The sequence below is a fragment of the Symphalangus syndactylus genome, chromosome 12, assembly GCF_028878055.3.
Source record: "Symphalangus syndactylus isolate Jambi chromosome 12, NHGRI_mSymSyn1-v2.1_pri, whole genome shotgun sequence".
NCBI classification, from domain to species: Eukaryota; Metazoa; Chordata; class Mammalia; order Primates; family Hylobatidae; genus Symphalangus; species Symphalangus syndactylus.
Window position 1 is genome coordinate 74,343,176 of NC_072441.2, and position 144,179 is coordinate 74,487,354.

At 42.8% G+C, this 144,179-nt stretch overlaps 1 protein-coding gene and 1 pseudogene across 1 annotated transcript; one reads left to right on the forward strand and one right to left on the reverse strand.

Annotated features, from left to right (window-relative positions):
* Positions 1 to 1,477: 1,477 nt before the first annotated feature.
* LOC134734853 (PRAME family member 17-like) lies at positions 1,478 to 43,789 on the reverse strand (annotated as a pseudogene).
* Positions 43,790 to 110,031: 66,242 nt separating this feature from the next.
* Positions 110,032 to 126,674, forward strand: GJA5 (gap junction protein alpha 5). Its single transcript, XM_063625944.1, has 2 exons — positions 110,032 to 110,119; positions 124,242 to 126,674. The coding sequence occupies exon 2, from the start codon at positions 124,275 to 124,277 to the stop codon at positions 125,349 to 125,351; it is 1,077 nt and encodes a 358-aa protein (XP_063482014.1). The 5' UTR covers positions 110,032 to 110,119; positions 124,242 to 124,274; the 3' UTR covers positions 125,352 to 126,674.
* The last annotated feature ends 17,505 nt before the right edge of the window (positions 126,675 to 144,179 follow it).

The window sequence follows — 144,179 nt, forward strand, 5'->3', positions numbered from 1 at the left end:
TTTATAAAGGCCTGGCAAATGAAAGAACTCAATGGGTTTTGAGAAATGAATGAGTGATGAGTAGAGAGAAGGGCACCGCCTAGATGAGGTGGTAGGAGATGAAGATGTAGGAGTGGCAAAGGAAAATGAGTATTTTGAATCCAGAAGTAAGGGGAGTCCTTCCCCAGCTGCAGGCTGAGCCCCTGGCAGGAGACCAGGTGAGGCTTCTTCTCTCAAACCTCAGTGGCAGCCCTCACAAGAGGTCACCAGGGGCTGGGAAATTGGAACTCCTTCAGCCACAGAGCAGCTGTTAGAGAAGCACTAGCAGTGTTGGGAGAGGAGGACCTCGGGATGGGGGCAAAGGCTCCGGCTGTCCCAGAGAGACAGTGCAGAAGGATGGCTGTTTGACTGCCCAGGCTCCAGGGAAAGCAGGCTTGCTTCTAAGAATCATTTTGACTGTGATCTTCGAGGCCTGGGGTTGGAGGGTCTAAATCTGCCCAGGCTGCGCTAAAGGCAAGTGTCCTACCAGGGATGACCTCTGCCAGAAGGCCAGAGGGCAGAGAGTGGATCTCAATCTGAAACTGGGAGGGAAACCACTTGAATCTTAAAAAAATTGCTTCTTACTTCGTTTTCCTTCTGAGCGGGTCCCTAGGCATCCAAACAATGCCTCTCCAGGCAGCCTGGCACGGCTGTCATAAAATGCAACTGAAATCTGTATCTATGGAAACAGGCTGGCTCCTCGTTTTTGCCTCTCTCACTCCCTGCTTCTGTGTTGGCCAGGATGGGGCTAGACTCCAAGCTCTGCACTCTGATGCAGGGGCAGCTTCATCCACACTCTGATGGACCTCCTGTGTCTACCTTCCTTTTACCTCCTCTTACCAGAGGCAGAGGAGGTGCTGGGAGAGGATGACCTCGGGATGGGGGCAAAAGCTCTGGCTGTCCCAGAGAGTCAGTGCAGAAAGATAACTGTTTGCCTGCTCAGGCTCCAGGGACAGCAGGGAGTGACTGACAGGGGTGCTGTAGGCTCAATGCCCCAATCTGGGCTTTTGGGATTGAGGCCCAGACCTTTATCCACTCAACAAAATTAATTCCCTGCCTCCTCCACCCACCCTAAGCTTGACAGCAATTTTCTGGTCCTTTCTTTCCATTGCCTGAAAAGGTGACTCATTATTCCTTAGGGTACATATGTGATGGTGTTTGGTTTGAGAGGTTTATTTTTGGAAAATATTTTGGGGGGATTTAAGATGAATGAAAATCATTCTGCTTCAGCTTGGCAGAATGGACTGAAATGGAAAGAAAGACAGCAGAATTCTTTTCTTCTCTAGCCCTGATGTGCTGATTTACTAAACCAGGAGTTTTCTTGCAGGGGCAACCTGTTTTCGAAACACACTGCAGACAGGTCTAGCTTAGCTGACCTGTGTGAACATCAATGGGGAGGGTAGAAGGAACAGGGTGATGGCATTCGGGAATCTCACCATTCTGACAAGACACAAGTCATTCAACAGCCAGAGGTTCTGAGGACAGCATTTCCACTCCCACAGGGTGCCTCTGCCTGGGCAGCCCCGGAAAGCGTCCAGAATACCGCAGAGATGGGCCCTGCACCACGAGGGGGCGATGCCGTCTCTCTTTTGCTCAACGTACTGTTGTAGTCGCCTTCAGAGCCTGAGGGCAAAGAAAAGAGGCTGACTCTAAGTCTGCAAAGGAGAGTCAAGTGAACTCTTTTTTTCCACACGGGAAAAGATGGGTATGGTCTAAATGGGAGGGGCTGGGAGGACAGGAAATGCAAAGGGGGACAATCTTGGCTTTAATTTTATTGTATAACCACACTTTCTGGGCCGATTTCCTGGTGCCCTCCCTTTCACCCTGTTTAGTGATCATTATACTGGTGGCACTGGATGCCCCAGAGGGTATCCCTCTTTTTCTCTTCCTTTTCTTCTTATTCAGAAGTCCCTTTTATCACAGAAATATTTGCCCTGTCTCCCACAGCACCACAAATCCAGAATCACCAACCCGAGGGTTTCAAGATTCTTTGATCTATCCCCCTCCCTTTTCCCAGACCTGTCCTTGTTTCCTTTGGTCCTGCACAATTCTACTGTATCCCTGATTGTACCAGGGGCAATATTTGATCATGAAAGGGCAGAGTAAATTGTAGAGCATTAGGTTCATGTGATGACAAAGCAAAGGGTAAAACTTCAGCAGATGGCAGACCTTGATCACTGGAGACAAACATTCTGGGGCCTTTCTGGTTAGGGCAATGGAGAACCCATTCAAAGAGTTATGGCTGAGGTTGTGTGAATTTCACTCACTCACCTGCAAATCAGAGACAGACTTGGCTACAGGAAGCCTCTGTTGCTGGGGGCAGAACTGGGGAGCTTTTGGGACCTCCTCTCTTGTGGGTTGTCCATGCCCTGGGCTTGCCCTCCAAAAGCCTCCTGGCTAATTGAAATCCAGTGGTACAGCTTGCATGAACAAAGACTCCAGGCTCCTACTCAGGAGTTCATTTTCCCCTTGGCCTACCGGTAAACCCACTACAGTGGAGAGTGCACAGGAATTTCTCTCCTCACTAGGTCCAGCAAACACATTTTCATGTCCTTGTAAACGATGAGGGAGTCTTCCATGGAAGACTGTAGGTAGAGCCATCACTGGCTTTCACAACATGGTTTAGTATTTTTGTTGTCTGTCTCTATAATCAGACAGCCTGGCTCAGAATCTATCACTTACTAGCTCTGTGATAGTTGGCAAATTAACCTTTTTAAGTCTCATTTTTATCATCTATGGATGGAGATGATTATTATAAGAACTTAATGAGATAACCTATGTACAGTATTTGGCCCAATTGCTGGCACATAAATGGTTGTTATCATTATCTTGAAATGCAGTGGAGTATAAAGGCTAAGCCAGCTGACTCAAATCTGAACTCTACCACTTACTGTCAGTGTGAGCTCAGGAAAACCATTTGATTTCTATATGCCTCAGTTTTCTCAGATGTAAAATGCAATTTATTTATTTGAGACAGGGCCTCTCTCCTGTTACCCAGGCTGGAGTTCAGTGGCACAATCATAGCTCACTCTAACCTCAAAGTCCTGGGCTCAAGTGATTCTCCTGCTTCAGCCTTCTGAGTAGCTAGGACTACAGGCATGTGCCACCATGCCCAGCTAATTAAAAAAAAAAATCTGTAGAGAAAAGGTCTGGCTGTGTTGCCCAGGTTGGTCTCAGGCTCCTGGCCTCAAGTGATCCTCCCACCCCAGCCTTCCAAAGCACGGGGATTACAGGCATGAGCCACCACACCTGGCTAAAAATGCAGTTTAATAATCACAGCTATGTCACAGGGTACTCAGGACTGAATAGATAATGTATGCAGTGTGCTGAAAACAGTTCTTGGCATATGCTAAGTACTCAAAGAAGGCTGGTCATCACTGCCTGTAAAGCCGTGCTTTGGATTATCCAAAAGTTACCTGCATTTTGCTCTAGAATACTAAGATGCGTGTTTTAGTTAGCAGGAGAATTATTTTCTCATTTGACTGAGTTTGCACTAAGGTGAATCTGTATTTGTTACATGTACAACTGGTTAATGCTGGGGCTGGGGCTTAGAACATGGCTGAGGGAGACTTGTTAGAGATGCAAGATGTGCCGCAGAGAGTCCAGAAAACAGATCACTTTGAGGCACTTGCATGGCATCTTTTCACTAGTGCTCCTGTATAGTTTATCTTTTACTACATATCAATTTAGAAAGAAAGATTTTATTGTCACACCAATTTTGCAGGTAGAAGAGTAGGTGAAAGAAACAGATTACGTGCCCTGCCCAAAGGTCACAAAGGCAGGATCTATATCCACATGCCAGTTGCATTTAAAAATAAGAATTAATCAAAGCAGCTTTTGGATCTGCCTGACAGGACAAGTCATAGACAGTGTATTTAACGTGTCATTAGACTGTGTTGGCGGCCTTCGGCACAGCTGCAGTGAATCTGGGGTAACACCAGGAATAGAGCACCTCTCTGATTATTTATTTTTAGAGTCTCCAATAAGAAAATTATAAGAAAAGAGAAAAGAAATCATTGCGGGTAGGAAGCAGGAGAGAGTAGTCAGGAAAAATCTGAAATTTTCCTAAAATTAAAAAAATATGTATTATGAATTCTAGGTCCTGAGCCATTTAAGCCAGTCTCTAAGTCATATAATTATCTTATAGGAGGAGAATCTTGGACAATAAAAAGATCAGAATGAGGGTGATGTGCTATAAATCTTTCTAAAAAAGTGAGAAGAATTAATTTGGAGAAACAACCCATTAGGGTTGACAACTGTTTAAGTAAAACTGATGACATGAAACTGGAAAGAAAATACTCTGCTGACTTCTTAAATGGGAAGATGACTCATTAGCAGTGAGGGTTAGGGGTGTCTGTAGTCCTTTTCTGATTATCTATGAAATAGTAGCCTGGATTAGCCAAAAAGAGATTTGCTTTTGGATCTGAAAAATGTCATGATATTTGTTTTGGCAGTAGATAAATTTTTGAACTAGACTTGTTAGCTCAATTGTAAATATTTCATTAGAGAGTGATGCACATATGAATGCTATAGCTTCTTTTCATTCAACAAATATTTATTGAATATCTATTATGTGCCAGATACTGGGCTAGGAGCTGGAAATACAATGCTGAACTAGTTAGATATGGTCCTTGTCCTCCTCTTGGACATAGACACTGAAGAAATAATACACATGAGCAATCATTATCATCTAATTAATAATCATCACAATGGGCCAGGCGCGGTGGCTCATGCCTGTAATCCCAGCACTTTGGGGGGATGAGGTGGGCAGATCACTTGAGGTCAGGAGTTCAAGACCACCTTGGCCGACATGGTGAAACCGCTTCTCTACAAAATACAAAAATTAGCCAGGCATGATGGCCAGTGACTGTAATCCCAGCTACTTGGGAGGCTGAGGCAGGAGAATTGCTTGAACCCAGGAAGTAGAGGTTGCAGTGAGCCAAGATCACGCCATTGCACTCCAGCCTAGGCAACAGAGTGAGCAACTCTGTCTCAAAAAAAAAAAAAAATCATCATCGTCATCACAATGAAGGCACATACAGAGTGCTAAATATGGGTATAATGAAGAGTTGGCCTTGCCCAGGAGGTGAGAAATATGAAAGTCCTTTGAAAACTGTGAAGTGCTAACTAAGGCTTTGTCTGGATTCCTCCAGATTGTGGTTAGTCTCTGAATGGGCACAAGATTGCTCCTGTGTAATGCCTGGGGTGCTGTTTCTGCCTGCACTTTCTCTCTTGAAGGAGGCCAATTTCTTTCTCAAAATTCTACCTGGTGAATGGGAAAGGCCTAGGAGTGGGTGGGAATTGAGAAATGCTTCTATCAGTTGCTGGAGCAGAGAGACCAGTTCAAATTTATGAGTTCATCATCTATTTTGGTTGGAAATCTCACAAAAAAATAAGAAAGCACAACTTCTTGACCAAAATTATGAGCAGAAAGGTCTGCTACTGTCCACCACTCATACTTTCAGGGACTGACACAATGCATTTCTCATTCACCAGTTCTATCCTAAGAGTTAGGCATATGCAGATGTGAACACCAACATTATTACAAAACTTGAAGATCTCTTTTAAAATAGTCATAACTTATTAAATGTACATTATAAGGCTGGCACCTTTATATACATCATTGCACTTCATCATTAAGAAAGCCCTATAAAGTAACTCTTTTATTCCCATTTTACAAATGTGGAAATGTAGTTAAATATATTACTCACTTGCCCAAGGTCATAATGCTAAGAAGTGGCAGAAGCAAGATTTATATCCAGGCCCAAATTTGAACTTTAGAACTTGCATTTTTTCCATTACATGGTACTTGTCTTTTGGTTAGAGTTAGAGACAGCAGCTGGACTTCAAGAGTTTGGTAACATTACTTACTTTCTCTTACTAAAGAAATGGGGTTGGGGGGGAGGAAAGAGTCTACAACTGAGCTTTAAACTGGGGATTAGTGGAAGTATATTTTATAACATTGTAAGTTCAATGTCTTTTATTGGATTGGCCTTGAAATGAAAGTCTAGGAAATAAGATGTCTGCTCTGAGATGGGGGTGGAAGATCCTGTACTTTCACATGCCTGTTAAAATTAGAGATGAAATATAATCAGTTGATGGAGGGCTTGGATAAAAGAAACTGAGACACGTAGCTGGCAAATATGAAAGTGCATGAAAGGGACCAAGACCCAGAAGATCATAGAGAAAAGAGACGCATATCTCATTGCCAAGCTGGAGTTATTTCTGTTTAGAGACACCAAAGTTCTCCCTAAAACTTCTCCCTTAGTCTTGGTAATGTGAAACTCTGGGGGGTCATTCCTACAAATTCTGCCCCCTTTATGATCCGCTGTATAATTAGATCCACCCTTTTTAAGGAAGAGGACCTGGCAGATATGTTTCATGGTTTATGCATAATCCAATTCCTTTCATGCTTCCTGCTGTAAATTTATGCCTGTACATTGTATTTTTGAGACCCTACTGCAATCATTCCTGGGGTCGGAATGATCACAACCAGCTGACCAGATCAGTCAGCTGCTATTTGGTTAACTGTTCAAGTAGATTGGAAGAAGAGGCAGTGAAAGAACTGGGCAGTGAGAGCAAGGTAAAGACATTGAGAAGATGCACGCCCAGGGATTTTGGTCTTCCATCTTCCTTTAACTTGTATTGTCCGCATAAGATTGTATTAGTGAGGGTTCTCCAGAGAAACAGAACCAATCTGATATATATATATAGGCATATAAGAGATTTGTTATGGGATTTGGCTCATGTGATTATGGAGGCCAAGAAGTCCCACAATATGCCGTCTGCAAGCTGGAGAACCAGGAAAGCTTGTGGTGCAATTCAGTTCAAGTTTGAAGGCCTGAGAACCAGGGGAATCGATGGTGTAACTCCTGGTTCAAAGCTGAGAGCTGGTGGGATGGGGAATTGGTGGGGAAGGCACTGGGGTATATCCTGGAGTCTGTAGGCCTGAGAACTAGGAGCTCCAATTTCTGAGAGCAGGAGAAGATGGGTATCCCAGCTCAAGAAGAGAGAGAGAATTTACCCTTTCTCCTGCTTTTTGTTCTATTTGGGCCTTTAATAGATTAGAAGATGCTCACCCATACTGGGGGAAATGAATCTTCTTTACTTAGTGTATTGATTTAAACGCTAATCTTTTCCTACAACATCCTAATAGATACACCTGAAAATAATGTTTTATCAGTTAAATGGGCATCCCTTAGCACAATCTAGTTGACATATAAAATTAACCATTACAGAGATCAATCTTGGATAGGCTTCTCCTCTGGGTCCTCTCTAGCTGCTTTATAAAATGCTAAGCTTCCAACTGTATGATTTTTCTTGTTATCACTTCTTCTATTCTTGGAAATTTAAAAAGCACTGGTCTCAGAGGGATTGTTGTCCCCAGCCCCACACCATGTTAGTTTTAAGTTTAATGATTTTCATAGTGTCCTTAAACTAACTGGTCTTTTTTTCCATTGGCATAGTCAAATGGAGTTCACGTTTATACCTGCTTAAGAGTTAATTAGTTTAGTTTAAGAATCGACTTTATGTGGTTCTAGCTTTAACTCACGAATGACTGAAATAATAACCATAATAACAGTAACACTGAATAGAATCAATGAAAGAACATCGTACTGCAGGAGGGGATGGTGGTTGATGCATTTGTATTATTTGTTTTAACACATTCATTTGTTGCTGCCACAAAGATATAAAACCCATCATTCTTGACCTGTTCAACACCCAAACGTGTTTACAATGAAGATGATCACTATGGTCTCTTGACAAACATGAAAAAAGAAAAACAGTTAATGATCCTCTTGTTTGGTTGGGATGGTGCCATTTGGTCCACACCTCTGTTATGGACTTTATTAAAATGCATGATAGTTATTGGTTAACCTGGCTGGCTTCTCCAATAAAATGCAAGTTCCTTGAGGGCATATTAATTAAAATTCATATTAATAAAATTTTGCTGATCTTTGATTAAATATTATCCAAAAAGTCATAATAAATAAAGAATGAGGGGTCAAATTAATTAGGTTAATAAAATAACTGGGGCTGGCCAGCACAGCTAGCCAGCAGGGAACTCCCATCTAAATTCATTACCACCTGGCTATGTTTTGGCAACTCCTGATAGCAGTTATCTGCTCTAGCCTAAATATTGATGGGGATGCTTCTGGGTCCTGTTGGGATTTCCAGGGAAAGAGCAGTGTGATTCCAAACATCTCCTGGTTAGTGGTACCCACTTGGCCCAATTCAAGTAGATAGGTCCAGAAAAACATTAGGGATGCTGGGACTTACCCTCCACTTCGCTGCTTCCAATGACAAATTTACCACCATTTCCCCTATTTTTTCCATCCTGCCCCTCTTCTTCTTTCCATATTTTCTCTTTTTCCTCAAATAATAAGAAATGTGTCTGCTAATTTGAGAATGGGGGCTGAATGGAAGAAGGAAGCCAATATCAGGGTCTTATATTCTAGTGCATTGTCATTGCAGGAGTTTTACTGTGTTAGATACTCAAAAAGTATTTGTTGAATTAATGAATAAACACAATTTGTCTCAAGCAATGACCTGAACTTCTTAAAGAGTCAGACAACAAAATGTATAAATAAACCAATACAAGGAATCAACATTTGGCACCACTAAATCCTGGGTATCTAGCATATAGGCTAGCTAATGACATACTAATGACATACTAGCAAGTCTAGATTTTGAAAACCGAAGGAATTGCATGGCATATCTGCACACCAGATTAGCCTAAACTTCATAGTCAAAACTCTGCCCAATTCTAGGCTAAAAGACGGTGTACATTGAAGGTAGCTGTGGTTGTGATCCAGGTTTAGATAATCGGTGCTGACAAATTGTCTCAATCCAATCAATGACTGAGTTTATTGGAAGCTGAGATTTATTCTTTTTGAGGGCTAGTCTATTTCTAGTCCCTGTTTACTCCTAACTGTAAATCAATGCAACAGGATGACATAACAATCCTAAATATAAACGTATCTAATAACAGAAGCAAAACATGACATAACTAAGGAAAAATAAATAAATATCTAATTATAGTGAGAGATTTTAACAACATAGCTTTCTTTAAGTAATTTATAGAGCAAGTAGGTAAAAAGTCAGTAAGGATAAAAAGCCCTGAGCAGCACAATCAACAATTTGACCTAACTGACATTCATAGAACAATCTACCTTATACAGCAGAATAAACATTCTTTTTAAGTGCCCAGGAAACAGTCACCAAAATGAATCATATGCTGAGTCATAAAATAACTCTTAATACTTTTAAAAGGTTAATATTATACATAATATATTCTCTAGCTACAATAGAATTAAATTACAAATCAATTAAATTAGGAATCAATAATAATAAAATATCTAGAAAAATCTCCAAATATTTGGAAATTAAACATTTATAAGTAATCCATGTCTAGAAGAAGAAATCACAACAGAAATTAAAAAATATTTTCAATAGAATGAAACAAAACCAGAAAAAACACTTCACAATAAAATAAAACTAAAGACCATTATCTTTCAAGGATATAGTTACAAAAGCCTTACCAAAATATTGGCACACAAAATTGAGCAATATATAAAGGAGATAATTAAAAAATAAAAAAGGATATTATAAGACCAAATGGGGTTCTCCCCCCAAAAATGCAAGGATGGTTTAGTGTCTGAAAATCAGTTAGTACAATTTACCATATCTGCAACATAAAGATGCAAAGCCATTTGATCAACTTGATAAATGCAGAAAAAATTTGAAATAATTTAATACCCATTCATGATTAAAATGCTTATGCTTTCAGATATAACTTCCTTAATCTGAAAAATGGCATCTATGAAAATTCTACAGCTAATGTCATACTTAATAGTAAAATATCGAATGCTTTTTCTTTGAGATCAGAAAAAATTCTCTCACCACTTCTATTGAAGGCTGTAACCAGTACAACACGACAAGCCAAAGAAATGCAGTATGAAGTTTGAAAAAGAAGAAATAAAACTATCTTCAGATGGCACGATGTGTATGTTAAAAATTCTAAGGAATCTGAAGTCTCTACTAGAATAAATACATTTAGAAAATCATGCGATATAAAGTCAATATACAAAAATCAATAGTATTTCTATATACCAGCAGCAAAAAGTTCAACAATAAAATTAAAAAGTATCACTACAATAGCATCAAAAACATCAAATACTTAGAAATAAATTTAATAAAATGCAAAATGCTTGCACTGAGAAGCATCGTGGAGAGAAATTAAAGAAGATATAAACAAATGAAGAGATATATCATGATCATGGATTGGAAGAATCAGTATTACTAAGATGCCCATTCTCTCCAAATTGACCTGTAGATTCAGTGCAATCCCAATCAGAATCCTAGAAGATTTTTAAAATATAAATTGACATTTTGATTCTAAAATATATGTGGACATGCAAAGGACTTTAATAGTCAAAACAATTTTGAAAAAGGACAAATTTGGAGGAGCCAAGATGGCCGAATAGGAACAGCTCCAGTCTCCAGCTCCCAGCCCCAGCGACACAGAAGACGGGTGATTTCTGCATTTCTGCTTGAGGTACCGGTTTCATCTCACTAGGGAGTGCCTAACAGTGGGTGCAGGACAGTCGGTGAAGCGCACTGTGCGCGAGCCGAAGCAGGGCGAGGCATTGCCTCACTGGGGAAGCGCAAGGGGTCAGGGAGTTCCCTTTCCTAGTCAAAGAAAGGGGAAACAGATGGCACCTGGAATATTGGGTCAGTCCCATCCTAATACTGCGCTTTTCCAACGGGCCTGGAAAACGGCACACTAGGAGATTGTGTCCCGCACCTGGCTCGGAGGGTCCTATGCCCACCGAGTCTCGCTGATTGCTAGCACAGCAGTCTGAGATAAAGCTGCAAGGCGGCAGCGAGGCTGGGGGAGGGGCGCCCACCATTGCCCAGGCTTGCTTAGGTAAACAAAGCAGCCAGGAAGCTCGAACTGGGTGGAGCCCACCACAGCTCAAGGAGGCCTGCCTGCCTCTGTAGGCTCCACCTCTGGGGGCAGGGCACAGACAAACAAAAACTCAGCAAGAACCTCCACAGACTTAAATGTCCCTGTCTGACTGACAGCTTTGAAGAGAGTAGTGGTTCTCCCAGCACGCAGCTGGAGATCTGAGAACGGACAGACTGCCTCCTAAAGTGGGTCCCTTACCCCTGAGCAGCCTAACTGGGAGGCACCCCCCCAGTAGGGACAGACTGACACCTCATTCAGCCGGGTACTCCTCTGAGACAAAACTTTCAGAGGAACTATCAGACAGCTGAATTTGTGGTCTCACGAAAATCCGCCATTCTGCAGCCACCGCTGCTGACACCCAGCCAAACAGGGTCTGGAGTGGACCTCTAGTAAACTCCAACAGACCTGCAGCTGATGGTCCTGTCTGGTAGAAGGAAAACTAACAAACAGAAAGGACATCCACACCAAAAACCCATCAGTACATCACCATCATCAAAGACAAAAAGTAGATAAAACCACAAAGATGGGGAAAAAACAGAGCAAAACAACTGGAAACTCTAAAAAACAGAGCACCTCTCCTCCTCCAAAGGAACGCAGTTCCTCACCAGCAATGGAACAAAGCTGGATGGAGGATGACTTTGACGAGTTGAGAGAAGAAGGCTTCAGACGATCAAACTACTCTGAGCTACGAGAAGAAATTCAAAACAATAGCAAAGAAGTTAAAAACTTTGAAAAAAAATTAGAAGAATGGATAACTAGAATAACCAATGGAGAGAAGGGCTTCAAGGAGCTGATGGAGCTGAAAGCCAAGTTTCGAGAACTACGCGAAGATTGCAGAAGCCTCAGTAGCAGATGCGATCAACTGGAAGAAAGGGTATCGCTGATGGAAGATGAAATGAATGAAATGAAGAGAGAAGGGAAGTTTAGAGAAAAAAGAATAAAAAGAAATGAACAAAGCCTCCAAGAAATTTGGGACTATGTGAAAAGACCAAACCTACGTCTGATTGGTGTACCTGAAAATGATGGGGAGAATGGAACCAAGTTGGAAAACACTCTGCAAGATATTATCCAGGAGAACTTCCCCAATCTAGCAAGGCAGGCCAGCATTCAGATTCAGGAAATACAGAGAACGCCACAAAGATACTCCTCGAGAAGAGCAACTCCAAGACACATAATTGTCAGATTCACCAAAGTTGAAATGAAGGAAAAAATGTTAAGGGCAGCCAGAGAGAAAGCTCGGGTTACCCACAAAGGGAAGCCCATCAGACTAACAGCTGATCTCTCAGCAGAAACTCTACAAGCCAGAAGAGAGTGGGGGCCGATATTCAACATTCTTAAAGAAAAGAATTTTCAACCCAGAATTTCCTATCCCGCCAAACTAAGCTTCATAAGTGAAGGAGAAATAAAATACTTTATAGACAAGCAAACACTGAGTGATTTTGTCACCACCAGGCCTGCCCTAAAGGAGCTCCTGAAGGAAGCACTAAACATGGAAAGGAACAACCGGTACCAGCCACTGCAAAAACACGCCAAATTGTAAAGACCATCGAGGCTAGGAAGAAACTATAGCAACTAACATCATAATGACAGGATCAGATTCACACATAACAATATTAACGTTAAATGTAAATGGGCTAAATGCTCCAATTAAAAGACACAGACTGGCAAACTGGATAAGGAGTCAGGACCCATCAGTGTGCTGTATTCAGGAAACCCATCTCACGTGCAGAGACACACATAGACTCAAAATAAAGGGATGGAGGAAGATCTATCAAGCAACTGGAAAACAAAAAAGGCAGGGGTTGCAATCCTAGTCTCTGATAAAATAGACTTTAAACCAACAAAGATCAAAAGAGACAAAGAAGGCCATTACATAATGGTAAAGGGATCAATTCAACAAGAAGAGCTAACTATCCTAAATATATATGCACCCAACACAGGAGCACCCAGATTCATAAAGCAAGTCCCGAGTGACCTACAAAGGGACTTAAACTCCCACACAATAATAATGGGAGATTTTAACACCCCACTGTCAGCATTAGACAGATCAACGAGACAGAAAGTTAACAAGGATATTCAGGAATTGAACTCAGCTCTGCACAAAGTGGACCTAATAGACATCTACAGAACTCTCCACCCCAAATCAAGAGAATATACATTTTTTTTTAGCACCACACCACACCTATTCCAAGATTGACCACATAGTTGGAAGTAAAGCTCTCCTCAGCAAATGGTGCTGAAACACCTGAATAAATGTATGAAAAATATGAAACTTTACCCTTACCCCATATTACTACACAAAATTAATTTGACATGGCTCATAGACCTAAACATAAAATTTAAAACTATAAAACTTCTAGAAGAAACCGTCAGAGAATTTTTTTTTGTGATCTTGGGATGGAAAATATTTTTTTAAGAGGTCACAAAATACACTAACTCAAAATAAAAAAAGTTGATAAACTAGATTTATCAACGTTCAAAACTTCTGCTCATCAAAAGATGTCACCATTAGAATGAAAAAGCCAGCCACAGTCTAGGAAAAAAATATTTGTAAAATATAGATTTGACAAAGAATTTCTTTCACGTATATAAAGAACTTTTACATATCAATCATAGAAAGATAATCCAACAAACATAATGGGCAAAAGATCTGAATAGAGACTTCACAAAAGAAGATACATGAATGGCTAATAAGCACATAAAAATGTGTTCAACATCACTAGTCACTAGGAAAATAAAGATCAAAACTACAATAAAATTTCACTATATACCCATCATAATGGGTAAAATTAACAAGACAACACCAAATGTTGGCAAGGATGGGAAGCAACTTGAACTCACATTCATTGGTATTAGAAGTTTCAAATGGTACAGCCACTTGGCAATAGTCTTTCAAAGTTTTAAAATGTCACACATACACCTATTATATAACCACACAATTTAACTATTATATATTTACCCAAGAGAAATAAAAACATGTCTGCAGAATGATTTGTGCAAGAATTTTCACAGCAGCTTTACTCATCAAGTGTCCACAAACAAGAGAATGGGTAAACAAATTGTGGTATATCCATACAATGGAATACTATTCAGCAACAAAAAGGAACAAACTACTGGTATACACAACAACATAAATGAATTTCAAATGCATTATCCTAAGTTAAAGAGGCCAGGCACAAAGGACTATGATTTTATGACTCCATTTATATGAAAAATTAGAAAAGGCAAAATTATAGTGATAGAACTTCAGATACATGGCTGCCAGGGGACAAGGAATGAAGGATGGGTATTGACTGTAAAGAGGCTAGAAGGAATTTTTTGAGGTGATAGAAATGTTCTTATCTTGATTATAGTAATGACTATATGATCCTATACCTTTGTGAAAACTTATTACATTGTATGGCTTTTTTTTTTTTTGGAGACAGGGTCTTGCTCTGTCACCAGGCTGGAGGGCAGTGGCACAATCACAGCTCACTGCAACCTCGACCTCCCAGGCTCAATGGATCCTCCGGCCTTACCCTCCTGAGTAGCTGGGACTATAGGCATGTGCCACCACACCCAGCTAGTGTGTGTGTGTGTGTGTGTATATATATATATCATATATATATATAAGATATATATATATATGAGATATATATATATATATATATATATTAGATATGAGGTTTTGCCATCTTGCCCAGGCTGGTTGCAAACTCCTGGACTCAAGCAATCCTCCTGCCTCAGCCTCCCAAAGTGCTGGGATTACAGGCTTGAGCCACTGTGTGGGGCCTAAATTGTATGCTTTTAATGGGTAAACTTTACTGTGTGTAAATTATACCTCAATAAAGGTTATTTGAAAACACGACCTTATGAGGGTAGATATTTATTACCCTATTTCAAAGGTGGGAAAAGTAGGATCAGAGAGGTGATACTATCTTGCCTAAGTTCACACAGCAAGTGAGTGCCAAGGCCAGAATTTGAACCTCCATATGTTGTTGATGCCAAAGGCCATATTCTGTTATACAAATAATTTAAAAATGACTGTGCAAGTGTATATTACTTATACATGCAGGTATATTTCATTTCTTAAACTAGCATGGAAGCTCCTCACAGGCAAGGACTTTCCTATTATACCTCTTTTCTACTTCCCCAACTGGCTTGCAGAATGCTCTGTAGCAGAGTCAGGAAGTCTGTAGACCTGAGCTTGTCCATCATTTGTATGTGCGGTGACTTTGAGGAATGAGACTGGGCTTAACATATGTTTGGGGACAGTGGGCAGGAAGGTCAGGCTGGATCTGGGGGTATGGAGATGTATTCTAGAGGGAGATAGACACTCTTCTGGTGAGGGCTTGGCCTCTGGGCTAAGGAGTTGGAATATGCTCAGCAGCACAAAGCCTCCTGGTCCAATTTCATCCAGGAATTGTGTGTGTGTGTGTGTTGTGTGTGCGTGTGCACACGTGTGTAGGAGGATGGGGATATGGAAGGAAAAATGTGTATGTTTACGAATAACGTGCTGTTCCTGGACTTTATGGCTGAGGGTCATTCTGCATGCTGGAAGTGCCAGGCCCTCACCCTGGAGGCTCTGGGGAAGTCTGGCTTTCCTTTTCACACGGCATTTTTTTTTTTTTCCCAGCCCCTAGCTGTTTTCCCCCCAGGGGGAGGACATCTGTGGGGACGGTTCCTGTTTCCCCGCCGTTGCAGGCCCTGGCCTTCCTGAACATGATATGATTGTTTCTCTGGGCACAGTGCAAAGATGCCAATGGAGAACGGAAGTATCTCATGCCTTAGCAATTTTTTTTAAGGCAAAAAAGAAAAGGCTATTGAACTTGGGAACCCTGGACCTGAAGTCCTCTCTTCCTGGTGTGGAAGTGGGGACATTGTACAGGGTCTATCAATCAGCCCTGTGGGCCAGATCTCCAAAAAGGGAAAGATTTGACTCCCACCCATCCCCTAAGCAGTAACACTAGCACTAAATTCCTTCCTGTTCTCAAACTGCTACTATATGGTTATGCACTGTTCCCTTGGGAATCTTGGGACATGGAAATGGAGAACTTTGTTCTCTTTCTCATCTTCCTCACTTTTCATATCCTCATCCCTTTTTAATATTCTTTCATTCATGCACTCATTTATTCCCTTTTTCAGCAAATATTTCTTGAGTACCTACCTGTGGTATAATAAGAAATACATTTGGTTTTTGTCCCCCATTCCTGGCACAGAGCTCCTAAATCCCTGGGAGTTCCAGAATTATAGGAATATCCTTTGTCATGCATATGGAGCCCTTTCAATCCCACCAGAGTTTATGCTGATGATGTGATTTAGGGTTAGGGACCCCTAGATAGCCTCAGGATGCGGCTGCTTACCAGAAGGACAAAGTGATTAGAAGGTTGGTACTTTCAGTCCCACCCACTGACTTCTTGGCAGAGAGGAGGGGACTGAAGATTAAGAAGCTCTATAAAAACTCTTAAAGAGGCTGGGCGCGGTGGCTCACGCTTGTAATCCCAGCACTTTGGGAGGCCGAGGTGGGCGGATCACGAGGTCAGGAGATCGAGACCACAGTGAAACCCTGTATCTACTAAAAATACAAAAAATTAGTCGGGCGTGGTGGCGGGCGCCTGTAGTCCCAGCTACTCGGAGAGGCTGAGGCAGGAGAATGGCGTGAACCCGGGAGGCGGAGCTTGCAGTGAGCCGAGATTGCGCCACTGCACTCCAGCCTGGGCGACAGAGCGAGACTCTGTTTCAAAAAAAAAAAAAAAAAAAAAAAAACCTCTTAAGAAGATTTGATGAGCTTCCAGGCTGCTCGACACCTGAAGGTGCCAGGAGGGTGGTGCCCTCTGAGAGGAACAACCATCTGGTTGTTCCTGAGTTAGATCCTTTATAACAAACCAGTAAACATAAGTAAAGTGTTTCCCTAAGTTCTGTGAGTCATTCTAGCAAATTATTAAAACTGAGAAGGTGGTTGTGGGAACCTCTGATTTATAGCTGGTTGGTCAGAAGTATCAGAGGCCCAAACTTGCAACTGGCATCTGAAGTGGGGAGATAGTCTTGTTGGACTGAGCCCTTAACTTGTAGGATCTGACATTAACTCCAGGTAGATAGTGGCAGAATGGAATTGAATTGTAGGGCCTCCATCTGGTGTTCAGGGAGTTGGAGAACTGTAGAAAAAACTCATACATCTTGGGCCAGAAGTGTGTGAGACTGTGGAGAAACAGAGTGTGTGTTTTCCCAGACTACTTTGTGACAGGTATTGTGTTAAATACTAACAATATAGCAGTGCTTAAGGAAAACCTCCCATCCTTGACCTCAGTCACTTATAGCCTGATGGAAAAGATCCATTATGTTCGGACATGGTTATACCAGGCATGGAAAGACAGAAAGTACATAAAAAGAGAAATGGCAACATAAAGAAGCATATCTCAAAGCTCTATGTAACCTGAATTTGTGTCTAATTCATCTTTTTTTTTTTTGTTTTGGTTTTTGGTTTTTTTTTTTTTTGAGACAGTCTTGCTCTGTCACCCACGCTGGAGTGCAGTGGTGCGATCTCAGCTCACTGCAACCTCCACTTCCCGGGTTCAAGTGATTCTCCTGCTTCAGCCTCCCAAGTAGCTGGGATTACAGGTGGCTGCCACCACGCCTGGCTAATTTTTGTATTTTTAGTAGAGATGGGGTTTCACCATATTGGTCTCGAACTCCTGACCTTGTGATCCGCCCACCTCGGCCTCCCAAAGTTGATGAGATTACAGGTGTGACCCACTGTGCCTGGCCTCTAATTCATCTTTAACTCTGTTATAACACATATTACAACACATGGCACATAATAGGTACACCAGGACTATTTGTTGAATGAATAATGATGGTGTGAATGAGAAGTCACATAATATAATATAAAAAGAATAGAGCCCCTGGAATTTTACAGACCTGAATTTGATTTCCAACTGTACTACTTCTTGGCTGGTATGATTTTGGAGAAGTAGGATAACCTCTGTGAGCCTCAGTTTCCTCATTTGAAAAGTGAGGATTATAATACCCATTGCGTGGGAATTTAGTAAGGGTTAATGACTAAGGATTAATAACTATGTAAAGTATATAAATATGTAAAAAAATCTGGCACATAAGCGATCAATAAATAGCTTACACAGTTCTTTGGTGTTATTAATAATAAGGGCTACATGAATAAAAATAAAGGTTAAATGAATAGTAGAGAAAAAAGTTACAGAATTATGGAGGAAGACATGGCTACAGAGCACTGAGGCTCTCGTTGAGATGGAGCTGGACTGAACTGTGCTTGGAAGGTAACCCACACTTGGGTAGACAGAGAAGGAGAAGGCAGCACCGGGCATGGTAATGGCAGGCTTCTGGGACAGGGCAGAGGAGGGAACTGGGAGGCAGTGGAATGGATGGACCAGCGTGGAAAGCTCCTTCAGGAAGCCAGACTCAAGAGCTTGCCCTTGATTCCCTTGAGTCTTACAGGTGGAGCTGTGATGTGCTAAGTGATGTTTTAGAATAATCAGTCTGGGGTAGTTATAGGGTGACTAGTCGGGGAGGCAGGGAGAATAGTTAGATTACATAATAATCCAAGTGGCCCAGGGACCTAGATTCAGGGGATAGCAGCAGAATGAAAATATAGTATGGATTTGACAGACTTTGAGGTAGAAGAATCAGCAGAACCAGCTTTAGAAAGCTTGTCCAGGATCATAGAGTTAGAAGGCAAAAAACAACCCTCTTCTCAAAGAAATGGACACCACTGGGAACCTTCAAGGGGTCTTTTCCAAAACCTCTGCCACATTTGCGTTTGGTTCTGATGCTTTTTTTTTTTGTCTATTTAGACTGTGTTTTTTTGCTTTTTTAGCATATCTTGTATTTTTTTTGTTGAGAGCTTGTCAGCCAGACCCCTATTGAGTTCTATACTAGGTTTGAGAGGCTGAAGAAGAGACCAAGTCAGAGAACGAGACATAGGGTTTACTGAGGGAACTTACATATAGGGTGGACCAGTGGTGGAGGGCTGGGACAGGAAAACCATTACCATCTGTGGAAAGCATGCAGTTATATAGATCAGGTGAGTCTACATTCTTGGGGGTGTGCGTAAGTTATTGCCATCAGGTGCATCTGCCATACAAAGCTACACATCTGGTTAAAAGAAACAGGAATATTGGCCTTTGGTGTGAGGTTTTGTTTTTCTGGCCGGGAGTTAGGTATGTTTACTGTTTGCTGTAACTGCAGTGTCAGATGATAAAATTCCATCTCATGTCTTTGCTTTTGTTTTCTCTGTGGTCTCTGGGTTTCTCTAGAGACTCTTTCTAAAATAGGGTCATGGAAGGCTTGAAGGGGCTGGAATTGGGTATTTCCTTCCCTCAAGGCAGTTACGTTCTGGTAAAATAGTTTTCCTTGAAGGCAGCTTTCTTAAGGAGAATAGAGCTCTCTGGGAATATTTTTAAATGGTTACTTTGTCTATCCCCCACCCCTTTGCTGGCAGCATGAGGGGATTTTTCTTCAATTTTCACAATAAGAACCTGGTGGGGCTCCCGGAGGTAAAACTCAGGAAAGTGTTGGGGACCCTGGAAGACAGCTGCTATCCCTCAGTGTTTAACTCTCAAGCTAGTCCACACTAAACCTGCAGCAATTCATCCATGATAGTGTCAGTGTTTCTTCTGGAATTGGCTCCAGCTGTGGTCTTTTGCGCCAGTAAACTGTAATTCTCTGTATTTGCCTCATTGTCTCTCCAGTTTTCAGGGCAGCTGTTTGTCCTGTGATTTTGGTTCTCTGATGGATCTAGGAAGAGTTTGTTCAACATTTTTGTTGTTGAGTGGATGGAGGTGCTGACTTCCAACTCTTTACGTGTTGGATCGTTAATCAGAAGACCCGGCGCCTTTTTATTTGGAATAAACTTACCTTTGATTGGCTGATTTGAAAGTCAGAGAAAAACAATTACCTTAACTTATAGGAGTGAAGGAAATGGGTCATTTTTTTTTTTTTAATAGTGATTTCTTATTCATTTATTTACTCCAAAATATTTTTTGAAGGCCTTACTGTACATTGCACTGTGCTGGGCTTTGTGGGAGTTAGAAAGAACAATAAGACATGGTTCTTGGCCTAAGACTATGTGATATTCTCCTAATTCCATCCACCCCCACCTCAAAGTTGTCTTCCACACCTTAAGCTTGTTTTCTACATTTCAACCAGTGGCAGTGTAGCACATGAAGTAGCACGTTATTGCAATCAGAGAGATCTTGGCCCAAATATTGGCTTTGCTACTCACTGGCTGTGTATCTTGTGCACATTTCTTAGCCTCCATGAGGTTGATAATAGCCTATTTCATTGGATTTTTATAAAGATTAACTTATAGCCACATGGCATGTAGGAGGTAGTCAGTAAATGGTAGCTGTTTAAATTATTTTCTCTGACAATACCAGAATTCTGTTGATGAGGTGCCAGGAACTCTTAGACAAATAATTTCTTATCAAAAAAATTTTGGTAAAATGTCCGTAACCTATAATTTACCATCTTAACAATTTTTAAATGCAGTTTAGTATTAAGTAGATTCACATTGTTCTACAACCAATTTTAGAACTTTTTAATCTTGCAAAATGGAAACTCTATACCCATTAAATGACTCTTTTTTTTCCTTCCCCTAAGTCCCTGGCAACTACAATTTTACTTTATGTTTGTAGGAGATTATGAGATAATGTCTTTTTTTTTAACATGAGTATGAATATTCATCCGCAATGAGACCTGAAGGCTTCACATCTCTCCCTGGGGCAGTATTTGGTATATTAATGCAAGAAAATATATATACCTTTGTCAGGGCCTAACTGAATCAATAGGCAGAGGCTTGTGTCCTCCCAGCATGATCCCCAGCATCACTGGCAATAGGCCAGTGATTCCTCCAGGTTGTGTTCTGCATGATTTCAAGATGAAAAATGTGGCACTGTGGTCCCTGAGCTGCAGCCTCACCTTCTCATGCTGTGTGTTAAGGTAGTTGCTGCGTCACTCGAGTCCTGACTTGTAACCCTGGTCCCCATTAGGTTCAGATTCTAAGTTTATGTAGGTGACTCCCACACTTCTGGCTTAAGCTTCAGTCTTCAATATTGAATTCATCTAGATGTTTCATTGGCACTTTAAACTCAACAGCGCTAACCTGAGCTCAGCATTTTTCCCTCAAAACCTGCCCTTAGTTCTGTGATCTTCAGTCTGTAAATGATGTTTCCCTATTTCCAGCTTCCTATGCCTTATTCTCTGGAATCCTCCTCTGTTTTTCTGTCTCTCCTTCCCCCTGAGTTTCCATCTACAGCCAAGACCAGGTGAGTCTAATTTGTATCTCTCCCGTCTTCCCTCCAATCCCATTGTCACTATTGCTCAAGTCTTCTTTGCTTCTTATCAGGGAATCATGAGCTTCTGAAGAGTTTTGCTTAATTTCTTAGCTTGGGAATCTCTCTCTTTTTTGCTCCAACTCATCTTATGCACCACCGCCAGATGACTGTTCAAAAAACCTGTCTCCACTCACATCATTGCACACAACATTTAATATCTCACAATTGCCTTCAGGTACAGACAAGATGTATCGGTCATGGGTCAGATACATCAGTCTGGTACTGAGGATTCTCCAAGATTTGTCTCTAATTCTTTCCACATATATTAACTGTCTATCACTGCATAATCAAAATTTAATGGCTTAAAACAGCACACATTTACTCTCTAACAGTTTTTGTGTGACAGGAATCTGGATATGGCTTGACTGGGTCCTCCAGCTTAGGGTTCTCAAAAGACTGCAATCAGGGTGTTAGTTAGGGCCACAGTCAATGCAAGGTTTGACTGGGATGGGATCTGTTTCCAAGCTCAGCCAGAGGTTACTGGCAGGATTCAGCTCCCTGTGGGTCATTGGATGGAGGGCCCCGGTTCCTCAATGGCTTTTGTTTGGAGGGTGCCCTCAGTTTCTTGCCAATTGGGCACCTCCATAGGGTAGATCATAACACGGCAGCTGGCTCCATCAAAGTTAATGACAGGAGAGGGAGAGACCAAGATGGAAGTCAGTCCAGTCTTTTAGAACTTAATTGGATTGGGAGGCAAATATGCTAACAGGGTGTGAATGTCAGGAGGCAATCAGTGGGAGACATTTCAGAAGCTGCCTACTGTATTAGGCTTCTTGTCTGCTACTCCGTTGTTTATACCCTAGGTTCTGGCCAAAATTGTGTGCTGGCTGTGACTTGAATACCTCTGATTCTTTTCTACCTCTATGCCTTTACTTAGGCTATTCCTTCCACCATTTAGTCTTCTTCACCTGCACAGCTATCTATATACATCCATAAGCACAACTCAAATACCACTATTCCTGCAGAGGCTTTTCTGATCAGATCTAGAATTGATCTCCCACTTTGGAGTTCCCCAGGGGCTTATCTCTTTATTGGCTGCTATTCCATTCTGCTCTGTGGGAGATCAGTTTGTATACGTGTACTTACTGTCAGCAGACTGAGTTCCTTGAAGGTAGAATCATGCCCTAGTCAACTTTTTGACCTTTTGGCCCTAGCACAGTTCCTGGAACAAAGTAAATAGTGAAACATTGTTTGAATTGAAAATAACTGTGAGGTCTGAGAGCCCAGGTTCTGTGCAGATGAGATGAGTTAAGGGCCATGGTGGAGAAAAGAGGCCTCATGCTTCCCAAATAGCCCTGCATGGTGGACTTAAATCAGAAGAGCTGCCTTGCTGTGACTCCAGGGAGTAGTCAGGGGCTGGGATAGTCTGCAGAGACTGTGGGCTGATGGGGACCAGAAGCCATGGACATCTGATCTCTGTATAGGAACTTTGGAAGGCTAGAGTTAAGGTACCTTAACCTTACTATTTCATGTAAAGAACTCTCCTCATGACCTCAGTAGAGTTAATAGGCTAGAAATCAAAAGGGAAGGGAACTAATATTTATTTAACTTATGATAGCATTTAATACTCAGAAAATTCTCTATAAAGTGGTTATTATGCCCATTTTAAAGATTAAAAACAACAAAATCAGAGGGAAAAGTAATGGATGGAGCTTAGTAAATAGCTTAACAGTGATTCAATTCAGGTGTGACTGTGAAGCCTGTATTCCATTAAAACCACTCAATTCTGCCAATATTTATTGAGCACCTAATATGTGCAAATCTCTGCTAGAGTATTAAAGATTTTAAGAGGTGTAAGGCATGGATCTTATCTTGCAAGGGGCTATGATCTGGAGTTGAGTTATGGGCGGGGAAGTTGGTTGATGCAGGATAACTGAGTTTAAGCCAGTAAAGAGTCCCATATAAACACACACACATACACACACACTTTTCTGTATATGGGAATATAGTGAAAATAAAACTGATGAATTGTAACTGGGAAGACAGGAAAGTTTTTTTTTAGGGGAGGTAGAGATTAAAGCAAAGGTAGAACTTTGAGTTTAAGAAGGAAATCTTACTCTTCTTCCCAGTCCCACCCAGGCATCACTGTGTAATCCTGAATAAGGTACACACTCCCAACACTCTTGGATGTGACAAGGATTAGAATACAGCCATATGTGGTAATATACATAAACATAGACTTAATTAAACCTAACTCAAGAAATATTGGATTAGCAACCAAAGGATAAATCAGAGCAAATTTTTAATCTAACAAATCAGATTCACTGAAGCCAACTTCCTAAATGATTAAATGAGATACAAGTGCTCTGTGAACAACAGAACGCTATTCACATGTGAAATACCAAGATACTCCTAGGTCTTTTCTTTGTGTTAATGTTCAATTTGGTGAACCTATATGCAGGACTTTACATGTATCTTGATTCTATTTCATCTAGTTATCCTGAGGAGATAATTGGATCCTGGCTCCATCATTCTTTTTTTATGTTTTGTTTTTTGTTTTATTATACTTTAAGTTCTAGGGTACAAGTGCACAATGTTCATGTTTGTTACATAGGTATACATGTGCCATGTTGGTTTACTGCACCCATCAACTCGTCATTTACATTAGATATTTCTCCTAATGCTACCCTCCCCCAGGCCCCCACTCCACAACAGGCCCCAGCATGTGATGTTCCCTGCCCTGTGTCCAAGTGTTCTCATTGTTCAACTCCCACTTATAAGTGAGGACATGCAACGTTTCGTTTTCTGTTCCTGTGTTCGTTTGCTGAGAATGATGGTTTCCAGCTTCATCCATGTCCCTGCAAAGGACATGAGCTCATCCTTTTTTATGGCTGCATAGTATTCCATGGTTTATATGTGCCACTTTTTCTTTATCCAGTCTATCATTGATGGGGATTCGGGTTGGTTGCAAGTGTTTGCTATTGTGAATAGTGCTGCAATAAACATACATGTGCATGTGTCTTTATAGTAGCATGACTTATAATCCTTTGAGTATATATGCAGCAATGAGATTGCTGGGCCAAATGGTATTTCTGGTTCTAGATCCTTGAGGAATCGCCACACTGTCCTCCACAATGGTTGAACTAATTTACACTCCCACCAACAGTGTAAAAGCATTCCTATTTTTCCACACCCTCTCCAACATCTGCTGTTTCCTGACTTTTTAATGTTCACCATTCTAATTGGCGTAAGATGGTATCTCATTGTGGTTTTGATTTGCATTTCTCTGATGACCAGTGATGATGAGCATTTTTTCATGTGTCTGTTGGCTGCATAAATGTCTTCTTTTGAGAAGTGTCTGTTATATCCTTTGCCCACTTTTTGATGGGGTTTTTTTTCTTGTAAATTTGCTGGAGTTCTTTGTAGATTCTGGATATTAGCCCTTTGTCAGATGGGTATATTGCAAAAATTTTCTCCCATTCTGTAGGTTGCCTGTTCATTCTGATGGTAGTTTCTTTTGCTGTGCAGAAGCTCTTTAGTTTAATTGGATCCCATTTGTCTATTTTGGCTTTTGTTGCCATTTTTTTTTTTTTTTTGGTGTTTTAGTCATGAAGTCCTTGCCCATGCCTATGTCCTGAATGGTATTGCCTAGGTTTTCTTCTAGGGTTTTTATGGTTTTAGGTCTAACATTTAAGTCTTTAATCCATCTTGAGTTAATTTTTGTATAAGGTGTAAGGAAGGGATCCAGTTTCAGCTTTCTACATATGGCTAGCCAGTTTTCCACATATGGCTAGCCAGTTTTCCCAGCACAATTTATTAAATAGGGAATCCTTTCCTCATTTCTTGTTTTTGTAAGATTTGTCAAAGTTCAGACAGTTGTGGTGACAAAATCTCTCAGCATTTGCTGGTCTCTAAAGGATTTTATTTCTCTTTCACTTTTGAAGCTTAGTTTGGCTGGATATGAAATTCTGGGTTGAAAATTCTTTTCTTTAAGAATGTTGAATATTGGCCTCCACTCTCTTCTGGCTTGTAGAGTTTCTGCAGAGAGATCTGTTGTTAGTCTGATGGGCTTCACTTTGTGGGTAACCCAACCTTTCTCTCTGACTGCCCTTAACATTTTTTCCCTCATTTCATCGTTGGTGAATCTGACAATTATGTGTCTTGGAGTTGCTATTCTCGAGGAGTATCTTTGTGGTGTTCTCTGTGTTTCCTGAATTTGAATGTTGGCCTGCCTTGCTAGGTTAGGGAAGTCCTCCTGGATAATATCCTGAAGAGTGTTTTCCAACTTGGTTATTCTCCCCATCACTTTCAGGTACACATATCAAACATCAATTTGATCTTTTTACATAGTCTCATATTTCTTGGAGGCTTTGTTTGTTTCTTTTTATCTTTTTTCTCTGAACTTGTTTTGTTGCTTCATTTCATTAATTTGATCTTCAATCACTGATACTCTACCTTCCACTTGATGGAATTGGGTATTGAAGGTTGTGCATGAGTCACGAAGTTCTCATGCCATGGTTTTCACCTCCATCAGGTCATTTAAGGTCTTCTCTACACTGTTTATTCTAGTTAACCCTTTGTCTAATCTTTTTTCAAGGTTTTTAGCTTTTTTGCGATGGGTTTGAACATGCTTCTTTAACTTGGAGAAGTTTGTTATTATGACCTTCTGAAGCCTACTTCTGTCAATTTATCAAAGTCATTCTCTGTCCAGCTTTGTTCCATTGCTGGCAAGGAGCTGCAATCCTTTGGAAGAGAAGAGGTGCTCTGGTTTTTAGAATTTCAGCTTTTTTGCTCTGGTTTCTCCCCATCTTTATAGTTTTATCTACCTTTGGTCTTTGATGTTGGTGACCTACAGATGGGGTTTTGGTATAGATGTTCTTTTTGTTGATGTTGGTGCTATTGCTTTCTGTTTGTTAGTTTTCCTTCTAACAGTCAGGTTCCTCAGCTGCATGTCTGTTGGAGTTTGCTGGAGGTCCACTTCAGACCCCGTTTGCCTGGGTATCACTAGTGGAGACCGCAGAACAGCAAATATTTGCGGAACAGCAAATATTGCTGCCCCATCCTTCCTCTGGAAGCTTCGTCCCAGAGGGGCACCTGCCTACATGAAGTGTCTGTCAGCCCCTGTTGGGAGATGTCTCCCCGTTAGGCTACACAGGGGTCAGGGACCCACTTGAGGAGGCAGTCTGTTTGTTCTCGGAGCTCAACCACCCGGCTGGGAGAACCACTGCTCTCTTCAGAGCTGTCAGACAGGGACATTTAAGTCTGCAGAAGCTGTCTGCTTCCTTTTGTTCAGCTATGCTTGCCCACAGAGGTGGAGTCTATAGAGGCAGTAGGCTGTGCTGAGCTGTGGTGGGCTCCGCCCAGTTCAAGCTTCCCAGCCACTTTGTTTATCTACTGAAGCCTCAGCAATGGTGAACGCCGCTCCCCAAGCCAGGCTGCTGCCTTGCAGTTTGATCTCAGACTGCTGCACTAGCAGTGAGCAAGGTTCCATGGGCATGAAACCTACCGAGCCAGGCACAGGAGAGAATCTCCTTGTCTGCTGGTTGCTAAGACCTTGGGAAAAGAACACTATTCCAGTGGGAGTGTCCCATTTTTCCAGGTACAGTCTGTTCTGACTTCCCTTGGCTAGGAAAGGGAAATTCCCTGACCCCTTGCACTTCCCGGGTGAGGTGATGCCCGCCCTGCTTTGGCTCACCCTCCGTGGGCTGCACCCACTGTCCAACCAGTCCCAATGAGATGAACCAGGCACACAGTTGGAAATACAGGAATCATCTGTCTTCTGTGTCGATCATGCTGGGAGCTGCAGACTGAAGCTGTTCCTATTTGGCCATCTTGGAACAGATCAATCCATCATTCTTTGTATTTTCTATTTTTAGCTTCATTGGTGCTGTATATTAATAAACATCTTATGTTTTCATCCAATTTATTGTTAAACATACTGAAAAGGACAGAAATGAGGCCAGTGGGCAGTGGCCAGTGGTGGTGGATCAGTAATGTCTGAGGACAGTCACATCTTCTGACACCTGGCAGGGCTTAAAAACTCTCATCTATGAGTTTTGCAAGTACTTTCACATTGGTTATCTCATTTGAGCTTCATAACAACCTCATGAGAGAGGCTGTACAGATGTTGCTATATGGATTCTCAGAGAATGCTGATGAAATCAAGGCTATTCGAAGTTAAGTAACTTTTTTTTTATTGTACTTTAAGTTCTGGGATACATGTGCAGAACATGCAGGTTTGTTATGTAGGTATACACATGCCATGGTGGTTTGCTGCACCCATCTACCCATCATCTACATTAGGTATTTCTCCTAATGCTATCCCTCCCCTAGGCCCCCACCCCACAACAGGCCCTGGTGTGTGATGTTCCCTGCCCTGTATCCATGTGTTCTCATTGTTCAACTCCCACTTGTAAGTGAGAACATGCAATGTTTCATTTTCTGTTCCTGTGTTCGTTTGCTGAGAATGATGGTTTCCAGCTTCATCCATGTCCCTGCAAAGGACATGAGCTCATCCTTTTTTATGGCTGCATAGTATTCCATGGTGTATATGTGCCACTTTTTCTTTATCCAGTCTATCATTGATGGGGATTTGGGTTGGTTGCAAGTGTTTGCTATTGTGAATAGTGCTGCAATAAACATTTGTGTGCATGTGTCTTTATAGTAGCATGATTTATAATCCTTTGGGTATATACCCAGTAATGGGATGGCTGGGTCAGATGATATTTCTGGTTCTAGATCCTTGAGGAATCACCACACTGTCTTCCACAATGGTTGAACTAATTTACACTCCCACCAACAGTGTAAAAGTATTCCTATTTTTCCACATCCTCTCCAGCATCTGTTGTTTCCTGACTTTTTAATGATCACCATTCTAACTGGCATGAGATAGTATCTCATTGTGGTTTTGATTTGCATTTCTATAATGACCAATGATGATGAGCTTTTTTTTCATATGTTTGTTGGCTGCATAAATGTCTTCTTTTGAGAAGTGTCTGTTCATATCTTTTGCCCACTTTTTGATGGGGTTGTTTGCTTTTTTCTTGTAAATTTGTCTAAGTTCCTTGTAGATTCTGGATATTAGCCCTTTGTCAGATGGATAGTTTGCAAAAATTTTCTCCCATTCTGTAGGTTGCCTGTTCATTCTGGTGGTAGTTTCTTTTGCTGTGCAGAAGCTCTTTAGTTTAACTAGATCCCATTTGTCAATTTTGGCTTTTGTTGCCATTTTTTTTTTTTGGTGTTTTAGACATGAAGTCTTTGCCCATGGCTCTGTTCTGAATGGTATTGCCTAGGTTTTCTTCTAGGGTTTTTATGGTTTTAGGTCTTACATATAAGTCTTTAATCCATCTTGAGTTAAATTTTGTATAAAGTGTAAAGAAGGGTACCAGTTTCAATTTTCTGCACATGGCTAGCCAGTGTTCCCAGCACCATTTGTTAAATAGGGAATCCTTTCCCCATTGCTTGTTTTTGTCAGCTTTGTCAAAGATCAGATGGCTGTAGATGTACAATCTTATTTCTGAGTTCTCTATTCTGTTCCATTGGTCTATGTGTCTGTTTTAGTACCAGTACCATGCTGTTTTGGTTACTGTAAACTTGTAGTATAGTTTGAAGTCAGGTAGTGTGATGCCTCCAGCTTTGTTCTTTTTGCTTACAATTGTCTTGACTGTACAGGCTCTTTTTTGCTTCCATATGAATTTTAAAATAGTTTTTTCTAATTCTGTGAAGAATGTCAATGGTAGTTTAATGGGTGTAGCATTGAATTTATAAGTTACTTTGGGCAGTATGGCCATTTTCATGGTATTGATTCTTCCTATCTGGGAGCATGGAGTGTTTTTCCATTTGTTTGCATCTTCTCTAATTTCCTTGAGCAGTGGTTTGTAGTTCTCCTTAAAGAGGTCCTTCACTCCCCTTGTTAGCTGTATTCCTAGGTATTGTATTCTCTTTGTAGCAATTGTAAATGGGAGTTCATTCATGATTTGGTTCTCTGTTTGTCTGTTATTGGTGTATAGGAATGCCTGTGATTTTTGCACATTGATTTTGTATCCTGAGACTGCTGAATTTGTTTACCAGCTTAAGGAGATTTTGGGCTGAGGTGATGGAGTTTTCTAAATATACAATCATGTCATCTGCAAACAGAGACAATTTGTCTCTCTCTCTTCCTATTTTAATACCCTTTATTTCTTTCTCTTGCCTGATTGCCCTGGCCAGAATGTTGAATAGGAGTGGTGACAGAGGGCATCCTTGTCTTGTGCTGGTTTTCAAAAGGAATGCTTCCAGCCTTTGCCCATGCAGTATGATATTGGCTGTGGGTTTGTCATAAATAGCTCTTATTATTTTGAGATACATTATGTCAATACCTAGTTTATTGAGAATTTTTAGCATAAAGGAGTGTTGAATTTTGTTGAAGGCCTTTTCTGCATATATTGAGATAATCACATGGTTTTTTTCATTGGTTCTGTTTATTGATTTGCATATGTTGAACCTTGGATCCCAGGGATGAAGCTGACGTGATCCTGGTGGATAAGCTTTTGATATGCTGCTGGATTCAGCAGCACCAAGTTTTGTGCTTGAAACCCAGGTGTAGGCACCTGAGGGAATCTCCTGGTCTGCGGGTTACAAAGACTGTGGGAAAAGCATGGTTTCTGGGCCAGAATCCACCATTCCTCGTGGTACAGTCCCTCACAACTTCCCTTGGCTAGGGGAGGGATTTCCCTGACCCCTTGTGTTTCCCTGGTGAGGTGGCACCCCTCCCTGCTTCTGCTTGCCCTCTGTGGGCTGCACCCACTGTCTAACCAGTCTCAATAAGATGAGCCGGGTACCTCAGTTGGAAATGCAGATATCACCCACCTTCTGTGTTGATCTCGCTGGGAGCTGCAGCCTGGAGCTGTCCCTAGTTGGCCATCTCGCCCAGGTGACCAGAATTTAAATAACTTTTGGAGGCTGACATAGCAGTAAGCAGGAGATCCAGGTCTCAAATCCTCTTCTGACTTCCAGACCTATGATTTTTTTTTTACTTGCCTAATAAGTCATTTTCATTGAAAATTAAGTTCTTTTTTTTTTCTTTTTATTACTCCTCAAACTTGCAAGAAGTGGCTAGTTGCATAGTTCCCCATTTGGCTCTATGCACCATGAGGGTAAGGACTGTGCTGTCCTGTTCACAGTTACATCCTTTGTGCCTATACAGTGACCAGCACAGAGTATGTGTTCAGTGAATGTGTGCTGAGTATATAAATAAGTGACTGAACACAAACTATTATCTAAATGTAATTGTTAGTAAGAATAATTCTTTTATTTAGCAGGGGTAGGATTTTAAATTGCTTCCTGCTATTAAACACTGAATAAATATGGCAATATGGCTACACTACATTCTGTTAATATAGAACTCAAGACTCTCCAAATACACTCTGTTTATCCTCACACACGCCTTGACAATAGGTATGGGTTAGTGGTGCTATCATTTCATCACTCATAAGAATAGGGAGATTCTTTACCTCACCCAAGACTGCACAGGGCTTTTCAGGAGCAGCTGTTAATAGATTTTATGTTTCTTTATATTCAGCCCATTGCTGAGGATGCTAAATCCTACTAAAGCTATCAGGCACCAGAGCCTTATGCTGCTTCAAGGGTCTACAATACTCCCAAATTAATTCATGGAAATGGCTGCAGGATTGTGGAAAAACAGCTGGTTACTTCCCAGCAGAATTAACTGTAACCAGTTTAGTCACTTGCTGAGAAAAGGCAGGAAATCTCTTGCAAAAGTCAGCCACATTCCCCATAATATGATAGCAAGTAAATCTATTCCTGAGGAGCCCTGGGTGCCTGGCTGGTTTAGGAAGATTTAGGGACAGACAGAGAGCTGTAGTCTAAAGAATGTGAGAGATTTTAGAGCCAGACCTAGGTCTTTGATTTGGTGACTCTGTTACACATGGGGAAATATTTTGAGAACAGTGGGAATGATTTGTCAGTGAAGTTTAACCAGAAATGTGGCCAGGCAGGAAATCTTGAGCTGCGTTCAGGCAGCTGCTGCTGCGTGGACAAAATCAGTTCAATTTTCCTGCCTGAGACTGGCAACAAACTATTGGTTTCCAACCCAACAGGCCCTGAAATGGCCTGCAAGCTGGAGTGGGGGGACAGCCTGCCCCAAAGTAGTCAAACCATGGCCTGTTTATTTATTAGTATACTTTTAAATTAAATATTTTTAAAGGATTACAGTCATACTAAAAAGGTACAAGTATGGTAGAAGTAATTGTTTTTCCTTAACCCTTTGAGAATAAGCTGCTAACCTGATTCCCTATTATCCCAAAAACTTCAGTGTTTATTTCCTACAGAGACATTCTTCCATATGCTTATGTAGACTATATATAGTATATACAATACAAGTTCCAGTTACTCAGGGGGCTGAGGCAGGAGGATCACTACAGCCAGGGAGGTTGAGACTGCAGTGAGCTATGATTGTGCCACTGCACTTCAGCCTGGGTGACAGAGTGAAATCCTGTGTCTTAAATAAAAAAAAAAAAAAGAAAAGAAAATTAACCTTGATGAATCACTGTCATCAGATCCCATTCCAAGTTTTGCCAAGTGTTGCAATAATATTCTTTGTAGCAAAAGGATCCAGTTCAAAATGCTGCATGTATCACATCTTTGGCTAACTTCAATTTGAAATGGTTCCTCATCTTTCCTTGACTGTCATATCCTTGCCACTTTTGAAGATTATAAGCCAGTTATTTTGTAGAATGTCTCTCACTTCAGACCCATCTGCTGTTTCCTCAGAGTAGACTCGGGTTATGCATCTTTGGAAATAATAACATAGAACTGATACTGTGTTCTTCTCAGTGCATCATGCCAGATAGTGCAAAACTTCAATTTTTCCCATTATCGATGATGTCAATTTTGGTTGCTTGCTTTATTTATTTATTTATTTATTTATTTATTTATTTTGGCATGGAGTTTTGCTCTTGTTGCCCAGGCTGGAGTGCACTGGCACGATCTTGACTCACTGCAACCTCTGCCTCCGGGGTTTAAGCTATTCTCTTGCCTCAGCCTCCTGAGTAGCTGGGATTACGGGCACACACCATCACACCTGGCTAATTTTTGTATTTTTAGTAGAGATGGGGTTTCACCATGTTGGCCAGGCTGGTCTTGATCTCCTGACCTCAGGTGATCCACCCGCCTCAGCCTCCCAAAGTTCTGGGATTACAGGTGTGAGCCACCGCTCCCAGCCAAGAGTTGCTTTATTAAGATGATGTCTACTAGTCTTCTCCAGTTTCAAGTTACTTCTTTTTGTAATTAATGAATATTTTGTGTGAAAAATGTTGAAGCTATGTAACTATCCTATTCCTGAACAAACTTTTAATTTATTTATTTATTGTTTTATACCTGTATGGGCTCATGGTTTCCTATTTTATTCAATGAATTATGATCTGTTACAATCATTCTTTGATACTCAAATTGTCTCCAGTTTGGCCATTGGAAGCCTCTTCAAGCTGGTGTTTGTGTGCTTTTGATATAGTCCTGTCATTCTTTGAGTACTTTCTTGCCTTCTGAGGTGAAAAAATGTTATGAGCTCACCTTATACTTTCCCTGCCCAAGCCTTAAACTCAAGACATTTCTCTGAGGAACCCTGGTTCCTTCAAGTAGAGAATGATGTTGAGAAGCCCGCATCTGGGCAACAGGTTTGGTTCTTGCTTTTGGGGTGTTTCACTTCCCAGGACTTCTCAGTAGACATAGATAAGAAATATATATAGATATACACACATGTTTATATCTATATTTTTATATTTCTCTCTATATATTGCAAACTGATACTTCCAATTCCAGTCCAAAACCACAGAGTTCATTCTGTATTTCTCATTTTTCATATTTGTTAATCCATTTTCTGATGGTAAGAAACCTGGCTCTCAATATCTTTAATATATTTAATTATGTGACCAGTGTTCCTGTATGAGACCAATCTCCTATTTTCGTTGCTAGCCCCTCACCTGCAAATATGCCCTCCTCACTGTATATGCTAGTTCTAGCTTTCTACACCAGGCTTGAAAGAGGACTCTGAGCTACTGGCAGAAAGTGGACTGATTAAAACGACTCAGCTGCAAACATAAGCTACCTTTTGTCAAAAAGGAAAGATGTCTCAGAGACCAGAATGCAGAGTTCAGAGGTTAGAGAGCTAAACAGTCTCTATTCCCATTCCTTGAAACTTAATCAAGGAAATGTAATATTTGCTTGGCTGAATTTCAATAGTGTGATGGACTGGTGACTCCTTTTTTTATCTCTCATCTCTCCCATTTTTGAACCAGGATGTCTATAGCTATTATCCTATGTCTGTCCGAACATTGTATGTTGGGTGCCTTGTGGGTAGATAATTTGTCTCTTAAGTTTTATAGGTTCTTAAATGGAGAGAAATTGTGCCCCAGGAATTGTACTGAATAGACTGTACCCAGGATCCCTATCTGTACCTGAGTTATATGATTTAGATAATGAGATTTTGGATTTTGAGCTGATGAGATGAGATTTGATGAAGAGATTTTGCTGATGATGTAATGGGATGAAGATGCTGGGATGGTGTATTAGTCAGCTAGGGCTGCCAAATCAAAGTACCATAAACTGGGTGACCTGGATGACAGAAATGATTTCTCACACAATTCTGGATGTTAGAAGTCTGAAATCAAAGTATTGGCAGGGTTTTTTTTTTTTTTCCTGAGGGCCCATATCTTTGGCTTATAGATGCCTGTCTCTCTCTGTGTCTTCACACAGTCTTCCTTTTGTATACATCTATGCCCAAATTTCTACTTTGTATAAGGACACCAGTCATGTTACATTAGGGCCCATCCTAAGGATCTCAATTTAATTTCTTCTTTTTTTTTTTTTCCAAAAACAAACAAACGTATATTTTGAGTCATTCTGTGTTTAAATTTATTTATTTATTCATTTATTTATTTTTGTTTGTCTGAGACAGAGTCTCACCCTGTTGTCCAGGCTGGAGTGCAGTGGCGTGATCTCGGCTCACTGCAATCTCCGCCTCCTGGGTTCAAGTGATTCTCCTGCCTTAGCCTCCTGAGTAGCTGGGACTACAGGTGTGTGCCACCACGCCCAGCTAGTTTTTTGTATTTTTGGTAGAGACAGGGTTTCACCATGTTAGACAGGATGGTCTTGATCTCCTGGTATTGTGATCTGCCCACCTCAGCCTCCCAAAGTGCTGGGATTACAGGTGTGAGCCACTGCGCCTGACCTTTAATTACTTCTTTAAAGACTCTATTTCCAAATACAGTCACATACTGGGAGTTAGGACTTTCACATATGAATTTTGCGTGACACAATTTAGCCTGTAACAGATGAGGTGAATGTATTTTTCATGTGGGAGGAATATGAATTACTGGAGGCCAGAGGTCAAATTGTGGTAGGTGGAATTCTGAGATGGTCCCCAAGATTCCTGTCTCCTGGTATATACACCCTCTATAGTCCCCTCCCCTTGAATGTGGGTAGGACCTGTGAATATGGTGGAATAGTCACACTGTGATTATATTACATTATATAAGATTCCATCTTAGTAAGATGGAGAGAGAGTGAGCTTCCCTGCTGGCTTTGAAGAAGTAAGTGGCCAAGTTGTCAGAAAGCCATATGACAGGGAACTGTGGGGGCCTCTAGGAGCTGACAGTGGCCCTTACTGACAGCTAGCAAGAGAGCAGGGACCTCTGTCCTACAAACGCAAGGAACTAACTCTGCCGACAGTTATATGAGCTGAGAAGGAGAACTTGGAGCTCTACAAAGAAATGCAGTCCAGACACTGATCACAGACTTGTGAAACCCTGAGCAAAGGGCCCAGCTGAGCCATATCTGGATGCCTGACTCACAGGAACTGAGAGACACTAAAAATATGTTGTTTTAAGGTGCTAAACTTGCAATAATTTGTTACACAGCAATAGGAAGCTAATATATTGTCCAAAGTTTCTAGCCCTTGTCTGTTGTAGGCTGCCATTGTCTGTCATTGTGACACCTCCAAAATCTAACCAACCTTTAACTTCCTACCAATGAACAAACAAGCATACAAACCAAAAAAAGAGTTTTTGCAATAAGCATTGAGTCTAATAAGCTCATGTTTGCTTCTTGGACATTTCTAGGGTTGGGTTTCTTGGAAGGAGCAAGCAGGTGGTGCCAGTTTGTCATCCTGTCTCCATGGTCACCAGATTTGCATTTGAAGAAGTTCACTCTTGATTCTATGTGGGGAGTGAGTTGGCAGACCAGCTGCAGGCTGATCATTTAGGAGGTTACTGTAGAAGATCAGGAGGGAGATGATAGTGACATGACTAGGTGATGCCAAAGACCTGGAGAGAAGTGAATGGACTTGAGGAAAGCTAACAGAAGTCATCCTCAGTCTCAGTGCCCAGAGATATCCATTGTTAATGTTAATATTTTCATGTGTTTTCTTTTTTCCTTTTGCATATACATATATATGTAACAGTATATTTTTATAGTGTTGGGATAACATTGTATCTATAATTTGGCAAACCGACCTCTTATTATGACCAATTATCTGAAGCATTAAATATCACTTAAAATATTATTTTCAGTAAGCCATTGGTTTTGTCTCTTTTATTCCCTGGAGCCACACTAAGATATATTAAGTGGAAGATTCCTAGGAGAACTTAGGAGAACAAAATGGAGTGAATGATGCTGAGAGCTAGGTGGAGTATACATCTGGAGATGCCACTGATTCCCTTACTATAAGAGACAGGAGGCGTGGACGCCATCTATGCTGAGCTAATAGTTGAGAGGTGTGATTTGGGGAGCAGGATCTGGTATCAATGATCAGCCCCTGAAACAGGACACATCCCCTCCCCCTGCATCTGTCATAGCTCACTGTTCCCAGCTACCAGGTGCTGGCTATAAACTACAGCCTCTCTTGCCTGTTAACAAGTTTTTCATAGTGTAACTACTGACTGGATGCTCAGAATGATCTGATTTGGAAGGTAAATATTCAAATGGCTTTTTGTAAGTGAAGCAAGTACAAACTGGATATTAGGAGAGAGGCTAATTATTAAACAAATTTTTAAAATGATTGATTTAAAGTATTTTACACCAACAGATTCAGCCGTCCCTTGAGGGTCTACAGTCTCCATTCAGGCCATGCAAACTTCTCTGCAATCCTCTTCTCAGAACTTGCTGTCTGCTTCCCAGGAGTCCTTACACAGATTATATAACACACACAAACACATACACACACGAACACACACACCTCTTGCCTCTCTCCCTGTCCCCTCTCTCATGAGTGCAGGGCAAGCAAAGCAAGTGGTCAAGATAGTGGAGACTTATCTTGGGTCTCCTCTAACAATTCTCCCTGTTCACTTTGCATTCCCTAAACCCTTATCGCCACCCTTCACCTTCATCTACCAGGGACAAAGCAGGGGTTTCTTTTGTGCACACACACTCTGAAAATTGTCAAGTAATTTGAGCCAAGGTGTTCGCTGATAACAAAGGTGCTATGGCTGATAAGAAAAGTGTTAGCTGATATGCTTAACACCCACAGAAATACTTGCATTTTTACTAGGGGCCTTTTGAGAAGAGAAGCTCCTTGGGCCTCAAAGAAAGCGGTAGCATGGTGGGATGGCTTTGGGGGACTGAAATGTGGGGCAGAGCTCCCTGGCATCATCTCAGACTGTGCTAGTCTTTGCAGAAGGATTCTCCATCCATCTGCAGCATCCCTTTCAGGTAAATCCTTAACTGCTGCTAGATGAGTGGTCAGATCTCCCACAGGACCACCTGGCCTGGGCACCTAACCAGCCCCCTCAAACCCTTCCTTCTTGATCTTTCCAGGAGATGGTGAAAAGTATGGTGAGGGTGGGAGGGAAAAGGAGGGCGTGCTTGTTTCACCCAAAATTGGGAGACATGGTGTTAGAATTTTATTTCTGCCTGGAGTGGTGGCTCATGCCTGTAATCCCAGCACTTCGGGAGGCCGCGGTGGGCAGATCACGAGGTCAGGATATCGAGACCATCCTGGCTAACATGGTGAAACCCCGTCTCTACAAGAAATAAAAAATTAGCCGGGCGTGTTGGCGGGCACCTCTAGTCCCAGCTACTTGGGAGGCTGAGGCAGGAGAATGGCGTGAACCTGGGGGGCGGAGCTTGCAGTGAGCCGAGATAGCACTCCAGCCTGGGTGACAAAGAGAGACTCTGTCTCAAAGAAAAAAAAAGAAACAAAAAAGAAAACACTAAGCACTTTATAAATATTAGCAATTTTATTACATATATAACTGTGTTTTCCCCCCTCAAAATAACTCTAGTATTATTCCTATCTTTCAGTTGTGGAAATTAAGTTCTGGGAGATTAAACAGCTTATTCATGGTCTCTCGTTAGTAGGTAGAAGAGCTACGGCTGGAGCCTAGGTCTGTTGGACTCCAGAAACTGTGCCTTAGCTATGCTGTGCTGCTGCTGCATGGTAGTGAGAACATATTTATTTGTCTATTTTAGTGGCAAATTTACCACCTCCTTTGGTGAGACAAAGATAAAGAATTCTTTCAGCCTATTCACTGAATCCTTTTCCATTCTGAGTGCTAGAGAACAGGCTCCGCCACTTACCAGCTGTGTGACTGTATATAAATTATATGCCCTCTCTCAACTTCAGCTGCCCACTCTATAAAGTGGGAATATGAACTCCTACCTTACTCTCTATGTTGTTATACATGAAAGCACTTTATAAAGTGCTATCTGCACCTGAGGTGTCATTGCTGTTAGTGAGTCCTTAGCTGGCTTTCTCTCTTTCACGTGTCTTTTTTTTTTTTTTTCAAACTTTTATTTTAGGTTCAGGGATATGTGTCTTTGTTATTGATTATGGAGTTCCTTGCAAGGCTCTTCTTTATATATTTTTAATGGCCTGGTTTCCATTTCCACTTTACCCACTATGTTCTCTCTTGGGCTGTCTTTCCATTTGACTCCACTGATTAGTCAGGGAACCAAAGTTTTTCAAGCGCCTGATGTTTTGGTCTCTTTCACAATTGTCCCTCCTCCTTCCCAGCTTTCCGTCAGTCCTGCTTAAGGAGACTTCAGCAGGCTTCTAGTGTGTTACTACATTTTATAATTCTAACTTCTAGTGTTTTCCTACTTAGTACTTCCTGTTCTGTTCCAATCCTGTTTTTCCCAGGCAGGACAGCTGGGAAATGGAGGGGAGCAGTCACTTTTGACCTTGGAAGGTGGTGTGCTGGAATAGGTGGTATCAACAGTGTCAGAATAGCCCTTATGCTGTGGGCTTTGATCCTGCTTCTAAATGGGTGTCAGTGTTCTAAATCTGCTTTTGGAATGGGAAACATGGAAACATTCATCATTGTTCTAATATTGAAGAAGGTATTGAGCCGCTACTCTATATTCATTGGGGAGTGACTATGTGTCAGGTTCTAGGTTAGGCACTGTGGGGCCATCAAAAAGAATGAGACACAGTCCCTGACCAGTAGGGCTACTGGGGACAAAAGACTCATAGACCACCGAGATAGGAGTAAAAGCTAAGTGGGGGCCAGGGGCGTGTTATCCCCAGTGGGGCTCCTTCCCACCCTCCCACAGGCTTCAATGTCAGCTGCACATTCCCACCTGCACCAACCCAGGCTTCTGGAGACCTTGTGAAAATAAAAATGAATTCCTTTTCTCCTCAAAGAAAAAAAAAACAAAGCCAGCCTCACAACAATACCTCAAGGGATCTAATGTAACCTTAAATGCCAAGTGAGCTATGCTAATGGCAACATCCAAGGTGAGCTGGATGTCCCAGTGCCCTGGTCATAGGTATAAATTCCACTCTAGAAAGGCCCTTTGCACACTCAGGCCTTACATCTGCCTGCCTCAGTTATGCTTATGTCAGGTTCACGACTATGCCAAATGTCCTGTTGCAGTCCAAAGGGAGTGGGTGGATGAGCAGAAAGAACACTTTGGGGGCTGTAGGCAGGTGAAAGATGATTTTATTCAGCATCAGCTGTCATCAACAGCTTTCTCACACTGTCCACCCTGTCTCAGCTGGTTAGTTCAGTGGCTCCCACACACAGCTGCGTGGTCGGCTTTCCCTTGCCTTCAGGGTCAGCAGCTTAACTCTTTCTCTCTCTGGACATGAGTGAGCCAAGCTGCATCCTGGCTCCCCTCTGTCCATCTGCAAAGATGGACAGCTTTGGTTCTCTCTCTTTCTCTGGACACCAGTGTGCCTGTACAGTGTTGGCAAAGCAATCATACCTTTTATAGACAATAGTGGCTTAGAGCCAAGTGATGAGCCTTCCCTATATTATGGCTATGGTGGTGAGCTTCTGTATGTTATGTCTACATGACATGACAACAAGTGGAGTTATACGCCTGCACTCTAAACTTGCTGAGTCACTCTGAATGTTTACCTGGGCCTATCCTTGACCCAGGTTCCTTACAGCTCAGTTCAGGGAGCATGCCCACCTTGCACTCCCGCACCCTGTTCCCAGGACACCTTGGAGGGTCAAGCTGGATGAGGAAATCAGTTGCTGTTTGAGTCCCTGGAGGGAGAAGGGAAAGAGACTTTTGCCATTTGATTTCTCCTAAGTCCTGGCCCAAGTGCTGCACTTATAATATTGTCTCCACCAACCACACCTGGGTTGGCCCTGGATAGAGCCGGAAGTCTTTCTTTACAGAAGCTATATGATATGGGGAACAAGTTGCCTATTTCTTGAGAAAGTCGAGGTCACTGTATTAGTTTGCTAGGGCTGCCATAATAAAAAGTGCCACAAAGTGGGTAACTTAAGCAACAGAAATTTTTTGTCACAGTTCTGGTGGCCAGAAGCCCAAGATAAAGGTGTTCCTTCTGTGGGCTGTGAGGGAGAATCTGTTCCATGCCTCTCTTCTAGCTTCTGGATGTCTTCTCAATATTGCATTTCAAATGCAGTATCTGGGCCAGGCGCAGTGGCTCATGCCTGTAATCCCAGCACTTTGGGAGGCCGAGGCAGGTGGATCACTTGAGTTCAGGAGTTCCAGACCAGCCTGACTAACATGGTGAATCCCTGTCTCTACTAAAAAAATACAAAAATTAGCTGGGTGTTTTGGCAGGTGCCTGTAATTCCAGCTACTTGAGAGGCTGAGGCAGGGAAATTGCTTGAACCTGGGAGACAGAGGTCGCAGTGAACCAAGATCATGCTACTGACCTTCAGCCTGGGCAACAGAGCAAGACTGTCTCAAAAAAAAAAAAAACACAATTTCAATATTTGGTATTCCTTGGCTTGTAGGCATATCATCTTGATCTCTGCCTTCAGGTTCGCATGGCATTCTCCCCGTGTCTCTGTCTTCGTGTCCATTTTTCCCCTTTTTATAAGGATACAGTCATATTGGATTAGGGCCAAACCCACTGGCCTCATGTTGACTTGATCAACAGCAGACACCCCGTTTCCAAATAAGGTCCCATTCACAGATATTGGAGGTTAGGACTTCAACATTTTTTGGGGGATAAAATTTGACCATGACAGCTAAGATCTCTCAGCTTCTCCTCAGAATTCCTTGGTACTTTCACCTTGCTCCTTCTTTGTTCTAGAAAAGTCTCTCTTTTCTTTGACCACGCTAACTCCTTCCTAGGCCTTCTAATTCCATCCCTTCCAACTTCCTCCTGGGTCCTTCTGTGCCAATTAGCCTTTCTTAGGCTTCTCTTCGGATCTCCCCAGACTTATACATTTGCTTAGGTCTTCTATCTGTTCCCATGGGTCCTGCCATTGCTGCCTTCTGTTCTTTTGTTCTTTTTCATTCCATTGCCTGCTGCATCCACTTCCCCACCACTCATGTGTTCTCTGCACTTTAGCTGTCAAAATAGCCCTTACAGATGCAGTAAAGCATGGTGGCCAAGAGTTCAGTCTTTGGAAGTCAGAATACCTGGCTTCAAATCCTCATTTACCTAATCTCTCTAAGCTAGTTCTGTTCATCTCTAAGCATGGATAGTAACAGTACTATAGTTTGGATGTAGTTTGTCCCTGCCCAAACTCATGTTGGAATTTGATTCCCAGTGTGGCAGTGTTGGGAGGTGGGATCTGCTGGGAGGTTTGGGTCATAGGGGCAGCTCTCTCATAAGTAGATTAATGCCGTCTGTGGGGGTGAGTCAGTTCTTCCTCTTGTGGGGATGGATTAGTTCTGGTGAGAGTGGGCTTTTAGAATCCGGCTTCCTCAGTTTCTCTCTCTTGCTTCCTCTCTTGCCATGTGACCTCTTTGCACATGTCTGCTCCCCTTCCACTTACAGCCATGAGTGGAAGCAGCCTTAGGCCCTCAACAGATGCAGCTGCCCAATCTCGGACCTCCCAGCCCCCAGAATTGTGAGCCAAATAAGGCCCTTTTCTTTATATCCAGCCTCAGGTATTCTGTTCTAGCAATGCAAAACAGATAAAGACAAACAACATATAACTTATAGGGCTTTTTAAAATTTTATATATATATATATATATATATATTTTTTAGCCTAATTATCTTAGCCTAATTCCTGGTCTCAGCTATGTGTTAGAATTACAAATTTTTTTTCCATTCAGGTTCCATTTATTTTTGACATTTTAAAATAACCATCCTTGCAGAAGTAACTCCTGCATCACTCTAGAACTTCAGGTTCTGACTCTAGGGCACAGGTCCCTGAAGGCCTCATGGACGCCAAGTCAACGTTTTCACCCAGTACTGCCCCCTGCTGAGTCACCTTTGTTTTTCTACTCACAGTGAGCATGTGCCTGAAACACACTGGCTCTGTGCTTCCTTTGAGATGCACCTGACCAGGTCTGGCTGCTCATACCTGTAAACCTGGCACTGTGGAAGGCAGAGGTGGGCAGATCACTTGAGGTCAGGAGTTCAAGGCCAGCCTCACCAACATTGTGAAACCCTGTCTCTACTAAAAATACAAAAATTAGTTGGGCATGGTGGCGCACGCCCGTGACACCAGCTACTTGGGAGGCTGAGGCAGGAGAATCACTTGAACCTAGGAGGCGGAGGTTGCAGTGAGCTGAGATTGTACCACTGCAGTTCAGCCTGAGTGACAAAGTGAGACTCTGTCTCAAAACAACAACAACAACAACAACAACAACAAAATGTACCTACATCCTAGATTTTAGTGCCCAAGTGTCTGGGAGAAAGCCTATCCACCCCACTAACCAGGCCTTCCCCAGGAGCAAAGATGGAGCTCCAGTTTCTCAGATGGCCATGAGCCACAAGAAGGGCAGGGGGCAGGACCAAAGAAGATCCTCTTGGGCTGCCTTACTTCCCTGAGTGTACGCATCAGCTCAGCCTGAATTGGGGACAGGATCTCCCAACTGACATGACCCCTGTTGTCAAGACTCTCCAGAGCGGCAGGATATGTCTCCAGGCCTAACTTGCTCCGTTTGCCTGTGTGACGCAACAGGACTTTCAGAGCATTCATGGAGGTCTCATTTCCATGAAAGTAGAAGGTGGTGAGCTGGGAGCAGTGGCTCAGGGCAGGCAGGATGACCCTGAGTTGGGAGTCCTGGATCTGACAGTCCTCTAAGGCGAGGGTCTCGAGAGTAGCAGCAGCTTTCTCTAGCAGAGCTCCAAGGGGCTCAAGATTGATGGTCCGCATTAGGATATGAATCAGATGCAGCTGCTTTAGGTGACTGAGGCTTGGGTACTGACACTCCATGTCCCGATCAGCTAGGTAAGCATGACAGAATGTAAAGGCCTCCAAGGGGTTCTTGAGGCACCTGAGCAGGTGCTCTTTGATATTATTGATCTTTCTTATATAAAGCATCTGGGGGTTCCAGGCAGAGGAATGGAAAGTCCAAGTCAGGAATGAACTGCTGTTGGCCATGCATGTATAACTCATGCCCATAACCAAAGGCTAAAAAGAGTTTGTGAAGATTGCTCATCTGGCTCAGGTAAGGGGCAAACTTTCCTGTTCTATTCAGCGAGCACTTTTTCCAGGCTTCCAACTCATGGATACTGCTGTCTGGGTATACCTTTTCCAATAAATTTCTGAAATTTGAAGTGGGCATTGAGTAATTCTGTACCTTACTACAACACAGGTGTACTAAACCTCTTCTGTAGTGGATCCACCCACAGAGGTAGCGCAGACATTCATCCAGGGTGTTTTCCTTTAGGTAGAGGTCTATGAACACCTTCAAGGGCTGGTGCTTTCCTGTCCTTGGACAGTCCACCACTGTCTGCCTCTTACTCATGGCCTCTGGGGAGCAGGACAGGGCCCTGGCTCCAGACCATATGGTCCAGAAATTCTCATCAACATCCCACAAATCCAGCACTTGAAGTTTCCACCTCCTGTGGTGAACCTTCTGGCCAGCAGTGTATCAAGTCTCTTCAGCACAGCTCGCAAGGTCTCCAGATGAGGTGTCTTCATCAGGAAACCCAGAGGGAGGCGGGGTAAGGGCCAGGCCTGCACCGTGGCCTTTAAAATCTCACAGCATCTCCTGCTAAAGGCCTCCATGAACAGCAGACAGAAGACCTCCTTGGGCAGCTCCTCCAGGGTGAAGATGGCCAACAACTGGTTCCTCAGCAGGCTCTGCCTCACCAGCTCCAGAAGTCTGGGTGGGGCCTGGAGGCTCATTTTGATAAATAATCAGAGGAGCAGCCTTCCAAACAAGAGGTGGTCCTTTCACTTTGAAACTGCCTTCCACAAATCCAATAGCTTTTTGTCAGTGAGGGAATTGTTTATCAGGAACCATGGAATCTGGCAGCTCCTCATGTAGTTCCAGAGTCAGTTTTAGGGAAAAAGAGGATCCATGCCTGTGAGTATCTCCTTTTGGCATTCCCCAGGTGGCATGATCCTATATAAACTATTGCTATTTAAGTATGGAACTCTGGGAACTGCCATCCTCATTAACATGTTTATCTGACATCATCCCAGACAGTATGGGTATTTCAGGTATCAGGATCATTTTATGTCCTTCAGTGATAGGGGTTGTTTCAGTTAACATTCCATATGCAGGTAGTAAACGCCCCTCAACTAGAAACTCTCTCATCATGGCTGGGCGCGGTGGCTCATGCCTTTAATCCCAGCACTTTGGGAGGTCGAGGCAGGCAGATCACTTGAGGTCAGGAGTTTGAGACCAGCCTGCCAGCATGATGAAACCCTGTCTTTATGAAAAATACAAAAATTAGTCGGACATGGTGGTGCTCGCCTGTAATCCCAGCTGCTCGGGAGGCTGAGGCAGAAGAATCGCCTGAACCTGGGAGGCAGAGGTTGCAGTGAGCCAGGACCATGCCACTGTGCTCCAGCCTGAGCAACAGAGTGAGACTCCATCTCAAAAAAACAAAAAAATAAAACAAACAAACAAACAAACAAACAAAAAAGAAGTGAAAAGACAAGAAACTCTCTCATCCAAAGTCCCTGTGAGACCACCTTTTCATAACTATGACATTAAGAGAAACCTGACATAGTTGACTCTTCTTGCTTCTGATCTCCAAGCTATCTTGGATCATTCCTGGGAATAAGCCAAGCTAGCACTGGGGGGAATTTAGTTAACAGTCTAACTTGAAAGCAAGGATGATGACAGCCTCTCCCTTAAACTACCACACTCCTTGCTCAGGGACCGAACACTCAGCATTACAATTTTTTGTGTGTGATTTTTACTGCTCCTATTATGAAGCTCCTATGAAGCTAGTCACTATGTCTATATATTCAGCCACAAATAATTTACTTTCTGTATTTTAACTACTGGCTAGACATCTTATCTAAATATTCTACTGACATTTCAATACATCCCAAAACTAAGACCTCCCCTCCCCCTACACTTTTGAGCTTCTTTCTGATTTTTAAATTTATGTTAATGGCACCATTACACTTCTGTCAGCTCTGGACACACACCTTGGAGTCAAGACTTCCTTTCCTGTATCAACTACATCCAATCAATAACTAAGTTCTGTAGGTTTTATCAATGAAACATTTAAAAATATATGTATCTGGGTTGGCCACAATGGCTCATGCTTGTACTCCTAGCACTTTGGGAGGCTGAGCTGGGAGAAATGTTTGAGCTCATGAATCCAAGATTATGGAGCTATGATCATGCCACTGTGCTCCAACCTGAGCAATAGAGCAAGACCCTGTCTCATATATATATATGTCTCATATATATATGTGTGTGTGTGTGTGTGTGCGTGTGTGTATATACACACACACGCCTTGTTTAGGCTATACACACACACACACACACACGCCTTGTTTAGGCTATTACTCCCCCTAGACTATTCTAGTAGTCTCCTAATGGGATTCCTTGACTTCAGTCCTTGTCATGATGATTACTTATATGTGTTGCTGCCAGATTATTCTTCTTAAAATGCTACTTGGTCATAGAACTTCCCTGCAGAAAAATTTTCAATGGCTCCTGTTTACCTGCAAGGTAAAATCCAAACTCTGACATTCAAATGCCTTTAAAATATGGCTTCTCTTCCTTGTAGCCTCATCTCCTTATACCTTTGACTACACAGAAGCATCAGTCATATTTGAAACATGGCCAGTACTTTTTTATTTGTGGGTCTTGGTTTTTTTATTTGTGGATCCTTGGTTTTTTTATTTGTGGGTCTTGTTTCCTTCTTTATTTTCATTTTTTAGAGATAGGGTTTTGCTCTGTCGCACAGGCTGGAGTACAGTGGTGTGATCATTGCAGCCTCAAACTCCCAGGCTCAATCAGTCCTCCTGCCTCAGCCTCCCAAAGCACTGGGATTACAGGCATGAGCCCCTTTGCCCAGCCGAGGTGTTTCCTTCTACTTGGAATACCTTATTCCATTCCTTATCTTTCAATGCTCTTCTTAAGTATGCCTTCCTCTTGGTAGGCTTCTCTGACTCCTTCAACTGGGTGAGTTCTCTCCCCTTGCTGACTCTCAGCATCTTATTTAATATCTACCCTCTTGTGGCCCTTAACATCACCTGTCTTACATTCTTTGGTAGGACATTCTTCGGTCTCGTTTTCATATCTCCTGCAACTTCTAACAGGGCCTCATATATGCAGATGCACATAATTGTTGAGACTCTTGACCTGACTTGAAGAGTGCTTAACTTTGAATATCAAGTTTCATTTTCAAAAATTCTCAATAGGCTAAGAGTGAGTGACAAGGCAAATGTGAGTGAACGCTGCAGTGAAGTGTGAAGCAAGGCTTTAGCTCCCAGCCCACTACAGCCTCTCCCTGCTTACCCCTTCATGTCTTTTCATGGTTTCACCTCATCTGCCACTCACACCGTGGGGGAATTCATAGGTTTTGGGGGAAGTGTCAACACAGGACGAAGATGCACCTCCCTGCTCCCTTCCTGCAATCCTTTCTCTCCCTCATCTTGGCCGTATTTCAACTTTTTCTTCTTGGCTCAGACACTTTCTTCTCTCTGCTTCTTGTCCTTCTGCTTTTCCTGTTTGCCTCACCTTCTCTATCACCATCTAGAGCCATAAATGACGTGGAGACTGCGGCTGGGTTGAAGATGAGAAGCAGAGACAAACAGATACATTCGCATGGAGAAAGGCTAGCCCACTGAGCCAAGGTGTGACCCCTCATGGCTTCTTTGGTCCCCAGCAGCACCAGACTTCTGACTCCCCTCTGACTACTGTCATCTCACTGCCTTCCTCGCTAACTTCAAACTACTCAGCTTGCAGACATGCAGCAATCGCTCTTTGTCCTGTTGGTTTGAGTTAAGAACAGAGGTTTGCAAAGTGATGGCTTTATCCACAGACACCTATGGAATGCAAAGTACTTTCTTCTTCCATTTACAAAACAAACAGCTGAGAACCAGGAATGCTGCCTCCTCATAGAGCCCTGCTAGCCCTCCCTCTGGCTTCTCACCTCCGGATCCCTCTACCCCATAAGCGCACTATCGTATGACTGCGGGTGCCCCCAGGGAGGTGCAATTTAATCTTCAACCTGTTTCTCCAAGGAGATTGCTTTTCTGGAGCACATTTTTGGAAGAGCTTAAATGTTTTAGTCTGATCATCTAGCATTCCTCGTCCTGCCTGCCCCTCCCTTAATGCATTCCCTTGTCTCCATCTGCAGCCTCTTTGTAAATCAGTTTCATTATCTCTAGCTGTACCAGTAACTTTCCCCTCATTACCATGATTTCTCCACTACCAGTTTATCCCAAATGACCCATGTGTTTAGAGACCACTGCGCTGGACGCAGAGATGACTTACTTGGGCACGTCCTGGTGAACGATGAGTTCTTGTCTGTCACAAGGCCAGAACTCCCTGAACTCCAAATATGAAGTCCTTTAATTATTGGGAAGTTGAATTCTGTTTCTGGTGCAAGCATTTTTAGGAACCAAGAGGACGCTTTTTAGAGCATTTTAAGCTCATGTAAAACACTTTTGTAAATCTAAAGGATTCCTTATATCTGTATCACTACTATTATTACCCAGATCTCCCTGGTTTTAGCACAGAATAACCAAAGGATGATATTCAAGTTCACTAGAACTAATTACAGTTGCCCAAATTTCTTGTGAATGTAACAAATGTCTAGAGTTTTGTTTCTGAGCTGACCTCAGTATATGACTGTCAGTAAATCCCAGGCCCCCTTGGGACAGCCAATCTTTCTAAAGTGGTTGGTCAAATACAACCACATACAATACGGATGACTCTCACAAACAAAATGTCGGGTGAAACAATCCAGCCCTAAGAGAGAAAATACCATACAATTCAATTTTTCAAAATTTGAAGGCAAAGAAAAAAATCAATTGTACCAGGTGCCAGGGTAGTGGTCACCTTGGTAAGGTAGTAACTGACACAGATGGGGGGCATCTGGGATGCTGGTAATATTTCTTCAGAAGAAATGTTTGCTTTGTGAAATTTCACTCTGCTTTATGAAAGTGCACTTATGATCTGTGCACTTTTCTGTACGTACAGCATATTCCAACAGTTCTTTAAAAAAAGTTTGTCAAGATTCTGACTGCTGAGCTTGGGATACGTGTGGGGTGACACTATGGAGGCCAAAGCAATTCTATCTTAGATGCTAACTTGCCATTTGGCTTCTGATTGACCCCTCTTCTGGGAAGGCCTCTAAGATTTTTGGTTTGTTCCTTATGGGTGAGTTCCTACTTACTGTAAATTCTGCCCTTACGGCAAATTCCTACCCGTTCTCGCTGAAGCACTTGTGCTCCTCTTCTACAGTATATAAACACCCAGTCTGGGGGGTAATGGTGCAGGATCATCCATCTTGTCGTGCCACTGCCTGAGACACAGACATGGCTTCTGTTTGTTAAGCTCCTATTAAATAAATGTTCTTTCTAAGAAACTGGATTTGTTAGCCTCTTTCTTTAGCAGCTGAGAGGCTTCCTCGGACTCTGGGGACAGGTTTGCGTAGGCCTGCCCACCAAGAAACAGATACAGTACTCAGTTGTCTACCACAATGACTCTTGAAGGTGGCAAGCTCACCCCAACCCCAACAAATGGCTGTAGAAGGGGCAGATGCAGGATCAGACTCTCATTAAAAGTACATGTAAAACTTAAGGAGTTCTAGGAGTTATACTAGACATTTCTCATGCTCTTGGATAATCTGCTTCTGAATCCTAAAAGAAGGAGGAAGAGTGAGGAGGACTACTCTCTCATTAAGAAAGCCAAAGAACGGAAAATACTCTTCTCTTGTTCCCTGGCACGGAGGAGTAGCTATGCAGCCCAGCCTTGATCAATGGACACTTTGGGCCTGGTCTTTGAATTTTAGGAACGGTTGAAAATGTTTAAAGCAGGAGGGATTCAGGTGCCTAGGGATTCAGTATTTAGAGTCCAGTAAGAGTCAAGGTCCGTTAGCAGTGCAGCCTGCCATGGCTTTCTAGACAGCGTGTTTTTGTTGTGTGATCCAAATGAGGTTTCAGCTGCCCAGTCTTTCTTGGGTTCTGTCTGACTTCCAAGACTCCTCACCAGTTCTGAATATACATACCTGATACCTTTTCCAATCTCATTTCTGATTAAGATAATCAGGGAAGGTTTCTGTTACTTATATCCAAGAACCTTGACTACTACAAAAGCCCCCCCACCCCAGCAAAAGATATGTCAAATTCTGTTTGCAATTGTCCACCCAGATTTTATCACAGGGCTTGTAATTCCACTAAGTAGAGCTTATTTGGGGTTAACTATGTTCCTATTTTACAAATACCTGCATTCTTGCAGGGTAATTCATCATTCATACTTTAGTGTGAATTCTTACAGTCCAATTGTTTTTTGTCTTATCTATATGAGACCAGTACATTAAGAAAATAGACTGGAGGGAGGATTTCAGGAAGGGTTCATTCTGGAGCTTGGAGCATTTAAGGGAGGGCAGGAATGAAATAAAATACCAAGGTGGGGAGCCTTGGGAAGTCCGAGGGTCTCATGAGGTCACAGGATTCATACAGGGTAGGAAAGAAAGGATACTGTGCAATAGAGGAAGGCTGAGAGCAACATGTCAGAGAGCCAAAGAAAAATTTTGCAGTTTTACTTTAGGCTGGTCTTTTGCATATATGTATTTTTTGTTTTGTATTGGGTAGGTAATTGGGAATCCTGGCTTCTTAGGGTTCTGCAAGTGATTAAAGATTATTTATGTTATCACTACTCCCACCTTAGGTACAGACACTGTCAGCAGAAGCACTGTGGGTTTAGGATCCATCCTGCCAGATGAACCTTCATAAAATAACAGAAACTCACTTGAAACAAATTATGCCAGACTAAACCCATTTCCTTTGTTGAAGGGGTTACTGAGCTAGTGAGTTTCAGCAGGATATAGACCTGTGAGCTCAGAACAGTTAAGCAGATATGTAACTGGTTGAACAATCACATGTGAAGACTGATGATTAATGAATCTGCGTCAACTTTACGGGAGGTCTCTAGTCATTTGCTGCAGGGTCCCAGTCAACATTTTTATTAATGACATAGACGGATTCACAGAATATACTGATCAAATTTGCTGAGAGCATTAGTGACTATGCTGGATGACAAAATCAGGATTTAGAAGGATTTCAGCAGACTGAAGCGATGTCCCAGATACAACATTTCCTTCTCCACAGGGAGAAGGAGGTCTCCAGCTGAACTTTGTAACAGTGTGAATAGGGCAAGAAGCCTCCTGGCCAGAACTCAGGGGAGGGTGCGAATCCAGTGTGCAGACTCCACAGGTTGGGGAAGAATCAAGCCCTTTTCTTTTGCAGCTGGGAGGTGGGTAGCCTGGGGCAAGTTCTCAAGCCTGGCTCACCCACTGCCTGGAAACAGACTCAATGCTGTTAGTGGGGGCATGGTGCGAGTGAGACTGGCCCCTCAGTTTGTGTGGAATCTGGGTGAGGCCTGTGACTGCCAGCTTTCCCCACTTCCCTGACAACCTGCATGACTCAGCAGAGGCAGCCATAATCCTCCTAGGTACAGAACTCCATTGACCTGGGAACCTCACCCCCATCCCCCCCAGCGGCCGCAGCAAGACCCGCCCAAAGAGAGTCTGAGCTCAGATACACCTAGCCCTGCCCCCACCTGATGGTCCTTCCCTACCCACCCTGGTAGCAGGAGACAAAGGCATATAATCTTGGATGTTAAAGTGATCTGCCCACTGCTTGTTCCTCTCCATACTATCACAGTTGATGCTCTCTGGAAAGCACCACCTCCCTGCAGGAGGCCAGCCAGCACAATAATAGAGCATTAAACCATAAAGCTAAGAAACCTCACAGAGTCCACTGCACCCCTCATTGCCACCTCCACTGGAACAGGCACTGGTATCCACGGCTGAGAGACCCATTGACGGTTCACATCACAGAACTCTGTGCAGACAACCCCCAGTACCAGCCCAGAGCCGGATAGACTTACTGGGTGGCTAGACCCAGAAGAGAGACAACAATCACTGCAGTTCAGCTCACAGGAAGCTACATCCATAGGAAAAGGGAGAGAGTACTACACCAAGGGAATACCACTTGGGACAAAAAGAATCTGAACAACAGCCTTCAGCCCTAGACCTTCACTGTGACAGAAGCTATCCAAATGAGAAGGAACCAGAAATCCAACTCTGGTAATATGACAAAACAAGGCTCTTTAACACCTCCCAAAAAATCACACTAATTCACCGGCAATGGATCCAAACCAAGAAGAAATACCTGATTTCCCTGAAAAAGAAATCAGGAGGTTAGTTATTAAGCTAATCAGGGAGTCACCAGAGAAATGTGAAGTTCAATGCAAGGAAACCCAAAAAATGATACAAGAAGCGAAGGGAGAAATATTCAAGGAAATAGATAGCTTAAAGAAAAAACAATCAAAACATGAGGAAACATTGGACACACTTATAGAAATGCAAAATGCTCTGAAAAGTCTCAGCAATAGAATTGAACAAGTAGAAGAAAGAAATTCAGAGCTTGAAGACAAGGTCTTCAAATTAACCCAATCCAACAAAGACAAAGAAAAAAGAGTAAGAAAATATGAATAAAGCCTCCAAGAAGTCTGGGATTATGTTAAATGACCAAAGCTAAGAATAATTGGTGTTCCTGAGAAAGAAGAGGATTCTAAAAGCTTGGAGAACATATTTGGAAGAATAATGGAGGAAAACTTCCCCAGCCTTGCTACAGACCTAGACATCCAAACACAAGAAGCACAAGTACACCTGGGAAATTCATTGCAAAAAGATCATCACCTAGGCACAATTTTATCAGGTTATCCAAAGTTTAGATGAAGGAAAGAATCTTAAAAGCTGTGACATGGAAGCACCAGATAACCTATAAAGGAAAACCTATTAGATTAACGCAAATTTCTCAACAGAAGCCCTACAAGCTAGAAGGGATCAGAGCCTTATCTTCAGCCTCCTCAAACAAAACAATTATCAGCCAAGAATTTTGTATCCAGTGAAACTGGTTACATATAAGCATCACATATAAAGGAAAGATATAGTCTTTTTCAGACAAAGAAATGCTGAGAGAATTTGCCACTACCAAGCCACCATTATAAGAACTGCTGCCTGGGTGCGGTGGCTCACAACTGTAATCCCAGCACTTTGGGAGGCTGAGGCAGGCAGATCATGAGGTCAGGAAATCGAGACCATCCTGGCTAACATGGTGAAACCCCATCTCTACTAAAAATACAAAACTTAGCCAGCTTGGTGCCGGGTGCCTGTAGTCCCACCTACTCGGGAGGCTGAGGCAGGAGAATGGCGTCAACCTGGGAGGCAGAGCTTGCAGCGAGCTGAGATTGCGCAGCTGCACTCCAGCCTGGGAGAGAGCGAGACTCCCTGTCAAAAGAAAAGAAAAAAAGAACTGCTAAAAGGAGCTCTAAATCTTGAAACAAATAAATCCTGGAGACGCATCAAAGCAGAAACTCTATAAAGCATAAATCACACAGGACCTATAAGACAAAAATACAAGTTAAAAAGTAAAAACAAAAAACAAAACAAAGTACACAGGCAACAAATAGCATGATGAATGGAATGGTACCTCGCATCTCAATACTAACATTGAATGTAAATGGCCTAAATGCTTCACTTGAAAGATACAGAACCGCAGAATGGATAAGAACTCACCAATGAACTATCTCCTGCCTTTAGGAGGCTCACCTAATACATAAGGACTCACATAAACTTAAAGCAAAGGGGTGGAAAAAGGCATCTCTTGCAAATGGACACCAAAAGTGAGCAGGGGTAGCTATTCTTATATCAGACAAAACAAACTTTAAAGTAACAGCAGTTAAAAGAGACAAAGAGGGACATTATATAATGGTAAAATGCTTTGTCCAACAGGAGAATATCTCAATCCTAAACATATATGCACCTAACACTGGAGCTCCCAAATTTATAAAACAATTGCTAATAGGCCTAAGAGATGAGATAGACAGCAACACAATAATAGTGGGGGACTTCAATACTCCACTGATAGCACTAGACAGGTCATCAAGACAGAAAGTCACCAAAGAAACAATGGATTTAAACTATACCTTAGAACAAATGGACTTAACAGATATATACAGACCATTTCATCCAACAACTGCAGAATACACATTCTATTCAACAGCACATGAAACTTTCTCCAAGATAGACAATATGATAGGCCATAAAATGAGCCTCAATAAATTTAAGAAAACTGAAATTATATCAAACACTCTCTCAGACCACAGTGGAGTAAGACTGGAAATCAACTCCAAAAGGAACCTTCAAAACCATGCAAATACATGGAAATTAAATAACCTGCTCCTGAAAGAGCATTGGATCAAAAACAAAATCAAGATGGAAATTTAAAAATTCTTTGAACTAAATAACAATAATGACACAATCTATCAAAACCTCTGGGATACAGCAAAGGCGATGCTAAGAGGAAAGTTCATAGCCCTAAATGCCTACATCAAAAAGACTGAAAGAGGCTGGGCACAATGTCTCATGCCTGTAATCCCAGCACTTTGGGAGGCCAAAGTGGGTGGATCACGGGGTCAGGAGACCGAGACCATCCTGGCTAACACAGTGAAACCCCATCTCTACTAAAAATATAAAAAATTAGCTGGGTATGGTGGTGGGTGCCTGTAGTCCTAGCTACTCGGGAGGCTGAGGCAGGAGAATGGCGGGAACCCAGGAGGTGGAGCTTGCAGTGAGCTGAGATTGCACCACTGCACTCCAGCCTGGGTGACAGAGCGAGACTCCATCTCAAAAAAAAAAAGACCGGAAGATCACAAACTGACATTCTAAAGTCACACTTTAAGGAACTACAGAAACAAGAACAAACCAAACCCAAACCCAGGAGAAGAAAGGAAACAACCAAGATCAGAGCAGAACTACATGAAATTGAAAGAACAACAAAAACAATACAAAAGATAAATGAAACAAAAAGCTGGTTCTTTGAAAAGATAAATAAAATTGATAGACCATCAGCAAGATTAACCAAGAAAAGAAGAGAGAAAATCCAAATAACCTCACTGAGAAACAAAACAGGAGATATTACAACTGAAATACAAAAGATTATTCAAGGCTACTATGAACACCTTTATGCACATAAACTAGAAAACCCAGAAGAGATGGATAAATTCCTGGAAAAATACAACCTTCCTAGCTTAAATCAGAAAGAATTAGATACCTTGAACAGACCAATAGCAAGCAGCGAGATTGAAATAGTAATTAAAAAATTACCAACGAAAAAAAGGCCAGGACCAGCTGGATTCACAGACGAATTATACCAGACATTCAAAGAAGAATTGATACCAATCCTTTTGACACTATTCCACAAGATAGAGAAAGAAGGAACCCTCCTGAATTCATTTTATGAAGCCAGCATCACCCTAATACCAAAACCAGGAAAGGACATAACCAAAAAAGAAAACTGCAGACTGATATTCTTGAGTAACATAGATGCTAAAATTCTTTTTTTTTTTTTTTTGAGACGGAGCCTCGCTCTGTTGCCCAGGCTGGGTGGAGTGCAGTGGTGCAATCTCAGCTCACTGCAAGCTCCACCTCCTGGGTTCATGCCATTCTCCTGCCTCAGCCTCCTGAGTAGCTGGGACTACAGGTGCATGCCACGCCTGGCTAATTTTTTGTATTTTTTGTATAGATGGGGTTTCACCATGTTAACCAGGATGGTCTTGATTTCCTGACCTCATGATCTGCCTGCCTTGGCCTCCCAAAGTGCTGGGATTACAGGCATGAGCCACCACACCCGGCCAATGCTAAAATTCTTAACAAAATACTAGCTAACCAAATCCAACAACATATCAAAAAGATAATCCACCATGATCAAGTGGGTTTTATACCAGGGATGCAGGGATGGTTTAACATATGCAAGTCAATAAATGTGATGCACCACATAAACAAAATTAAAAACAAAATCACATGATGATTTCAATAGGTGCAGAAAAAGCATTTGACAAAATCCAGCATCCCTGTATGATTAAAACCCTAAGCAAAATCGGAAAACAAGGGACATACCTTAATATAATAAAAGCCGTCTATGGCAAAGCCACAGCCAACATAATACTGAATGGGGAAAAGTTGAAAGCATTTCTTCTGAGAACAGGAACAATACAAGGATGCCCACTGTCATCACTCGTCTTCAACATAGTACTGGAAGTCCTAGCCAGAGCAATCAGACAAGAAAAAGAAACAAAGGGCATGCAAATAGGTAAAGAGGAAGTCAAACTGTTATTGTTTGCTGATGATGTGATAGTTTACCTTGAAAATCCTAAAGACTCCTCCGGAAAGCTCCTGAACTGATAAAAGAATTCAGCAAAGTTTCTGGATACAAGATTAATGTACACAAATCAGTAGCTCTTCTATACACTAACAGCAACCAAGCAGAGAATGAAATAAATAACTCAACCCCTTTTACGATAGCTGCAAAACAAACAAACAAACAAACAACAAACACCTTAGGAATACACCCAACCAAGGAGTCGAAAACCTTCTACATGGAAAACTACAAAACACTTTTGAAAGAAATCATAAACGATGCAAACAAATGGAAACACATCCCCTGTTCATGGATGGGTAGAATCAATATTGTGAAAATGACCATACTGTCAAAAGCAATCTACAAATTCAATGCAATCCCCATCAAACTACCACCATCATTCTTTTCAGAATTAGAAAAAAAAATTTTAAATTCATATGGAGCCAAAATAGAGCCCTCATGGTCAAAGCAAAAAGAACAAATCTGGAGGCATCACACTACCTGATTTCAAACTATACTATAAGGCCATAGTCACCAAAACAGCGTGGTGGTGGTATAAAAATAGGCACATAGACCAATGGAACAGAATAGAGAACCCAGAAATAAACCCAAATACTTACAGCCAACTGATCTTAAAGCATAAAGTTGGGGAAAGGACACTCTTTTCACCAAATGGTGCTGGGATAATTAGCTAGCCACATGTAGGAGAATGAAACTCGATCCTCATCTCTCACCCTATACAAATATCAACTCAAGATGGATTAAGGACTTAAATCTAAGACCTGAAACTATAAAAATTCTAGCAGATAGCATTGGAAAAACCCTTCTAGACATTGGCTTAAGCAAGGATTTCATGACAAAGAACTCAAAAGCAAATGCAACAAAAGCAAATTTAAATAGTGGGGACCTAATTAAACTGAAGAGCTTTTGCACGGCAAAAGGAACAGTCAGCAGAGTAAATGGACAACCCACAGAGTAGGAGAAAATCTTCGTAATCTATACATCTGACAAAGGACTAATATCCAGAATATACAACAAACTCAAACAAATCAGCGAGAAAAAAAAAAAAATCCCATCAAAAAGTGGGCTAAGGACATGAATAGACAATTCTCAAATGAAGATATACAAATGGCCAACAGACATATGAAAAAATGCTCAACATCACTAATGATCAGGGAAATGCAAATTAAAACCACAATGCGATCCCACCTTACTCCTGCAAGAATGACCATAATAAAAAAATAATAAAACAGTAGATGTTGGCATGGATGCAGTGATCAGGGAACACTTCTACACTGCTGGTGGGAATGTAAACTAGTACAGCTGCTATGGAAAACAGTGTGATGGAAAACAGTGTGGAGATTCCTTAAAAAACTAAAAGTAGAACTACCATTTGATCCAGCAATCCCACTACTGAGTATCTACCCAGAGGTAAAGAAGTCATGATATGAAAAAGATATTTGCACACTCACGTTTATAGCAGCACAATTCACAACTGCAAAATCGTGGAACCAACCCAAATGCCCATCAATGAGTGGATAAAGAAACTATGTTATATTTATATGATGGAATACTACTCAGCCATAAAAAGGAATGAATTAACAGCATTTGCAGCGACCTGGATGAGATCAGAGATTATTATTCTAAGAGAAGTAACTCAGGAATGGAAAACCGAACATCATATGTTCTCACCGATATGTAGCAGCTACGCTATGAGGACGCAAAGGCAGAAGAATGATACAATGGACTTTGGGGACTTGGGGGAAGCATGGGAGGAGGGTGAGGGATAAGACTACAAATAAGGTACAGTGTATACTGCTTGGGTGATGGGTGCACCAAATCACCACTAAAGAACTTACTCATGTAACCAAATACCACCTGTACCCCAATAATTTATGGAAAAATAAATATAATTTATTTTTTTAAAATTAAAATTCCACAAATTAAATTATGGAATTATACTTTATGGAATATTATAAATTATAGAATTATAATTCCATAAATTAAAAATAATTTATGGAAAAATAACAATAATAAAAAAAGAGATGGGGGCCACACCATGCTGTGATCTGAAGCCATTTTGTAAGAGGGACAACAGCTGAAGGATGTCTAGCCCAGAGATAAGAGGTCTTGGAGTCACGCCACCTCTTTTTAATTATTTGCAGGCTGGTAAAGTAGAAGGGGAATTAAATATGTTTTGATGGTCTCAAAGAGGAAAACTCACAACCATGGGTGAAAGTTGCAGCTTCCACCTAAATTACAAAATTTAGGAAACTTTTCCAATGACTAAGGAAGCAGGAATACCTAATGGTAAGAGCATAGGCTTTGAAGCTAGACCTTGATTTGAATCTACAGTATGCTACTTAGTAGCTGTGACTTTGAGAAATTGACCCTTTTGTTTTCATAAGGATTAACTGAGATATTAAATAATCTAGCATATGGTCTACTACTTGTAGAGACTCAATATGTGATAGCTATTTTTATGATGCTTGTTGCTATAGTTGCTTAAAAGTTTAGTGAGTAGCCTCAGGTGGAAGTGAGTTTGAGCATAGCTGGAATGATGGAAAGGGGATTTTATGTGTCTTATGTGGTGTGATGGGCTGGTTAGGTTAGTAGGGCCTGTTTCATTCTGAGACTTGACATCTTTTGGACAAAGTGAAGTGTTTATCCCAGCAGGTGAAGGAACGTGGGGTATGCCTCGTACCTACATTTTCTTTCAGGTTTGTTTTTAGAACAGCTAGATTTTGTGATTCACAATGTCGAAGAAGTTAGTTTCTTTCTAACTATGTACATTTAGAGCCTGACCTGTGGGGCAGATATGAAGGTATTCATAATCTTAAAATAGTTCTTTTTTATTGAGGCTGAGTTATAGGCTGCTCAGTGCGCTAATCATCTTCCATATACCTTTATGGTACCATTTTTATAATAATGATATAGGAATACTGCATAATATATATTATGTAATAAATAGATAACATTTTAATATAATGACATGGGAATATTATACAATAAACATCACAGGAACATTGAGCAGGAGACAATTAATTCTAACTGGAGGACTAGGAAAGGCTTCTTGGAGAAAGTGGCATTTGAGTGGGGCCTTCAAGGATGAATAAGACTTTAATTGATGGGAATGGGGGTGGTGGCAAGGCCTTCTGGGCTGGGCAATGGTTAAACAAAGGCACAGAAGTAATTAGCAGAGATAATGATCCATCTTCCCAGGGCTAAGTCTGTCCCTTTTTTTTTTTTTTTTTAAGTGGATGCCTTCATCATTGCTGTCACTGATGAGAGAATGTTAATATGAAATTGTAGGAACGATTTTGCAGCCATTGACTGGTTGCTGTTGTCCCTATGCTTAGGTCATTTTTGTTTTATTATTAAAATAGATGAAATGCCTACAGCACATGTGCAGAGCCCTGAGTGCTGAGGCAAGTGATGCAGGGTGACTGACTCAGGGAGGGCGTTTCAGGCAATGAGAGCTGCACTGCAGGAAAGGGAGTGTCAGATGTCACGCTGAGGTAGACCTCCTCCATCTGCCCGGAAGAGGCTTTTTTGGCTTTGAGAAGGCCATTTCTGGCTGAATTAAATCCACTATCTGGAAGGGGCCGTTGGTATAGGAGTACATCAATCAGGCTGGGAGACCCTTCACAGTTGTTTTCACTCACTCCTTTATACACTGGACAAGGCCTGGGAAGATGAGAGTGACCAGGGTTCAATAGCAGGTCATAGGGAAGCAAGATCCAAGGCTAGGGTGGTTTTCCCATGGGTGGATGAAAAAAAAAAAGAACATCCCCTCCATCTTTCCAGCCTTAGAGCAGGGCAGTGCTTGGGGAGCTGCCCCAGCCCAAGTTTAGCCCAAGTTTCCAAGTTTAGCAGAAATCGTCTATCAGTGACCAGGGGACAGGGTTAGTGGTGGCTCTAGAATTTCCATATTGGGGTAGCACTGAGGGACAAGAATCAGATTGGAGTGTGCTGCAGTCTGAATGTTTATATACTCCCCAAACTCATGTTGAAATCTAATCACCAATGTGCTGGTATGAGGAGTTGGGGCTTTGGGAGGTGATTAGGTCATGAAGATGGAGCCCTCATGAATTGGATTAATATTCTTATGAAAGAGGCCCTAGAGAGTTGCCTTGGACTGCCTGCCATGTGAGAACACAGTTAGTAGGAAACAGAAGGAAGCTCTCACTAGACACTGAATCTGCTGGTGCCTTGATGTTGGACCTCAGCCTCCAGAACTGTGAGAATAAATTTTTGTTGTGTATAAGCCATGCAATCAATGGCATTTTGTTATAGCAGCCCGAAAAGACAAAGGCAGAGTGGGTGTTAGGATTCTTGTCTCAAAGCTGCCTTTGCATAGCAAGCACTCTGTTTTTACTTAAATTGTATAGCATAGATCAATCAACAAAGCAGTACTTTAAAAATAAACTTTTAGGCCGGGCGTGGTGGCTCACGCCTGGTAATCCCATCTCTCTGGGAGGCTGTGGTGGGTGGATCACCTGAGGTCAGGAGTTCAAGACCAGACTGGCCAACATAGTGAGACCTTGTCTCTACTAAAAAATATAAAAATTAGCTGGGCATTTTGGTGCACATCTGTAGTCCTAGAGGGAGGCTGAGGCAGGAGAATTGCTTGAACCCAGTGGGCAGAGGCTGCAGTGAGCTGAGATTGTGCCACTGCACTCCAGCCTGGGCGACAGAGCAAGACTCCATGTCAAAAAACAAAACAACAACAAAAAACTTTTATTCACATTTTATGTAAGGTTTAGAAAATGGCAGTTGTCCACATCGATGGGAGAAGTGCTGATGGAGATGAAGAGTATTGAACTTCAAGCTATTCCTCAGCAGTCGGACCATGCAGAACCTGGGGCAGAGAATCGATGCCTGGGATTATTCCTGGGCTTTGGCCCCAGCCTGAAATGTGACTCAGGGACAGGAATCCAGTGTCCCTGGTGCAGAAAATGTTTAGTCCTCTCTGGAAAACTTGGAAACTAGAATAAAGCTTAATCAGAAGCCCAATTCAAGAGGAGCTACAACTCAGGGAACAATTCAGGAGCCCAGGAGTCAGCCCCACTCTATCTAAGGCAGAGTGTTGGTCCTGTTCCTTCACTCAGCATTTACTAAGCATCTACATTTTGTTAGACATGGGGCACTGTACAGGGGGTCAAAGATAGATTAGTTAAGATCCTGACCTCAAAGACCTGCAGGTATATGGAGAGAGTGATCAAAATTAAGTACCAGATTGGGGTGGGGAGAGTAATAATAACAGCAACCATTTACTGAGTACTTACTATGTTTCAGGTCTGATACTAAGCTCTTTATACATATTATCTCACTCCTCACAATAACCCCAAGAGGTAGGTATTTATTGTTCCCATTTTACCGAAAGATGATGTGACTTGTTCAACGTCACATAGCTAGACTCCAAAGCCTGTGCTTGTGCAAACACACTCTCAGCCTCTCAGGATGGATCTGAGAAATGGAGCAGGGCTAAAAAGGAGGGTAATGGTTAATTGAGGGCCTGGAGTATAGTATTCAGAGGCAGGAGTTGACTGGCCTCTTTAACTGATGCTAACTGATGTATATTTTCCATACCATTCCTATCCCCCTAAGTGTTAATTCTGATAAAGACAGGTAAGAGCTTGGGCACTGCAGCAATGAAAATGGAAGTAGGGGAAGAGGGAAGCCAGTGATGGTGAGGAGATGTAGGAGGAAAAAAAAAAGCACACATGTGTTTGAGACACACAATTTCGCTAGACTTACAGTTTATCAAGGGCTGGCCATGGCTATAGATAAGACTTATCCAGCAATTGAGAATTTGAGAATTAAGCCAGCTAAGATGGGTGTCACTGTGCTTCTTAGCCTGGTCAAGCTGGAGCCATTCCATTTGTGGAATAAGGGGAAGCTCTAGAGAATTCTTAGTGGATTTGGGCATTCATTAGCTCTATGAAGAATGGTGTTAACTAAAGGGAAACAATTGTGCAGGTCACACAGTCTGGACTTCGATGTCAGATTTATTAAGTAATTAACTGTGACTCACTCAGTGAGCATCTGCTAGTTGAATTGTTTATTGGAAGACACAGTCCTTGCCCTCAAGCAGCCTGTCTCTGAGATGGTAGGAAGGTAGGGCAGGGGGGAATGGGGATAACCAGTCTTTCTGCTTTGGCTAAAGGATGTAAGAAATGAGATAAAAATGAGCCACAGCATTAAACTACCCCAAACAAAATAGTGATATGGCAATTTGACTTATTTCTCAACCTTACATCTGTTTATGTTTCTATTTTTGGAGGATTCTCCCTCCATTCACATCACTTGGACATACTAACCACTTTCCAGGCATCTCAGCTCAGCAACACCCAGAGTGTATGTCATAAGATCTGTGGGTCTGAGGAAATGGCAACACACGCAACAAAGGACTAAAATGTTCCAGGCTACTTGGCAAAGAAAGGCCAGCCCATGACCGAATGGGACATATCGTTGTTGGCAACAACTCTAAAAACCCTTGGTGATCAGCAAATGAAGAAGGTGTCTGTGATGACTATGCTGTTTCCAACAGTCCCAGTGTCAAATAATCAAGGACTTTTTGCTGAGTTTTCTTTCTTTTGATGTAATTTCATTCTTTAAAAAGATAGTTCTTTACATACATAACTGAATGTATCTTAATTATTTTGCCTTTGAAAGACTTGTCACATAAATAAATTAACATATCTGAAAAGAAAAAACCCATCCGTGTGGTGAGGCCATGCATTCCAGTCTTTGGTTTTGGAAAATTTGAATATGGGAGAGTTAGGAAATCAAAATCCTTTTTTTTTTTTGCACCCAGAAGAGGCAGCTCCTGTCAGCAATGTAGTTTAGGGGAGAGTAGAAGTTAGAAATGGGATCTAGGAGTTTTGACACAGTGGCTTCCCAGAGCAAGTTCTGGGATTACAGTCAGGTTGAAAGAAGTTGGAAAGGGACCTAACAAATATCCATGGAGCCTCACCCTTGTGCCTGGCTCTGACCAGGTGCTTCACATGCAATTTCATTTGATCCTCACTTCTGCCCTCTGAGGTGCGCATTATTAATCCGAGTTATAGATAAGGACACTGAGGCCCACTATTAGTACCCTTTGAAAAGAACAAACAGTGGATTTCAGAAGTTCAAAATTTCTTTTATACAAAGCATACCTATTAAAAAATACATTTTTCTAGTGAAAAAAGAAAGACATCAGGGAAAGCTTAGCTGGCTTAGAAGAGATAAGCCCTCATTCTCTGCTCATGCCACAGTTCACACTCTTTCCCCAGTAAATCCACAGGTGATACGTCATTGGCTTCATGAGAGCTTTGGCGATGATCTTACATTTGCACCTTCTTCACACCATAAAGGGAGTTTTGAATCTCCCCCACGGTTCCCATATCTTGCATGTGAGTTATTTGAGATAACTCTCTGGGCTTAGCCTGATAAATCTTTCCTGGAAGCTTCTGCTTTGACTCAAGAGGAACTAAATAAAAGCTTTCAGAGTGCCATTGTGTATTATCCATGCTGTTTCACAGGAATCCCAAGTGGGGACGCAATATATTGTTTTAATTACAAAGGGATAATAGCCCTTTGTAAGGAGTTATTTGTAATGAGCTTTGTAAAGGAGTTTTACCACAAAGAAACGAGTCTCACATAATGAGCAATAAAAACTACTGTGATTATTATTGGTTTTATTCAGGGCCAGACCTCAGTGAGATTGGGACAGAGGCCGACTTTTACCTGAGCACCATTTTTCCCTGCCCCATACATCTGTTCTTCTCTGGGCATCATTGCTTTCCGCCCTTTTCATCATTCTTAGCCCCCAGAGGAGCCTAGTCCTTTCCACAAGAAGAAAAGCCTGGGTTAAATGCATTTATATAAAAGTAACACATTACATGTGTTACTTTTCCCAGAGGTATTTACATTTGAAAACTTTGGCCTCAAGAGGGCTATACTTAATTCAAAGGAACAAGTCTCCAGTGGCAGAAATGCAGGCCTTATGGAAGGAGGAGTTTCAAGAGAGACTGTTTCAGACAAGACTAAAAGGATGGAGGAGGAAGAGGAGAAATATTAATATCTTCTCACCCATTTTCATTACAAAAGGATAATGGCCTAAAATATGGCATTTGGATAGGATGAAATCAGTTCTCCCACTTCCTGATACAATGCCTATGGAAGTGCCTGTTGGCTTTCCTCTGCAGAGGGACGGCCCTTGTTTCATTTACTGCTTTTTAAATCAAATGACTCCTTTGGGAAATGGTATAGCTCAAATCAATTCAATTCAACTTGTGGAGATGTAAATTCACCATAAAGTGGTGATACAAATATAAAACATGGTCCTTGCCTTCAGGGAGCTATAATCCCCTTGAGAGATGCAGACGATTCTTCTCCATGATGCAGTAAGATAATAATGTAAGACCGTGCATTATGGAGGACTATGTACAGCTTTAAAATAATTTTTTATCCATTCCTTCCGCCCCTTGCAGCAAAAGTGCCATCTATAATATACTATGTAGGAGATTTGAGCCTCTACTTGTTACCAATTCGCTGAGAGACAAATGCATTTACAGGTTAAGTATCCCTTATTTGAAGTGCTTGTGACCAAAAGTGCTTTGGATTTCAGATCTCTTTGAATTTTGGAATGTTTGCATTATACTTACCAGTTGAGCATCCCTAATCTGAAAATTCAAAGTCTGAAATGCTCCAATGAGCATTTTCTTGAAGCACCATGTTGACAGTCAAAAAGTTTTAGATTTTGGAACATTTCAAATTTCAGTTTTGGATTAGGATTACTCAATCTGTACTAAGAAGTTTGTGGTGATTTTCTCCACAACAAACCAACTTAATGTGATCAATAGTTCTTTCTCTTCCATGGAAAGCCACAGGCATCCCTAAAGGGAAACTGGTTGTATCCCTCTCAACTTTCAGTTCTCTCTCTCTTTCTCTTTCTCTCTTTCTCTTTCTCTCTCTGTCTTACTGACCCAGGTTACGACCTGTTCTTTTCCTTGGCCTGGTCTTTCTTTTCAGATCACTGTGAATTGGGCACTTTAATTCGACTGTCTTTGAGTTTCAGGCGCTATTTTAGCCCTGAATGATTTCTCTTCCCCAGTTACTCCATACTCCCTGCTGCAGCTGCTTCTGTTCCCTTGCCCGATCTAAGTTCTGTGAGGACAGTGCAGGTCAGAACTGGGCCCCTGTTTTCTCAGGAGGGGAAGTTAGGCACTGTGACCCTACTTTGCAAGAACAGCAGCCTCCGCTGCTGTTCTTTATTTAGATCAATGCATGGGTATTGAGTGATTGGGTGAGCCCCTGGAGAGTCCTGAGATTCTAAAAACATTTTACACCATGCAGTTTCTCCATGAGGTACTAAGGAAGTCAGTAAATCTGCCCATATCACCCTGGAGGGATAACATGAAGAAAATATATATAAAACCAAGATTTTCAGCTATTTAGTTCCCAGGATGTTAAGCAATCACAGATAACTTTTAAAAAAGAAATTCTTAAGTGTAGAGGGTATGTGGAACTTTGTACAAAGGCAGTATTGATGGTCAAAACAAGTAAGAACTGTGCATTTGAGGCATCCACTTGAATCAATCGAGGTGATCCATCTCGTGGAAACATGGTTTTTCTGATACAGCTGAGATGTTTGCCATCATTTTAGAGCTGAGTTTCTCAAAATATGGTTTCTAGACTACCTGCATCCGAGTCACCTAGGGAGCTAGTTAAAAATATAGATTTCTGGGTTGGGGCCAAATTTGGATGCTTTCAGCTACAAATAAGAGAAAACTCAACTCAAAGTGGCTAGGGAAACTGATTAATTTAGAGACTCAGTAACCTCTCCAAAGACACCTCTGCTATGATTTCAAGGTGTCCCCAAAGTTCATGTGTTGGAAACTTAATCCCCAATGCAACAATATTTAGAGGTGGAACCTTTAAGCGGTGACTAGGTCAAGAGGCCTCTGCCCTCATGAATGGATTTTTGTCATTATTGTAGGAGTAGGTTTGTTATTGAGAGAGTGGGTTGTTAGAAAAGCAAGTTCAGCCCTCTCTTGTTCTCTCTTGCCTTGCCAGATGCTGGCCCCTTGATCTTAGACTTCTCAGTCATCAGAACTGTGAGAAATAAATTTCTGTTCACTATAAATTACTCAGAATGTAGGATTCTGTTATAGCAGCACAAAATAAGACACAAAATTGGTACCAGGAGTGGGGCTGTTGCTATAACAAATACCTAAAGATGTCAGAGTGACTTTGGAACTGAGTAATGGGTAGAGGCTGGAAGAATTTGGAGGAACAGGCTAGAAAAAGCCTATATTGTCATAACTTGAGCATTAAGGGTGATTCTGGTGGGAGCTATGAAGAAGACAAGAGCTGTAGGGAGAGCCTGTCTTCTTAGGGATTACTTAAGTTGTCATGATCTGAATGTTGGTAGAAATATGGACAGTAAAGGCCATTTTGTGAGGTCTCAGACAGAAATGAGAGACAAGTTATTGGAAACTGGAGTAAAGGTCATCCTTGTTACAGAATGACAAACAATTTGGCTGAATTGTATCCATGCCCAAGGGCTTTATGGAAGGCAGAATTTAAGAGCAATAAACTAGGATATCTTACAGAAGAAATATCTAAGCACCAAAGCATCAAAGGTGCTGCATGGCTTCTTTTGGCCCCTTGCAGTAAAATGAAAAATGAGACAAATAGTTTAAAGATTGAATTTATGATCAGAAAGGAGGCAGAATATAAAAATTTAGAAAATGTTTTCTGTCCATGTAAAGAATAAAGAAGCACTTTTTTTTTTTTTTTGAGTTGGAGCCTCACTCTGTCGCCCAGGCTGGAGTGCAGTGGCACGATCTCGACTCACTGCAACCTCTGCCTCCTGGGTTCACGCCATTCTCCTGCCTCAGCCTCCCAAGTAGCTGGGACTACAGGTGCCCGCCACCACGCCCGGCTAATTTTTTGTATTTTTAGTAGAGATGGGGTTTCACCGTGTTAGCCAGGATGGTCTCGATCTCCTGACCTCGTGATCCGCCCGCCTCGGCCTCTCAAAGTGCTGGGATTACAGGCATGAGCCACCGCGCCTGGCAAAGAAGCATGTTTATGAGAGGACACCAAGGATGCAGACAAGCAACTATTTAATAAGGAGATGATTACAGATGGAAGGAATCCAGATGCTATTCATTGAGACAATGGGAGAATGACCCCAAAGGTATTTCAGGGATCTTCAAGGCTGCCTCTTCCATCACAGGCCCAAAACTGTAAGAGGGCAGGATGATTTGGGGAAATGAGCCTTGAGTGCCCTCCATGAGCTCTCTGCTCAGGGTTGCCTTGGGATTCTGCTCCCCGCATTCTGGCACAGTGCTCCTTGGCCACTCTAGCCTTGGTCAATGTAGGCCCAGATGTGGCTCGTGCCTCAGCTCCAGAGAGCGCAAGCTGTAAGCCTTGGTGGTGTCCATGTGGTGCTAACTCTGCAGACACAAAGAGTGCATGAGCTGTGGGGCCATGGCGGCCTCCACTGAGATTTCGAAGGGTGTTGTGGACAGCCTGGGGGCTCAGGCAGAAACTTGCTGCAGGAGTGAAGCTGCCACAGAGAATCCCTACCTAGGCAATGACTAGTGAAGACATGGGAATGAGGCCACCACAGAAAACCCCCGCTATGGAAATATCTACTGGAGCTGAGGGAACAAGACCACCACCAAGACTCCAAAATTGGTGTCTCAGTTCATTTTGTGCTGCTATAACAGAATATCACTGCCTGGGTGCTTTAGTGTAATCCAGGCTGGGATTGCTGCAGGTACCAGACTCCAACTTGAGAGAGATGAAGCTTGGCTGAGCCCAGCAAAGTTGTGGGGGTAGGGGTGCCTGGGCCACGGGGGCTTAACCTCCACCCCAGTGTGCCCAGGATTCAGGATTTGGAGTCAAAGGAGATTATTCTCCAGCTTTAAGACATACTGTTGTTTTCCCTCTTGGGTTTCATAGTTAGTTAGGACCAGTTACTCCTTTCTTCTTGCCTATTTCTCCCTTTTGGAATGGGAATGTTTATTATATGCTTGTCCCACCATTGTATATTGGAAGTAGATAATACATTTAATTTCACAGGCTCACAGCTGGAAGGATTTGCTTTGGGATGAATTGTGCCTTCAGTCTCACTGATAATCAGTTTAGATGAAACTCTGGACTTCAGACTTTTGAGCTGATGCTGGAATGAGTTAAGACTTTGGGGATATTGGGATGAAATAAATGTATTTTGCATGTGAGAAGGACATGAATTTTGGGGGTTAGGGGAAGAATGCTATGGTTCAAATGTGTCCCCCAAAGTTCATGTGTTAGAAACTTAATCCCCAATGCAACAGTGTTGGGAGGTGGGATTTTTGAGAGGTAGGACTTTTAAAAGGTGATTAGGTCGTGAGGGCTCTGCCCTTACACATGGATTTATGTCATTATTGTGGGAGTGGGTTTGTTATTGGTTTGTTATAATAAAAGTGGTTTAGCCTTCTCTTGCTCTCTCTCACCCTCTCTTGCCCTTCTGCCTTCTGCCATGGGATAACACTGCAAGAAGGTCCATGCCTGATGCTGCCCTCTTGCTCTTGGACTTCTCAGCCTCAGAATTGTGAGAAATAAATTTCTGTTCCTTATAAATTACCCAGGAATTGATATTCTGTTACAGCAGCACAAAATGAACTGAGACACCATTTTTTCTTTCTTCCCGTATGTCAGATGTGTCCTCAGGCTAGTTCCCCTCATGGTCGGAACATGGCTGCCATATCTCCCAAATACAGCACAATAATGGCCAGCAGAGGGAGAGACATTTATGTGATTGATGAACCCTTTTCCAGGGCTGGCTCCGTGGGCAGAGACATGTGCAGTCACATAGGACCCTATGCTCAGAAGAACCCTTTACTTGGCTTAGTACAGTGCTCTCACCATCTTGAAATTATTCCTAATTTTATCTTTGAACTTTTGTTTGATAAGTGGAATCTGATGGGAAAACAGAACAGGTCCACGAGCAGAGAGAATATGTGTCTCTGCCCTTCTGTTACCCTATTTACATATAACATCTACAATGTCCCATGAGCATAGAATGTGTGGGAAGTTCAGCAAGACTCAAAGCAAGTACATGTTGTGCGGGGAAATGTTTTTCTCTCTATCCTTCATAGTTTTTAGATGAGAAAGACTCCTGTAAAAAAAAAAAAAAAGACAGAATAATAAGAGAAAAAGAAATAGAAGTTTAGTAACATGTATACCTCATGTATATCTCTGGGAGATACCCAGATAAATGAGTTAATCTCAGAACAGACTTAAATACTATTATCTGTTAAAACAAAGAAAGAAAGGTATGGGAAAGGCTGGTTTTGAGGAGATGCCCAGGAGAAGCATGGGAAACAAGGGTAAGATTGGTTATGCAGATTAAAGTCAGTGTCTTCTCCATTGATAAGTCTCTTGTTATTTAGTCAGCCTTCTCTTCCTTATACTGAGAGAAAGATACCCTTACAAATGGAGGCTTAAAGGTATAAATTTCCCTTACAAAAGGGTAAATTCTACTCTGTTTTCAGAATTTCTCCTGTGTCTGAAGTTTCTCAAAATAATCAGCTCAAAATAATCCTTATGCCAAAAAGGCATATTTGGGGGTAAATATTCTTTTCTGCCATAGTCATATTTTGGGGTACATATTATGTTCCCCATAGTCATATTTTGGGGTAACATATTCTGGTCTCCTACAGTCATATGTTGGAGGTGCATATGCTAGTTTCCCACAAGGGTTCCCCCTTGTTTTTCATTTATTTTCAGAGCATCTTTAGGGCCAACTGCACACACTTTGAGAAACACTTCTTTGGAAGGTAGGTTTATCAAGACAGAATTTAGTGGGTGTATTTTTCTTTTCTAGGTACTATGTCCAAAGTTGGGATAGGAGACACTAGAATAACAGAGAGGACTGTTCATATTGGTGTGGGCCCCCCTACCAGGACTTCTTGGAGAGCTGAGTCTCAGAACAGTTAGTATATGTTTCTGCTAAAGATCATCTTTCTCTATTAAAATACAACTCTATTAGAATAACTGTACAACATTTTAGCTAATGTCCTAGTCAACTAGTCTAACATATCCAATCCTACTCATGTTTCAGAAGTTTTGATATCCCTTTTGCCCTCCACTCACAATTATTGAACTCTTTCCTGTGGCTCCTTCAGCTATTAATAATAAGTTTGCAAAGACAATAAAAAAAAACAGATGATGATGGAATTTATGGGAAAGGGTCACTAATCTGACTTTCGTGCTGTACGGATAAGAAACTGAGTGTCCCAGAAAAGGAAGTGAGTTAAATAAGATTATACTGCAAGTTAGGAGCATATTCAGGCTAGAATTCAGATGCTTCATGTTCCTCTCTGGCTGGACGTCTAACCTCCATGTGTCATTCTACATGGCTCCTTTCTCCAAACTCCTTCCTCCTACCAGCCTCAGACCCGAATTTCAAAGCATCAGTTTAGTAAATACAAATCAGTGCAATGTGACTTGGTTGAATTTCCTTAACTTCTGTTTTTCTTCATTCCTTTGACAATGTTTTAAACCGCAAAATCATCTCCACACCCTCTTTTTTGTTTCCTTTCTTTCATTCCTCCTCTGCACTTAGTCCCCAACCTCCTACTCTGTCATTTACAGCTGCCACTCTTCTTCTGTAACATTTCTTGGTGAAGTAGAATAATAATTAAAAAAAAAACTCAACTATTATCTTAATAACTGGCATCAGAATTCCTGTTAGGGAAGAAATAGTCTGTTAAGAACACAGATTTTTTAATATTAAATTTTAATTTGTTTCCATTGCTTCTGGGTAAATCCTCCCTTCTTCATTTTTCTCAAAATATCAGCAAAGGCCTTGTAAAATTTGTGGTGTGTGTGTGTCTATGTATGTGTGTATAAGTAAATCAAGGAAAGGGACTGGGTTTCAAGGGATTGTCACTCAAGGGACTGGGTAAGAAGAAGGCTACACACGCTGGAAGGTGAGATCACTAACAACAGAACTAATTCCAGAACCAGAGGAAGCCACAAAAATGTAACTGCTCTGAGAGAATGCAGACATCTTGGGGAGGGCATTGAACTTTCCACAGGATGTGGAATGGAGATTCAAGCCAATCTTATCTAGATCTCAAGTGGCAGGGTGCCTGAAGCTGACATTTGGGTTATGCTAGATTTTTATTTTATTTATAATATCACATCCATTTCCTTGACCCTTCATAATCTAGCCTCACCCTACAAAGCAGGGCTCCAGACAGAATCCCTCTGCTCCAGCTAGGCTAATATTGGTGTAGGCTCAGGAACACATCACATTGGCTTGGGGCTCCCACCTTGATGCAATTTCTCTGGATACTGGATTTTAAATGCCTTTCCCACCCCACTATTCTGACTCATCCCTTAGCGCCTTGCTCAAGTTCCCCTGTGAGTTTGCTCACTCTCTGCTTCTGGCTGCTTACTACTCTTATAGTTGATACCCATGAGTTCTACTCTTGATTAACATGCTGTTTTGCACATGTGGGCCCATTACTGGTTCAGATCTGCTTGGTTTTCAACCTTACTGTGATGTGGGCTCATTAAGGCCAGGATCTATCTTGTTCCTTTGAACTCCACAGTACCTAGCTAGGTGCTTTGTATTAACATTAAATATTGACAGCCTACTTTAACCTTCCTCTTTGGAGCAATCCATGCACTAGACCCTTTGTTTGTTCTGCTACCTTTAGTCTCTCAGTTTTGTCCCTACTGTTAGCAGCAAGAATCATTTTCTTTTAGGACTGTTGAATCCTCTGATCAGTCCCACTCTCAAATCAAACTCCTCTGGATGCCATGATACCCACGAGCTAAGGTGACTGTCAGCTCCTCACAGTTCACATCCCATGATTCATGAACCCTAAGCTTGTCCTTTTTGAGTGGGTAGGACAATCGGCTTTGGAAGACCGTCTGCCACAGCTTATAATAGGTGCTTTTCTTTGATGGGTAAATTTTGTGTCATAACAGCAAAAAATACACTCAATACTCCACCCAGAATACACACACACACACACACACACATACACACACATACACTTACAACCAAAACAGAAGTTTTATAAAACAATACTCACTTTTGCTGTGTGCAATGCAAACTATTTTCTTTTCTCTTTTAAGATAAAACATGGTGATTTCTGCTCACTAAATTGATTTCATGTCTCACTAATGAGCTGTGATTTGCTGTGTTTAAAAAACACTGTTCTAGAGGATCAAAGGACAGTTGGCGGGGGAAGAGAGGACCATTCTCAAGCCCTTAAACGGTGGCTCCTGGAAGGGGTGGTGGTTCCTGGAGATCATTCCTCCTGCAGGCTCCCTTGGTCCTGCAAGTTCATCTGAAGTTAAAAATCAGCACGAGAGACACACTGATCTGGAGTTTACCTCTGGGTCATCTCGTTAGTCTCTGTGTATGGGCTGGGTGAGCAGCTTCCTGTAGAATGACATCTGAGGAAGGGCATGAGGTTGTCCAGTGGGGGCTGGACACTGTCAGCTCTGCAGACATGTAGGACAGTATTATGGTGGTGTTTTATACACAGGCATTGAATAAATTATTGAAGAGTGATGATCTTCTGTTTCTGTAATTTTCTGTTGGTGGTTACTGACAAGGGAAATGCACTGCGGGGTTGGGGGGCAGTGGGAATGATGGGACAGTAAAAGGGATGAACAAATTCTTACTGCCAGTGACCTTGGATGGTAAAGCCTTGAAACAGGCGGAAGGTGGCTGGGGCATTCCCTGGGGCTCCCTCTGAGTCCAGAAGCAAGTGCTGTCAGTGAGGGTCAAGGACACATGCAGCCTCTTCAAGGCCTTGGTCTGCGGACAGCATGCTTGGAGCTGGGCAGAGGAAAGGCTGTAGCAGGGCAGCAGGGCTGAGAGACACCCTGAAGAGATTATGCTGGCTGTGGCATGTTATCAGAGATGGCGCACACAGAAGAAGAGGTGGTGAGGAAGCGTTAAAAGTCAACAAGGTGCTAGTGATGTGCTCCGGGCTAGCCCTCTTTCTGCCGGTCATGGTCACAAAAAGCAGACCAGTGTCTCCTTTCCTCCCTCTCCCCATTCCTAACCTCCCTACCTCCAGGTGGAGGATATTCTGTTCTCTGCCTGGCACCTTCCTGGGAGGCAGGGTGGCCAGGGCACAGGGATCTGCTGGTCCTGCAGGGTACAAGGGATCTTCCATGCTTCCTCCATCTTGGGAAGGAGAAGCAGCAATGCTGTGTCTCAGCTACATCCTAGAGGGAGAGCCTTTGCCCTGCCTACCCCTCCTTATAGTGTTGGCAGTGTAGGCAGCCCTGTGCTGTATGATCTTGGGTGAGTTATTTTAATTCTTTCACTTAAGTATTCATACCCATTCAATGGGGCTTGGCAATACCACATGTATGTATATTTGTATAGTTCCTGTGAAGATTAAAATGAGATTCATTTCTATAAAGTCATGGTGCATATTTGCTCAATTAATTAATTCCACAAATATTTAATGACTACCTGTTATGTATCATTCACCATTCTAGCTGCTGGTGATACAGCAGTGAGGAATTCCTTGCTCTTGCAGAGCTTATATTCTAAATGAGGGAGATAGATAATAAATAACAACAAAAATAAGTACATGTATAATATCCCAGACTATAAGTCCTATGGAGAACAGTAAATCAGGTTCAGGGTAATAAGGTATGGTTGGGGCAGAGGTTGGTTATTTTATATAGATTGGTCAGAGGAGGCCTTTTGGACAAGGTGACATTTGAGCAGAGACCTGATGAAGTAAGAGATGGGGTCATGCAGATGTTGGGGCAGCTTATTCAAGCAGATGGAAGAGTATGTGCAAAGGCCCTGAGCTGGCAGCATGTTTAATGTTTCAAAAAATGCCAAGGAGGACAGATTGGTTGGTGAGAAGTGAGCAGGAAGAAGAAAGTAAGAGATAAAGGAACTGTTATCATGAGCCCCTATAAAAAATCATTCTTTTTCACCCATTTTTTTCCAAAGCTGGGAATTTGGAGCAATGGAAGAGATTTGTGGCGGCAGGAATAGGTTTTAACACAGGTGTACATTTCCTTTTGCCTCCTTGGACATAACTGTCCCATCCTTCTCCTAGGCCGCTTGCATCTCTAGGTATCTATGAACATATTTACTGACTCAGGAGCAGTGGCCAATGAAATGCCACGTGTGGTAGGCAGCTTTACTTGTTGACAATGATGTGTGCACTCCCTGATGGCTGCACTCCTCTGGAGGTGGAGAAGACATCCCTATTGGCCTTGGGCTGGGCCATGGGACTTACCTTGTCAAGTGGAGTATAAGCAGACATGCCCTATGCCGTGGCAGAGCTGAAGATGCTAATGAGCTGGTGTGGTTTGGCTGTCTCCTTCAGAGCCTGTGCTCCACAGTGAAAACAGCTTATCTTAGACGATGGCCATCCCGTTGCTATGGGTCACTGAATGAAAAGATAAATGGAGATCTGTGGAGACCACCAGAGCCAAAGCCAATGCACAGCCCTCAAGAAATAAATGTTTGTGTTTGTAAGCCACTCAGATTTGGGAGTTATATGTTGCTGCAGCAAAATCTGACTAAGCAAGTCAGATTCTGTGCTAAGAACTTTCAAATGTTACCTCATTACCTGTGCAGTGGATCATTCCATTTTTGTGGATGAGGAAGCTGAGGTCCAGCAAAGTCAAGCAACTCGCATAGGATTATAAAAAAACGAAAACAGACAAAATTCAAATGTTGGGGAGTCTATCTGACTCCCCAACTGTTATGCCATGTGCCACTTTCTTTTTTTTTTTAACATGATCAACAGAAGAGGAATAGAAAACGAAGTCCTTATGCTAACTCCAAATTCCCTGTGTGTAATTGGACTTCTCTTTCCTGCTGTGGCCCCACAAGCCCAGGAGACTCCATTCCTCTCTACTCCCTCCTTCAAAACCCACTCTGCTCCATTCCATTCCACTGCTGAAAGTGCTCTTTTCGTCTCTCATTTTCTTCCAAATAGCTATTAAAAGTGACCTTTTCTGTGAAATGTTTCTGGAATGATAAAAAGAAAGTTTGGTCTCTCTTATCTGATTATTTCTAAACATACATGAAAATTGCTTGGCTATTTCCTCTGCATTATTCATTCCAAAATACACCAATTTTTGCCTGACTCTGTACATGTGTATACTGCCACACTTAGCACCTACTATGTGCCAACCACTGTACAGGGACTGTACACTGTACAGAGTGAGAGGTGTCAGATACGTTGCTGGAAGACCATAAAACCTAGTGGGAGATGGCATGTTATTAGCTTGGTGCAAACTTAACTGTAGTTTTTGCATTGTTGAAATTGGCCATTTGATATTGGAATACATTCTTAAATAATGTGGTTATGTTATACATCATTTTAATGTGCACTTCTTGCTTTTTTTTGCTAATGACTTATTACTTGCTTTTTATTTTATGTTTATTTTAGACTGTGGAAATGATGTTAGACAAAAAGCAAATTCAAGTGACTTTCTTATTTGAGTTCAAAATAGGTCGTAAAGCAGTGGAGACAACTTACAACATAAACAACACATCTGGCTAGGAACTGCTAATGAACATGCAGTGCAGTGTTCGTTCCAGAAGTTTTACAAACGAGATGAGAGGCTTGAAGATGAGGTGCATAGTGTCCAGCCATTGGAAGTTGGCAACGACCAATTGAGAGCAATCATCAAAGCCGATCCTCTTACAATTACACGAGAAGTTGCTGAAGAACTCAATGTTGACCATTCTATGGTCATTCACCTTTGAAGCAAATTGGAAAGGTGAAAAAGCTGGATAAGTGGGTGTCTCATGAGCTGAATGAAAATTTTAAAAATCGTCATTGTGAACCATCATAGAATAAAAATTCTATGCAACAACAACAAACCATTTCTCGATCAGATTGTGACATGCTTTGAAAAGTGGATTTTATATGACAATCGGTGATGCCAACTCAGTGGTTGGATGGAGAAGAAGGTCCAAAGCACCTCCCAAAGCCAAACTTGCACCAAAAAAAGGTCATGGTCACTGTTTGGTGGTCTGCCAGTCTGAGCCACTACAGCTTTCTGAATCCCAGAAACCATTACATCTGAGAACTATTCTCAGGAAATCGATGAAATGCACTGAAAACTGCAAAGCCTGCAGCTGGCATTGGTTAACAGAAAGGGCCAAATTCCTCTCTATGACAACCCCTGACTGCAGGTTGCACAACCAATGCTTCAAAAGTTAAACGAATTGGGCTTTGAAGTACTGCCTCATCCACCATATTCACCTGACCTCTTGCCCACTGACTACCACTTCTTCAAGCATTTTGACAACTTTTTGCAGGCGAAATGCTTCCACAATCAGCAGGATGCAGAACATGCTTTCCAAGAGTTTGTTGAATCCCGAAGCACAGATTTTTTATGCTACAGGAATAAACAAACTTACTTCTCATTGGCAAAAATGTGTTGATTGTAATGGTTCTTATTTTAATTAATAAAGAAGTGTTTGAGCCTAGTTACAATGTTTAAAATTCACAGTCCAAAACCACAATTACTTTTGCACCAACTAATATTAAAAGTGCTAAGCTGTATACAATAAGTAAGCATAGGCTTGTAGTCACACAGAAGAGGGTTCAATGCTCAGCCTGGGAGAAATGATTTAAAAGGTTTCCAGACACAAGAGCTGAGTCTTGAATGCAAAATGGGAGCCACTTGAGGAAGGGGCAGGAAGGAAACAGCACAAGCAAAGACACAGTAGTTGAGTTTAGCTGAATTGTAAGTCGGGTGAAGGTAGTGGCTGGAGATGGTCTAGAGAGACAGAGGAGCTGTGATGCCTGAGGGCCTGGTATTAACGCAATAGGTTGCAATGCTAAGGAAGGTAAGAGAGTGCCTGTATATAGGATTGTTTTGGTCAGGCCCACATGCTGGGGCAGGCCACACGACTAGTTTGTTTTTGAAGCCCCCTTATACCCTTTTCCCCATTTCTTCATGTGTGCTCCCACCCTGACCCTTATCAAAACCTTTTCTAATGAACTTCCTTTACTCTAGGGGGCAGGTTTAAAGCATTACTCTTTTCAGGCACATCTGCATCCTAACAAGGGATTAACTCACAACACCAACAAGCATTTTCTGACACTTTTCTATGCCCAGCACTGTGCTAGGCACCATATACACATGCATTATGTCACTTGATCCTTATAACCACCTTGTAAGGAAGGTACTATAATTGTAATTGTTTGGACAAAGAGAAGGCCAAGTCTTAGCAAAATCAAGGCAGATGAAAGCCAAGATGTGGGAAAAGATTTTGGAGGTGAGATGGGGACCGTGAGCAGGATTTAGAGGGTAGGGAACGGCTTTCAGTGCCAACATTCCACCGTGCAGGCTGACCATTGATATATATTCCTGAGGCTATCAGTCCTTCATAACTTAGTACTCAGTATCAGAAAAGAGACCAGGAGGAGCTTCATGGTGCAGGGTGCCTTTGGGTTAGTAATTGTTATTTTCAGGCACACATATGACTTGGCCAATGACAAGTCATTTATAATGAGCCATATAATGGGACTCCATACATTTAATTTTTTTTTTTTTTTGTCTTAAGAGAGGGAGAACTGGAGAGGACTGTGTCTACACTATCTGCCTGCCTCTGGACCTTTAAAACTACCCAGTCCTGTAGGAACCTTGTCCCCACCCATCCAGAAAGGCCACAGAGGCCAAACTAGGTATTTGCTGAGATCACCCACGGCCTTCCTAGCTCATACCCAATTTGTCCTTGATCTGACACAGTCTCCCCTGACCCTTAACTTGACTTCACTCAGCTTCCTCCTTCTGGTTCTTTGGGTTCAGTCTTCCCCACTTTCCCTGAGAGACTCCAGCTTGATTTTCCTCTCTGTCCAGTGCTAAATAAATCTAGCCGCACTCATGAAAACTCAGGCTTCTTATCCCTCGGTGTCAGGCAGATGGGAGCAGGGATGCTGATACAATTGGGTGTTTAATAAAGCCTATTGATGAGGTAATGATAATCACTATTCCTGGAGCACACCTTTCACCAAGCCTCATGTGTTATGTCAGTTAATCCCCAAGGTTTCCACATCGCTAGATCACATGGTTAGTTCTCAGTTGTCTTCTTACTTAAAATGACCTATAGGGCTACACTCGACTTTCTACACTGGTCTATCCTCTTTGGGGTTCCCTCCTTTTAGTCTCCTTTGAGTGTTCTTCTGCTTCCTCCTCATCTCTTAATATTAGTGTGAACTAGGGCTTGTGGTCCTTCCCCCTCTTTTCCATTTATATTTGCATCTTTGGTGACCTCATTCACTGTCATGACTTTATATTTATTTATTTATTTATTTATTTTTTTAAGGCAGAGTCTCACGCTGTTGCCCAGGCTGGAGTGCAGTGGCGCGATCTTGGCTCACTGCAACCCCTGCCTCCCGGGTTCAAGTGATTCTCCTGCCTCAGCCTACCAAGTAGCTGGGATTATGGGCGCCCGCCACCACACCCAGCTATTTTTTTTTTTTTTTTTTTAGTAGAGACAGGGTTCTGCCATGTTGGTCAGGCTGGTCTTGGACTCCTGACTTTAGGTGATCTGCCAGCCTCGGCCTCCCAAAGTGCTGGGATTACAGACGTGGGCCACTGAGCCCAGCCCACTGTCATGACTTTAAAACCTTTCTCCTGAACTTACATATCCAACAACCTACTTAACATATCCACATCTAATAAATATCTCAGCTCATCCCTCTGATCCACCCACAGAGTTCCCCATTTTAATTGATGGCAACTGTATTTTTCTGTGGAGTCATCTTTTTCTCCCCGCCTTCTTTCCCTTATACTCCATATCTGGTCCTTCAGCAAATTCTGTTTGCACTGCCTTCAAAACATGTCTGGAATCTGACCACTTCTCACCACCCCACTGCTACCACATTTGCTGTTGCTTCCCTGGATTATTGCAACAGCTTCCTATCTGTTCTTTCTGCTTCCACTCTTCTCTCTACAGCCTATTATTAACATAGCAGCCAAATAGGTCTTTTTAGAAAGTATAAGTCAGACCATGTGTCTCCTCTGCTCAAAGTCCCGCAATGGCTCTCTACTTCTCAGAGCGTAAAAACCAAAGTCCTCACAATGGCTGATGTCATCTGGTGCTGTTACCTTCCTGACTTCACTTCCTCCTCTTTTCCCCCTCCTCCATTACTGGACTCTGGCTACACTGCCTTCCTTACTACTTCTCAAATATGCCAGGCCCACACCAATCTTAGGGCTCTTATACTGGTTGGTCTGTCTGCTCCAACACTCTTCCTCCAGATACAGGCCTGACTCACTTCCTTGCCTCCCTCCAGTTTTTGCCCCAATGTCTCCTCAATGAGGCCTACCCTGACCATTATTTAAAAGACTGCAGTCTACCCCTGGTACACTCAATCTTTTTTTTGCTCTATTCCCCAATCTAGTACTTACCAGATTCTAACATATTAAATAATTTGCCTATTTATGATTTTTTTTTTTGCTCCTCACTTAGAATGTAAGTTCCAACCAGGAGTATAGTACCTGGAAAAATATCTAATATTTATGTAGTGTTGTGTTCCAGGCCCTATTCTAAGCTTATGTTAAAAAATTTAATTTTTTTATACCAACTCCACGAAGCAGGTACTGTTGTTATTTTTGTGTTACGAATGAGAAAACTGAGGCATAGAGGGGTTAAATGACTTGTCTAAAGTCACACAGCTAGTAAGTGGTGAATCTGGAACCCAGGTATTCTGGTTCCAGAGTTCATCCTTTTAACCTGAAAAGTATACTGCTTCTCATTGCATAGCGCTTAGTAGGTGCTCAATAAATGTTTGCAAAATGAATACATGAATGAATTCCTAAAACACCAAATACTAGGTAAGTGATAATGTTATTGCTACCTTAATGATGAAGGAACTGAGAAACAAAGATGTTAAGTAACTTGCTTACACAAGTAGGTAGCGGCAGAGCTGGGACCTGAACCCAGAGGGCTGCTTCCATTTCCAGCATTCACACCACGGATAGAGGATGGAGATAAACTGCTGATAAACATTGATTTTCATAATTTCTCATTGTAAATGCTTCATATAAACTTTTGCTTAACCTACTGTCTAGGAATTCTCATTAAATACCATAAAGTAAGTAAGAGAGAGCACCGGTCTCCAACATATAACATGAAAGCTAATCTCATATAGGTGAATTGACTTTCTCAAAAAGAAAACATAGCTCTGGAGCAGAGCTAGTTTCCCAGACGAATTCCAATTTCCCAGTTATCTACAGGAAAGCAGAGGAAATGAAGAGTTATTCCCATTCACTTAGCTCTTTTGTCTTAAGGATACTGGAATTTAGACCTGTGTCATTTGTTGAAACCAGATTTGGATGGAGACTGGCCATACATGGTCACTGCTGCTTTTAATCCTGGTTTGAGAGTCACTCCGTGGCTCGAAGTAATTTTTGTCAGCTTTCCAAGTGTGTATTGAGAACCACGTTGTCCTGATGCTTGCTCAGCTGGCTCTCCATCTCATGGAGATATTCCCACACTGGGAAACTCATTTAATGTATTTTCATGTTTGCATTCCTGACTTTGCCATCCAATCACCTAAGAATCACTAAAGGCATATATATGTCAGGGATATTAGGGAATGGAGCCCTGGAAGAGTTTGTGTTGCCTCTGAATGCTGAGAGTACAGGGAGCTTAGAGAGGGCAGAAGCTAAAACTCCTTGCTAAAACAGCAACCGGCTTGGATGTCTCAGGCAGAACTGTGCTGTTGAGAGAAGCTAGTCTTAAAAGCCCTTCCATTTCAAAGCTTTTTCTTTCCTTTTTTTTGAGACAGAGTTCCAGTCTTGTTGCTCAGGCTGGAGTGCAATGGCATGACCTCAGCTCACCACAACCTCTGCATCCCGGGTTCAAGTGATTCTCCTGCCTCAGCCTCCCGAGTAGCTGGGATTATAGGCATGTACCATGACTCCCAGCTAATTTTGTATTTTAGTGGAGACAGGGTTTCTCAGTGTTGGTCAGGCTGGTCTTGAACTCCCAACCTCAGGTGATCCACCCGTCTCGGCCTCCCAAAGTGCTGGGATTACAGGCATGAGCCACCGCACCTGGCCTCCAAGCTTTTTCATTGTTATCCCTTGTTCAGGCCTTTCCTTAAACTCCTTCAAGCAATGAATCCTCTCTTCTTGGCTCTGTGATAGCCCTCATCATGTTCAATTGTCACCCATTCACTCTGTGTCTCCCCAACTAAATGCTGGGCTCCTTGAGGGTAGGGATGAGTCTTGTCTTTTTGTTTTTGTTTTTGTTTTTTTGAGATGGAGTTTTGCTCTTGTTGCCTGGGCTGGAGTGCAATGGCGCCATCTTGGCTCACTGCAATCTCTGCCTCCCAGGTTCAAGCAATTCTCCTGCCACAGCCTCCCAAGTAGCTGGGATTACAGGCATGCGCCACCACGCCCAGCTAATTTTGTATTTTTAGTAGTGACAGGGTTTCTCCATGTTGGTCAGGCTGATCTCGAACTCCCGACCTCGGCCTCCCGTGATCCACCTGCCTCAGCCTCCCAAAGTGCTGGCATTACAGACGTGAGCCACTGCGCCTGGCCGGGACGAGTCTTATTTGTCTCTGCATTTCCAGGGCTCAGTGCACAGCCTGCTTGGGCCACACAGTATTGGGCATGAAATGGTAAAACAAATAAAACCTCATGTGGCCTCAGCCAAAGGGAGATGGTGATCACAGAGAGTTTATGTTCCATTTATGGGATCCATTTTCAGCACCAATAAACCTACTGGTTACTCTTTTTGCCAAAAGGAACAGCCCTACAATCCTTGTCCCCACTGCCACATTACAGGTAGGATGATGCAGAACATGTGGGCAGAAGGCAGGCAGCTGAGGAAGAGACACCAAGATGATTAAGGGATGCTGGCAAATGGTTCACCACATGTATTGGGAGAGATGAAGACCTTATTCGTGGTGAGGTTATGGTGCTGTCAGACCAAACAGTAGGTGAAGATGCCGGACTTTGCTGAAAATAGTAATGAATCCATGACACAAGGAAGTGACCTTTCCCCTGGGTAGTGCTTGAGACAAAGATAGTGTAGGACACAGGAAAGGATCAGCAGAATCTGGGGAAGAAAAAGGGAAAAGAAATCTGGATCCACCAAACCAGAGATGGTCATTGGGGCACTGCTGGTTAAGAGTTGTCATCAGTTTCTTACTAAGGAGGTGCTGTGAGTCACTATGAGGGGCCTACTGTGAGATGTTTGCATCTGTATATGTTTGCCATTTACCACACAGTAAACCATATACAGTGCTCATCCTCTAGCAAGGATAAAATACATTCTTTCCATGTTTGCTTAACTTTCTAGGTGTTGGATCTGCCTGCAACTATTTCAGTCCTGATTCTGTAGTTCAGTTTGAGCATGACTTGGTTTTTAACAACGCATTTTCTTGTATATGTATGCTCTGGTTAAACTCGCACATAGTAGGTCCTCTACCGTTGTTAGATGAATAAATGAACTTGGCTCAGGCGCCTGGTGCTATCCCTTACACAGCCATCCACAGTGCCCCACTCAGGACCATTTCTTCAAGGCTAGTGTGTCCTATTCTGAACCTACCTGTCTCTAATTTTTTAAAACACTTAACAAATGGTTAAGTATTAGGGAATCAGGTGCAATTCATAGTACAACTGTTTACTTTGTCACTTCATGGAAGAGAGAAAAACAAATCTACTCAAAGGAGTATCTCAATGGCTGAAATTTATTCTGTCCCATCTTTTTCTTATGTCCAAGTTAAACAGTGACAGATTCTGTTTTGGTTTCCCTGCTTGCAATTTCCCAGGTAGGAAACCATCTGCCTTGATGAAAAGGATTTTTCACTGGAATTGTGTCTAATAGCAAGAGGGAAACAGAGTCCACTTGGTTAATGTTGAGTATAAATTTCTGCTGTGAGCCAACCACAGTAAATATTCACTTGGCCGCACCACTGTTGAGAATGGCTACACAGCCACCTGACTCTAGGCCTTGGGCTTAGATGATTCTGCATTTGAGTCTTAACTTCAGTACTTTCCATTTATGGGGCCTTGGGCATGTTCCTTAATGTTTCTGAACATTTCCTTATCTATAAATAGGGAATTATAATTCCTACTCGCTAAATAGCTATTGTGAAGTCATATGATGATGATAAGGAATCTCATCAATCAATTCACACAAATTGATAATGGACTTTAAATTAATGCACTATCTCCTTCCAGAAACATTTTAATAAGGCCCAACATCTTACTCCAGAGAACAAAACTCTTATGGAGGCTCAGGATGGTTCAGGATCTTGGGAAAGTCACACTGTGTGAGTCAGAAGAACAGAACTTCCATAATCAACAGAACTAAGAGGGTGAGCCTCAGAAACAGGGAAGGAAGTGGCCAAAAGGAAGATGATTAATTCATTCAGCTAATATTTGAGTGTCTCTTATGTGCCAGGCACTGTTCTTAGGGCTGCAGGTCTAGCAGCGAATTGAAACAAACCCTTACCTTCGTGGAGCTTGCATTCTAGTGGAGACAGACAGGTAATAATAAACAAACCAAATATAGGGTGTGTCAAAAAGTGTATAAAGCAGGGGAAGTTGGGAGGAGGGTTGCTGGGGTTTGAAATTTTAAGCAAGGTGGTCAAGAATGCCTCCCTAAGATGGTGACATTTGAGCAAAAACCACAGGAGAAAAAGTTGTCTTCCAGAGGTCATAGGCAGCCTGGGTAGGGGGCAGAGATGAGGGCAGGCAGGGAGTAGAAGCCCCTAGGGAAGACTTGTTACCAGGCCCCAGCCTCAGCTCTACTCAGTACCTGGTGAGGTCAGAGAGAACAAAGGGTAGTTTGCATTCATTTTGTTTTTATAGGACCAGTTGGCAGGGTCCCTTTCTCCAGGCCTCCACCCCACTGCATCTCAGCCAGCTCCCAGAGCCTCATTTTTAGGAAAGCACAGAAGCTTTTCTCTGTAGTAGAACTGCTATGTATGGTTGTGCAGGTTGTACACTGCACAGAATGTCACATGTAAGGGGGTTCTATTCACATTTTAGATTTGTATATTTAGGATGATTTTCTGGTAGGTGGCAGAAAAGTGTCTTTTAATTAAAGTAGTATATTATGGTAGTTTTCTATATATAAAGTAGTATATTATGGTAGTTTTCTGACATCCAGGAATAAAGCATCTTGAAGGAGGGGCGCATTTTTTTTTTAAAACTTTCATTAAGGTACCTGGGAACCAATGGCTGCTCTGAAGCTCCAGATTTCCAAAATCTTCCACGAGTGGTTTGTTGGGGATAGATTTATTAGTTATTATCATATCCCTCCTTTGCTGAAAATGTTGTGGCTACCATCACATACTAGAGAAAACTCACCAGTGAGGTACAGAAGCAGAGGCAATTCCAGAATTTCTATGTTGAAGAGGTTTAAGGGTGGCAATCTGATAGGAAGGACGAGGGAACCAAGGAGAAATACCATGAGGCCACGTTGGCAGGGCAAGCATGCCCTGTTTATTTGGTTTGGGAGGTAGTTGCTAGAGATGGGAAGCAGTAAAGTACCACATACTAGCCCTTGGCCCCATCACTGCAGATCGTTCCTTGTCAGTCTGATCTCTTCCAGCACCCCTCACTTCATTTCTTGTCACCCCTACACTGAATCGGCGTCCTAGCTACTTGAGAAGCCAGATCACCAGGATGCATTTGCGCAAGATGTTCCTGTTGCCGGGAGTGTCCTCATGCCCGCTCCCCCTCCTGCCCCACCATGTCTGCCCTTAATCATCAGTTGCTTTTCAAAGTCTTCCCCCATGCCCAAATCCTGCTCTGCACACACTTGGTCACTCTATCCTGGTGCTCACGATACTTTATAGTAGTATTTTAAGTATTTTTTTTCCTTTCTGTATTGAAATGACAGGTTCACTGGTTTATACCACTAGACTATGAACTCCTCGAAGGCTGGACTGTGTCTTGTTAACCCTGCTAAACACTCTCTAACACCATAGTTGCTCAATAAATGTACTGCCGAGCATTGCTTCTCAAGTATAATTACTATTTTCTGGTGAGAATAAAGAAAATGGTACTTTAAAATTATACGGTTTTAAACTGTGACACATGCTATGAGCAGCTTCTAATCCTTTAAGTCCTAAAGACTGTTTTTTCCATCTGTCATGTCTGCACTGAGCCTGATAATTTCTCAGGAACTGAGATATAAATATGCATCAAATGAGTACACATGCAGATAAGAATAATACCTGCAATTACAGGGACATGAATCAAATAGCCCTGGCTAGCATCGTCGTACTTGAAGGATATATGCTCATCCATATTTGGGGTTGCAGAGAAATCGTACACCCCAATATGGCAAGAATGGGCCACCCAAAGCCTTGAGCCCGTATAATAGGGCAGCACTCTGGGGTCTTGTTGCAGCCGTTTTAGTTTCTGCAGGCCTTGATCACAGGGGAAATGTACAGAGTATGTGGCCTTTGTGACCCCAATGCATAAGTCTACTTGGAAAGTTGCCATTCTCGGGCATCAGGCACGTCGATGAGCAAAGTCCCAAGGGTGACTATGGGGCAGAAATATCTCAATTTAAAAATATTCTCCAAGTGCTTTATAAAATGTGTACAAGTTCAGTTACTCTTAGTTTCCATGTGCTGTGGCAGCTGGCCTGTCTGTGTTTATTTGTTCCTCTTACTTGTGATTATTCAGAGAGACTGCATTTGTCTCATCCTGTCTCCTCCATGAGGGACAAGGACCCCTTAAAATACAGATCAGCAACCCCAAGTTAATGGTGGGCTTGGCTGGGGACTCTTGTACCCTGGGGGTAGAGATCAGGCAGTACTGATCCTCCTGAGGAAGCTGGGAGAGGGCATGGGCATCAGTGGCAGGACTGGGTGTCATCTGGGTGGCAGTGTGGCCACCAAGGGAGGGCAATGTGCTAGTTGTTCTTCCCACTGGCCACAGAAACCAGCCCTGGTGCCATCTTGATTCCACTTACTATAGGTGGCAGTCATACCTTTGCCATGTCCTTAGCCAGGGAGTCACTAGTCTAATAAGGCACAGTGCTCAGAGGATAGCTGGCAAACATTATAAATATGATTTAAACACTAGAACCCACAGTGTCTAGAACAGAAGGTCTGTCTCTCAATTCCCTTTGGCTGGCAAGGTGATCTGGGGGTGGAGCTAGTAGGCCAGGGCTGGAGGAGGGAATTCCTCACCTAAGATTTCTGGGTAATGTCAGCCAGAGAAGACGTCCAAATAAGCTGCAAAAGAGAAAAAAAGAGAAAAGGAAAAAAAAGGGGTGAGGGGAGGCTAAGAAGATAAAATAAGGCTCAGCCTTCAGTTCTCAGCCTGATGGGGTCCTGGGCCCAGCTCTGACTGCAGCCACCTCAAGTACCCAGGAGGGACAAAGAGGACACAAAATCCTGCCTAGGTTACTTCAGTTAGCAATTGGTTCTCCACCTGGTTCCTCTCACTCTTGGTGTGATCCCCTGATTGGCTTTCCTGACTTTGGATTTCAGCTTTCAACACCAGTGCCGTAGCCACCCCACCTGTGTTGGTCTGATTTCTTGCTCACCTTTATGTGTCTCTTTGCTGTTTGTAAAGTGTCACATCCCTGATCTCATTTGATCAACACAACAACCCTGAGTGGGTAGCATTACTATCCCCACTGCACAGATGAGAAGAGCAAGGCTCCGGGAAGTGAAGCGACTTCTGCAGGTCACTGAGCTAGTAAGCAGTGGAGCCAGGGCCTGAACCCAGGCATTCTGACTGTGTTTCTGTAGTGACACGTTGGCTACACCCAAAACCCACTAATAGCTGTGCTTTTTAAAGTGTCATATGTTTGAGCATGCCCTCTAATATATGTATGTTTACTTACCTATAAATTATAAAATGTATGATGATGTTAATACATTAAGTATATTATGCAATATATTAAAACATATTTTAGAAGGCTGAAGAAATTGAATGAGTGAATTTTAAAAAACGTGACAAAGCAAGCCTCCGTCTCAAAACAAAAAAAACAAAAAAAAACATTTGTTGATAATTGTTAAAGATAGATAGTTGGGTACGTGGGGATTATTTTATTATTCTGACTACTTTTTCATATGTTTGGGATTTTTTATAAGAAAATGTTAAACAAAGAACAAAGGACAAAAACCAGTTATGGAAACTTTAGCCAGAAGTTGCAGAACTAAGCAAGGTAAACACAGAAAGCTTCCAGGAATTGCCCTAGAATTGCCTGGCTTCTATGTGGCACTCCCACCAGGGTGTGTGAGGTGACAAAGACAAGGTTCGGTTAATTATCTCAATGATGTTGATGTTGCCTCTGAGGATTCAGCAGCATTACTGTCATTTGTCCGAGTTCCTCCTTCTGTGAGACAGTATGTAGGGTATTGGTCCAGAGGCTGGACTCTGGGGCTGCAGTGCTGACTCCATAATCCTGGCTCTGTTACTCACTAGTTATATAATTCTGGGAAGTCACCTAACTTCTGTGTGCCTCAGTTTCCTCCCCTGGAAAGAGGGGATAATAATGGTAGTTATTTCATTGAGCTGTTGTGAGGTCAAATGACATATATGTATCACTTACATAAATTTATATATACGTGTAAAGTAGCATATATACATAAAGTAGTAGAATACTGTTTGAAATGTAGTACATGCTAAATGCACTTGCTATAATAATAATAATAATTATTGTTCCTTCTGCTCTATCTTCCTAGATATAATGCAATCTGAATTCTCAGGGGCTCTGCTTTCCCTATTTCTACATTTGACTCAATTTCCGAAAATGTCTGAATTAGACAGATGCCAGTTGTCTCTGAGCAATTGTGATTTGGAAAAAGAGAAAATGGCTCTGTTAGGTGACATGTAATAGGAAACAAAATCTGATGGAAAGAGGTGGCATGATGATTTGGGAAAGCAGATTTTAGTTGACATTCAGCCACCGATTGCTCTGTGACTCTAGACACATCGTCTGCCTCACTAGATCCCACTGTCATCATCTCTAAAATGAGTGATTTGGAGCAGGTGGTCACCAAGTTCCTTTCAGAGTTGACATTTTTTTTAGTGTGTCTTGGGTTCTGATTTACTTTTAGCTGTGGGCAGTCTCAGGATTTTGAATTTCAAACACCCTCATAGGTTTAGAACCTGATTATCATAAGGTCTCCTGATCTTAGGTTCTGACAGATGCCATAGCCACCACAAGCCTTGTGACATATGCCAGGTTAACCTTCAAAATGACAAATCGCAAATAATATATTAAACTTTTGAAGGAACAAATATGTCATATTTATCATATGCACATAATGATTGGTTGATAATTTAAGAATTCATACTAGAATGTCAAATAAAAATACACACATTGTATAAGCTGATCTCTATTTAGGTAGTTGTATATAGCTGGCCATATAAATATCTATCTACTTATAGATATTTTATTATACTCTATATCTAGTTATATATAGGTAGATAAATCTAAGATACAGTTCAGATACCAACCTATTTCCTGGATCCTTGTGTCAGAAAATCTAGAACACTGCACTGAAAAAAGGGTTCATAATTTTTAAAATGCACAGCTTGTATAAAAAGTCACATGTGTCTATATGTCTATATGAACATAGATCTAGAAATGTGGATTGCATAGATACAATCACTGAATGCAAACAGTGATTATATCAGGGTAGTGGCATTTAAGGTGATTTTTTAACTTTCTTCATTTTTTTTATGGTTGAACTTTTTTTTACACTGAGTATCTATTATTTATATAACCAAAAGAAAAAGCCCTTTTCATGGTGAAAAAGAGTAAAGACACAAATTCAAATAGTGGTATAAAGATATAATTATTAAAGGGAAAAATGAGCAAAATGTCTGATGCAACAACTAAATTTAACAGATAAATAATATTTTAAAATCTCCTAAGGTAATAAACCTCTAACACATTTTTTAAATACAATGCTTAGATATTTTTATTCCTTGATTGAGTTCTAGGCCCTTTTCAATGTCCCAGAAGACTAACTGCAATTGGGAAAGTCCAGAAAATGTTCAGAATGGGGACAATTTGGTTTTTTGAAAACAATTAAGTGCTTTAACACTTGGATAAACACTTTTCTGTGGAGACTATTCATTTTCCTTAGTTTTGCGAAACTATTCAATTCACCAGATTGGTGTTGGGTGTTTGAATATGCTTAACACTGGGCCACGTTTGGGCCTTAGATTGCCCCATCTCAGTCTTCTCCATCACAACCCCCTACAGGGCTCAGTCCTCATGTGAAGGACAGACTTTTCGCAGCTGTAGCCGTGCCTCTGTGTTGGCCCAGCGTCTGGGCAGTGGTTCCCACAGCCAGGTTATCAGAAGAATGGTGAGTGCTGAACAATAGCAGAGGAAGCTGGTGTGGGCTCTGAGCTGATAGCCTCCCAGACGGCATGTCCGGAGCCGGTGAGGGACCTGGGCACACTTCCTCCACAGTGGAGCTTGTCTCCTTTGCTCTGAATCAGTTTCTTCTTGGGAACAGAGTCTCAGCGTAACTCAGCTCCCACTGCTCTGGGGAGATGAGGGCTAACATCTTAAGAGCTGGTGCCTCCAGGACTGCTTATGATCTGCTCATTTGCCCCTTGGGGTCTCAGGTGAGGACCTCCCAGAACCCAGCCAGGCAATATCCCAGTTGGCTGGAGAATTCTCCCTAATGAGGCCAGTTTGATGCATTCCCTGTGCCCAGGCTCACTCTTATTTTAAAAATTCTACTTGAAATACTCTTTTAGCACTTAATGCAATAATAGTAGTGAATATTTACTGCCGGGGCCAGCTAAACGCTTTACATATGTGAGTGAATTTAATTTTCACATAGTTCTATGAGGTAAGAACTATTATCAATTTACAGATGAGAAAACTGAGTAATGTGGTGTGACTACCTCTAAGTCACACAAAAAGTTGCTCGGTTGAATTCAAATCCAGGCCCATTGTACCCTTGAACCCATGCTCTTAATCTCTGTTCTACACAGCCACACACTAGACTCAAAGTTGTGAATAAGACTTGGAGCTTCTATTGTATAACAATATTGTATAATAGGACAGGAGGACAAAGAAGAGTTAATTCCATGTGTGAAACATGAGTGAAAGAGAATGCAAGATTTACAGCACTGACAGCAGAGGGCTAACCTAGGCTGGCCAGATGGTTCACCTGTATTTGTGAAACCACATGCTAGAATATTTTGTGAACAGAAGTCTAAGAAATCATTCTCTTAAAAAAAAATCATAAACTTGCTTACTCAATGTCTTGTCTGAATCTTTGCTGCTAAGGTGTAGCAGGCGTTCCAGTGATTCAAAGCCTAACATTAGTTGGGGTTGGTGTGTAGGAACCAGGTGAGGCAGAAATGCATGTCAATTCAATGTGGAAAACAGCGATTCTCCTGAAAATCGTTTGCTTCATCTTGCCCAACAATCTTGGAATTCCATCTCGGCAAGGAGAGTGGGATATTGTTTTCTCCCCAAAACATTTCTTTTAGCAAATATTTGAAGATTCTAAACGTGACCAGTGATCTACTGGGATTTTGAGAGGAAAAAGAGTCCCCCCAGAATACTGGCACAAACATGTCCATTCATCCAGTTTCATTCCCAAACATTTTTACTTCCCAAGTCTTAATGTGGAAGTTTGAAAGCCAGAGACGGTAGAGTGTTGGCCTCCTGGAATAGAAATTTAATTTCAAAAAACTACATGACTATTCATATTTCAGTCTGTCTCCATGAAAGTTAAACATTATATTTTCATTCTAAGTACACTGGTAAATAAAGCATTTTTTCCCTAATCTGTTCCTCCTTCAAAGATGGCAGAGGATAGTGTAAAAATATATTCCAACTGATGGTGATCCTTCAAGGCAGAAACGTGGATTTGGAGTTTTATAAAGTGTTTATTAAGAGAATGGTAAATGTCAAAGACTTCATCTGAAGCTTAAAATCACCAGCAAAAATTTTGAAAAATTCCATCCAAGCTTTGTGCTGCCTGGCAATATTCTGTCACCGTTTTGATTCATTTCGACACACGTTTATTGAGCCCCTACTTTATAGTGTAGTCGGAGAAAGGAGCTTTAACTTGGGGTCCAAAAGTTTGGGTTCTAAACTCATTTGTTGGATGACTGACCTTTAGTAAATTCTTTAACCTTTCTGTTCATCAGTGTCTTCATCTGTCAAATAAAGATTGTACGTACATGATAAGGTCATTTAGAGGATCAACAATATGATTTCAGCGGGACCTGATAAATGACTTTCCCATTCTTTGCCTAAGTTAGAAAAAATGAGAGAGATAGACACAAGAGCCAGACAGAAAAAAGTCAGTATATCACCTTGATTACTGCTGGGACTGTTTGAAGGCTTGGCATAGGGTGTGCAGCAACAGTGAGCTTCTCTTCCCAGTTACTCAGCAATGCTGGACATGGTCATGCCCCTGTCAAATGTTGAGCCTGGAGGAGTAGGCTAAAGGCTCCTTGTTTCCTGTAGGCACGCAGCTCCCTAGGAGGAAGGGGAGAAAAGGATGAGCTACTTATGCCCACAGAGCTGTGTGACTTTTGTGGGTCATGGGCACTGTTGGTTTCATGGGCTCATTCTTCCATGAAAAATATTAAAAACTATATGTGCATTGGCATAAAGATAAATATATTAATATTATATGTTAAAACATTTTGTTTGACCTAAAAGTTTATTTTTTCTACTGATTTCAAAAGAAATTGAACGTTTTTGTGTGTGTGGGCCTTTAAAAGTATTGTGGACTCTAGCTACTGTGCTTCATGGGTAAGTCGGCCCTGCATGCTTAGTTTGTACCCAGGTTTCCAAACTAGATAATCCCCTCCTTCTTTCTTGGGGAGTATTGACTGAGGCCTAAATGGAGGGATTAAGTGTTAATTCAGATGGAGATACGAATTCAGGGATACAATGCTGCCCATAACCCCATAAAAGTAAAGTGCCACAAAGGAATGTGCAATGCAGCCTAGACTAACGCCAAGGTGAGTCAGACATTCTCTCTGTCTACAAGAACTAATTACAACACAAAGTACAGGGGAATCAGTGCAAAACTGAAGAACAAGTCACATGCTGAGGAAGTTCTTCAATTCCTTGAGGACATGATATTTGAGCTTGGCCTTGAAAGATAAAAGATGTTTGCTACATAGGGAATAGATCAAGGTAGAATGGAATGGAGTGCAGAGATCATTCCAGATTGTGAGAATGGCTAAGGACACTATGTTAGTCTGTTTGCATTGCTATAAAGGAATATGTGATGCTGGGTAATTTATAAAGAAAAGAGATTTATTTGGCTCACAGTTCTGCAGGTTGGACATGAAGCATAGTGCTGGCATCTACTTCTGGTGAGAGCCTCAGGCAACTGACAACCATGGTGGAAGGCAAAGCAGAACCTGTGTGTTACATGGCAAGAGTGAAAGAGCAAAAGAGAGAGGAGGACGTTCCAGGCTCTTTTTTTTTTTTTTCTCAGATGGAGTCTCACTCTGTCCCCTAGGCTAGAGTGCAATGTCATGATCTCAGCTTACTGCAACCTCTGCCTCCTGGGTTCAAGCAATTCTCCTGCCTCAGCCTCCTGAGTAGCTGAGATTACAGGCATGTGCCACCATGCCTGGCTAATTTTTGTATTTTTAGTAGAAACGGGGTTTCACCATGTTGGTCCAGCTAGTCTCGAACTCCTGACCTCGTGATCCACTCGCCTCGGCCTCCCAAAATGCTGGGATTACAGGTGTGAGCCACCGTGTCTGGCCCATTCCAGGCTCTTTCAAAAAGCCAGATCTCATTTGAACTCATAAAGTGAGAACTCATGCATTACCACAAGGATGGCACCAAGCCATTCATGAGGGATTCAACCCCATGATTTAAACACCTCCCAGCCAGGCCCCCACCTCTGACATTAGGAATTACATTTCGACATGAGATTTAGAGGGGCCAAACATCCAAACTATATCAGATATGGATTCATTAGAACACATGGGGCATTCTGGAAGTTGATGAATTCAACAAGCATGCACTTACTTTATTCTTCTGACTCCAGGGACACCCTGTTCTATGCATTGTTGTTTTGTAACAGTGAGTGGGAGTGTAAGGAAGGTTATCATTTATTCAGTACCCTCTATGTTCCAGGTGTTTTACAGACATTCCTCATTTAATCTTCACTTCAATGATTCGAGGTAGATATCATTATGCCCACTTTTTCAGAGCTCTGTGTTCTGAGAGGAAATTGAGACCCTGAAAGGGCCGAGAGCCCACTAGCATCAGCAGAAGCCAGAACACAGAGCTCTTGATTGCAAACCCAAGGCCCTGTTCTCCAACTCCTTGGAGATTTCAGAGGGTTTCTCCGAGATCCCTACAAAATGGAGTTCTTACAATTATATTTTAAGTAGAATGTTTTTCCAGAGCTTCATTTCTGGCATTCCACTATCCAGACTCTCGACTCCTGGGGGGCTATTCCTCTCCTCACCTGCTCATCTCTCTGCTAAGGATCCGCATCTGTTAGTGGTGCCGATTTCCTGATCTCCCATGCAGAAACCAGGTCTCTGCTGTTCTGGGGTCTCTGCTTATGATTCCCCAAGAGGGGCTTCTTCCAGGCACTCAACCTGTCGGCCTGTCCCAAGACCACGTTGGGCTTGTAGGAGCTCACATACAGTGGCCGCGTGGCTAACGTTTAGTAAGCATTTGCTATGTGCCAGGCACTGTGCTTAAGACTTTACCCTTTCAACACTCCTCTGACACTATTAACAATTATTAGTAACTATTAAATTGTTAATTTAATAATTATGCATTATTAAAATCTTACAGACGAGACCGAGGCACAGACAGGTCATGTAATGCTTTCAAAGTGACACAGCCGGAGGTGCTGGAGGCAGGATTTAATCCTGGCAGCCTGACTCCAAACTTTCACTGTGAATCACGATGGGGTGCAACCTCTTGTAGTAGAGTTTCACATCAGGTTTTCACTATTTGTGAGAAATTGGCCTCTCTGCTTTTCTTCATTTTACTTCATTCTCAAATTTTATAGGACTTGGAATCTTTTCTTTGTTGTCTTTCAAGTTATACTTTGATAGGCATTTTTTTTTTCTCTCAGAATTTTGTCATTTGGCTGTATGCTGTCCAGGAACTATTTGTTCTCCTATGTTTCTGTTGCACCGAGTCCTTTGTTATATCTTTTCTGTTGTCTTTTTGCTCCTTGCTTTTTTTCTTTTTGAGACAGGGTCTCACTCTTGCCCAGGCTGGAGTGCATTAGTGCAATCTCGGTTCACTGTAACCTCCACCTCCTGGGCTCAAGCAATCCTCTCACCTTAGCCTCTTGAGTAGCTGGGACCACAGGCACATGCCACCATGCTCAGCTATTTTTTTTAATTTTACTTTTGGTAGAGATGGGGTTTCACCATGTTGCCCAGGCTAATCTCGAACTCCTGGACTCAAGCAATCTTCTCGCCTCAGCCTCCCAAAGTACTGGGATTACAGGTGTGAGCCACCACACCTGGCCTCCTTGCTTTGTTTCATCTTCTCCTTGCAATAACCAAGAGGGTTAGGATGGAAACTAGAATGTAGAATTCCTGGGTCAGAAGACACCTCGGGAGTCCTCTCTTTCCCCTCTAGCAAGACCAAGCCCTGAGAGAGCATCTGTGGGTTTTATCTCTTAGCATCCATTCCCCTTCTTCATCAACATCAACATTTTGCCTTAGGGAGCCTATCCTTTCCATTTTGATATTAGAGTAAACATGGTGGCAACCACACTGCCTCACGTTGAATGACAGCTAACATACTCTGTCTCAGTTTCTTAACTATAATAGTAGCTATCTCATAGGGTGTCTGTGAGAAGAAAATACATGCAGATGTGGTGCTTAGAACAGTGGCTGGTAGAGAATAAACACCATAAATATTAGCGATTTTTATTGTCAATCTTTCCCAGGGCTAGGCCAAGGGAATGTTCTTTCCCTGGAACTTGAATCTTAAGCAGAATGGCAAAAAGACAGAAATCCATTAGATCTGATTTATTTGGGTAATTGTGCCCTAAAGAAATGGTTAATCAGTTCCTGCTCCCTGGATCCTAGGGCAGTCCTTGTTTCTGGTCCTTCTTGAATTTGAATCTTCAGCTGTTTACTTTTTCTGCACCCCACTTCCAACAAATGCCCCCATTTTTGCCTCTTCCTCCTCTTCACTTTCCTCTTCACCTTTCTTCTCCTTTTTCTTCCTGTCCTCCTCCCTCAACCCCATCTTCTCTTCTTCCTCTTCCTTCTTTTTATTTTTTAGCTTAAAGTCGTTACATTTGGTTTCTGAGGCTTGCTGCCAAAGAACTTTTACCGAGTTAGCATCCCTTGAAAACGGCCCCTCAGGCTTGGTTTAAATATCTTCATAAAACAGCATACCCTTTTTAATTGGTAAACTCTTATTCTTAGAAAGTACTTCCTCACATTAGGCCAAAAAAATCTTTATAGGACTCTGACGCCAGAATGTTTGGGTTTGGAGCCTGGCTCAATTGTTTACTTGCTATGTGGCTTCGACATGTTGTTTAACCTCTGTGCCTTGGTTTCCTCATCTGTAAAACAGAGGATAATACTAGTAACCACTTCATGGTACTGTTGTGAGAATTACATGTCATAACATTTGTAAAGAACAGTGCCTGATAAGAGTAAGTTAATGTGAGCCCTCTTCCTCCCCGTCCTCACTCAGATCCCAGTTCCATCCTTTTGAGCTGCCCAGAATAAGTCAAATCTTCCTTTTCATGCCAACTTTTTGAAAACCAAGATGCCATATTCATGTCCCTCTTTCCTCCAGGCTCGATATGCCCTGCTTCCCCCTGACCCATCTGGAGACCTCTTCCCTGTGAGGCCAAGCCCTTCTTGGAAAGATCCAAACCTGTCTTCAACTTTCCTGCCTCTTTATTTTACTAAAAGTGAAACACAAACAAGCATTTTATAAGGCTTTGTGTTAAAGTTTACCCACCTCACCCAGCCCTAGACCCTCCAGAGTCTTGGAGCCTATCCCACTGCCCAGGCCTGAGAGTAGAGCCTGGGGTCCGGAGGATGGCACAGGAAGGCATACGGGCAGAATGCAGGCGGAAAACCATTTTCCCTTCCCGTGGCCCGTTCCATCCAGGGTTGTGCAGAAGCTGACCGACACATTTCCTGCACTTGGCTTGTCCTGCCCCAGACCCATGGCACGACTCTGCGCTAAGCTGTGTCTGGTTGTTGACATGCCAGTGACAAGGCTGAATAATTTCCACTCATAGGAAGAGGCTTCACTGCATGGAGAGCAAGAGTCTGGTTGATAATAACATCACTTGCCCGGCACATTGCAGTTTGGAACACATTTGTTCATCACAGTATTTTAATGAATTTGTCACAGTCAGAAAGCCTTTTTACAAAAAGGGGCACCCTTTTTATACATGAGAACATTAAGGCTTGGAGACATTAAGGGACTTGCCCTGAATCACACAGCCACCAGTGACGCAACTTCCATTTGAGTTGAGTTCAGTGTTTTTTGTGATGTGCTTGTTCTGAAGGCTTCTGCTGCTGTTTGATTAATCCTGTGACTATATCGGTTTGCCCTTGAGGCCGCAGGGCCTCCAGTGGCCCCCTTCTCAACGGTCACCACTGACACCTAAAAGCAGGTGCCCTGAGAGCCCTTGGACCTATAGACTTTCTGCTTATAAGTAGGGGAACTTTTGGATGAAGAGCCACAGCTTAATGAAAGACTCATTGTTTTGTAAGGCTGCAGATGTGACCTGGAGAGGACGATAATAGACTGATAAATTGGAGGAATCATGTCTTAGGGAGAGTCAAGCTATATCTATTCATTCTAATGTTTTTGAAGCCCAAGGGAGCTTCTAACTGGGGGGCTTATTCTTACAGATTCTTGCAGAGACTTTAAGGAAATCTCTTCACCTTTCTTCCCCTTTTTGTTCCTGTCTTCCTCCTCATCCCTCTCTTCACTTCTTCCTCTTCCTTTTCTTTTTCAGCTTAAAGTAGTTACAGTTGATTTCTGATGCTTGCTGCCAAAGAACGTTTACTGAGTCAGCATCCCCTGAAAATGGCCCCTCAGCCTTGGTTTAAAAATCTCCATAAAACAGCATTCCCTTTTTTTGCTGGTCTCCGTTTGGATTTTCTTGAATTCAGGGCTCCCAGGTGAAAGAATGGTCCAAGATTCGGAGGTGGAACACTGGTAGAGTACCCTGCCGTGCTCTGCCTTTGAGCAACCATGCATCCTTCACTTTCCAAGTCAGTAGGAGTAAAGTTACCCAGCCCTGGGCTCTACCTGCAATGCTGAAGAGACTAAAAGCAAGAAACAAGTGGCCAGAGAAAGGATTTTACTTAGCACTGGGTGTGATCCAGGGCACGCAAACTGAGGAACCATCCTGGGAATCCCTGAAAATTGGAGGAGGATTCTGACTCATCCCCTTACTTGGCTCCCTGCTGCCTGCAGAACAAATTAATGTGGTTTACAAAGTTTTTAACAATCTGGCCCGAAACTCAGGTTTCTTTGCAAACCAAGCTCCCACATCCTTTTTGGTCCAGCTGTGTAGAATTGAGTTAGGAGGCAGAACTTGACTCTGGACCAGATCAAAGACTGGCTAAAACAGAGAAGAGGCATGGGAAGCACTGCTCCATAAGACATGTCCACCAGCACCATAATAGTTTACCATTGCCATGGCAACACCCAGAAGTTACTGCCCCTTTCCATGGCAATGACCCAGAAGTTATCACCCCCTTTCTAAAAATATCTTAAATAACCTGCCCCTTAATTTGTATGTAATTAAAAGTGAGTGTAAATATGACTGTAGAACTGCTCTGAGCTGCTGCTGTCAGCGCACTGCCTGTGGGGTAGCCCCGTTCTGCAGGAGCTGTCACAGAGCTGTAACACTGCCACCTCCAGAAAGATATTTTCTTCTACCGCTGGCTCACTCTTGAATTCTTTCTTGAGCAAAACCAAAAACCTTCCTGAGCTAAGGCCCCAGATTTGGGGCTCACCTGCCCTGCAAAAGAACTACTCTTTAGTCTTCCAAAATGCCATTGCCCATCTATCCCATGGTGCCTGGGATGTACTTCTCCCACTTCCAGTTCTCTGTCTGAAACTTCTACTTATTTTTCAAGACATATCACAAATGCCGTCTCCTTTGTGGAGCCTTTCCTGGCACTTTCATTCCTTTCTCAGTTCCCACAGCATTCTGATCGTAGCTCTATTATAGCACTTCTCACATAGTCATATAATTTATTTTGTGGTTAAGTGCACAGACGTTGAAACTAGACTGCCCGGATTCAAATCCCAGATCTACCACTGACCAGCTTGGATAAGGTTTCTGTTCTTGATTTTTTTCCTATGTTAAATACGGATACTAATTCTTATCTCCAAGAGTTTTGTAAGGGTTAAATGAGCAAACTCTGCTAAGCACTTAGACCACTGCCTGACATTCTCTGTTAGCTCTCTATTATCTGTTTGCAGCCACCTGTCACGGTCCCTTCCTATTCAGGTCCATTGGAGCATCAACCAATCATGATATTAGGCTGCTTGCAGGCCCACAGTTCATAAACCAGATCTGGAGGTAAATGGGAACTCTCTACACCCCCTTGCATGGAGGGTGAATAGATGCAGATGTCCATGGTTCCTAGTTTCTGGTTTCCATTCTATACTCTCCCGAGATCAGAGCTTCACCTCAATCCCTTTTACAGGGCATGTCAGCCTGCATTGCTCAGCTCCCTCAATCCAGATAGATCCTTGGAAATCACAGTATTATCATAGACTTGATGGTCTAAAACAAGGCAGCATTTTTATTCCAACTAGGTCTCCAGCTAGTCTTGTGGGATTCTAAGTTGGTGACATCACTCAGCTCTCAGAGGGGTCAGGGAGCATCGATATTTATAAAACCCCTAGGTTTTGATTTCTTAATTCAGATGCCATGTCTGAATCACTAGTATATCTAGTTCCTAGCACAGTCCCAAACTCAGTGGGTTTTTAAAATCAGTGGATAGATGAATACATGAATAAATAAATGGATCAGCTATAAGTGGGCCATCCATTAACTTTGACACCCTCTGTGCATTCCCACAGTGTAGTGGTCAGTGTGGTTGACTCCAGCTGGGTTTTCTGTTACTGATGGCTGGTAGCATCCTAATTGAAACACACCTCCAAGTGTTGCTCATTTGTATTTTCCTTATTTGGAATACCCTTAACTTTTCAATACAGCAGCACCATCTGGAATAAAAAATGGCCTAAGAACATCTCTCGTGCTCCCCAGAGTGCTGTATGGGTAAAAAAAGGGAGGAGCTACAAGTGTAAATATAGTTGGGCACTTAAGACAAACTTCAACTTCTTCCAAGCTTTGGCTTGGTATGGAGATAACCAATTACTTAGAATCATAGAGATATTAAAATTTAAAAGTAGAAGGCACAGTTGACGTAGCTTAACCCAAGGACACTCAATTCTTTAAGTGTTAGAGATAGGACCTGAGCTCATGTGTCCTGAGATCCTGATTCCTGCATTTCCCTGGTCCCTCTCTGCCTCATCAGCTTTTGTCAGTTACACACGTCCTTCCCACCACAGGCAGAGCTGGTACTTCAATCCCAGGGTTGTGTGTGAGTTCACAGAAACCAGAGCAGGATTGGAGGCATGAGGCACAGCGGTGGCTGTTCTAGGGCAGCAGGCTCGTGGTGGTGGTGAGCTTTTGCAAAGTTTGGTTTAGCCCTTCAGGATTTGAACCCTTACCCCATTTACCCATAGAAATCTTCTCCCAAGATTCGTGAGGGGTTTTCTCCGAACCTGTCAAGATTGTTCTTATCTGCCCTAGTGTTTCACCACTCGCTCAGCACACTTCCTTTTGCGTCTTATGTGTATGGTGGAGAAGGGGTTGGTTGAATGGAGGAAGCTAGTATTTTTTGTTTTGTTTTGAATTGTTTTGTTCAGAAATTCTGCTTTTTCCCATGAGCTGTTTGCAAGGCTTTGAAAGGACAGCTCAGAATTACATGGAGTAACCTATTTGGGACAGAGAAAGAAATGGGTTAACAGGAAGTTGCTTTGTCTTAGAAATTAAAAAGGCACCACTTACATTCAATATGGTGATATTTATATTCACCCAAAATTGAAGTGCTCAATAATAGGGCATTAAATGAATTTTGGTAAATCCAAGAGTAGGAAACTGTGTAACCCAGGGACTTAGCAAACGGTGGAGGTGATATATATACCCTGACATTAGTCTAAAGAGTACTGCACAGATGCTGGTCTTTGATAATTCTAGTGCAGTGGTAACATCCTTATGGAAACAAAAGATACAAACACATTACATTGCCTTTGGGTGCCATTCTCTTTGACTACACTCCTGATAATCATTAAAAAGGTGAAGAAGATGTATTTCTATTGACATAGAAAACATCTCTGACATATCATTAAGTGAAAAAAAGCAGATTACCAAAAAGTGTTCATAATACAATTCCAATTTTTTAAAAAAATTTGTAAGTATAAAAATGTGGTAGAAAGTTATCAGTATTGTAATAGTACTTGTATGTGATTTTATCTCATGTTTAGACTCTTCTATATTACCTACATTTTTACAATAATACACTATGACTTTTTCTAATTAGGAAAAGACTGGAACAGTTTGAAAAATATGAAGCTTTCTGTCTGTGGTTGGTCTCGGATATTAGTTCATGAAAGGGACAATGCTGAGTGGGTCAGTCCTTGCATTAATAAAGTTAGGTAATCAATAAATATTATTTCCCTTCCCCATGAAGACAGGGAGGCAGGAAGACGCCATCCTCATTGCAGGGATGGAGTGGAGACTCTTGAATCTGAAACTCTTCAGAGGGAGATATATTCCTGGAGTCCCCAGCCAGAACTTGGCATCATTCTCTCCCATCCAGGGACCATGTTAACTAGGTTGTTAGCATCTCTAGTACTCTCAGCACCATAGTTGAGCAACATTATGCCTGAAATAAGCTTTTATGGGCTAGCCCGGGAAGCTAACTACCCTTTATAACATTATTTCTATGGGAAAACATGCTCCAAATTCCACACCACCAATTTACATTGAAGCTTTTAGGATGCAACTATTTTCAGTTTGGAGACCTGCTTACTTGACCCTCCCCTTTGTTCACTAATTATTTGAAAAATCTCTGTTATTTTGTAGTAGATTACAAACTGGTGAGCAAGTCTTTTGGCTTATGCTTTGTTAACCCAGCACACAGTCAAAGGGGTTTCAAGATTGGAGGGGGTCTTAGAAATTGGCACCTAGTTACTGAATATTACTGCTCATTGATTGTCAAGCTGGCTGGAGTTAGCCAGGGATGGGGCAGTTCATGTCTCCCCCAGCACTGCTCCAGTCTCACTTCCCTTGTCCATACTGTTGGGAAAGGCATTAAGGAAATAATTCCTCGTTTCAGGGGCATGCACTCATTTACCCACCACATTTACAAATGTATTGAGTTCAGGGACAGTTCCTGTAATCTTATAGCTCCTCTAGCATTTGGGACCATTTCAGGACCATCTAGAAATGGTGCTTAATAAATCCTTAAAAACCTTCTGAGGTGGCAGAAAGAATACTGGACTAGGCATGACGAGAGGTGCCAGTCTTGGCTAGCTGTTTGAGTTTGGGAAAGTTACGAAAGGAAGGAATAAGCATGCTTATCTCAGAAGACCTTTTTATATTTGACAGGTGAAGACTCTGACCTGAGAAGTGGCCTTATGCCTATGGAACAGATTTCAACCTGTTTGATAAGAAGCTTCTAGGTTGGGGAAGGGATAGAACATATTGGCCTTTTTGGTGGTTGTTTAAATTACTTTGGAGGTTGATGTGAAATAACCTTTTTTGACTTCCTATACCTAGAACAGTGACCTTTAATCTTTTTTGGGGCAAGAGTGCTTTATGAATAGATCAAGACTGTGGTCCCTCTTCCCCTAAAGCTTTGAAATGAACACAGGCGTTTCTATGCTCCATGAAGCCCACCAAAAATCTTCTAGGGGTCCAGGCAGGTAATACTGATAATCTTTGGACTAAATTTCAAATCATTAAGCTCAACAGATCCTCATGATTTTACCAAAGATGTTTAAAAACAGCTCAAGTAGAAGTTTTGCATCTCCTCTCAGAAAACTTTAGGGTCTAGAATCATCTGTAGCTCTTGGATACAAGTTGTTGCAGGATCTAGAGAGGTCAAAAAACCATGACTTTTCTCTAGATTTTAGTAATTTAAGCTCCAGGGACTTTCAGCTAAGTGCTCTAACAGCATCACAGGAGTATCTGTGATCAATAACTGGCCCATTCTACCCTCAGGGAAATCCCCAGGTTTCCTGATTCTTTGGGAGATCTGGCTTCTGCTCCTGACCTTAGTTAGACAAATTGCTTGCCTACTCTGGGCTTCAATGTTCTCATCTGGCCCACTTGATCTTCAGTTTCTCTTCAAGCTCTAGTGTTCTGGTATCTGTGATTCCTTGATATCTGTATGACACTGAGACAGTCCTCTAAGGAGTCATGAATTTCACAATTCCCAGCTTTGGTCTGCTCATGTCACTGAGGAAATTCCTGTTCAAAAGGCAATTTCTACAGCACCTGTCTCAGAAGCATTTGGCTTCCTCGAGGTGTTCAGGAGACCTGCAGAAAACAACAGACTTTTTTTTTTTTTTTTTTTTTGGCGCTAGGAAAAAAAACTCATTAAGAGCCATCTCAGACAGCGGATGTCTGTTAGGTGCACGTACATATCCAAATGAAACTTTCACCCAGAGGACCAGAAAAGGCAAGGCCAGCATCAGAGATTTAGCTGTGTCCTAAGAAACAGAAATCTCTACTCTTAGGCATCCTCCCACTTCCATGACTCACCTCCTCTCATTCCAGAAAGTCATGCACAGGAATTAATTTATGGGTCCTGTCCAGAGGTCTTTAAGTAAACAGTGCTACCAGTCCTTTCAGCTACCCAGGCAAGCTTGACTTCAGGCCCCAAAGAGGAAGCTAATGACTTGTAGTTACTTCGCTATTGTTTTCCGAAAACAATTTGACTTCCTTTTTGATAGCCTCAGAATTCCTTCTTTACAAATGAAGGCGCTGGAGCCAGGGGAGGGCTGAGATGGCCAGCTCAGGAGCATAAGGCTCTCAGGGCAAGATCTCCTTTGTTAACAAGCTGCAGAGGCTCCTTAAAGGATGGTGGGCAGACTCTGTTTGTGAATGGAGGGACTTCTGTGCTGCCTCTGCCTCCTTCCCAGGATCTCACCTCTATCCCAGAGCATATGACAATAACTAAGGTGTTCGGTGTCCAAAGAACAAATTTGTGAAGACCATCTTATTATGACCATTCTTAATTCTTATTATGACAACAAAGTTGAGGCTTATTGACTTGCCTGAGATCACAAAACAACAAATGGACAAGGTTAAAATTCCATCTCAGACCTCCTGACTCCAAGTTCACCTCTCTCAAAGAGGCTGTGAAGATGCAAAGAGAAGCTATCTGTCTAAAGCTGGCGGGCTTTGGTCTATCCCCCGAGAAGGGAATTTGGTCTATCCCCTGAGAAGGGAATCTTCATGTTAGGTAAGAATCTACATTTCAAATTTACTGTATGAGTGATAAATCCCTGTCCTCTCTTCTGATCTGGGCAGGTATTAGGGGAGCTATTTTTGCATCTTCCTTCTACCAGAGGCGCCTCTGCTAGAGGTTCTTAGTAGAGTCCCTTCCTGCCACAACAAAAGATCCCCACTGGATTTCTCTGAGGAGACTGTACCCCATTGACTTTTTCTTGACTTTTAAAAATGGTGTTTATGAGAACTTTTTTTTTTAAGAGAGTTAGACTTGTCTCATTTTTGCTTCTACGAATCCCCACACTACCCCTGTCCATGACCACTGCCACATAGAAAGAAAGCTGGCAATCCTCTAATCTCTTGTACATAGAAGCACTTTAGCACTCATTACATTGCATTCTACTTCTTGGTGCACAGGACTGTTTCCCCAGCCACCGGAAGTTCAGGGCAGAACTTGTGTTTCATTTATCTTTGTATGCCCAGTCCTTGCACAGAGTATGTTCTCAGTATACCTTCACTGAATTAAGGACTAATGAGTGAATGGCTCTAAAGAGCAGGTGCTGGGAGGAACAGCTGTGAGGGAAGTACAGGCTTACCTGGAAGAGTAGTTGCCATGTGCTCTCAGGTACAAAGGGAAGGTTACATGTGAATGGTGCCTTTGGATGTGTGCAGTGCCCAACATGCTTGGCTGTATCTGGTGGCCTTGCTAAAAGGAGGCAATGAAGGTGGGCACAATAGTTAGAGCTATAATCATCAGAACCCATGTTTCCATTGTAAAATCTTATCTCCTTTCAGAGTACTCTCCCATTTATAATTTAATTTTTATCTTCAGCATAAATGGCACGATTCATTGTATCTATACGTCTATCTCTGTATATCTAGCTATCTGTGTATATATAGAGAGGTATATATTGTATATTATATGTAATATATATGATAGAGAATATGTAGCACTCACTACATGCCAAATATGACATATATCTCACTCAATCTTCATAGCCAACCAAAAACTACTATTGTTAGACTCATTTTAAAAGTAAGAAGGATATGGAAATAGAGGGTCACATTGCTGCCAAGTGGTGGAGCCAAAATCTGAACCTGAGTACCCTTAACCACAAGGTTATTTGCCTCAAGTCCTGTCCATTCTACCTTGTGTATTCAGCCAAGTGAACGTGTGACTAATCTTTGAAAAACCAGGGAAAAGTTGTAATCTCCTAAATGCCTCTAATCCTGTATAATAGCTTGACCCTAACGTTGACGCTAGACACTAATTTGGGAGGAAATGTAAAATCTTTGTTATTTGTATTAGTACGTTTTCATACTGCGATAGAGAACTGCCTAAGACTGAGTAATTTATAAAGTAAAGAGTTTTAATTGACTCACAGTTCAACATGGCTGGGGAGGCCTCAGGAACTTACAATCATGGCAGAAGGTGAAGGGAAGCAAAGCACCTTCTTTGCATGGTGGCAAGAAGGAGAAGTGCTGAGCAAAGGGGGAAGAGCCCCTTATAAAACCATCAGGTCTCATGAGAACTCACTCACTATCACGAGAACAGCATGGGGAAAACTGCCCTGATGATTCAATTACCTCCACCTGGTCTCTCCCTTGACACATGGGGATTATGCGGATTGTAATTCAAGATGAGATTTGGGTAGGGACACAAAGCCTAACCATATCATTATTGAATTAGGCTTTGAACATCAATGGCTAAATTATCAGGAAAGGTACAGGGTATTGTGCCTCACTTTTACACACAAGGAAATACCTCTATTTCAGAGTGACTTGTCTGAGGGTGTCTGAGTTAACAGCATATTTGACAGAAAGTTTCTTGATTTTGTGTCTTATGACTTTTTTTTTTCCAATAGACCACCTAATACTGTATCTTAGACATGACTAAAACACCTTTCAAAATAAAAGAAAAGCAAGACCTTTTTAGTCTTGTGAGGTAGGTAGGGAGTGTGGATCAAGGATGCATAAGTTGTTAGAAGAGGAAGGAATGTGTACCAGCGATACACTACAAACTCTAGACCTTGCTTATAATCAGACCAAAATATGAGGCTCTCAGTCTTCTTGCTTTCAGAGATTTCCCTCTGGATCTAGAGAGCAAATGCCATCCCAAGATCTCCCAGGCCAAGGTCTAATTTTTTTCTGTAGAATAAAATCCCCAGGCTGGGCGTGGTGGCTCACACCTGTAATCCCAGAACTTTGGGAGGTTGAAGCAGGTGGATCATGACATCAGGAGTTTGAGACCAGCCTGGCCAACATGGTGAAACCCTATCTCTACTAAAAATACAAAATTTAGCTGGGTGTGGTGGCAGGTGCCTGTAATCCAGCTACTCAGGAGGCTGAGGCAGGAGAATCACTTGAACCTGGGAGGCAGAGGTTTCAGTGAGCCAAGATCGTGCCATTGCACTCCAGCCTGGGCGAGAAAGCAAGACTCTGTCTCAAAAAAAAAAAAAAAGAAAAAGAAAAAAAAAGAAAGAAAGGATAAAATCCTGTCCCAGGACTCTCAGAGCTCAAGTGAAGCTGCACCCAGCTGTTGCCTTCATGCCCTGACTTCAGTGGGAGAGAATTAGGCATGGCTGGTAGTGGATTCACTCTCCTCCTCTCGTGTCCATGGAGGCTATTGTTCCAAGCCCACCACAAGAGTTCTTAAGCTTGGGATCCCAGAGGATTCCATTTGCCTTAAGCCAAGGAAGTATGGACATGATCTTGATCTTGTCTTTGGGATTAAAACTTGAGATATGATGAGAGTAGGCTCATATATCAAAACACCAGGAGCAAGGAAGTCTGTGTTTCTTTTGCTTTCTGCTTCTTGGAACAGAGTGTTCTTGCCCTTTTTAGCCGTAAAAGTCTTAAAGGGGACAGCTTACGACTGTGGTGTCTGCATCTTAACCAGCAGAAAAGTGTGACCTCAGCCCACTAACCGTGGCTCCAATTACCCATTTATGCCCTCCAATGAGGCATGGAGGACTCACCATTCTTGCAATTAGATGCTGACAAATAATTTGCACGTGTTGTCATGTAGGCTGTAAGGGAGGTAGCCCTGGACCACAGTGTCTTGGGAAGGAAACTTGTAGAGTCAGAGATTCATTGGGTAGAGAAGACATTGGAAGGTCTCCTCATTTGGCCCCTTGCCTCTAGAGAGAAGAAAAAAAAGAAGCAATTTTCAGTATGCTGGTTTAAAAGACTTGTAAAGAAGGTGATGGTGCTTCTTCCTGGAAATCAGTGACAGTGCTGAACCACCTTCATAATCAGGGCTGAATACAATCTCTTCTGCTAGGGTTGGAGTCCATTCTTCTTGTGCTATCTGCAGGTCTGTTTGCTCCTACCTGGAGGGCCCTGTGCCCACCTGTCTTACCAGGCCAATAGGTTTTGTGAGAATTTCTTCTACAGCCATGGGGAGAAAGTGCCTAATCTTTTGCACCAGGTGAACCTTTTCTGTACTTATTGAGTGATCTTGGGAAAGTTACTTCTCTGAGTCTGAATTTTCTTTTCCATGAAATGGAAATAATAACATACTATATATCTTACAGTGTTGTGAGGTGAAAATACCTGGTACACAGAAGGCCTTCAATAAATGTTCCCCACAGCCATTAAAAAGAACAAAATCATGTCTATTGCAGCAACATGGATGCAGCTGGAGGCCATTGTCCTAAGCAAATTAATACAGGAACAGAAAACCAAATACCCCATGTTCTCACTTCTAAGTGGGAGTTAAACATTGGGTACTCATAGACATAAAGATGGCAACAATAGACACTAGGGAGTAATAGTGTCTATTGTATAGAAGGAGGAGGGAAGGTGAGAGGCAAAAGTTGAAAAACTATCAGGTACTATGCCCACTACCGGGGTGAGAGGATCAATTGTATTCCAAACCTTAGCATCATGCAATATACCCAGGTAACAAACCTGCACATGTACCCCCCTGAATCAAAAATAAAAGTTGAAATTAAAATAAATAAATTTAATTTAAATATAAAAAGTGTTGCTTTTTCTTCCCCTTCATTATAGCACAAGAAAGAGATCACTCTGTATGAAGCTGTTTCCCAAATGATTTTTTTCTCACATAATTTAGCACTTTATTATACCATCACTGACACACATACATATAGAATACTACTCTTTATACTAAATGTTTTGTCTCAATAGCTCTTTTCTACAACTAGAATGTCAGCTCCTTGTGGACAGGAAGGGCCCTTGTTTCTCACATAGAATAGGCTGGGCCCATAGGAGTAGCCAATGATTCCTGTCGAGATAAGACCCTGATTATAGTTGAGAAGGTCTTTATAAGGTCATTTTTCTGTCTTTTTATCTCAAAGTAAAAGAATGTGAAATGTGCCTAGTACAATGCCTGGCACATAATAAATGTTGAATAAAGTTTATTTTGCAATCCCACCTCTACAGCCTTTCCTTACAGGTATGATTTACTAATTCTTTGACTGGATTTGGGCTTCCTCTCTAAATCCTGAGTCCTCCATATTGTGTAATGTGTGGAACACAGACTTTGATGCTTCTTTCTAAGACCCTTTCTTGTGTGAAATATGAGGAAGAAGGGGAGGGCATGGCAGAACCTCAGTTCCCACCCTTGGCCCTTGTCCTATCCTCTTCTCTGGTGCATTGAATATCTGCTTACCGGGTCCTTCTTAGCTATGTGGTGATCGCCAGATTAAGCCCCTTTAGAGAATCACCTCACATCCACAGCCCAGATGACTTTTTTTTTTTTTTTTAACTTTTGTTAGTCATTGCCTGAGCCAGGTGAGGAATAAACCACATTTGTGAAGGCCTTGCTGAAGCAACGTAGCTGTCCTGGATGCCATGATGAACGGTCCCCGGGTGGAGAGTTGTTTGACCTCGTTGACTTGGGATGATCACAGTCAGAGACCTCAGCCTTCTCCCAGCCCTGAGGCAAACTTCCTGACTTCTCTAGCAACCCATCCAGTTTCTTCACTGCTTTAGTTCTCTGTCAGCCAAGCACGAAGGGAAAATTTACCTTGTATACCCTGCTCTCCCTCCAGGGTCGCGAGTGTGTCTGTATCTGGGCAGCTCTTCCCTTCTGCACATTCAGAGGAAAACGGCATTCTCCAGGCCTGCCAGAGATCATCTCTCCTCTGGCAGCCCAGTGATCTAGGAGTGTACATTCCACTAAACCTTCCCCACTGTCAGACCATCTCCCAGCTGAGACTTTATGGGTTCTTTAACTGGCTACCTCCTGGATGGAGATAATAAGGTGTTCCTAGGTGTCCCCTGCTCTTGTAGAGAGACTGGGATGTAGGGGCAAAGTCACAGTGTGAAACTCATCTCTGTTTTGGAGAAGCAGGGCTTGCTATTGGTTTCATATGCTAAATTCCATCACAGGACTTTGGTACAGCCATGGCAAGTACAGGCAGGGAGGAGGTTGTGTATTGTATTGCATTGTACTGTATTGTATAGTATTGTATTATTTTGCAGCCACATCTACAGTACCTCCATGTTCCCAACCATTCTATGTGCTTTTCACATACTCATTAGTCCTCATGACAGCCCTGTGAAGTAGATAATATTCCCAATTTAGAGCGGAGGAAACTGAGATGCATAGAGGTTAACTTGCCCAATGTCACACAGCTAGTAAGTGTCGGAGCCAGGATTCAAACCCAGTCAGGCTGGCCCCAGAATCTGCTCTGATGCTGCATAAAAGTGGGGTAAACTCTGGCCAAGGAATCAAGAATCCTGCATTTGCTTTCACCAGGGCTGTTGCCTCCCTCGAAACTGGAAATTCAGCCCCTTGCTCTTTTCCCTCTTGCTGATCCTAAGCTCATTCGCCCATGAAAAATATAGCCCATTAAGGAAACATCTTTGCAGAATCTTGGAATGCTTGTGACCGGTGCTTTGCGGAAAAGGCATGTTTCAGGTGATGATGTGGAGCAAAGGGACCATTCTGGCTTCCTGCCCTGCCTCTGCCACATACTACTGTCTACTGTATATGACATTGACAAGTGGCCTTTTCTCTGGGCCTCAGTTTCCCTGGCTGTTCCAGATGATCACTGAAGTTTTCTTTAGCTCTCCAAATCCGTGGGCTCTTAGTCATTGTTTTTTCTGATTTCAGTGCACTCATAGTAACCTCTATTGTTGACACTTACCTCATTCCAACTGGGTCCACGGCTAAGCGTTTAAGTTGAGGAGTCTGGGGGAGAAGTTGGAGAATGGGAGGGTTTGAGGGAAGAGATACCCCTACAGTTTCTGAATTTGGTCACCTGTGGCATGTGATCTAACAAGAGCCAATCTTACTTTCATCAGTTCAATTCCAGCTGGGAGACCTGTTTGCTTTCATGGAAGGAGCAATAAGATAAATGTTGGCATTGGTGAAAACTTCTAATCCTGATTCTACCACTTACTTTACAAACTGGGTCGTCATAATCATGTTATTAATTTCTGTGAACCTCAGTTTCCTCAAATGTAAAATGCAGAAAAGGTCTACCTTATAGAACCGGAAAACAGAATGATTAAGACAAAAATAGGCAATATATATAGGAAGTTTCTAGCCCAGTGCCTGATGCATAGAAGGTGCTTGCCTCTCTTTAGAGGAGAAGGGGAGAGAGTATGATTCTGGGAGTGAGGAATGCCCTACACTTTTGGAGCTGGGAGGTTAGCATTTCTTTCCTTTCAGGTTAGGCCTGGTGCCTATTCTGGGTGCTGGATGGTTGTGACTTGTGAGACCGTGTTTTCCCGTGCTGGCTTATGCTCAGTTCGTTGGTGTGGGCATAGTGGAAATCCCAAAAAAGGCTTGTTATGTGAGTGAACACCCTCTTTTTTTCTGATGACGGGAAAAGGATGGGAAGAGGGATCTCTTGGGCAGTGCCGATTTTCCTGCTGATGCTCCGAGAAAGCCATGGCCTGGGAAGTCTGAGGCGATGCAGCAGAGGGGTGGGCAGGAAGAGACCTAGGGAGGTGGTGCACCAGCGGCCCGGGGGAGAGGCAATGTGGAGGACTGCTGTGAGGACAAGGACAACAGGCAGACAGACAGGGGGAGGGCTGCAGGGAGGAGGGGCTCTGCCCCCTTGGGGGCCAGGGAAGGGGAGCATAGTGAGCTGAGACTACAAGGAGGTGAAGGGAAGAAGACTTTTAGAGCAAAGACACTAAGAACACAAAAGAGAGAGAGGGGAGGGAGGGATTCAGAGGGGAAAAGGGGTGGAGAGAGAAACAGTAGGAAGAAGTGGGAGGAGGGAAGGCGACAGATACGATTAAAAAGAGGGTGGAAGAGGAACAACTGACAGGCTCAAGAGCAAAAAGCGTGGGCAGTTGGAGAAGCAGCAGCCAGAGTGTGAAGAAGCCAACGGAAGGAAAGTCCAGGGAGGAGGAAAAGAAGCAGGTAAGAGTAGACTTGAATTTGAACAACTAAAACTACAAGTGGATATGAAGTAGCCAGAAGAAGGGAACTTGGATTCTGGGCCGGATAAAAACAAAGCTCTTTCTTTCTACCTGTGAGTTTATTCCTTACCCCTCCCACTATTTCCTGTGATAGTGAGGTTTGGATATATTAAAAACAAAGGTTTAGCGAAGCAGCAGATAAATTACTTCCTCGATTTAGAGGGAGCTGAAGAATTATGAGTGGAGGGCCCTTGGGGTTCCAGCCTACTTTTGTGGAGTCAGTCCTCTGGGGGCATCTTAGAAGTGGGTCACCAGTCCATTCCCAATAACTTTTCTTAGAGGGAATTGGCCCTTTAAAAATAAAACCAACACTGTTTTAGGATGCTTCTGCTAGGCATGGAATCTTTTTCAAAATGCTTTTCGCAGCATCTAGGGGAGTGTTTTGCTTTTTTTTTTTTTCTCCCTAAGGCATGTTGGATGGTTTAAAAATATTCCCTGCTTAGTTTCCTGCAGAGTATCATGTCCCCGCTGTGCAGTGGCCGCATGTGAGAGATCCAGGCTGCCACTTGCAGCCAGAGGAAAGAGGCATGTGAAACCAGCGAGGAAGCCCAGGAAAGGGCCCACTGAAGGTCTCCTTTCCACTCGCAGTGTGAAGTAGGAGGCCACGGGGCAGAAAGATTGTTAGTTTCTTCCTGGACCTTTCTTCTGAGCATTCAGTGAAAAAGCCCAAACTCAGGGGCTGGGAGGCCTTGTAGCAGACACATCCCCATGCTGGGCCTTGGTTTCCTCATCTATAAAATGGGGAATTTGAAGTAGAAGTTTCCCTCTGGTTCCATTCAGCAGTAACGGGGTGTAAGGCTGTGATTCCATAGGCTCAAAGGCAACTCAGAACCAGTGAAAAAGGGAGGCGCAACACAAGAATTTCTCATCTTGCTCTGCTGCTCAGTTTTTTCTTTATTCTCCCTCGCAGTATTCCATTATAATAGAGGGATTCCTGGTTCTCACTTCCCAGCAAATCACTGGGGCTGCTGTTTCTGGAAAAAGGCTCTGGCACAAAGAGGTCCAGCTGGCTGCGGGAGGAGGCAGGGCAGTGCAGAGAGCACCGAACAGGGAGTCAGGAGACCTGGAACCAGCAAAATTGAAGGAGAGAAGAGACTAAGGGGAGTGTGTGGAGGTGCAGCGCCTCTGACTGCCTGGTGCTGTGGCTCATGGCTGGGGACACCAGCTGGTATTTAGAGGCCTTCTAACCTGACATTTACATCAGCAGGCCAAACGGCCTCCATCCCCTCCACCCACTGTCCCCAGAGTCACAGCCAAGCCCAGCCCAGCCCTTGATTCACTGCTCTCTAGGGACAGCTCTGAACTTTCCACCTTCCTGCCAGGTTGCCCGGGGCGGCAGAGCTGTTTGGAGCCTGCTCCCCTGGCTGTCCCTCCAAGCCTTTTCCTCACTCAGCACCTGCCAGTGAGGAGTCCCAGTGACCACAGCCTGCAGAGCAGAGAGTACCAGGAGGGGATTCTGTGGCTTCCAACCCAACACTCTCTGAGCATCCCTCACCCACACATGTGACGTTCACAGAGCCACAGCAGTCACAGAATCAGGCTGCCCTGCTTTGTCTCTGCCTTGGAACCCCAGAGGTGTGCTTGCTGGGCTCCTGAAGCTGGTCACTGCTCTTATATCTTAACTGCCTCACTCCTGTCCCCTCTCCTAGTACTGCCTAAGGTCCGAGAACATTAGAACTGAAAGAGATCTCTTCCATTACCAGCCTCCTTCTTTGGCAAATAAGGAGAACAAGGACTAGAGAAGGGCATGACTCGTAGGAGACGACACGGTGAGTCAGGGCTGATTGAGTCGGGAGAGCACCCTGCCCTGCTCACTCATACGGAGGGCTCTTCTAACCTCCATCCCCCTGGCTGTATTTTCCTAGCCTCCATCTCTCCCTGAGTCTCCCTGATTCTTCCACTTGAGTGTCTCTACAATTCCATTTTTTGGTATTGACTCCCACCTGCCCACCTGCTCTTCATCGTCTACACTGGCTGTTCGCGGGGCACAGGCAGTGGAGGGTGCTGCCACGGTGCCACCTGGTCTCTCAGGTACTGGGTGACCCCATCTCCTAGGACAGGAGACCTGTCTACGTGGATCAATCAGGACAGGAACTGGATGACCTGCCGTCTTCAGGGACGGGGAGACCCAAGACCAAAGCTCTGCCCCCATCCTAGGGAAGGACTCACTTACTGGGGATTCCAGTAGCTCTCTGTGTGAACGAACTCCCATAAGCACCAACCTGGGCTCAAGGGTTGAGCTGGACAAAGGGGAGAGATGACCATTTTCCTGGAAAGCTTCAGTGTTCCTGGAAAGGAACCTGACTTCCTTCCTATTGTTGAAAGCTGCTGGCTCCTGGTGATGCCAGCTTGATGCACTTTGAGCATAAATTGTTTCTGATATATTAGCAAATAATGGGCAAGTAAAATTTAGTATTCAACAGCCCACTGAGAGTCAGGAGGTTGCAGAATGAGAGGTACTGAAAAAATCACAGAGGGACCTTAGAGTTTACCTAATTGAGGGGTAGGGCCGAAGGAAGAACCTTGGCATTTGGAGTCACGTTTGGCTAGGATTTTAGCTGTGTGATCTTGGGAAAATTATTTAATGTCTCTTACACTCAGTTTCTTCATCTGCCAAAGATGCTAATAAATATCTTCCTCATAAGGTTTTATGAGGATTAAATAAAGTATTTTAAGTGGCTATCAAATAGAAAGGCTTCCCACGACATATAATTCCAAGGAGGTATTGCTGGTTTTTTATGACCACAGATTTTTTTTTTCTAGGACTCCTTCTGCTGTCCTCTAAGCTGGAAGTCAGAAACTCTGGACTTGCTTCTTGGCTTTGCCACTAACTTGCCATACTATCACAACTGGGCAAGTTACAGACTCCCCAGATGTTCTAACTTAGAGATGAAAGAGCCTCTACACTTTTGTTTCACATGTGAGCAAAGTGAGGCTCGGGGAGGGGAAATATCTTGTCTAGGATCACAAAGAAACAGCTGGAACCAGAAAAGAGCCTCTCTTCATGAAATGATAACATTGCATTTTCACAGGGGATTTCCCGAATCTTACTCCAACCTGGCAACTCCATGATTCAGAACCTCAGGAGAGGACAGAGGTGGCTAGGGATCAAGATGTCCCTTACCCTCAGATCACGGAGTAGACAATCCCCTCTTTCTCTTCCAAGTAGAACTGAGCCTGCTTCAAACCTCTCATTGTGAGTGTGCCTTCTGCTTGGCGATCAGCTTCAAAAGTGCTGCAGCTTCTCAGAAGAGAGGCATCCCCATGAGGCATACATTTTATAATACAGAGCCATGTGGAGTCCAACTCCAGGCCCAAAATCTTGAGTTAAAGACACATTAGAAGGCAGGCTGGACTTGAAACAGGAATGAGAGTGGCTTAATTTGAGTGGGCCCTACACCTCCCTGATTCCCCAGCCTTGACCCAGGAGGTCTGGATGCCTTGTGAGATAACTAATTTATAGACAAATTCCTATACTTTCCATTGTCTGTATTTTTCCCATCTCTGACAGTTACCCTCTTGTACCTGTGCCACATGAGGGTCCTTGCTGTGTCACTAACCAGCCTGAAGCACTATCAGATTCTGCATCAAGTTGGCTAGTTGAATCATGTCTGAGAGGAGTTTTTATTGGAAATGTCAGAAAACAAGGAACTAATATTATTGAGTGCCTATATGCCAGATACTGTTCTAGGTGACTCCACATGTCCACACATTACGTTATCCCCATGAATAAACATTCCCATTTGATAGATGAGTTAGAAATTGGGAGGATAAGTGACTTGCCTAGGGTTACACTACTAGAGAGTGATGCAAGCAAGGTCCTAGCCCTACTAGTCCTTAGAGACCGGAAGTTCCTCCGCCTAACAATTGCTGTTTCTGTTGTTCTTGTTATGATTTCACATCAATGGAACACCAGAGCCTGCTGTTTGGCCAGCCAAGAACCGGGCAGTAGACACTGCTGCAGCCAAGAACACTTGCTGGCTAAAAAAGGAAATAACTTTCTATATGTGAATTCTGGCCAAATGATGGCAGAGGCTGAAGAGTCTGGGAATCCTGACCACTGTGGGCTGAGGGCCCCAGTGTAATAATTAATTCTAGGAACAGCATATGTAAGAGATGGCCATCCAGTAAGGCAGAAGCTAAAAGGAAAAACCCTGGGTCTCTTCTGAGGCAAGGTAAAGTGGGAAAAATAGATGATGATAACTCTGAGAGTTAAGAGACTGGAGTTCTCGGCACGGGCTTATCATCATCTATCAGTCCTAGTCCTTGGTTTTCTTTCTCTTGTCAGAGACATAGAGAGGATGTGGGCTTTAGAGTTAGGCTAGCTGGATTCAAACCCTTTATGCAGCATTTGCCAGTTGTGGCACTTAGTACAAGTACTTAGCCTCTGAGCCTGTTTTTTCATCAGTGAAATGGGGCAATACTACTTTCCTTGCAGGGTTAATGGGAGGGTTAGAAAGTATAGTTATAAAGGCTTCACACATGGGAAATACTCAAGTTAGTGTTGTTATCACTATTACTTAACTTCCTTGGACCCTTGTCATCTTATTTAAAAATAAGGAGTTGAGTTTGATTGATCTCTACATTCCATTCAGCTCTACTGCACTATAAATCTATGACAAATGGGGAAAATAATAAAGAAATGTGGGTATTATAATAGAATTTTCATTGGTAATTAATTGCATGGGTACTAAGTTTGGAGCAGTTAATAAGGACCTACCAATATTTTGTTGTCATTTAATATCTCCATTTACTACTCCCTTTCATTCACTTTTCGTAAGTATTTTTTCTTCCAACGGTTTAAGAAAATTATTTATCCTAGCACGAATCTCTTTCTCCACTTTACTCCCTTCTACTTCCTTGGCTTTGAAACAACTGTCTGCCAGCAGGGTGTCTCTGAGTGGACCCATCTGTTCTTGCCAGAATAAAATAATTAAATTTAAAAAGGAGTTAATTATCTGCCATTGGTGCCACTGGCTGGAGTAGGAGGAAGACTGAAGTGAGTACTTCATCTTGCTTATCTCTTCTCCTCTCTTATCTCTATCTTCCTTTCCCCTCTACAGTGAGCAAGGTTCAGGGATGCTGGCCCTCAGTGGACTTCTAATTCTGAGGAAGGTGCCCACACTGCCCGACTCAGTAGCTACAGTTACATCATATGCCTGATCATTTCTCCTGAGGCTGAAGTAGTTACCCCAAATGTAAATCAGGAAAAGAATGAAAATCCTAAATGTAAGAATTAGCACCAGTCACTTACAATCAACTTCCTATCTGAACAATGATCTCAACAAACATTCCCGCTTCAATCATCTTATATAAAGGTGGCCAGCCTTTGACTGGTTAGGATTTTCCAAAGAAGGAACTTTAAATGATTTAGATAGAGTTTAGCATAGTTGTCAAGGCAGGGACACTGCTGTCAGATGAGCTAGGAGCTCTTACTAGCAGTGTGATCTTGCTCAAGTTACCCTCTCCGAGCCCTGTAACAAAAGATGAGAGGCCAGGCATGGTGGCTCATGCCTGTAATCCCAGCACTTTGGGAGGCCGAAGTGGGTAGATCGCCTGAGCCCGACAGTTTGAGACCAGCCTGGGCAACAGGACAAAAACCCCATCTCTAAAAAAAAAAAAAAAAAAAAAAAATACAAAAAATTAGCTGGGTGTGGTGGTGCACGCCTGTGGTCCTGGCTACTTGGGAGGCTGAGGTAGGAGGATCACCTGAGTTCAGGAGGTCAAGGTTCCAGTGAGCTGTGATTGTGTCACTGCACTCCAGCCTGGGTGACAAAGTGAGACTCTGTCTCAAGAAAAAAAAAAAAGAATAGTCCCCACTTCCTCAGGTTGTTGTGAGAAGCAAATGAAAACAGATATAGAAAGATACTTATAGAGTGTCTGGCACATAGAAAGGTGTCAGTGAGTGTTATTTTATTTCTATTATTATTATTGTCACCTAGATCCAAATTCTTTTTTTTGTGTGTAACTGGATAAACTAGAAGACGTAGTTGGGAATGTCAAGGGATAACAAAGATTACTGAAGTAGCTGAGGATCAAGACCACTTTCTCATGTAATTCTCCCTACATATCCATTTTAAGGAGAAATTACTGGGGTGAGAGGAAATCAGAAAACATGTACACAAATGAATAAGGTACAAAAGAGTTCTGACATAAAGGTTATGCTTGGTGCTTTGCTTTATAAAGCTACCTTGATGTCTGACATGGCAGAGGAGCTCGATAAGCACTTTCTGAACTAAACTGCACTGATATGATACTATTTCTCGGGCAGCCTTTAAGTGAAACCCTTTGGGTCCTTTCACAACAGAATTCTCTTAATTGGGAAACAAGTGAACTCTGCCCTGCACCACATTCCACTGAATGGCGAGTGGAATTATAGCATGGGCCCAGGGGGTTGTTATTATTACTATGAATAACAACCTTTATTGAGAACCAGAGATCTGTTAGATACTGTCCAGAACATGTGTCGTTGTCCAGAATTAGACTCAGACTCTGTGGAGTGGTCTTGTCATCTAATTTTGACAAGCTTGGATAAGTTCCCCAGTACTATGAGGGGAGGAGGCAGTGAGAGAGTAGTCCACGGTGATGGAATTTCTGCTTGAGACACATTCAGTCCTGCTGAGAGAACGGCTCTGTCACAGGTAGAAGAAACACTCAGTGGCTTCCATCTCCCTGGTGTTCTGGTCACCATCGTCACTGGGCAGGTGTCCCTATGCCAGCTTCCCAGGGAGGCCCCTCCGCTGACATGCAGCATGGCCCCAACGTGTTGCTTGGCCTCTGTGTGCATTCTCATCCTTTTCTTCAGCAACTGGTAAAGAATTGCCTTGATCAATTTGGCATTAGGTGTTTTGAGAGACCTAAATGCTATCAATTCATCCATTGTTGTTTTTATAAAGTACATACTACACTGTGCAGGGTGTGGTATTGACCACTAAGGGGTTTGGGGTGGAGGGAATTTCAGGAGGATAATACAATGATGAACAGAAAAGCAGTTTGTCTTCAAAGAGCTCAGGGTTGAGTGGGAGAGAGAATACATGGCCTATAGAGCAACTAATTCTCAGGTGTGTGAGACCTCCAAGGCTTTACAGTTCAGCCCAAGGCCCAGCTGCTGACTTGGGGGACACAGAAATTATTGTAAAATACTATATTAGAAGGGCTATTATGTGTGGCTCCACAGGACAGAACTGGAATCAATAGAAAGAAGAGAATTTTGGAGGCATCCCTATGGTAGCGCCTCACTCACTAGCAATATACCTTCTTAAGCAGGAGAGATGAGGGTGCAGTCACAGCAAGTGTGCTGGGAGGTACCTGTCATCTGCAGCCTACCTAGTTGATGCTGCAGCCACTACTAAAAGACTGTTACAAGCATGGACATTACTAATTGTGCAGTCCTTTACATCCCCAACCCCATTTGGAGGCTTCAGATTAGGCCCTCAGGAGCAAAGAATGGACTAAGCGTGGCCTGTCATGTGGGTTGAGAATGACTCCAAACTCCTAGGCATGGCTGTGAAAGCCCTCCACAATCTGCTCCTGCCTGCTCTGCAGACTCTCCTTCCATGCTCTGCTCATTGTACTCTAAAACCATGCTGGTTTTCATTTCAGTGAATTTGTTCATGCAGTCTCGCCTTTGTCTGAAATCTCCTCATCTCTTCTGCAACTCCTCCACCTACTCCACACCCCTACAAACATCACATACCCCTAACTCCTACACCAGAGTTATCTCCACTGGGAAGTCCTCTCGAAAGTCTAAGAATTGATGAGCTCCACTCTTGGAGAAGAGATGGAATGAAACTTTCTGGCATGCACCAGACTTGAACAGAAACTCTGGAATGAAGCCCTGGTTCTTCCCCCATTAATTGTTTCTTTGAACGAATCACTTTTATATGTTTCCTCCTCTGCAAAACACAGGCACTAACAATCACCCCACAGAGTGGTTATGAGGATTCATTCATTCAACAATAAAAACTGAATGTCTATAACATTCTGAAGGTATTTGGTCTTGAACAGAACAAATATGATCCTGCTCTCTTGGAACCAACAAGAGAATGTAGAAGCACATTTTGAACAGTATGTAAGCTTTTATTTTAATTTATTTATTGTGAGGTTTTATTTTTACTGCTGACCTTAAGAAGAAAGACTTGAGTCTTCTTAGGACCTCTTTGCAATCTTACTGCTGGCCAAACATTTTCTTCAATCATTAAGAAAGCATTTATTGTGTACCAAATGAGAGAACCTAATGCAATAAGAATGCAAAGTAGAAGACAGGGCTTTTGACTTTGAGAAGCATACTATCCATTTGAGAGAAAAAGCTGTTAAATACTTGACAGAAGGAATCATGTCTGATTTTATTAATTTGTTTTTTTTTTTTTTTTTTTTTGAGACGGAGTCTCACTCTGTTGCCCAGGCTGGAGTGCACTGGCGTGATCTCAGCTCACTGCAACCTCCACCACCCGGATTCAAGCAACTCTCCTGCCTCAGCCTCCTGAGTAGCTGGGATTACAGGTGCCCACCACCACACTGGGCTAATTTTTGAATTTTATTAGAGACGGGGTTTCACCATGTTGGCCAGGCTGTCTTAAACTCCTGACCTCAGATGATCTGCCCGCCTCGGCCTTCCAAAGTGCTGGAATTACAGGCATGAGCTACCATGCCTGGTCGATTTTATTAATTTAATAGACATCATTGAGTGCCCAGTGTGTGTCAGGCCTTGCACCTCTTTGGTACTGTTCTCATTACTCAGAACAGTGGTAGGCACATAAAGGGGACTCAGCAAAGTATTTGCAGGTTGGCTGATAGACAAATGTTTGGAAAACAAGTCTAAGGAAATACATAACCAAGTGTGAGAATGTATCCTCCACGCTGGATGGTAATTAAAATTGCTACCATGTACCAGATGCTCAGTCTTCTGGAGTTCAGGGGATACCAAAGAGGGCTGAGGTCAATTTTAGAAGACTTCTCCATTTTGTTGTAGATTTGCAGAGTCAGAGGAAGAGGTTCTGGCTATGAGTTTATGATTAATCTGGGTTGCTCTGAAATGATTTTCTTTGGAAAACATTGGCCGTGTAGGGGGACCACAATGTCACCACAAGAAGGAGCACTGGGCCTGGCGTGGTGGCTCACGCCTGTAATCCCAGCACTTTGGGAGGCCAAGGCAGGAGGATCAACTGAGGTCAGGAATTTGACACCAGCCTGGCCAACGTGGTGAAACCCCTTCTCTACTAAAAATACAAAAGCTAACCGGGCATGGTGGCACGTGCCTGTAATCCCAGCTATTGCAGAGGCTAAGGCAGGGAGAATTGCTTGAAACTGGGAGGCGGAGGTCGCAGTGAGCTGAGATGGTGCCACTGCACTCCAGCCTGGGTGACAAAGCGAGACTTCGTCTCGAAAAAAAAAGGAGCACTGGATTCAGAATGTAGGTGCCTGAGCTTTATTTCTGGCCATTGGCCATATAGTACATGAAATAAAAGCATAAAATGATTCATGCTCACTATACACAAAATCCTTCCTCTGGCCCTCTTCCTCTTATCTAAGCACCATGTTACTATTGCCAAACAAGTTTCCTAGTGGCCCCTCCAAAATTTGCTTTATCTCAGGATAGGATAAGTTGAAAGAGGATGTTGAAGGTTTCGGAGTGAAACCTTTAGAGTTGGGATGGTTCTCTTCCAGGCTCTAGGGACCATCTCTTTTTGCCTTGCTGATTTCAGAACTTGTATCAGTGGCAGAGGGCTTTAGAACACAATTCCCTAGGACCCTCCCCAAAACCCATAAACCAGATTCAGGCTCCTGCCCCACATTCCCATAACACCTTATACTTCCTTTATGTTAACACACATTGTGTTTTACTGAAATCATGTATTTAATGTCTGCTGTTAATTAAGGGGCTACTCGGGAGGCTGAAGCAGGAGAATGGCATGAACCCGGGAGGCAGAGCTTGCAGTGAGCCGAGATCCCGCCACTGCACTCCAGCCTGGGCAACAGAGTGAAACTCCACCTCAAAAAAAAAAAAAAAAAGAAAGGCAGTTACATTCAGTGAAGTCAGGGAATCACTTGTTTGTTTGTTTCCCCTCCTTCCTGCTGTATCCTCATTGTCCAGAATGATGGCTGGCACCCTGTAGCCACTCAATAAACTTATTAAATGAAGTTTAAAAAAGGACATTCTAGGCAGAGGGAACATAAGAAGCCAAGATAAATGAATGCGAAATGGTGAGATGTGTATATGTACATGGGAAATTGTGTAGCATAAGTATTGAGTGTGTGAGTGGAAAAGTGGAAAAACGATAGCATAAGACTGTACAGGGTTTCACATGGCAAGTTAAGCAGTTTGGACTTTCTAAGTGGTAGGAAGCCAGTGAGGATAACTGCTAAAGCAGTGAGGTAAATTGCCATTGTGTTTGATAGCATTTACTCATGGCATGGGCAGCTTCCTTTGCCCCTCCTAACACACTTCCTGCCAAGAAGCAGATAATAATCTACAAAGTATTTTATGTGCTATACGCCCAGTAAACTCACTGAGTATCTAATCTACAAATTTCTTCGGCTGAGATAGGGTATCCAAAGGGAGCCAATGTAGCTGGAAAAGTAACTACAGCCAGAGACCTTTCACATTATAAACTGAGCATCTGGTACATGGTAGCAATTTTAAGTTTCTCTGACCTTGCCTGAGCGTCAGCAGGAAGTCATACATGAAAAACCCTTCACCCTATTTCCTCTGCCTGGGCCCAGGAGGTCTGCCTCACCCCTATACCTCCTCAGATAGTTTCTCTTGTTCCCTCCCAATAAGATAGATATCCTTCCTAATACTGCCTTTCTGGTTTTTCAAGGTGTTCCTTTCTTGTACCTGTGCTTTACCTCTTCCAGGTGGAATTCCTTGGACAGCAGTGAAGGAGTCAGCAGTCAAGCCTCTTGGCAGACTAGACCAAAGGGTCACATTCTTTGCCTGGAACTATTTTTATACTTCCTTGGGGACTTGCAAGGAATGAGTGACAGAGTGAGAAGATCAAGGGAGAAGTCTTCAGGGACTGAGTGTGGAAAACTTGCCCCAAATCCTGGAAGAATATGACATTTGTTTCTTTTTTTTCTTTCTATTTCCATTTTCTTCTCATTTCCTCCCCTTCTACTCTTGCTCCCATTTCTTTTCTCCTTTGTAATACACCTTTCTCTACTTTCTACTTTCTCTTTCTCCCTCCTTCTACTCTCATCCTTCCCCACTGCTCTCGTTGCTAGTAATGGCTACCTTTTATTCAGTTCTTATTTGCTGAACACTGTGTTAAGTGTTTTGCATGCATCATCTCACAGCACTCTATGAGTTAATAGTATGTCCATTTTGCAGGTGGGGAAAGTGAAACACAGACTGAATCATTTATCTAAGCCCAGCAGATGGTAATAGAAATTTGTCAAACCTCAGTAAGCTAACTCCTGCATCTGTCTTTTAACCCTTACATGGTCTTTTTCTCCATTTCCAACTCCCCCTTGTCCTTCCCTTTTCTTCTTTTCTTTTTATTCCTCCCCTTCTCTCCCTCCCTCTTTTTCTCAGACACTTACCATAGTTCAGTCACTGCACGTGTGTGGCTGACCCTGAAGGTGCTGAACACTGTACATGTGCCCAGAAGAGAGGACAGACAATTCAAACTCTTATCTAATCAGCCATTTTCCTTTTGAGCACACGCTCCACAATTTTCCACATTTGGAGGCTGAAAGAGGGGGCGCTTCACCACCTAAGGAAATGGGGCAGATGTCTGATCACAAATGACAGGAAAGGCCTCAAGACCTGGATGGGTCTTTGATATAGAGAGGAGCAGAGATAAGACGCTTTCCGCTCACTCAGGAACTCCCTCATTCCCAGGGACTCTGTATACTCTCAAGGTTGGGGACCTGGGGTCTGAGAGAAGACAGGGCCAGGAGGTTGGTCCCTGTCAAGGCAACAATCAACTCAAGAGCTGAGGAAACCTGGACTATGAAATGCACCACCCTGGCCCCATCTTTCCCCATAGGCATGAAGAATGTTCAGACAGAAACCAGGAGCACATTGGCAGCAAAGATATGAAGGTCAAAGTTTGAATTTGACAAACCTCTAAGGTCCTACCCAAATCTGAGGTTTTATGATTTTAAGAAAGGAATATTTATGCTCCATTCCCTCCGAGACCTTTGTCATCCTGTTGGTTAGGAATGGTTAGAGGCTTAAACTGTAAGAACATTCATTATTCACTAAGTAAGAATCCTGGAGGTAGGGAGCCTCAAGAGTTGCTTCAGAGGCCTCAGGGCACTGGTTGACATTTCTGAGATTCTCTGGACAGCTTTAGACATCTTGGTTCATACAACTCTGTCCACAGGCAGGAAGCGGTGGGGGTAAGCGAGGCTCACGCCTATTCACTGGGGGATGGGAGCACTGTAAGTAGTCTCCTTCCTGTTCACCAGGGGATGGGAGCACTGTGAGTGAGGTTCCCTTTTGTTCACAGGGGGATGGGAGCACTGTGAGTGAGGCTCTCTCCATTTACTGGGGGGGGGTAGAAAAACCTTTTCTGGAGCATTCCCTCTACTTTAGATTCTCCCCATACCTCACCTACCAGAACTAACTGCAGAGGAGATTGAGAAAGTGATACCTGGCTTTTTCACCCTGCCAATGGGAGGCAGGCAAGAAACAGGGAATTGGTTTTCTATTGGGTAGGAAACAACAGTGCCTGTCAGCCCCTCCTTCCTTCACTCAACTAAGATGTATTAAACACCTACTCTGGGCCAGGCTCTGGTGATACAGAAGAAAAGACAGTCTCCATTTTCAAACAGTCCCTACTGGGAGAACACGGACAGGCAGAGGATTACAACAGAAGGTGACAAGCACTGGGAGACGAGTAAGTGTCCCAGGGGCCATCACAGGAGCTGAAGAGGCTCAGCTTGAGGGAGGAGGGAAGGCTGGAGGAGGCAATGACTGGGTTAAGTTTTGAAAGGTAAATGAGATTCAGCTAGGGGTGAGAGGACATGTAGGGGTACAGAAGGAGGGCATTTGGGAAGACTTGGCATGGCTGGACAAAAGGAACTCATGCGGACAGGCAGGAACAGGCTGGAAAAGCAGACAAGGGCCAGATGAGGGAGGATTTTGTAAGGGACATAAAGTTTTGGGACATTTATACTGGACATAAGGGTGGGCAGATCGGTGTGTGGGAACCTTATTTAAATGAGACACAGAAACTTAGCAGCCAGGCGAGCTGGGCTGTGTGGCTGGAATGGCTGTGTTGCACTGAGACATGGGAGATTAACATTGCCTTACCAGCCAGGGGAAGTGAGCACTCATCTGTGATACCGTCAGCTGGTGTGACCAAAGCACACTTTTTGTTTGCCAACTCCCAACACAGCTGGTCCATGCTGGACGGTTCTGATTTTTGCAGAGTGCTTCCTGAGGGGCCAAATTTGCCAATCCCATCCTCACTCTTTCCTCCTCCACCTAGTTCTGCCCTCTGGGGCCATAAAAAAATTCCTTTTCCATCCAACAGCCATTTAAACATTTGGAACAGTTGTGGAATGATTTTCAGAATATCACACACCTCATATCATTTAATCCTCAGAATTCTCTGGTGCAGCTATTCCCATCCCCATTTGATAAATGAAGAAACAGACTCAGTGAGGTAAATGCCCAGAGTCACATTTGCAGACCACAGTCTTGTGTTCTTTTTAATACTCGTGTTTCTCCAGGTGCGGTCCCTCACTGCCTGCATCAGAATTACTTGGGCTGCTTGTTGTAAATCCAGATTCCTGGGTCCATCCCAGATCTCCTGAAGTAGAATTACTGGGGCAAGAGCAGAATCCATATTGTAACACACACCACGATTTCTAGATCCGTTGAAGTGTGGCAGCCATGCTCTAATTTTGCTAATATGGCTACTTTGAATCTTCTCTTTCTTTTTATTTTTGCTGGGAAAGGAGAATGAGCTTTTCTTTCGTTGCTTTGACTTCTGAGTTGCATTTTCTTAAAGAACCCATTGGATGGATCAGTGGAATCCCACAACATGATAGACATTCCAGACCTTCACAGAACATCCTTCTCCTTTTCTCTCTCTCTCCCCCATTTGCAGAAGTTTTGGCATCTATTCCCTGGCTGTGCCAAGATGGGCGATTGGAGCTTCCTAGGAAATTTCCTGGAGGAAGTACACAAGCACTCGACCGTGGTAGGCAAGGTCTGGCTCACTGTCCTCTTCATATTCCGTATGCTCGTGCTGGGCACAGCTGCTGAGTCTTCCTGGGGAGATGAGCAGGCTGATTTCCGGTGTGATACGATTCAGCCTGGCTGCCAGAACGTCTGCTACGACCAGGCTTTCCCCATCTCCCACATTCGCTACTGGGTGCTGCAGATCATCTTTGTCTCCACGCCCTCTCTGGTGTACATGGGCCACGCCATGCACACTGTGCGCATGCAGGAGAAGCGCAAGCTACGGGAGGCCGAGAGGGCCAAAGAGGTCCAGGGCTCTGGCTCTTACGAGTACCCGGTAGCAGAGAAGGCAGAACTGTCATGCTGGGAGGAAGGGAATGGAAGGATTGCCCTCCAGGGCACTCTGCTCAACACCTATGTGTGCAGCATCCTGATCCGCACCACCATGGAGGTGGGCTTCATTGTAGGCCAGTACTTCATCTACGGAATCTTCCTGACCACCCTGCACGTCTGCCGCAGGAGTCCCTGTCCCCACCCTGTCAACTGTTACGTATCCCGGCCCACAGAGAAGAATGTCTTCATTGTCTTTATGCTGGCTGTGGCTGCACTGTCCCTCCTCCTTAGCCTGGCTGAACTCTACCACCTGGGCTGGAAGAAGATCAGACAGCGATTTGTCAAACCGCAGCAGCACATGGCTAAGTGCCAGCTGTCTGGCCCCTCTGTGGGCATAGTCCAGAGCTGCACACCACCCCCTGACTTTAATCAGTGCCTGGAGAATGGCCCTGGAGGAAAATTCTTCAATCCCTTCAACAATAATATGGCCTCCCAACAAAACACAGACAACCTGGCCACTGAGCAAGTACGAGGTCAGGAGCAGACTCCTGGGGAAGGTTTCATCCAGGTTTGTTATGGCCAGAAGCCTGAGGTGCCCAATGGAGTCTCACCAGGTCACCGCCTTCCCCATGGCTATCATAGCGACAAGCGACGTCTTAGTAAGGCCAGCAGCAAGGCAAGGTCAGATGACCTATCAGTGTGACCCTCCTTTATGGGAGGACCAGGACCAGGTGGGAACAAAGGAGGCTCAGAGAGGAAAGACGTGCCCCTTCTGAACTGATGCTTTCTCGCTGTCATCACTGCTTGGCTGCTTTGAGCCCCGGGTCTCAGTGACGTTGCTCATTAATTCTAGAAACTATAACCAGGGCTCTGGGATAGTAAGAGACGTGACTACCCACCCAGACTGCAGTTCCCTCCCCACCCTCTACCCAGTATACGAAGCCTTTCAGATTACTCATGAAACAGGGTAGAGGGAAAGAAGGGAAGCATGGCAAAAGCTGGCCTGGAAGGGATAGCCAGAGGGATAGAATGACTCCCTCTCTACATACCAGCAACATACCAAATGCGTTCTCTAAGTTCCTACCTCCTTGACCTGATCACCCTCCCTCCTCCAAGGAAGAGCTCAAAGTTCCCAGCCAATAGAGAGCATGAATCAAGGAACTTGCATTATATGTGCTCTTGAATCTGTTGTCTCCATGGACCATTCCTTGGAGTAGTGGTGAGATGGCCTTGGGTTGCCCTTGGCTTCTCCTCCCTCTACTCCGTCTTAAAAAGGGCTTCTTGGAACTTTACCAGCAGCCTCAACTTTACAAATGCCTTGGTATGTATCTCTGGCAAATGCGCCACCTTGGTGATGTTGCAACCTTTCCCTCTGCCAGGGTGTACACCTAGCCTGTGAAGGTGTCAGCTCTGCTAGGGAGTCACTGTACACACAAACTCCACTGGAATTCCTGCCAACATCTGTCACCCTGCAGCTCCTTTACTGTTCAATCCAATGATAGAAACCACCCCTTCCCTTTCTCCCTTGGCTGTTCACCCAGCCATTCCCTGAAGGCCTTATCAACAGGAATATCCAAGAAGCTGTTGTCCTCTCTCGAACCCTGACCAGATCATCAGCCACTGAGGCCAGTGGAATTTCCCCAGGCCTTGTTAAAACAAAGAAAGCATTGTACTTCTCAGATTCCCCTTGTGGAAAAAAAAATTCTGCTGTGAAGATGAAAATAAAAATGGAGAGAAAACACTGGAAAACTATTTTCCCCTCCTATTTACTTCCTTTGCTGACTGCCAACTTAGTGCCAAGACGAGGTGTGATGACAGCTACGGAGGCCCCCAGATCTCTCCCTCCTGGAGGCTTTAGCAGGGCCATGGAAATAGTAGGGGAATCTCCAGCTCTCTTGGCAGGGCCTTTATTTAAAGAGCACAGAGATTCCTATGTCTCCCTAGTGCCCCTAATGAGACTTCCAAGTGGGGGCTGTAGAAAAGCCTTGCCTTCCCCAGGGACTGGCCTGGTTGCTGTTGTTTTGGATGAAGGTAAAGGATGCTTGGAATTGGATACTGAGACTTATAGAGTGATTATTACATTATTAAAATGCATGTGTGTGTGTGTGTGTGTGTGTGTGCGTGCTGATAGGATGGGTAAAGGCTAGGGGAGTCCTGAAATAAGGAAAGGAAACCACAGAGAAACTTGTGTCTTCCTGCTCTCCTCTCTGGCTGCCTGGCAGTTATTAACCTAAACAGATAGGCACAAGAGGTTGGGACAGAGGAGGGTAAAGGCTCAGAAGGAGGTTTAACCTCTGACTTACCTGCCCATCTCTGGGCCCTCTGCTGACACTTGGATGCTATTGTTGGGTGGAAAGAAAAATGAGAGCGGAGAAGTGGAGGAAAGTGACTAGGATGCCACTTAGGAAGGAATGTCTGATCATCCCAGGTCCCTGGAGGGGACACCTTTTAATCTATTGCCTAGCACTAATATTTTCTCTCCTTCTGTCTCTGAAATGTTTTATGAAATGAGTGTTCTTGAATTAGAAATTCTGTGGGATCAATCTTTGATGGTGAGGGTTTTAGAAAGGAAAAATATAGTAAAATGTGTAATTTGTCTTAATAAAATCTGTCTCTACATCTATCTCTCCTTTGTTGTCCACTTCATGCTGTGACTACAAGAGAAGGATGGCAGACTTGGTGGGGAGGGGAGTGCTTGGACTATACCCATCAGTAAGCCAGTAATGCAAAGAGCTTTGAAGTCAGGCATGCAATGGTTAAAATTCCAGTTGCTAACTTACATCTGGACTCCAGCAAGGCAATCTCTGAGCCTTGGTTTCTTCATCTGTAAACTGGGCCCCATTAATATCTACCTCACGGGGCTGTTAACTGAGCTGTTAAGTACCTCATAGGGCTGTTAACTGAGTTGACTGTAAAGAGTTTAGCAGAGTGCTTGGGAAATAACAGTCATTACATGGTAATTGTTGTTATTATCTGATTATTTTTGTTATTGTTTTGAGTACATAGTATTTGAAAATGGGATGTTGAGGGATGATTCCAGAACTTCCCTTTATCAAGCCCACAATCTGCCTAATGTGATCAGATTAATTCACATTATTCTATTCTAACAATTAGAATAGAATTAAACAGGAATTCATTTATCATCAATTCTAGGAACCATAGGCTCCAGGAGGTGATACACAAAAAATAAAACAAAACAGAACAAAACAAAAAACTAACAAACTACACAGAGAAGAGGGGAGACCTGACCTGGACCTAAAAAATGAGAAGGCTTTAGAGAAGTGTAGACCCCAAGGATGAGTCTGTGAAATAGGTCTTTGTATCACCATTTTACAGATACGTAAACTGACGCCCAGGAGAGCTCCCTGAGAGTGGGGCTGCTTCTCACTGGCTCCCTATTGATATTTCATCTATTTGGAAGAAGAGAAATAACTGTTGCTCCAAACAAAGGGTCAAGGGACCGGCCACTTAGCCTTTCACCAACAAATGGGTGTCATTTCTGAGAGAAGATTAGGAAAGACAAACAGAAGTGTAATCTTAACTACCAATCAGTCTTGTTTATCAGGGCAGGAAAGCTTTTTAAAAAAGGTCTTGCAAAGAGATCATAGAACGCATAGTATGACACCAATATGGAGACTTAGGAGTACATCTGGCCTCCGTCTGAGGATAAGGTGCTCTGCCCAGAGATACTGCAGTAGTCCAACTAGAGAAAGCACTTGGAACCCATTTTTTTCTCCTAGAAAAAAAAAAAAAAAACAGTCCATCTCACATTTTTACAAACATAGTCATTAACATTTAACAGTTCATTTTATGCTGGACTGCAAAAACTAAGGAACTTACAGTAAGATTTCAACCTCATGTGTGTCTACTCTCATTTTCTTTCTTTCTCCCTCCCTTCTAAAGCTTCATCACTAAAGAGCATAAGCTGGCTGGTAATAGAGTGAACACACTCCGAGTTGCAGGCCTCTTTAGGCCCATTTCCTTAAATTGCTTCCTCCAGTGCCAGATAAGACCAGAATGTTTCATTCCAATAGCTCAAGTGCTTAAGTGGTTAAATGCTAATAATACTCCTATGTAAAATCATGGTATGAATGGGTTTCAGATTTTTTCCTAATAGCAAATTGCGATACCAGAGAGAAAAACAAAAGAACAAGGACAGTAGGCACCTTGCAGGCATCTTGAAGGATTGCTGTCATGATGTGGAAATCAGGAAAACAGCGAGGCTGGAGGGAGCTGCCGACGCCCCAATCCTCAGGAAGTTCTGGAAGTCCCTGCAGTTGGTCCTTGATAATAAACAGATTTTTTAAAATCTTATATTTTTAAGTAGAATATGATTAAGGATTTTTCCTTTCATTGGTCACTTGATGGTCATCAGAGATAGGTAGAGTCTATAGTTTTTTATTGTTTCAAGTGGAAAATATTGTCACTCAACAAAGAATTATTGACCAGCTATTTTCAGGTAGGCATTGTTAGGCTTTAGGAGTATAATTTTAGAGACCAGACATGATTCCTGCCTTTTGGATCTTACAGTTTGGTGGGGAAGGCACTCTAACACAAATAAACAAATAAAATAATTTGTGTGTGTGTGTGTGTGTGACAGGGCCTCACTGTGTTGCCCAGGCTGGAGTGCAGTGGCGCGATCTTGGCTCACTGCAAACTCCGCCTCCTCGGTTCGAGTGATTCTTGTGCCTTAGCCTCCTGAGTAGCTGGGATTACAGGCATGCACCACCATTTTTAGTAGAAATGGAGTTTTGCCATGTTAGCAAGGCCGGTCTCAAACTCCTGGCCTCAAGTGATACACTCGCCTCAGTCTCCCAAAGTGCTAGGATTACAGGTGTGATTCACCACACCCAGGGCTAAATAAAATAAATTGTGACAAGTGTCATGAAGGGAACAAGGGGTTAACAAAGTTGGGCTGAGAGATTCTAGTATTCAGATAGGTCAGCAGAAAGTCTTTTCTGAGGAGGTAACATTGAAGCTGAGATGTGACAGTTTAGAAGCCAGGCACTGATGCGCAGGGGAGGAACCCAGGTGGGTGAATCTGAATTCCTTCCAGAAAATTCCAGAATACAGCTGTCCCTTATCTCAGTTTAGTCCAACATTTTTGACAGACAGAATTCAAGCAGTAACTAAAACAGCACGGTTTGGCGCCAACTGTAGCAAAACATACATACCTCTTTCTGCAAAAAATTCAAAGGACAGTAATCTTTTTACTCAAGGAAGCAGAAGGGGCATATGTAAAAGATCTGAATTAAAACAAAAAAATATACGTTAAGTTCTAAAAGCCCTATTTTTTTTTTTTTCGTGATCAGGAAGACTGTCAGAATCCACCAGTATCAATTCTGATAACACACTTCGGGCCTTCTAAACTAGGCCTATTCCGTGGGGTAGGGCTGGAGAGGGGAGCCAGGGGTGCTCGGGGAGAGAAAGGAGTCTAGTCCAGGCTTGTTGGAAGAAGACTATATCCAGAGGGGCTGGGAGAGAGCCAGTGGGGCATGGCTCAGAGTAGCCTTAGCATCAGGGAAGTCAAAGCAGCCAAACATCAAGTACACAGAGAGGTGGGGAATGGGGAGGGTGGAGGAGCACGTAGCAGGGAAGCCAGGCCGTGGAAGTTGTGTAAGACACCAGACAGGCAGGCAGGCACTGTTGGGGACACGTCTCAGCTGGCAGTAGGGCCCCAGACCCTGATCTGGATTTGGAGCTGGACTTCCAGACTCAGGGAAGGGAGTCTGACATGGGCAGAGAGGAGCTTCATCCTAGTAGCTGGGTTACTAAGCAAGGCACTAGGACAGAGTCTTGGATAGAGTACAAGCAGGCTCTTGTACTCTTGTGGGGCCCATTACCAGAATTACAGAGGTGCAGATGAATAAACTGAGTCAAGCTCTTGGTGGCAATATATATGATGTTTATAGATACAGTACCTTCAAAGCCTTAAACCAAAGGAATGACAACCGTGAGACTTCTAAGCACCTCATCAAGCCAGCGGGTGGGGAGATGATTTGGGGGTTGGAGGCTAATGCTTTTCTTTATCTATCTCCACCTTCAGCTAAGGGCAGCACAGCCCCCAGGGAGGCCATGGCTTGGAAACGAGACTCAAGCCCCCTCAGTCCCTTCAACCTGACTGAATTTTCCATTACCCTGATTCAAGGCCCTTATGGGACTGCGTGCATGTACTTGCTAACAAAGGGTTTCTCAGAGAAAGTGAGAACCATGCAGGAACCTTTCAGGAGTGTTCATCGCCCTGGGCTCTGCAGCCTGGCCAAGGCTAAATCCCCTCCAGCAGTAGCTGCTGTTCAGCCAACAGGGGGATTCAAGGCAGGATAGAAAGTTATTTTATACCTTCTTGGGACTTGTTTTTAAATGGGATAAAATATAACCTGGAGGGGTTTACATTTACAAAGGTTTGAGGTAAAATTGCACATTTGAAACCACTGTAAAAACTTGTGTAGGGTGTAGTTGGCTGGGGAAAAGTCAATTTAAAAACCCTCACATATTTTAATAGTAATAATGAAATACACCTTCGATTATTAAGTGCTTGCTGTTTTCTAGGCATTGTGCTAAGAGATTTTATGAATTGCTATTTCATCCTTACAGTAATCCTTCAAGGTTATTTGACCCCATTTTACAGATAAGGAAACTGAGACTTAGGTTCAGTAACTTGCACAGTTACTAGGCAGTAGGATTGGGATTTAAACCTGCCTTATACTTCTCTTAAGTGCTCATCATATTTTCTTAAGTAAAAAAGCAAGACACAAAATTGTATGTGTAGCATGATTATGATGTGCAAAAATAGGCATTTATGCTTGGCGTGGTACTGCGCATCTATAGTCCCAGTTATTTGAGAAGCTGAGGTGGGAGGATCACTTGAGCCCAGGAGTCCCAGGGCAGCCTGGACAACATAGCAAGACCCCTATCTAAAAAAAAAAGGCATTTATAAGAGCAAAGACTTGAGGGAAACAAACAAAAATGAAAGCAATTTGGTGGATTGGTGGGGGTGCTTTAATTCTCTTAATTTTGTAAACTATTTTAATGTAATGATGCTATTTTCGAAATTAACACACTTAAAATATATTTATATTCAACTTTTGGACTAAATTTGGTGTTCCCCTGGGGTGGCTGCCAGGAGCTGCCTTTCAGTTTCTGCAATCCTCATGCCTGGGAAAATTTTTTTGTTTGGGCTCAGACTGTCACCCTTAAATGGGATATGGTTAGCAGGAGGTGCCCACCCCAGGGTTCTGGCAGTCAACTGTGTGACAGCAGATGGTCCACCAGCTGCGGCCTCTGGGAATGGCAGAGCACTAGAGTGAATTGGGAGGCAAGGCTTCCCCCATGAACTCTTCTTACACATCCCAGTGTGGTGACCACCCATTGCACACCATGTCAGGGCCACGGGCAGGCACCGTTTGGGAGGGTATCTGTAAGAGAGAATCCTGCCCTCAACCACTCGGGACCTTGTAGAGGAGGGGAACAATGCCATATTACCAGGGAGCAGTGCTCAGTGTGGTAAGAGGAAAAAATGGCACTGAAGATCCTCAGAGGAAGGGGAGAGCCTGGGGAGGAGGAAGAGCTCAGGAAGGGCTTCATAGAGTTGGTGGCACTTGAAATTGCCTTTGAAAGAGGAATAAGATTTCCTATGTCAGAGGAGAAGACTTCTTGGTGGGAGAAAATGACACAAATTAAAACAAACAAACACCAGCAACAGAACCGATATGGAACTGGTATGTTCCAGGAGCTGGGAGGAGCCCTGAGGCAGTGAGGCCAAGAGGTGGGATGCGCAGTGGGGGATGCTGGACACTTTCACTCTGTAAGTGGTAACGACCTGTTGAGTTTCTTTGTGTGTTGGGAGTGAGATGATCAGGGCTACACTTCGGAGCTACACTTCAGAGTTGCAGCAGGTGAGACAGGGAAGACTGGTGGGGCTGGGAGAGGGGTCAGCATGAGCTAGGGACACAGGCAGCAGGACTTGGTGACTGGTCAGGTATGGGGTGGGGGATGGTGGTAGGAAGAAGTCGGGAATGACTAAGAGGCTTTAGGTCTTAGTCATTCAACAAAATTTATTCCATTCACTTATTTAACAAACATAAGATTCAGGCCTGCTGTATGACTCATGCAGCACCAGGATCTGGGGATTCAGAGAGGAAAGCTGTGTTCAGACAATTATTATGCAGTAGAGGGATCATGGGTGTGGTAGACTCCTCTCTGCTTTACTACAGATCCTCTCCGCCTTACCTGCCTCTTCTTCCAGCTGTCTGGAAACCATATGGGTCAATTTCACATGGGTGCAGCTGACTGCATCTGACTTCCCCCAGGATTTCCCTAAGGAAGCAGTGGTAGAATCCTGCTCAGTACTTTCCCCAACACATGGGTAACCTTAAAGTGTGGGCCTAATGCAACACATGGCAAACCTCTGATCAGTGGATTTGTCTCCACCCCTGTCCCACTCCCCTGGTGGTTCTGAGATCTGGATGATAGGGCTACTCAAGGGTGCGGTCCTGTGGATTGAGCAGCCAGTGACACTTAGCAGTGTCCTGCTTGATGACACATCTTCCTGTTGAGTCTACCTCCTTACCTGTCTTTCTCACCTCATTCCCTATTGTTGCCCCTAAGACTATACACTCTCTTGATGTGTTAGCACATCAGCCTTTGCCTCAGGCCTGCTTCCTGGAGAATCCAGACTGAGCCAATGATTCCTGTTTGAAATGTAGCTTTCCTCATTCTACAATAGTATGACATTCAGACCAAGCCTGGAGCATCAAGGTTAGTAGCTATCCTTCACTGCTAGAACAAGTATATGTGTGTAGGGAAAAATATTCTGACATTTGATAGCATTCTTGCCAGCATTTATAGGGATTTTTAAAAATTCCTGTGGTTTCCTGTGTGTGAGTCTTGTCTACCTGGATAGATCTTTCCCTCCAGACCTTGTGCTTTGCAACATTTAGGACAACGTTAGGCAGGCAACAGATGCTGGAAAACATCTGCCATGTTGAACTGAAGTTGTTCTTTCTAATTTTTCTGGATTCTACCTTGTCTTCTGCTGATTCACTTTATCTATAAACTAGTTTCCAAAAGGGCATTTTCTTCCTCTCCTTGTGCTGCCTGTGCATGGTGAAATACAGCACCAATGGAAACTTACACTGAGTGTGAAAGCGTGACCACTTTCCAACAGACACAACGGTTTATCCAAAGAGCTCTCCTCCCCAGACAGTGGCTCTGAAGGCCCTGCTTGGGAAATATCCAAGCTTGTTGCTACTATCATGTCCCTATGTCCCCCTATGTTTCCAAGACATCCTGCCTCCCATCCCCCCACCACCACTGACAAACTGTGACAGCCCCCCAGTTTTATTTGAATTTTCTATGGGAAAGGAAATTAAAGTGTGGAAAGAAACAGTTAATCAAGGACTTCCCTGTCACTAACTTGTCTGTCTTCTTCCCTACCCCCTAAAATAGTCTCAAGATTTTAGGAAAATAAAAAATTACTACACACACACTCACATATGTTGGGGTCCCTATTTTAACATGTATAGCAGCCTTTAACCCAGTGGGTTCTCTGGGAGTGGGAGGGGGCAGCTAAAACGATGGTGGCCTTTCGCTCTGCCTCCCATGTCGGGCTCAGGCAGGAGAGCTGAGAGTGTGGAGGTGTTGAATTCAGGACAGCCAGGGCACTTCAGCTGGTTAAAGAGAGTGAAAGGTGCCCTCTGACAGCTGGGTCTGGGAGCTGTCAAGGCATGGATAGAGCTGCTCTGTGTAGCAGCTAAGCTTTCAAAGGGAAACACCTCTGGCTTTTCAAACATGCACTTTCTGCTTCCTTTCCCTGGCACCTACTTAGACCCTGCCATTCCAAGCCCCCATGCTCATTCCTTCCAACACTTTCCATCCACCCCACTGACTCTCCCTTCCCATACAACAGAGCACTGGGTCATGGGGGTTGTGTGCATATGACTTGCCCTCCCGACTATACTCTGGGACATCAGAAAGTACATCTGACATTACTTTTCTGTTGCCCTCTGTCCCTAGCACATGAGTCACAGGATTTTATAATGGTGAGGAGCCCCTAGCAATCACATTTAACTCTTATTTTCCAGGAAACTGAGCCTGGAAGGAGAAAGAGTCCTAGAACCTCAGGGCTGAGCAGTCATCTAGCCTAACCTAATTGCTGCTATGATCTCTCCACTGCCTGCCAATGGTCTTCCAGCTTCTTCTGAGCATTTCCATTGGCAAAGCAGCAGAGTGGTTAAGTGTACTCGGCCTGGTTTCGTGGATCTTGGGGTCAGATCTTAGCCTTGCTACTTAACCTCTTTGAGCTTGTTTCTCATCTGTAAAAGTATCTAACACATAGGATTACTGTGAAGATTAAATGAAGCAAGGCATGTAAAGCACTTAGTATAATAGCTTAGTAAAGTGATTGCTGAATAAATATTAGATATGCTTATGCCATTTCCCAGTACAGCCCAGCCTATCGTTAGGTAGCTCTGGCCTCATCTGAAATGAACATCTGAAATGAACAAGGAAGCAGAAGGGGCATATGTAAAAGATCTGCATTAAAACAAGAAAATATATGTTAAGTTCTAAAAGCCCTATTTTTTTTTCTTTTTTTCTTTTTAAAAAACTTTTTATTATGAAATGTAAACGATTCAAAAAAGTAAAAAATAGTATAGTGAGAGCAATATACCCATCACCCAACATACCCATTATGGTAACTGATCTTATTCCACTTATATCTCCATTTACCACCCTTCTCCCACCACTAGATTATGTAAAATCACATACCAGGTATCATTTTATCCTTAAATACTTTCATACATAAACTGTATACTAATAGATATTTAAAATATATTTTCCTTTTTTTTTTGTTTTTGTTTGTGAATGGGCTTTATTTATTTATTTATTTATTTATTTTTTATTATTATACTTTAGGTTTTAGGGTACATGGGCACAATGTGCAGGTTTCTTACATATGCATCCACGTGCCATGTTGGTTTGCTGCACCCATTAACTCGTCATTTAGCATTAGGTATATCTCCTAATGCTGTCCCTCCCCCCTCCCCCCACCCCACAACAGTCCCCAGAGTGTGATGTTCCCCTTCCTGTGTCCATGAGTTCTCATTGTTCAATTCCCACCTATGAGTGAGAACATGCAGTGTTTGGTTTCTTGTCCTTGCGATAGTTTACTGAGAATGATGTTTTCCAGTTTCATCCATGTCCCTACAAAGGACATGAACTCATCCTTTTTTATGGCTGCATAGTATTCCATGGTGTATATGTGCCACATTTTCTTAATCCAGTCTATCGTTGATGGACATTTGGGTTGGTTCCAAGTCTTTGCTACTGTGAATAGTGCCGCAATAAACTATGTGTGCATGTGTCTTTATAGCAGCATGATTTATAGTCCTTTGGGTTGGCTGGGTCAAATGGTATTTCTAGTTCTAGATCCCTGAGGAATCGCCACACTGACTTCCACAATGGTTGAACTAGTTTACAATCCCACCAACAGTGTAAAAGTGTTCCTATTTCTCCACATCCTCTCCAGCACCTGTTGTTTCCTGACTTTTTAATGATGGCCATTCTAACTGGTGTGAGATGGTATCTCATTGTGGTTTCGATTTGCATTTCTCTGATGGCCAGTGATGATGAGTATTTTTTCATGTGTTTTTTGGCTGCATAAATGTCTTCTTTTGAGAAGTGTCTGTTCATGTCCTTTGCCCACTTTTTGATGGGGTTGTTTGTTTTTTTCTTGTAAATTTGTTTGAGTTCATTGTAGATTCTGGATATTAGCCCTTTGTCAGATGAGTAGGTTGCAAAATTTTCTCCCATTCTGTAGGTTGCCTGTTCACTCTGATGGTAGTTTCTTTTGCTGTGCAGAAGCTCCTTAGTTTAATTAGATCCCATTTGTCAATTTTGGCTTTTGTTGCCATTACTTTTGGTGTTTTAGACATGAAGTCCTTGCCCACGCCTATGTCCTGAATGGTATTGCCTAGGTTTTCTTCTAGGGTTTTTATGGTTTTAGGTCTAGCATGTAAGTCTTTAATCCATCTTGAATTAATTTTTGTATAAGGTGTAAGGAAGGGATCCACTTTCAGCTTTCTACCTATGGCTAGCCAGTTTTCCCAGCACCATTTATTAAATAGGGAATCCTTTCCCCATTTCTTGTTTTTGTCAGGTTTGTCAAAGATCAGATAGTTGTAGATATGCGGCATCATTTCTGAGGGCTCTGTTCTGTTCCATTGATCTATGTCTCTGTTGTGGCACCAGTACCATGCTGTTTTGGTTTCTGTAGCCTTGTAGTATAGTTTGAAGTCAGGTAGCATGATGCCTCCAGCTTTATTCTTTTGACTTAGGATTGACTTGGCGGTGCGGGCTCTTTTTTGGTTCCATATGAACTTTAAAGTAGTTTTTTCCAATTCTGTGAAGAAAGTCATTGGTAGCTTGATGGGGATGGCATTGAATCTATAAATTACCTTGGGCAGTATGGCCATTTTCACGATATTGATTCTTCCAACCCATGAGCATGGAATGTTCTTCCATTTGTTTGTATCCTCTTTTATTTCATTGAGCAGTGGTTTGTAGTTCTCCTTGAAGAGGTCCTTCACATCCCTTGTAAGTTGGATTCCTAGGTATTTTATTCTCTTTGAAGCAATTGTGAATGGGAGTTCACTCATGATTTGGCTCTTGGTTTGTCTGTGATTGGTGTACAAGAATGCTTGTGATTTTTGTACATTGATTTTGTATCCTGAGACTTTGCTGAAGTTGCTCATCAGCTTATGGAGATTTTGGGCTGAGACAATGGGATTTTCTAGATATACAGTCATGTCATCTGCAAATAGGGACAATTTGACTTCCTCTTTTCCTAATTGAATACCCTTTATTTCCTTCTCCTGCCTGATTGCCCTGGCCAGAACTTCCAGCACTATGCTGAATAGGAGTGGTGAGAGAGGGCATCCCTGTCTTGTGCCAGTTTTCAAAGGGAATGCTTCCAGTTTTTGCCCATTCAGTATGATATTGGCTGTGGGTTTGTCATAGATGGCTCTTATTATTTTGAGATACATCCCATCAATACCTAATTTATTGAGAGTTTTTAGCATGAAGCGTTGTTGAATTTTGTCAAAGGCCTTTTCTGCATCTGTTGAGATAATCATGTGGTTTTTGTCTTTGGTTCTGTTTATATGCTGGATTACATTTATTGATTTGCATATGTTGAACCAGCCTTGCATCTCAGGGATGAAGCCCACTTGATCATGGTGGATAAGCTTTTTGATGTGCTGCTGGGCTCGCTTTGCCAGTATTTTTATTTTATTTATTTTTATTTATTTATTTTTTATTATACTTTAGGTTTTAGGGTACATGTGCACAATGTGCAGGTTTGTTACATATGTATCCATGTGCCATGTTGATTTCCTGCACCCATTAACTCGTCATTTAGCATTAGGTATATCTCCTAATGCTGTCCCTCCCCCCTCCCCCCACCCCACAACAGTCCCCGGAGTGTGATGTTCCCCTTCCTGTGTCCATGTGTTCTCATTGTTCAATTCCCACCTATGAGTGAGAACATGCGATGTTTGGTTTTTTGTTCTTGCGATAGGTTACTGAGAATGATGTTTTCCAGTTTCATCCATGTCCCTACAAAGGACACGAACTCATAGTTTTTTATGGCTGCATAGTATTCCATGGTGTATATGTGCCACATTTTCTTAATCCAGTCTATCGTTGTTGGACATTTGGGTTGGTTCCAACTCTTTGCTATTGTGAATAGTGCCGCAATAAACTATGTGTGCATGTGTCTTTATAGCAGCATGATTTATAGTCCTTTGGGTTGGCTGGGTCAAATGGTATTTCTAGTTCTAGATCCCTGAGGAATCGCCACACTGACTTCCACAATGGTTGAACTAGTTTACAGTCCCACCAACAGTGTAAAAGTGTTCCTATTTCTCCACATCCTCTCCAGCACCTGTTGTTTCCTGCTTTTTTAATGATGGCCATTCTAACTGGTGTGAGATGGTATTTCACTGTGGTTTTGATTTGCATTTCTCTGATGGCCAGTGATGATGAGCATTTCTTCATGTGTTTTTTGGCTGCATAAATGTCTTCTTTTGAGAAGTGTCTGTTCATGTCCTTTGCCCACTTTTTGATGGGGTTGTTTGTTTTTTTCTTGTAAATTTGTTTGAGTTCATTGTAGATTCTGGATATTAGCCCTTTGTCAGATGAGTAGGTTGCAAAAATTTTCTCCCATTCTGTAGGTTGCCTGTTCACTCTGATGGTAGTTTCTTTTGCTGTGCAGAAGCTCTTTAGTTTAATTAGATCCCATTTGTTAATTTTGGCTTTTGTTGCCATTGCTTTTGGTGTTTTAGACATGAAGTCCTTGCCCACGCCTATGTCCTGAATGGTATTGCCTAGGTTTTCTTGTAGGATTTTAATGGTTTTAGGTCTAACATTTAAGTCTTTAATCCATCTTGAATTAATTTTTGTATAAGGTGTAAGGAAGGGATCCACTTTCAGCTTTCTACATATGGCTAGCCAGTTTTCCCAGCACCATTTATTAAATAGGGAATCCTTTCCCCATTTCTTGTTTTTGTCAGGTTTGTCAAAGATCAGATAGTTGTAGATATGCGGCATCATTTCTGAGGGCTCTGTTCTGTTCCATTGATCTATGTCTCTGTTGTGGTACCAGTACCATGCTGTTTTGGTTACTGTAGCCTTGTAGTATAGTTTGAAGTCAGGTAGCGTGATGCCTCCAGCTTTATTCTTTTGGCTTAGGATTGACTTGGCGATGCGGGCTCTTTTTTGGTTCCATATGAACTTTAAAGTAGTTTTTTCCAATTCTGTGAAGAAAGTCATTGTAGCTTGATGGGGATGGCATTGAATCTATAAATTACCTTGGGCAGTATGGCCATTTTCACGATATTGATTCTTCCAACCCATGAGCATGGAATGTTCTTCCATTTGTTTGTATCCTCTTTTATTTCATTGAGCAGTGGTTTGTAGTTTTCCTTGAAGAGGTCCTTCACATCCCTTGTAAGTTGGATTCCTAGGTATTTTATTCTCTTTGAAGCAATTGTGAATGGGAGTTCACTCATGATTTGGCTCTCTGTTTGTCTGTTATTGGTGTACAAGAATGCTTGTGATTTTTGTATATTGATTTTGTATCCTGAGACTTTGCTGAAGTTGCTCATCAGCTTAAGGAGATTTTGGGCTGAGACAATGGGGTTTTCTAGATATACAATCATGTCATCTGCAAACAGGGACAGTTTGACTTCCTCTTTTCCTAATTGAATACCCTTTATTTCCTTCTCCTGCCTGATTGCTCTGGCCAGAACTTCCAGCACTATGTTGAATAGGAGCAGTGAGAGAGGGCATCCCTGTCTTGTGCCAGTTTTCAGAGGGAATGCTTCCAGTTTTTGCCCATTCAGTATGATATTGGCTGTGGGTTTGTCATAGATAGCTCTTATTATTTTGAGATACGTCCCATCAATACCTAATTTATTGAGAGTTTTTAGCATGAAGGGTTGTTGAATTTTGTCAAAGGCCTTTTCTGCATCTGTTGAGATAATCATGTGGTTTTTGTCTTTGGTTCTGTTTATATGCTGGGTTACTTTTATTGATTTGCATATGTTGAACCAGCCTTGCATCCCAAGGATGAAGCCCACTTGATCATGGTGGATAAGCTTTTTGATGTGCTGCTGGATTCAGTTTGCCAGTATTTTATTGAGGATTTTTGCATCAATGTTCATCAAGGATATTGGTCTGAAATTCTCTTTTTTGGTTATGTCTCTGCCAGGCTTTGGTATCAGGACGATGCTGGCCTCATAAAATGTGTTAGGGAGGATTCCCTCTTTTTCTATTGATTGGAATAGTTTCAGAAGGAATGGTACCAGTTCCTCCTTCTACCTCTGGTAGAATTCCGCTGTGAATCCATCGGTTCCTGGACTCTTTTTGGTTGGTAAGCTATTGATTATTGCCACAATTTCAGATCCTGTTATTGGTCTATTCAGAGATTCAACTTCTTCCTGGTTTAGTCTTGGGATGGTGTATTTGTCGAGGAATTTATCCATTTCTTCTAGATTTTCTAGTTTATTTGCGTAGAGGTGTTTGTAGTATTCTCTGATGGTAGATTGTATTTCTGTGGGATCGGTGGTGATATCCCCTTTTTCATTTTTTATTGCATCTATTTGATTCTTCTCTCTTTTCTTCTTTATTAGTCTTGCTAGCAGTCTATCAGTTTTGTTGATCTTTTCAAAAAACCAGCTCCTGGATTCATTAATTTTTTTGAAGGGTTTTTTGTGTCTCTATTTCCTTCAGTTCTGCTCTGATTTTAGTTATTTCTAGCCTTCTGCTAGCTTTTGAATGTGTTTGTTCTTGCTTTTCTAATTCTTTTAATTGTGATGTTAGGGTGTCAATTTTGGATATTTCCTGCTTTCTCTTGTGGGCATTTAGTGCTATACATTTCCCTCTACACACTGCTTTGAATGTGTCCCAGAGATTCTGGTATGTTGTGTCTTTGTTCTCATTGATTTCAAAGAACATCTTTATTTCTGCCTTCATTTCATTATGTACCCAGTAGTCATTCAGGAGCAGGTTGTTCAGTTTCCATTGTAGTTGAGTGGTTTTGAGTGAGTTTCTTAATCCTGAGTTCTAGTTTGATTGCACTGTGGTATAAGAGACAGTTTGTTATAATTTCCGTTCTTTTACATTTGCTGAGGAGAGCTTTACTTCCAACTATGTGGTCAATTTTGGAATAGGTGTGGTGTGGTGCTAAAAAAAATGTATATTCTGTTGATTTGGGGTGGAGAGTTCTGTAGATGTCTATTAGGTCCACTTTGTGCAGAGCTGAGTTCAATTCCTGGATATCCTTGTTAACTTTCTGTCTTGTTGACCTGTCTAATGTTGACAGTGGGGTGTTAAAATCTCCCATTATTATTGTGTGGGAGTTTAAGTCCCTTTGTAGGTCACTCCGGACTTGCTTTATGAATCTGGGTGCTCCTGTGTTGGGTGCATATATATTTAGGATAGTTAGCTCTTCTTGTTTAATTGATCCCTTTACCATTATGTAATGGCCTTCTTTGTCTCTTTTGATCTTTGTTGGTTTAAAGTCTATTTTATCAGAGACTAGGATTGCAACCCCTGCCTTTTTTTGTGTCCCATTTGCTTGATAGATCTTCCTCCATTCCTTTATTTTGAGTCTATGTGTGTCTCTGCAAGTGAGATGGGTTTCCTGAATACAGCACACTGATGGGTCTTGACTCCTTATCCAATTTGCCAGTCTGTGTCTTTTAATTGGAGCATTTAGCCCATTTACATTTAGAGTTAATATTGTTATGTGTGAATTTGATCCTGTCATTATGATGTTAGTTGGTCATTTTGCTCATTATTTGATGCAGTTTCTTCCTAGCCTCGATGGTCTTTACAATTTGGCATGTTTTTGCAGTGGCTGATACCGGTTGTTCCTTTCCATGTTTAGTGCTTCCTTCAGGAGCTCTTTTAGGGCAGGCCTGGTGGTGTCAAAATCACTCAGCATTTGCTTGTCTGCAAAGGATTTTATTTCTCCTTCAATTATGAAGCTTAGTTTGGGTGGATATGAAATTCTGGGTTGAAAATTCTTTTCTTTAAGAATGTTGAGTATCAGCCCCCACTCTCTTCTGGCTTGTAGAGTTTCTGCCGAGAGATCAGCTGTTAGTCTGATGGGCTTCCCTTTGTGGGTAACCCGACCTTTCTCTCTGGCCGCCTTTAACATTTTTTCCTTCATTTCAACTTTGGTGAATCTGACAATTATGTGTCTTGGAGTTGCTCTTCTCGAAGAGTATCTTTGTGGTGTTCTCTGTATTTCCTGAATCTGACAATTATATGTCTTAGAGTTGCTCTTCTCGAGGAGTATCTTTGTGGCATTCTCTGTATTTCCTGAATCTGAATGTTGGCCTGCTTTGCTAGATTGGGGAAGTTCTCCTGGATAATATCTTGCAGAGTGTTTTCCAGCTTGGTTCCATCCTCCCCGTCATTTTCAGGTACACCAATCAGACGTAGGTTTGGTCTTTTCACATAGTCCCAAATTTCTTGGAGGCTTTGTTCATTTCTTTTTATTCTTTTTTCTCTAAACTTCCCTTCTCACTTCATTTCATTCATTTCATCTTCCATCACTGATACCCTTTCTTCCAGTTGATCGCATCGACTACTGAGGCTTCTGCAATCTTCGCGTAGTTCTCGAAACTTGGCTTTCAGCTCCATCAGCTCCTTTAAGCCCTTCTCTTCATTGGTTATTCTAGTTATCCATTCGTCTAATTTTTTTTCAAAGTTTTTAACTTCTTTGCTATTGTTTTGAATTTCCTCCCATAGATCGGAGTAGTTTGATCATCTGAAGCCTTCTTCTCTCAACTCGTCAAAGTCATTCTCCGTCCAGCTTTGTTCCGTTGCTGGTGAGGAAATGCGTTCCTTTGGAGGAGGAGAGGTGCTCTGCTTTTTAGAGTTCCCGGTTTTTCTGCTCTGTTTTCTCCCCATCTTTGTGGTTTTATCTACTTTTGGTCTTTGATGATGGTGATGTACAGATGGGTTTTTGGTGTGGATGTCCTTTCTGGTTGTTAGTTTTCCTTCTACCAGACAGGACCCTCAGCTGCAGGTCTGTTGGAGTTTACTAGAGGTCCACTCCAGGCCCTGTTTGGCTGGGTGTCAGCAGCGGTGGCTGCAGAACAGCGGATTTTCGTGAGACCACAAATTCAGCTGTCTGATCGTTCCTCTGGAAGTTTTGTCTCAGAGGAGTACCTGGCCGAGTGAGGTGTCAGTCTGTCCCTACTGGGGGATGCCTCCCAGTTAGGCTGCTCGGGGGTCAGGGACCCACTTTAGGAGGCAGTCTGTCCGTTCTCAGATCTCCAGCTGTGTGCGGGGAGAACCACTACTCTCTTCAAATCTGCCAGACAGGGATATTAAGTCTGCAGAGGTTCCTGCTGAATTTTTGTTTGTCTGTGCCCTGCCCCCAGAGGTGGAGCCTACAGAGGCAGGCAGGCCTCCTTGAGCTGTGGTGGGCTCCACCCAGTTCGAGCTTCCTGGCTGCTTTGTTCACCTAAGCAAGCCTGGGCAATGGCGGGCACCCCCCTCCCCCAGCCTCGCTGCCACCTTGCAGTTTGATCTCAGACTGCTGTGCTAGCAATCAGAGAGACTCCATGGGCATAGGACCCTCCGAGCCAGGTGCGGGACACAATCTCCTGGTGTGCTGTTTTCCAAGCCCATTGGAAAAGCGCAGTATTAGGGTGGGACTGACCCGATTTTCCAGGTGCCATCTGTTACCCCTTTCTTTGACTAGGAAAGGGAAGTCCCTGACCCCTTGCACTTCCCGAGTGAGGCAGTGCCTCGCCCTGCTTCAGCTCGTGCACAGTGCTCTGCACCGACTGTCCTGCACCCACTGTTTGGCACTCCCTAGTGAGATAAACCCAGTACCTCAAATGGAAATGCAGAAATCACCCATCTTCTGTGTCGCTCACAGTGGGAGCTGTAGACCAGAGCTGTTCCTATTCGGCCATCTTGGCTCCACCCCTATTTTTTTCATGATCAGGAA

Excerpts from the sequence above, each read along its gene's own strand:
- GJA5 (XM_063625944.1), top strand. The coding sequence starts at position 124,275 with ATGGGCGATTGGAGCTTCCTAGGAAATTTCCTGGAGGAAGTACACAAG.